Source organism: Anomaloglossus baeobatrachus, chromosome 1 (assembly GCF_048569485.1).
Source record: "Anomaloglossus baeobatrachus isolate aAnoBae1 chromosome 1, aAnoBae1.hap1, whole genome shotgun sequence".
NCBI classification, from domain to species: domain Eukaryota; kingdom Metazoa; phylum Chordata; class Amphibia; order Anura; family Aromobatidae; genus Anomaloglossus; species Anomaloglossus baeobatrachus.
Window position 1 is genome coordinate 594,161,670 of NC_134353.1, and position 133,224 is coordinate 594,294,893.

The window sequence follows — 133,224 nt, forward strand, 5'->3', positions numbered from 1 at the left end:
CTCCCAGCATCAGCCTCTCTCCTCCCAGCATCAGCCTTTTCTGTCCCCAGCATCAGCCTCTCTCCTCCCAGCATCAGCCTCTCTCCTCCCAGCCTACCCCAGCCTCAGCCTCCCCCAGCATCAGCCTCTCTTCTCTCAGCCTCCCCCTCCCAGCCTTCCCCAGGATCAGCCTCTCTCCTCCCAGCCTCCTCCAGCACGCCGTGCTCCTCTGCCGACACAGATCCGATCGCATACACTCACACACACACCTGATCGCATACACACACACACCCGATCGCATACACTCACACACACCCGATCGCATACACTCACACACACCTGATCGCATACACTCAAACACACACACACATTGACGATATTGCACATACGCGCTCACACTCACAACATCCGGAGATACCACATGCTTCTGGCCATGTGATCCTCCGGCAGGTCCTGGAAGTTCACTGCACAGTATCGCCGCCGAGAAGCAAGCGATATCCCAGGATGTTGTGAGTGTGTGGATGCGATGTGATGTGTGTGCGAGGTGTGTGTGAGAGTGAGTGTGATCTGATGTGTGTGTGTGTGCGTGCGTGTGTGTATGTTCCGCCGCTGCAGGACCTTGATGCGCTGGTAACTATGCTACCATGGTTACCAGCGTATCCCGTCCCCGGCTCGCACGGGAGCCCACACCAGCATACAGCGGCAACCCCAGCAATGCGAGGGTATGTGTCGGCTGGGTTGGCGGCGTACGCTGATGTGGGCTCCCGGGGGTACAGTACTCACCTGGGAGTCATGGCTCCGTGTCGGTCGGTTTGGGGAATGCGTGCGGGGGGCGGGGCCTGAGCGAGCGTGCATTGCGTGAGGGGGGCGGGGCGTGGGCGAGTTGCCTGGGCGAGCGGCCAATCCGTGCGGGGGGGCGGGGCCATGTCGAGCCCAGCGGCCAATCAGCTTTGTGTCACCGTAAGGACACAATTTTGGAGCAAGACAGACAGACAGACAGACAGACAGACAGACAGACAGACAGACAGACAGACAGAATAAGGCAATTATATATATAGATTGCTTCCAAACTGTATTTACTTCTAAATTATAACCACCACTATCCTTTACAAACTATGGTCGCCAGACTGCTCATCTACAGTGTCTCCCCATGCTCCAAACACTGTGTACCGCTCCGCCACAGGGGCCACAGCTGCCCGCTCTCCATACAGCTCCCGCGCAAGGTGCCCCCTCTCCATAACGCTCCCGCGCAAGGTGCCCCTCTCAATAATATCTGTATGTCAGATGGCAAAGCAAACTTTCGCTCCTCTGCCCATTCCTCACGTTCAATTACATTTGCGACTAAAGGAATACATTGAGAATTAAGGGAATCGGCGTCTGTTCTCCACAAGCCACTAGAAAGCCTGCTGTGGGCTGCCTGCGGAATACATATAAAATCTCGTAAAAATATTGCTATATGACTAACAAATCACACTTGTTTTTTGATTAAGGTGATCACTATAGTACAGTAAAACGTTCATCACTTTGTTACACTGATCAAAACCAATCCTAAAATGTCAATAGGACAGACGGTTGTGCACATGTACAGTACACCTGGAAATAGCCTGACAGTGGTATAGGTCATCTCCACGTCATTACAATTGCACAGAATTCAAAAAGACAGGGTGGACAGCAGTGTTAGCAGCCTCTTCTTACTACCTACTGCACACGCACACAGACAAATGGCCAATTACATTCTAGGACAGGTTTTGTCAGTGTAAACAAGGCAGCAGACATTTTAACCCCTTCACGACCGCGGGCAGTAAAATTACATCCTATTGTAACGTGACTTAACGACCAGGGACGTAATTTTACGGCCTAAACTTCATTTGATTGCCGTGGCCATAGCAACGGCTTTCAAATGATGTCCCCTGCTGTTTCTTACAGCAGGGGACCTTTGCTTGACCCCAGGGGGGGTGGCATCGCCACCCCCTATCGACGATCGATGTGATTGGCTCTTCAAATCTGAACCGCCAACCACATCGTACGCACTAATTTCGGCAAAAATAATGCCAGAATTACTGCGATACTGTGAGATCCAGCTATGATTTGCTCTAGCAGCTTCAACAAATCATAGCCGGAGCTCTAAAATGTCGCCCCCAGCCCCTGCAGCACTGATTGGAACGATCGTGCTATGACGCGCAATCGCTCCAATCAGTGTGCAGTGGGGCGGTCTGATCTGCAGGTGGCCGCCCTCCCCAGGCCTGTGCTGGTCTGCAGCGTGCAGTGGCTGGTACTTGTGGTACCACGCCACCGCTGCTGCCGCCGTAGCTGAGGTCACCGCTCCTGCTGCACGTGAGTACTGTGCTCACCTTGCAGCCCGTGTGCGCTCCCGTGGTGCCCCGTGTGCGCTCCCGTGATGGCCCCGGCCCGTGCCCCCCTTCGATCTGCCCCCCCACGCCCCGATCTGCCCCCCGACATCCCGATCTGCTCCCCCTGCAATCTGACTGCCTCACCCATTATCTCTATTCTGCTTCTGCAGCTCCCTCTCCAGTCTGCCCCCCCTCCCCCTCTGCTCTCCCCCCCGACGTCCTCTTACCTGTCTTCACCGGCTCGTCCGAGGTCTTAACTGGCCCGATCACCTCTGCCTCCATCGCTGGGTCCTTCCTGGGCATTCTGCTGATCTGCCCAACGTCCTGCCTGCTGCTCCTGTAAAGCTGTTCCTCCTGCAGCTCTTCTGGTCAGTGATCCTCTGGGTACTGTGAGTATAACTTTTTTTTTTTTTCCCTGTATCCTGTCCATTTTTACACCTCATCCGTCCGTGCGTCCCGCCAAGCGATGATCAGGGATGCACATAACATATCTGCATCCCTGCTCAATTTTTGGCGTGACTTTTTTCCGTATCCCTGACGCTTTTTGTATCGCATCCGTCCGTGCGTCCCGCCGAGCGCTGATCAGGGATGCACATAACGGATCGGCATCCCTGCTCAATTTTTGGCATGACTTTTTTCCGTATCTGCGACGCTTTTTGTATCGCATCCGTCCGTGCGTCCCGCCAAGTGCTGATCAGGGATGCACATAACGTATCTGCATCCATGGTCAATTTTTTGCGTGACTTTTTTTCCGTATCCCCGACGCTTTTTGTATCGCATCGTGCGTCCTGCAGCGGCCGATTAGTGCACCGCGTCTGTGCGTTTGAAAAGTCAAATGGCGTTCCTTCTCTTCTGAGCCCTGCCATGCGCCCAAACAATTACTTTCCACCACATATGAGGTATCTACGTACTCAGGAAAAATTGCACAATACGTTCTATGGCGCAGTTTTTCCTGATACCGTTGTAAAAAAAAAACAAACTACCTGATTGATGCAAAAAATTTGTGGTTAAAAAAAAGAGAATTTTGTTTACTTACCGTAAATTCTTTTTCTTATAGTTCCGCCATGGGAGACCCAGACCATGGGTGTATAGCTTCTGCCTCCGGAGGACACACAAAGTAACTACACTCAAATGTGTAGCTCCTCCCTCCTAGCATATACACCCCCTGGTAGCCAGTCCTAGCCAGTTTAGTGCAAAAGCTGAAGGAGGACATCCACCCACAAGTAGAGATAGAGTAAAACCCGGAATAACCGGAACCTCTGTCTACAACAACAGCCGGTGATAACACACGGAACAAGAAACCTGCCAACAGGCAACAGGGAGGGTGCTGGGTCTCCCATGGCGGAACTATAAGAAAAAGAATTTACGGTAAGTAAACAAAATTCTCTTTTTCTTTATCGTTCCTTTATGGGAGACCCAGACCATGGGACGTTCCAAAGCAGTCCATGGGTGGGAATAAACAGAAACACTGAGAAGTAGGCGAAACCTAACTTCACAATGGGCGACAGCCGCCTGAAGGAGGCGTCTGCCGAAGCTCGCATCTGCCGAAGCATGAGCATGCACTTGGTAGTGCTACGAAAAAAGGCATGCAAAACTAGACCAAGTGGCAGTCTGACAGACCTGCTGAGCCGTAGCCTAGGCCTGAAAGCCTAAGAGGCACCAACAGCTCTGGTCAAGTGTGCCTTGATCCCCGACGGGAGAGGCACTTGAGTACACTGGTAGGTATCGGAAATGGCCGACCTAACCAACGAGCCAGGGTCGGCTTAAAAGCCGAGAGGCCCTTACGCTGACCAGCGGTCAGTACAAAAGAGAGGTGCACCGCCTAAGAACAGCGGTGCGAGACACATAGATCCGGAGCACCCGCACCAGATCCAGAGGATGCAACGCCTTTTCAAGCGATGAATAGGAGCCGGACAAAAGGAAGGCCGGGAAAATGCCCCGGTTAAGGTGGAAACAGCAACCACCTTAGGGGGAAAGTCCGGAGTCGGACGGAGAACCACCTTGTCTTGATGAAAAACCAAAAAAGGGGGGACTCCGAAGAGAGTGCAGCCTAAACAGAGACTCTCTTAAGGGAAGTTATGGCCACTAGAAAGACCACTTTCTGTGAAAGACTAAACAAAGAAACCTCCCTAAGAGGCTCAAAGGGGGGTTTCCAAAAACCGCGAGGACCGAATTAAGGTCCCAGGGCTCCAAGGGCCGCCGGTAAGGCGGAATGATGTGAGATGCGCCCTGCATGAAGGAACGCACCTGAGCCAGCCTGGCGACACGCCGCTGGTACAACACTGACAGAGCCGAGAACTGTCCCTTAAGGGAATTGAGGGATAGTCCTAGCTGCAGACCGGACTGTAGAAGGGACAGAAGGGTCGGCAAGGCCAAAAGGCCAAAGGATACTTCCGAGCTCGAGTCATAGTGGAGATGACTTCAGGAGGGATACCAGAAGTTGTCAAGATCCATGACTCAAAAGCCACGCCGTCAATCTGAGAGCCGCAGATTCTGGCGGAAAAGACGGACCTCGTGAGAGGGACAGTCCGGGAGATGCCATGGCACCTCTACGGACAGACGGAGCAGGTCAGGGTACCAAGCTTGCCTGGGTCAGTCTGGGGTAATGAGAATGACCCGACGGCCCTCCTTTCTGATCTTGCGCAGGACTCTGGGCGAGAACCAGAGGGTGAAACACATAAGACAGACGAAGCTGGGACCAAACTTGAACCAGTGCGTCTGCTGCAAAAACCTGAGGATCGTGGAACCATGGTTTTACGGCTGAGACAATCTGCCTCTCAGTTTTCCACATCTGGGATGTGGGCTGCGGATATGGTGGACTAGGAGTCTTCCGTCCACAGAAGAATGCGATGAACCTCCAACATTGCCAGGCGGCTGAGTCTCCCGCCCTGGAGGTTGATGTAGGCAAACGCTGTAGCGTTGTCTGACTGGACTCGAATGTGCCTGGCCGACCGAAGGTGAAAGACTTAGAGAGCTAGAAACACAGCTCTGAATTCCAGCACATTGATCCAGAGGGCTGATTCCGACAGAGTCCAAGTGCCCTGCGCTCCATGGTGGAGATATACTGCTCTCCAGCCGGATAGAGTAGCATCTTGGTGAGGATCACCCGGGACGGAGTCAGGAAGGAGCGACCCTGAGGCAGAGGGGCCGAAGCCACCACTGAAAAGAGCCCCTGGTCTGTGGCGAAGCCACCACTCCGTGGAAGGAGTCCGCTTGCTCCAACAGCGGAAAAATATCCAGCCGCAGAGGACGCAGAAGGAACTGGGCAAGGGAATCGCTCCCATTGACACCACATCTGATCCAGCACCTGTATTAGGTGCCTGATGGGACGACATCGACCGCCAGCGGAGGGACTGCTGTTTGACTCAGGGCAGCTTCACAAGTGCCGACAGAGTCTGGAAATGCGTCCCTGGGTATGGGAACTTCTGGGTCGAAGTCAGAGTGGACTTGGACAGAAGACAAACCACCCGAATTGGCTAGAGTGGTGAGAGTGAGCGAGGCACTCCGCTAACAGTCTGCACTGGATGAAGCCCAGACTAGAAGGCTGTCTAGGATAAAAGGATCACTGCCAACCCCTAGGGGTGCAGGACCGCAATCACAGCTGCCCCGACTTTGAGAATACTCGAGGGGCCGTGGCTAACCTCAAGGGAAGAGCCACGAATTGGACCACTCTGATTGCAAAACGTAGCCAACGCTGGTGTGAAACTGCGATTGGCACATGCAGATAGGCATCTCTGATGTCGATGTATGCTAGGGAATCTTCCTTAGGTCATTAATTGACCGCAGAGATTCCAAGCGAAAATGCCACACCTGAACATGCTTGAGAAGCTTGAGATCCAGGTCGGAGGCACCGTCCTCTTCGGGTACTAGGAATAGATTTAAGCAGAAATCTCAGAACCGTTCCCAGTCGGGAACCGGTATAATTACTCCAGTGGCCTGCAAGAATGCCCCAGCCTGTGAGAAGGCGGCGGCCTTGGAACAGGGGGGAGTTGACAGAAAAAAACTGTTTGGCGGGCTGGATAGAATTCTATCCTGTAGCCGTGGGAGAAGAGTATCTCGCACCCACTGATCGGAGACGTGTTAAAAACCATACGTCGCCAAAATGGGAGAGCTTGCCACCGACCAAGGACATTGCTGGCGTGGCCAGATAGCCAGGAGGAGGCTGACTTAGTGGCAGCATCTCCTGCGGTCTGCTGAGGACGCGGCTTCGTGCGCCATTTGGGTTTACAATCCTTGGCTGAGCTAGTGGACGAGGCCGATGGCTTAGAGAACGATCAGAAGGAGGAACGAAAGGAACGAAACCTCGACTGATTCCTGCCCTGGACAGGTTTCCTGGTTTTATGGCATGGAAGAACTCTTCCCGCCAAGAGCTTCCTTAATAATTTCATCCAGTTGTTCCCGAATAGACTGGTCCCCGCAAAAGGGAGTCCAGCAAGGAACTTCTTTAGAAGCATCCGCCTTCCACTTCCGAAGCCACAGGGCCTGCGGATAGCGAGGAAATTAGCCGAGGCCACCGCAGAGCGGTGAGAGTCTCCAGCATGGCAGATATGGCAGAGGATGAAAAAGACAGAAGTCTGGAAGTTAAGGTAACCATTTCGGGCAAAGAGTCCCTGTGAGGGAATGCATCTCCTCTAGAGAAGCAGAGATGGCTTTGAAAGCCCGCACTGCTGCAAAAACTGGGGAGAACGAGGCCCCTGCCGCCTCCATACAGACTTGGCCAGAAGGACAACCTGTCGGACAGCAAGGCCGTAAGTGAGGAACCATCAGCCACTGGTACAACGGTCCGGGCTGAGGGTCTAAACACCGGAGGGATCACCTTTGGTGAATGAGCCCACTCCTTGACCACCTCTGGTGGAAGGGGAAAACCGTCCTCAGCACCACGCTTTGGGAAGTGTTTGCCAGAACAGACCTGGTCACAGTGGCCTGAAAACCTAGAGTGATTAAGGAACACACTCGTTGCTCTCTTAGGCCAGGTAAACTGGTGCCCTTTTTGCCAGAAAGGGAGCTCCTCTGATACTGGCGGGTTGAGGTCCAGTACCGAAGTAATGTACCGTGGATCCTTAGGGAGGTGCCGTCAGCCACTGATACAACTATCCGGGCTGAAACACTAGACACCGGAGGGACCACCCTTGGTGAATGAGCCCACTCCTGGACCACCTCTGGTGGAAGGGGGAAACAGGCATCAGAACCACGCTTTGGGAGCGTCTGACAGGACAGGCTCTGGGCTTGGTCACAATGGGCTGAAAACTGGAGTGGTTAAGGAACACACTCCTTGTTCTCTTTAAGGTATACTGATGCCTTTATGCCAGAGGGGGATACTCCCCTGATACAGGCGGATTGAGGTCCAGTACAAATATAATGGACGCAATCAAATCATTAGCATCTGCATCACCTTCGGACAGATCAATGGTACATGAAGTAGCGTCCGAGCCCCCAGTAAGGACATCCTCCTTGTCCAGTGAGTCAGCTCGTGAATCAGAGCTGCGGGACGGGGCAGGACAGGGGACCCTGCGTCTCCTTTTAGGAGGACGGGGTCTGAGACTAGAAGAAGAGTCCTCTGAGAGCTTTGCTGAGCGAGCCGTATGCATGCTCAGCACCACCTGCCGGAGCAGCTGGAGGGACCCTCCAGGCTGAAGAATCACTGTGTTTATGTGCTCGGTACATGTACATGCAGTGCATAATAACAGCCTTGCAGTCTTGCTCTGATGTGAGACATGCTGCAGAAGTGGGGGCTCTGTGAGAATGCATCTCCAGAACGACCCCCAGCAGAGTATATATAAGCAGCTGCACAACCGTTTAACATACATTTCTGTGCTTCCAGTCCCCCAGCCCAGGCCCCCATTTGTCACAATGATGGTATCTCTGTGCTTAAGCAGACACAGAGAACGCTGAGAAAATGGCGACCGGAGCGAGGAGAGGGGGCGGGGCCTACTCAGAGCGGGCAAAGGAAGTATACAGGGGAGGGAATCCTTCCTCAGTGAGGAGTGTCCGCTCCCTGTGCTAAACAGCCGCTGGGCGGAGCCACGCCGTCCCTCTGCAGTGAATGACATGCAGGGGTGGAGAAACGAAACTAGGCCTCAGGCGAAGCCGGGGCCTAGATTTAAAAATGCGGCCAGCGTGCAGGCACCTTCGGCGCGGTTCTCCAGTGAAAACTGGGGAACCGGCTGGAAACGTTAACACAGTGATAAAACACACTGTCCCCAATAAATAAAGTACAAGGGACCCCTGGAAGGACCACTTTCTGTGGTAATAACGTCTCAATACTTAGCTTTGAGACGCAGGGCCATGTCCCTGGAGAGGGGTTAACGCTCCTTCCAGCAGGATCCATAGGGGCTGCGGATGGAGACCGGTCTCCTGCAAAGCAGTGAGAACCGTGATGGCTCCCACTTCAACCCAGAGCCTCTCAGAGGATGTGAAGGAGCGCGGCATGTGAAGGCTCCAGCCTTGTAAATTCAACCTTAACAGCACCGCCGACACAGTGGGGTGAGAAGGGACATGCCGGGAGTCCAGACTGGACCCGCTTTTCTTCCAAATCTTTGAAATCCAAAAAAAATCAAAATCAAAAATCAGAGAATGCATGTGTGTGTGAGCCTCCTGAACACAAAGCATTGAAACTGGCTAGGACTGGCTACCAGGGGGTGTATATGCTAGGAGGGAGGAGCTACACGTTTGAGTGTAGTTACTTTGTGTGTCCTCCGGAGGCAGAAGCTATACACCCATGGTCTGGGTCTCCCATAAAGGAACGATAAAGAAGAAGGGAATTTTGTTTACTTACCGTAAATTCCTTTTCTTCTAGCTCCAATTGGGAGACCCAGACAATTGGGGTGTATAGCTATTGCCTCTGGAGGCCACACAAAGTATTACACTTAAAAGTGTAAGGCCCCTCCCCTTCTGGCTATACACCCCCAGTGGGATCACTGGCTCACCAGTTTTAGTGCCAAAGCAAGAAGGAGGAAAGCCAATAACTGGTTTAAAGACCAATTCAATCCGAGGAAACATCGGAGAACTGAACCATACCACATGAACAACATGTGTACCCGAAAAAACAGAAAAACCCCGAGAAAACAGGGCGGGTGCTGGGTCTCCCAATTGGAGCTAGAAGAAAAGGAATTTACGGTAAGTAAACAAAATTCCCTTCTTCTTTGTCGCTCCATTGGGAGACCCAGACAATTGGGATGTCCAAAAGCAATCCCTGGGTGGGTAAAAGAATACCTCATGATAGGGCCGTCAAACGGCCCTCTCCTACAGGTGGCCAACCGCCGCCTGAATGACTTATCTACCTAGGCTGGCGTCTGCCGAAGCGTAGGTATGCATCTGATAATGCTTGGTAAAAGTAAGTAGACTCGACCAGGTGGGTGCCTGACACACCTGCTGAGCCGTAGCCTGGTGCCGTAATGCCCAGGATGCACCCACGGCTCTGGTAGAATGGGCCTTCGGCCTTGAGAGAACCAGAAGCCCAGTAGAACTGTAGGTTTCAAGAATTGGTTCCTCGAGCCCCCGAGCAAGGGTGGATCTGGAAGCTTGCGACTGTTTACGCCGACCAGCGACAAGGACAAAGAGTGCATCCGGGTGGCGCAGGAGCGCCATGCGGGAAGTAGAACCTGAGTGCTCTCACCAGAACCAACAGATGCAAATCTTTCTGAAATTGATGGACTGGACGAGGACACAAAGAAGGTGAGGTGATATCCTGATTGATATGAAAATGGGATACCACCTTAGGGAGAAATTCCGGAACCGGACGCAGAACTACCTGTCCTGGTGAAGGACCAGGAAGGGAGTTTGTATGAGAGCGTTGCTAGCTCGGAAACTCTCCTAAGAGACGAGACCGTTACTAGAAGGCCACTTCCCGTGAAAAACGGGAAGGGAGACATCCTTCAAAGGCTCGAAAGGCGGCATCTGGAGAGCAATTAGAACCTTGTTCAGATCTCAGGGCTCTAACGGCCGCTTGTACGGAGTGCTGAGAAGACAAACTCCCCGTAGGAACGTGCGTACCTGAGGAAGTCGTCGTTTCTGAAAAAATACAGATAGCGCTGAGACTTGTCCCTAAAGGGAACTGAGCGACAACCCATTTTCCTACCTAGATTGCAGGAAGGAAGGAAACATAGACGATGCAACCGGCCAGGGAGAAACACCCTGCGCCGAGCACCGAGATAAGAACATCTTCCACGTCCTGTGGTCAATCTTGGCGGACGTTGGTATGTTAGCCTGTCTCATGGTGGCAACCACGTCCTGAGGTAATCCTGACGACACTAGGTTCCAGGACTCAATGCCACACCATCCGGTTGAGGGCCGTAGAATTCAAATGGAAGAATGGCCCTTGAGACAGCCAGTCTGATTGGTCTGGTAGTGCCCCCGGTTAGCCTACCGTGAGGCACCACAGAACCGAGTACCACAACATCCTCGGCCAATTTGTAGCGACGAGGATGGCGCGGCCGCAGTCGGTCTTGATCTAGCGCAGTACTCTGGGCAACAATGCCAGAGGTGGCACCTAAGGTAGCTGGAACTGCGACCAATGCTGAACTAAGGCGTTTGCCGCCAGAGCTCGATGATTGTGAAACCGTGCCATGAAGCTGGCACATTGTTGTTGTGCCGTGACGCCATTAGATCGACGTCCGGCCTCTGTCAGCGGCGCCAGATCTCCTGAAACCCGTCCGGGTGAGGAGACCATACTCTTTCGGCCACACCTCAGCGACTTAGGAAGTCAGCTTCCTAGTTTCCACACTTGGGATGTGAATTGTGGATATGGTGGATGCCGTGTCTTCCACCCACATCAGAACCTGCCGGACTTCCTGGAAGGCTTGCCGGTTGCGCGTTCTTCCTTGGTGGTTGATGTATGCCACCGCTGTGGAGCTGTCCGACTGAAGTCGGATATGCTTGCTTTCCAGCCGCTGTTGGAAGGATTGTAGGGCAAGATACACTGCTCTGTGTTCAAGAACATTGATCTGAAGAGTGGACTCTTGCTGAGTCCACGTACCCTGAGCGCTGTAGTGGAGAAAAACTGCTCCCCACCCTGATAGACTCGCGTCTGGACCTTCTTTTTGACCAAGAGGTGAGAAGAAGCCACCACCGTAGAGATTCCTTGGCCGCCTGAGAAAGAACGACGACTCTGTTGAGGGACGTCGACTCCTCGTCCCATTGGCGGAGAATGTCCCATTGTAGTGGACGCAGTAAAACTGCGCGAAAGGAACTGCCTCCATTGCTACCATCTTACGTAGGAAGTGCATGAGGCGTCTCAATGTGTGCGACTGGTTCTTAAAGAAGAGCTTGCAGCCCGTAGTGAATGCTGTTTGTCTAGCGGCAGCTTCACTATCGCTGAGAGAGTAAGAAACTCTATGCCTAGATATGTTATCGATAGGGTCGGGGTCGGATCTGACTTTAAAAAGTTGATGATCCACCCAAAACTCTAGAGAGTCTCCAGCGCAACGTTCGGGCAGTGTTGGCATGTTTCCTAAGAGAGTGCCTTGACAAGTAGATCGTCTAAATACGGGACCACAGAGTGACCCTGAGAGTGCAGGACTGTGACTACTGCTGCCCTGACCTTGGCGAAGACCAGTTGGACTGTCGCTAGCCGGAAGGTAGAGCTACGAACAGAGGGTGTTCGTCTCCTATAACGAAGCGTAGAAACGCTAGTGCTCTGGATCAATCGGCACGTGTGGATAAGCATCCTTGATGCCTAATGATGCTAGGAAATATCCTTGGGACCTTGAGGCGATGACATGGCGGAGGGATTCCATCCGGAACCGCCTGGTGTCCACGAGCTTGCTGAGCATTTTTAGATCCAGAACGGGACGGAACGGCCCGTTGTTATAGGTACCGCAAAGAATTTGGGGTAAAAACCGTGACCTTGTTCCTGAAGAGGAACGGGGGTCATCACTCTTTCTGCCTATAGAGTGCACCCTGTTTGCAGAAGAGCAGCGGCCCGGCCGGGAGGTGGAGAAATTCTGAAGAATCGAGTTGGAGGACGAGAAGTGAGCTCTATCCTGTACCCGTGAGACAGAATGTCTCACACTCAATGGTCATTGACCTATGGCAGCTAAATATCGCCAAGGCGGGAGAGCCTGCTACCGACCGAGGCTGCAAGTCATGAGGAAGCCGCCTTGGAAGCGGGTTTTCAGACTGTCGCTTTTTTGGGCGAGACTGAGCCCGCTAAGAATCTTAGCTCCTCTGATCCTTTTGAGTCCACATTGGACGAGGAAAAATGGGACCTGCCCGAGCCTCGAAAAGGCCGAAAACCCCGACTGCCTCTTGCTCTGTTGGGGTTTGTTGTGTCCGGGCTGAGGAAAGGATGAATCCTTACCCCTGGACTGTTTGATGGTTACATCCAACGCTCACCAAACAGTCGGTCAGCAGAAAAAGGCAACTGGTTAGGCAACCTTTTTTTTTTTTTTTTTTTTTTTTTTTTTGGAAGCAGAATCTGCCTTCCATTCACTTAACGAGCAGACCAGGCTCTGCTAAAAAACACGGAGTAGCGGAGGCTACCGCCGCACGGTTCGCAGAGTCCAGGACAACCTGAATCGCGTAAGAAACAAATGCAGACATTTGAGAGGTTAAGGATGCCACCTGCGGCACAGATGTACGTGTAACCGTGTCAATCTGTGTAAGACAAGCTGAAATAGCTTGGAGTGCCCCAAGGGAGAGAATGCCGGAGCCAACGGTGCGCCGACAGCCTCATAGATGGCTTTCGACCAGAGATCCATCTGTCTGTCAGTGGCATCTTTGAGTTTGCAGTTCCATCTCCCACTGCAACTATGGATCTAGCTACAAGCCTGGAGATTGGAGGATGCCGCTCGGGACATTGGGTCCAGTCCTTGACCAAGTCAGGGGACAGGGATAACGTGTATCCTAAGCCGTTTGGAGAAGCGCATATCTGGATAAGCGTGGTGTTCCTGGACTGCCTCTCTGAAGGCAGAGTGGTCCAGAAAAATACGTGAAGCTGACTCCTCCACTGGAGGAGCTGTGAGAAATAACCCACATTCTATAGATGGACGCTATAAGATTATTTACTATGGCGTCACAATCAGGTGTATCCAGATTGAGAGCGGTCTCAGGATCAGAATCCTGAGCCGCTACTTCCGCCTCATTACACAGCGAGTCCTTCTGTTAGGACCCTGATGAAACCGAGGCCGCTCATAGCGAGCCCACTTAGGCTGTCTGGGACTGACGTCCGTGCAGAGCCGTGACTCTGGGATGCGTGTGACATTCCCGGAGCTGTTAGTTATTCACACTGAGGGGGGCCATGGATCAATGATTCAACAGTGCCCATATTGTGAGAGACATGTCCGGACTGCTAGGCTTCTAGTATCATAGCCATAGTCTCAGAAAAACTGTCAGTAAATACTGCAGACACCGTCCTCATCCCCTGGCCATTAGTGCATAGAATGGGAGTCTATGTACCTGCCGGCCGTATAGCCGTACATGCTGTACCAGCTGTATAGAAAAACATGTGGTTCTGCACCTTTGTTTTACACAGAGAATATGCTGATAACTCCTCCGCATAATCCAGGAGGGTATATACAACGTGCGACCAAACAGTGCAATGTATATAGTACAAGCATATCTATAAGTGCACTTCTGCACTAGTGGGGTTAGCACCACAGGTGCTGCTTAACGCCTGTTACAGCGATTGTGTGACTATCAGAATGCCAGGGTCTTCCACACTTGTCTCTGTATTGTACAGAAACTGACACTAATGGCTGCCAGTGTCCTTGTAGAGAAGGAAGCCGTGGGCGTGCCTGAGAAAGTGCGGGAATCCGGTTTCACAGTGCACACAGTGAGAGGGGTGGAGTATGCAAAACATACTCCAGCTCTCAGCTCTGCTCTATGCAGCGTCACGCCCCTACCCTGACTGTCAGGGCTGTGGGCGGTAACGAAGGGAGACTAGGCCCAGAAGCCGGGGACTCGAGTTAACAGCGCGGCCGCCGTAAAAGCGCGGGTCGCGCTGAAGTCCCCGGCGCACCACAAGTGCCAGCCGCGCCGCAGTTCCAGCGGCCGGCGCAACCGATTCATAGAAGTGGCCAGCGTCCCGCCCCTCTCCTGACTGGCAGGTCTGGGGGCGGGAACGAACGGAAGCAGGCCGCAAAAGCCGGGGACTCTAGTTATCAGCGCGGCCGCCGTAAAAGCGCGGGCCGCGCTGAAGTCCCCGGCGCACCACAAGTGCCAGCCGCGCCGCTGCCAGCGGCCGGCGCGACCGATTCCTGGAAGTGGCCAGCGTCCCGCCCCTCTCCTGACTGGCAGGTCTGGGGGCGGGAACGAACGGAAGCAGGCCGCAAAAGCCGGGGACTCTAGTTATCAGCGCGGCCGCCGTAAAAGCGCAGGCCGCGCTGAAGTCCCCGGCGCACTACAAGTGCCAGCCGCGCCGCAGTCCCAGCGGCCGGCGCGACCAATTCCCATAAGTGAGCCTGCTTCAGCAAAGCTGAATGAGGCCATGGCACAGGCGCCGCAGCGCTGATGTCCCCCGGCGCACTACAACACCCAGCATGCTGCGGTGTGAGCGCCAAATGCACGGGGACACAGAGTACCTTGAGGAAGCAGGGCCATGTCCCTGATGTACTCCGCTCCATCCAGCATCTTCTCCAGGGGCTGTAGATGGAGCACGGTCTCAGTGCCTGGAGACCGGTAAATCCCACTTCACCCAGAGCCCTGTAAAAAGGGATGGGGAAGGAATCAGCATGTGGGCTCCTGCCGCCGTACCCGCAATGGGTACCTCAACCTTACAAACACCTCCGACATACAGTGGGGTGAGAAGGGAGCATGCTGGGGACACTATATGTGTCCTCTTTTCTTCCATCCGACATAGTCAGCAGCTGCTGCTGACTAAAAAGTGGAGCTATGCGTGGATGTGTTGCCTCCTTCGCACAAAGCACAAAACTGGTGAGCCAGTGATCCCACTGGGGGTGTATAGCCAGAAGGGGAGGGGCCTTACACTTTTAAGTGTAATACTTTGTGTGGCCTCCAGAGGCAATAGCTATACACCCCAATTGTCTGGGTCTCCCAATGGAGCGACAAAGAAAAAAATAATTTTCACGGTTCAACGTTACCAACTTCTGTGGAGCCCCCTGGGGGTACAAGGGGCTCACCAAATATCTAGATAAATTCCTTGAGGGGGTCTAGTTCCAAAATTGGGGTAATTTGTGGGGGAGCTCCACTGTTTAGGCACCATAGGGGGTCTCGAAACGTGACATGGCGTCCACTAATGATTCCAACCAATTTTGCTGTCAAATGGCGTTCCTTCTCTTCTGAGCCCCGCCATGCGCCCAAACAATTACTTTCCACCACATATGAGGTTTTTTCTTTTCACGGCTCAACGTTATAAACTTCTGTGAAGCCCCCAGGGGTTCAAAGTGCACATCAAACATCTAGAAAAATTATTTGAGGGCTCTAGTTTCCAAAATGGGGTCACTTATGGGGGAGGCTCCCTTGTTTAGGCACCTCAGGGAGTCTTGAAACCCGACATGGCGTCCGCTAATGAGTGCAGCTAATTTTGCACTCAAAAATTCAAATTGCGCTCCTTGCCTTCCGAGCCATGCCGTGTGTCCAAACATTTGATTTCCACCACATATGAGGTATCTGCGTACTCAGGAGAAAATGTACAATACATTTTATGGTGCATTTTTTCCTGATACCCTTGTGAAAAAAAAGCTACCTAGTTGAAGCAACCGTTTTGTGTTAAAAAAAAATGTTCTTTTCACGGCTCAACGATATAAAGTTCTGTGAAGCCCCCAGGGGTTCAAAGTGCTCACCAAACATCTAGAAAAATTATTTGAGGGCTCTAGTTTCCAAAATGGGGTCACTTGTGGGGGAGCTCCATTGTTTAGGCAACTCAGGGGGTCTTCAAACCCGACATGGCGTCCACTAATTAGTGCAGCTAATTTTGCGTTCAAAAATTCAAATGGAGCTCCTTCCCTTTCGACCTCTGCCATGCACACAAACAATTGATTTTTACCACATATGGGGTATCAGCGGACTCAGGAGAAAATGCACAGTAAATTGTAGGGTGCACTTTCGCTTTTCTCCCTTGTAAAAAGTAAAATTTTATGGCTAAAGTAACATTTTTGTGTTAAAAAGTAAAATTTTCATTTTTTCCTTCCACATTGCTTTGGTTCCTGTGAAGCACCTAAAGGGTTAATAAACTTCTTGGATGTGGTTTTGAGCAGTGTGAGGGGTGCAGTTTTTAGAATGGGGTCACTTTTGGGTATTTTCTGTCACCTCGGCCTCTCAAAGTCACCTCAAATGTGATGTGGTCCCTAAAAAAAATTCTTTTGTAAATTTTGTTGGAAAAATGAGAAATTGCTGATGACCTTTGACCCCTTCTAACTTCCTAACGAAAAAAAAAAATTTGTTTCGAAAATTGCGCTGATGGAAAGTAGACAAGTGGGAAAGTTTATTTAGTAACTATTTTGTGTGACATATCTCTCAGATTAAAGGGCATAAATTTTCAAAGTTTGAAAATTGCGAAATTTTCATAATTTTCACAAAATTTCCTAAATTTTCACAAAAAAACGCAAAAAATATCGGCCTAAATTTACCACTGACATGAAGTACAATATGTCACGAAAAAACAAACTCAGAATCGCCAGGATCCGTTGAAGCATTCCAGAGTTATAACCTGTCAAAGTGACACTGAGCAGAATTGCAAAAAATGGCCCGATCATTAGGGTGTTTTAGTGGCCAGGGGTCAAGGGGTTAATAATCACCTTATAGACAAAATAGCTGATGTGTTACTAAAAGCAATCAGGATTTTTTTTTTTAAACTATTTTTCATATTGTCAAGACTCCTTTAATGCAGTATTTGTTTTTTATGTACTTCAAATATCGAAGTACTGAAAAAAAAATTTCTATAACAAACAAAAATATTTATTTATAGAAAAATAAATACAAGAGTAACAAAGTACAATACAGTTCAGCATGTACAAATGGCAGTGCTTCAACCCGACATGCCCCCTTATCAATCTTACATCATCTCCAAGGAGCGTCATCTGAAAAGATCAAAACTCTGTTCACATTGGCGACATGACTTCTGTTCTTACAGGAGTCATACAGGTTATCATGGGTTAGTTAGGTTTCCCTTTCTCTGAGCAGAATAGTTCAGCAGATTTCAAAATGCGACGAGTCAGTTTACATGTGCGGGTATTTAGTCTCCAGTACAGGAAAAACTTTGGTGGCCTGTGAACTAAAAAGTGTTAGGGTACCGTCTTACTAAACGACATACCAGCGATTCAGACCACGATATGACCTGGTCAGGATCGCTGGTGCGTTGCTACATGGTCGCTGGTGAGCTGTCAATGAGGCAGATCTTCCCAACGATCAGCCACCAGTGACTCTGCGCTTGGTAACCAGGGTAAATAACAGGTAACTAAGCAAAGCGCTTTGCTTGGTTACCCGATATTTACATTGGTTACCAGAATACACCGCTTAGCGCTGGCTCCCTGCACATGTAGCCAGGGTAAATATTGGGTAACTAAGCAAAGCACTTTGCTTGGTTTCCCCAATATTTACCCTGGCTACGTGTGCAAGGAGCAAGCGCTAAGTGGTGTACACTGGTAACCAGGGTAAATATCGGGTAACCAAGCAAAGCGCTTTGCTTAGTTACCAGATATTTACCATAGTTACCTGCGTACGCTGCTTACACGGTTGGTCCTCGTTGGTCTCCCGCCGTCAAACACACCGATGTGTGCTGCACAGTGGGAGACCAACGAGCAAAATATGAACCAGAGCAGTGTGTAAGGATCAGCGATCTCACAGCAAGGGCCAGGTCGCTGCTTAGTGTCACACACAGCGAGATCGCTGATGAGGTCACTGGTACGTCACAAAATCTGTGACTCAGCAGCGATCTTGCTAGGGATCTCACTATGTGAGAAGTACCCCTTACTCTTAATTCTACATTCTTTTATTTATAAGTTTGTGTACCATGTAATAGGTTTCCCCAACAGTAACTATTGCAGGAGAACTGTGCTGCTGCCTGTGGCCTTCACAGGGTATCATCAGCTGGACATGTCCCCAGTGCTTCAGAGAAAGGGTTGTCTAGTAGATAAATGTCTATCTACAGCATTCACTGCACACCAATGTATACAGCTCCAATAAACCTATACATCCTACTGGCCATAGGCACCCGGAAGAATAGCTTTAAATTTAATGGCTGATCAAGGAAAGCAGAGTGCTGGGATTTTTAAGTTTCTGAACTCTTAAAAAAATATTATAAATTAACCAGCTTTTACTTTACATTACTGGGCCATAATCAGTATTAAGTCAAAAATTAAATGGCAAATAACCATAATGATAATGACTCCTATAAGCTATAAGCTATAAGAAAGGAAACTATTCCAAAGTGTGAATCACTTTACTTATTTCATAATACAACCAGCAATTCTATAAAAACGAAACTCCAAAGGTAGTGCATAGTACAGGAAGGCAAAAAGGTCCTATTGCATGTGGTTGATAGATATACAAACAATCTTATTATGTATTCCTAAACCGAAATATCCCAAAAGGTACAAAACACCAGATTTACCAGCAAAATTAAAATAAAAAAAAAAAAAATCATATCTTACATACCGTATTTTTCGCTTTATAAGACGGACCTGATTATAAGACGCACCCCCAAATTTGGTGAAGGAATAGAGAATTTTTTAATAAATGGGGTACGTCTTATAATGCCAGTGTCCGTCTAACAAATCATATAGGGCATATGTCCCTCATCCTAAAATTAGCCCGCTTAATCTGGATATGGCCACCTTATATTGAATATAGCCCCCTTGTTCTGGCACACATCCCCCAGTGATGCCACATGTCCCCTATGGCTGGCACACGGCCCCCTGTGGCTGGCACACGGCCCCCTGTGGCTGGCACACGGCCCCCTGTGGCTGGCACACGGCCCCCTGTGTTAGATATCGGCCCCATGCTGCTGCTTTTAGTAAAATAAACTCTTTCCTTACCTTCTCCAGCACAGTCATCCCTGTGTATCCCTCCGTGGGGTTGACCTCCTCCTGTCTCCTGCACTTCCTACTTCCTGGTTCTCGTGCGGTCATGTGATCGGCACAGCAGAGAGATATCTCTGCGTGCCTTTTCACAGCAGCAGGAGGGAGACCGGGGAGACACGCTGGAGGAGGTAAGGAAAGAGTTTTTTATTTTACTATGGGCAGCAGCATGGGGGCCATATCTAACACAAGGATGCATGTGCCATCAAAGGGAGCACAGGCAGATATAATATGCGCCTCTCCCCCAGCCCGTCACCGCGGTGCGGTTTCAGCACCACGGTGATGGACAGCGGCTGTGCATATTATATGAGCGGGAGCAGGAGATCTCCCGCTGTAGCCTTCCCCAGCTCACCAGCCTCCCTCAGCCTCCAGCAGGGCTCCAGAGCGGCCCCCACCTCTCCTGGACCCTGCAGTATATAATCCGTATATTTGGAATTATAAGACGCACCCCCTACTTTCCCCCAAATTTTGGGGGATCAAAAGTGCGTCTTATAAAGCGAAAAATACGGTAATTGCTGAAAGAACAATTCCTAAAAGTGCAAATGGTTAAGCAGTAACTCTCCAGAGTCAGAGCTGAATAGATCGAGTGATCAAAATAGCCTCAAAGTGACCCCTAGATCACATGCGAATAAGTCAAGTGGTCAAAAAGTGACCCCTAGGTTAAGCTAGTGCTAATTTTGATCACTTGATCTATTCAGATCCGACTTTGGGGCGTCAAGCATTTGCACTTCTTAGGAATTGTTCTTTTAACAATTATGTAAGATACAATTATTTTTTAGGATTTCATTTGCTTAAAAATCTGGTGTTTTGTACCCATGGGATATTTGAGTGTAGGCACGCATATTAAGATGGTTCATACATCAACCATATGTAATAAGATCCTTTTGCCTTCCTGTACTATGCACTTGTATATTTTATGGGTTTATTGTGCAATAAATAAAAATCTGAGATATTTGCTTATACTTTGGAAAGTCTTCTTTCCCATACATTTCTATAATCTGCATTAAGTAGGAATGCTGTTAAATACATGGCACTAACGTGTGTGCCCAGAATAAAGCAGAACATTAGGAGTATTTCTCATAAATCTAAAGGACAGCAATGATCACCATCTGTGTGCTGTCTAGTAGCTGTGGAAAGTAGGAAAATCATGAAGAAGCTGTCCACATATATAGCTCTTTCATTAGCCTCTGAGCAAGGATATCCGCCCTGCAGCTGTAGATGTAAGGCTCCTTCCGCCCGCTTATTAAGCCCTTCTATGGATATGTGTAAATCACTTGCCGTATGTAATTTACACGTACCCAGCGGTTATCTGCATGCATTTACTACAGAACAATGGAATAAACAACCCACTCCAGGAGGGCTGCAATTTCAGAAAATTCTGCATGAACGTCATCAAATCCATAAATTACTTGGCAGGAAGTAGTATCCTTTACAGGCCGGAGAGTTCGAGATGAAAATTCAGGCACACATTAAGCATTTTTTCTGGATATCCTAAAGCACAGTTAGACATAACATCAGTTGTCCATTTCCTCCAGTACATCTGTCCCAGCAGACGTGGTCTGTTTGTCTCCATCACAAACCCCATCCACTAATTCAGAAAAGTCAATATCAGGTAAAGGAGTCCTCCAAAAGTGGAATGAATTGTATTCACTGAAGGCTTCATCTTTCTGCAAAAAAACACAAGCCATAAGTTACTGAAAAAAAGATAAATAAATAGGTTGACAGGTAAAAATTGCATCCTGCGCCTAGCAATAGCCACTCTTGTCTATAAAAAATTGTTTAAAAGAACTGAAGTCCTCAGTGGTTGATACCTTTTTAATGGCTAACTGATAAGATGGTAATAATAGCAAGCTTTCCAGACTACTCAGGTCTCATCATCAGGCAGCTACCATGCCTAATGAAGAGACCTGAGCAGTCTGGAAAGCTTGCTATTATTACCATCTTTTCAGTTAGCCATTAAAAGGTATCAACCACTGAGGACTTCAGTTCTTTTAAACAATTTTTTATCTCTACTGGCTAACACGGTACAAAGATATATTTTACTCTTGTCTATAGGCAGTAACCCAATGCATGCCAATGTGGTTGTGCTACAATACCAGAAGCAAGCTATGAACAAGTATGGCACGGAAAAACAATAGCCATGACTTTCTCATCTCATACATTCTTTTTTTTACCTTTTCTTTGTTGCGGACCGAGGGCTTCTCAATATGGGTTCTCTGCCACTACCATATTGTACTACCGTTTTTTCCAAAAATAAGCCCTAGCAGGGATTTTCAGCATTTCCGGAGCAAGGCTTAAATATAAGCCCTCCCTGAAAATAAGCCCTAGTCGCGGATCAATAACAAAGTGTCCGTGCAGCTAAAAAAAAATACAGATACTGCAGGACACTTCATTATAGACAGCGGCACCCGGCAATTACACTCACCCGATGCTGAGCGGCAGGACCTGCAGTGATCACACACCCGCACACATCAGATCACACGCACACACAATCAGATTGCACACACAATCAGATCACAAGCAAACATCGGATCGCACACGCAAACATCGGATCGCATACACTCACCTCATCCAGCGACACCGATCTCTTCTCACCGGCAGAATCCTGAAAAGCGGTGCGGTGGAGCACAACGACCTGCAGAACAGGACCTGCGGCGGGACACGACTTGCTCTCAATTCCCTGCAGCCGTAAGCGCTGGATGTGATGTGTGCCTGCGATCGGCTGTGCGTGTGCCTGCGATCGGCTGTGCGTGTGCCTGCGATCGGCTGTGCGTGTGCCTGCGATCGGCTGTGCGTGTGCCTGCGATCGGCTGTGCGTGTGCCTGCGATCGGCTGTGCGTGTGCCTGCGATCGGCTGTGCGTGATCTGCTGTCTGTGTCAGTATGTCAGCTAGCAGCAGGGGAGAATGGCGTGCAGCACCGACTGGAGATCGCAGGGAGGACCTAGGAGCCACACAGATGTCCGAATCTGGTGAGTATGAGTCTCCTGGGAAGTGGGGGGGTTGGCTTTTTTTGGGGGGGTAAACTTACCCCCAACCGTGTTTCTGCAAGAATAAGACCTCCTCCGAAAATAAGCCCTAGTGTTTTTTTTGGGGGGGGGGCGGCAAAAAAAATATAAGAGTGTCTTATTTTTGGAAAAACACGGTATGTTACAGAATGAAAGCAAATCTTGCAATTTAAAGCTATGGTTTCATACGGTACACACAGTATATTACCAAGGAAAAATTCAAGAGACTAAATTCATAGCAATTAATAAAACTCTGGTCCAATACCTATAATGTCCTATATACAGTGGGTACGGAAAGTATTCACACCCCTATACATTTTTCTCTGCAGCCATTTAGTAAATTCAAAAAAGGTATTTTTTTCTCATTAATGTACACTCTGCGCCTCATCTTGACAGAAAAAAAACAAATGTAAAAATGTTTGCAAATTTATTAAAGAAAAACTGAAATATCACATGGTCATAAGTATTCAGACCCTTTGCTCAGACCCTCATATTTAACCCCTTCAGCCCCTGGGCATTTTGCGATTTTCTGTTTTTTTGCTTTTTTGCTCCCCTTCTTCCGAGAGCCGTAACTTTTTTATTGTTCTGTCAATCTTGCCATATGAGGGATTGTTTTTTGCGGGACAAGTTCTACTTTTAAATGAAACCATAAGTTTTACTATATAGTGTACTGGAAAACTGCAAAAAAAAAAAAAAAAAAAAAAAAAAAAAGTGCACGCACAAGAGTTTTTGGGATACTTTATTCACCGTGTTCAATATATGGTAAAACTGATGTGTGGGTATGATGCCTGAGGTCGGTGCGAGTTTGTAGACCTCAAACATGTGTAGGTTTACTTGTATCTAAGGGGTTAACATTCACAAGTTTGTCCAATAAAAGTGGCATACGTTTTGCGTCATTTTTCGAAACTCGTAGCGTTCTCATTTTTCGGGATCTATGGCTCAGTGACTGCTTATTTTTTGTCTCAGGCTGCCGGCTTTAACTGTACCATTTTTACGGAGATGCTACTTTTGATCGCCTGTTATTGCATTTTGCGCAATTTCGGAGTTTGTAATTTTTTTGCCGCTACGCCGTTTACCAATTGATTTTACATTTTGACAGATAGGGCATTTCTGAACGCGGCAATACCAAATATGTGTATATGTTTTATTTTTTTTAACCATTTAATTTTCAATGGTGCCAAAAGGGGGGTGATTTGAACGTTTGTTTTTTTTTATTTTTTTAAAACTTTATTTACTTTTTTTTATTTTACTAGTACCCATAGGGGACTATATTGATCAGCAATCTGATCGTTCTGCCATATCTCCAGATCACAGCTACAGAGCTGAGAACTGCAGATATGATGCTTTACTCTCAATGCCGGAAGTATGCCGGCACTGAGAGAAAGTGACTCGTGTTAGCTACAGGTGTCATCACATGACCCTGTGCTACCATGGCAACCACCGGAAGTCACGTGATCACGCACGTGACTTCCGGTGGGGGCGGCAGTAAGTAAAAGTAATGGCCGCGAGCATATACATCTCGCCGCCAGATTTTGGCAGCGAGATTTAAGGGGTATAAAGTTGCGGGTGGAAGAGATTCCACTCATAACTTGCAGGCACACATCAGCTGGTGAAAACAGCTGATATGTGTACGGATCTCCGCGGCCTGCCCACGACAGGGGGCGCGGATTAACCTCACACGATCCATGAGGAATATATCCGTCATGGGTCGTGAAGGGGTTAAGGCTAGTTACACATCCGGCTTTTCGCCGGTTTGACGAATTCGGCACACGCCAGTACAGTGTATACAGTACAATGGCAGCGCGGCAACTTCCGGGTCACATGACAGCATGTGACCGGCGCTTGTCGCACTGCCATTGTACTGTATACACTGTACTGGAGTGCGCCGAATTCTTCAAACCGGCGAAAAGCGGGATGTGTGAAATGGCCCTAAGTCACATGCCGTCCATTTCCTTGTGATACTTCTTGAGATGGTTCTACTCCTTCATTGGAGTCCAGCTGTGTTTAATTAAACTGATAGGACTTGATTTGGAAAGGCACATACCTGTCTATATAAGACCTCACAGCTCACAGTGCATGTCAGACCAAATGAGAATCATGAGGTCAAAAAAACTGCCCAAGAAGCTCAGAGACAGAATTGTGGCAAGGCACAGATCTAGCCAAGGTTACAAAAGACGTTCTGCAGTACTCAAGGTTCCCAACAGCACAGTGGCCTCCATAATCCTTAAATGGAAAAAGTTTGGGATCACAAGAACTCTTCCTAGACTTGGCCGTCCAGCTAAACTGAGCAATCGTGGGAGAAGAGCCTTAGTGAGAGATGTAAAGAAGAACCCAAAGATCACTGTGGCTGAGCTCCAGAGATGCAGTATGGAGATGGGAGAAAGTTCCACAAAGTCAACTATCACTGCAGCCCTCCATCAGGCCTTTATAGCAGAGTGGCCCAACGGAAACCTCTCCTCAGTGCAAGACATATGAAAGCCCGCATAGAGTTTGCAATAAAACACATGAACTCCCAGATTATGAAAAATAAGATTCTCTGGTCTGATGAGATGAAGATAGAACTTTTTGGTGATAATTTCTAAGTGGCATGTGTGGAGAAAACAAAGCACTGCTCATCACCTGCCCAATACAATTCCAACAGTGAAACATGGTGGTGGCAGCATCATGCTATGGGGGTGTTTTTCAGATGCAGGGACAAAACGAATGGTTTCAATTGAAGGAAAGATGAATGTGGCCAAGTACAGAGATATCCTGGAAGAAAACCTCTTCCAAAGTGCTCTGGACCTCAGACTTGGCCGAAGGTTCACTTTCGAACAAGACAATGATGATAAGCACACAGTTAAAATCAGGGCTGTGGAGTCGGTAAACCAAACCTTCGACTCCGACTCCTACATATATTGCTTATAGTTAGGTGAAAAATTTATTGTAGTACATGAACATGTGTATGTGAACATCAGACATTTAATAATTTTTATGATACAATAATCAAGATATTTGGATAGAACATAAAATATATTTATTGGATACAACTTTAGAACACAAAAAACTGTAACAAATTGTAAATATGTAATACACTATGTAATATACAGTAGATTACATATATATCTAGTGTGTATGTGTGAGATTATATATATATATATATATATATATATATATATATATATATATATATATATATATATATATATTTTACATATATATATTTTACATAGTGTATTACATATTTACAATTTATTAGTTTTTTGTGTTCTAAAGTTGTATTCCAATAAATATATTTTATGTTTATCTAAATATCTTGATTATTGTATCATAAAAGTAATTAAATGTCTGATGTTCACATTGTACTACAATACAATTTTTCACTTAAATATAAGCATTATACTAAATATTATTTAGTAAAATATTCAGCACATTCTGCATTGCACTACTGTCCCCAATTTATTATATATTTTAGGGGTCGGAGTATTTTATACCGACTCCACAGCACACTCCACAAAGGATTGGCTTCAGAACAACTCTGACCATTCTTGACTGGCTCAGCCATAGCCCTGACCTAAACCCAATTGAGCATCTCTGGAGAGACCTGAAAATGGCTGTCCACCAGCGCTCACCATCCAACCTGACGGAAATGGAGAGCATCTGCAAGGAAGAATGCCAGAAGATCCCCAAATCCAGGTGTGAAAAACTTGTTGCATCATTCTCAAGAAGACTCATGGCTGTACTAGCTCAAAAGGGTGCTTCTACTCAATACTGAGCAAAGGGGCTGAATACTTATGACCATGTGATATTTCAGGTTTTCTTGTTTAATAAATTTGTAAAAATTCTACATTTGTTTTTTTTCTGTGAAGATGGGGTGCAGAGTGTACATTAATGAGAAAAAAAATGAACTTTTTTGAATTTACCAAATGGCTGCAATGAAACAAAGAGTGAAAAATGTAAAGGGGTCTGAATACTTTCCGTACCCACTGTACATAGCTATTTTTTACCCCTAGCTACTTTTGTAATTTGCTTATTACAATATTCCTGCCATTAAGTTTTCTTTACTTCCTGTGATGTTTCGTTTGAGAGGATTCTCCAGGAGGACATCACCAGAGGATGTCCCTTCAGTCACTTCTCTGTAGCTGAAACAGGTTGCCACTAGGGGGCAGCACAGCGGTCACTCACTCCAGTTTTTGTCACTGCCATTCCGTGATGACGTCCTGTTTCAGGGGAGTGATGAAGAGGCGATTGCAGCTTTAGGAGATGCCACCAGCCTCTTTGGTCGCCAATGCCAGTCATCAGGGATCAAAAGTGGTTAGGGCTTAATGTTAAACATTTATAAAAAAGCATTCTGGGTAACGGACCACCCTTTTTAACACTTTATTAACAAGGCTTGGGATAAAACACACAGATGCAATTAGGAAGCCATCAGTATGTCACCTATCTATTTAACTGACCCATTAACTTGAATGTATGAGTTCAGACATGAGTAACCCCATAATATACATGTAAGGCCCTGTGCGCACACTGCAGATTTACCTGTGAAATTGCCACAGATTTCGCTGAAGGAATGCTGCAGAAAATGTTTAAAACGTTTCTGCAGTCCTTCTCCAGCAAAATCTATGGGGATTAAAAAAATGCTGTGCGCACACTGCGTCTTTTTGGTCCTTGCGGATTTTGCCGCGGAATTTCCACTGCGGAATTAATGAGCATGTCACTTCTTTTCCGCAGGTACCTGCCATAGATAATGCTAAAAACCTGCAGGGACCAACCTGCGGCAAATGCCACCGAACCACGGCACACCCGCATGCGGATTTTGGTGGGGTTTTTTACCGCAGGTGCGGAAATCTTTCAGAGGGTCCGGAATTTTCTCAAGAAAATTCTATTTTCTAGTGTCCACATGGCCTAAATGAGAAAACCACTTGTGTGAATAAGTCCTTACTGTGTGTGTGCGGGCGGCGCCTCGTCCCTCACCCCTGCGTGCGGGCGGCGCCTTGTCCCTCTCCCCTGCGTGCGGGCAGCACCTCGTCCCTCTCCCCTGTGTGTGTGTAGCGCCTCGTCCCGTGTGTGTGTAGCGCCTCGTCCCGTGTGTGTGTAGCGCCTCGTCCCGTGTGTGTGTAGCGCCTCGTCCCGTGTGTGTGTAGCGCCTCGTCCCGTGTGTGTGTAGCGCCTCGTCCCGTGTGTGTGTAGCGCCTCGTCCCGTGTGTGTGTAGCGCCTCGTCCCGTGTGTGTGTAGCGCCTCGTCGTGTGTGTGTGTGTGGCGCCTCGTCCCGTGTGTGTGTGTGTGTGTGTGTGTGTAGCGACCTCGTCCCGTGTGTGTGTAGCGCCTCGTCCCGTGTGTGTGTGTGTGTGTGTGGCGCCTCGTCCCGTGTGTGTGTGTGTGTGTGTGTGTGTGGCGCCTCGTCCCGTGTGTGTGTGTGTGGCGCCTCGTCGTGTGTGTGTGTGGCGCCTCGTCCCTCTCCTGTGTGTGTGTAGCGCCTCGTCCCTCTCCTGTGTGTGTGTGTAGCACCTCGTCCCTCTCCCCTGTGTGTGTGTAGCGACCTCGTCCCGTGTGTGTGTAGCGACCTCGTCCCGTGTGTGTGTAGCGCCTCGTCCCGTGTGGGTGTAGCGCCTCGTCCCGTGTGGGTGTAGCGCCTCGTCCCGTGTGGGTGTAGCGCCTCGTCCCGTGTGGGTGTAGCGCCTCGTCCCGTGTGGGTGTAGAGCCTCGTCCCGTGTGGGTGTGTAGCGCCTCGTCCCGTGTGTGTGTAGCGCCTCGTCCCGTGTGTGTGTAGCGCCTCGTGTGTGTGCGTGTGTGTGGCGCCTCGTCCCGTGTGTGTGTGTGTGTGAGTGTGTGGCGCCTCGTCCCGTGTGTGTGTGTAGCGCCTCTTCCCTCTCGTGTGTGTGTAGCGCCTCGTCCCTCTCGTGTGTGTGTGTAGCGCCTCGTCCCTCTCGTGTGTGTGTGTAGCGCCTCGTCCCTCTCGTGTGTGTGTGTAGCGCCTCGTCCCTCTCGTGTGTGTGTGTAGCGCCTCGTCCCTCTCGTGTGTGTGTGTAGCGCCTCGTCCCTCTCATGTGTGTGTGTGTGTGGCGCCTCGTCCCGTGTGTGTGTGTGTGTGGCGCCTCGTGTGTGTGTGTGGCGCCTCGTGTGTGTGTGGCGCCTCGTCCCGTGTGTGTGTGTGGCGCCTCGTCCCGTGTGTGTGTGTGGCGCCTCGTGTGTGTGTGTGTGGCGCCTCGTGTGTGTGTGTGGCGCCTCGTCCCGTGTGTGTGTGTATATGGGCACCTTGTCTCTCTCCTGAAGCCTCCTATTCTACATTACACCTCCCCAGTGTCCCCTGCAGATGATGTGAGTGGAGTCACAGGGCAGCGCTCACTGATGGCAGTTACCTGGCACTGGTAGGCAGTGTCGGCTATGGCGCCATGGCTCTCCGCTGGCCTCGGTTTCTTGCAGGAGGGCTGTGCAGCGGCGGGGGCCCCGTCTTGCGGTGGCGTCCTGTCACACTCCGGTGAGGGAATGGTCTCTGGCTCCAGCTTTCTCTTCCCCTTAGGAGACACCTGCATGGTGTGTGACGTGCAATGGCGGGAGTAGACGGGCCTCTTACATGGGGGCAGCAGAGCGACTAAAGGCTGCTCGCATTTCCTCTTCGCCATGACCGGCTCTCCCACCCGTGTGTATAGCCCGGACACTCACGTGGGTCTCATGGACTGTGTTTACCTCCTACTGGACTTTTCCTCTTGCACGATAGAGGCTGAGGTACTGAGCTGTGTGGCCATGTTCCCGCCACAGCGCGCTCTAGCGGCTCCTCCTCGCGTTACATGTAACCTATACCTGCAAGAAGCTACTGCCTGGTATCGGAGGAAACTTTATATCCGCAAGCACTATGCCGTACTTTGTGCTGCAGCTAAAGGCTAGGTTCGCACACTGCATTTTTTTGACGCTGCGTTTTTGGCCTCTAAAAACGCACAAAAACGCACCTGCGTCGAAAAACGCTTTTTGGTGCGTTTTTGGCTGCGTTTTGCTGCGTTTTTGATCTCTGCGTTTTGCTGCGTTTTTCCAATGCATTGCATGGGGGGAAAACGCAGAAAAACGCAGGAAAGAACTGACATGTCCATTTTTTTTTTCAAGCTCAAAAACGCAGCTTAAAAAAACAGTTGTGTGCGGATAGCAAAAATGAAAACTCATAGACTTTGCTGGGGAAGCAAAGTCATGCAGTTTTGAGACCAAAAACGCACCCGAAAAACGCACTGTGCACACATAGCCTAACAGCTCAGGGGCATAACGCATCCCATAGGCCTCCATATACTATTACACATACCCCATAGTCAGTGGCGTAACTAGAGTTTGATGGGCCCCGGTGCAAAGTTCGGACCTGGGCCCCCCTGTCTCCACGTACACCGACACTTAGGGTACGGGATAATGACACCGATACTTGGGGTACGGGATAATGACCCTGACACTCGGGGTACGGGATAATGATGCTGACACTTGGCTCATAGCCTCAGCACCCAGGTTTCCCATGATCTGAAATCCCTCTATCAGCACCCAGCTTTCCTATGCTCTGATATCTATCTTGTCCTCGGCACCCAGCTTCCCCATGCTCTGCTGTACATATTTCCCTCAGCACCCAGCTTTCCCATATCAGAGCATGGGAAAGCTGGGTGCTGAGAGAAGATGTATAGCAGAGCATGGGAAAGCTGGGTGCTGAGGGAAAGATGTATAGCAGAGCATGGGAAAGCTAGGTGCTGAGAGATGTATAGCAGAGCATGGGGAAGCTGGGTGCTGAGGGAAAGATGTATAGCAGAGCATGGGAAAGCTGGGTGCTGAGAGAAGATGTATAGCAGAGCATGGGGAAGCTGGGTGCTGAGGGAAAGATGTATAGCAGAGCATGGGGAAGCTGGGTGCTGAGGGAAAGATGTATAGCAGAGCATGGGGAAGCTGGGTGCTGAGGGAAAGATGTATAGCAGACCATGGGAAAGCTGGGTGCTGAGGGAAAGATGTATAGCAGAGCATGGGAAAGCTGGGTACTGAGAGAAGATGTATAGCAGAGCATGGGGAAGCTGGGTGCTGAGGGAAAGATGTATAGCAGAGCATGGGGAAGCTGGGTGCTGAGGGAAAAATGTATAGCAGAACATGGGGAAGCTGGGTGCTGAGGGAAAGATGGATAGCAGAGCATGGGGAAGCTGGGTGTTAAGGGAAAGATGTATAGCAGAGCATGGGAAAGCTGGGTGCTGAGAGAAGATGTATAGCAGACCATGGGGAAGCTGGGTGCTGAGGGAAAGATGGATAGCAGAGCATGGGGAAGCTGGGTGCTGAGGGAAAGATGTATAGCAGAGCATGGGGAAGCTGGGTGCTGAGGGAAAGATGTATAGCAGAGCATGGGGAAGCTGGGTGCTGAGGGAAAGATGTATAGCAGAGCATGGGGAAGCTGGGTGCTGAGAGAAAGATGTATAGCAGAGCATGGGGAAGCTGGGTGCTGAGGGAAAGATGTATAGCAGAGCATGGGGAAGCTGGGTGCTGAGGGAAAGATGTATAGCAGAGCATGGGGAAGCTGGGTGCTGAGGGAAAGATGTATAGCAGAGCATGGGGAAGCTGGGTGCTGAGGGAAAGATGTATAGCAGAGCATGGGGAAGCTGGGTGCTGAGGGAAAGATGTATAGCAGAGCATGGGAAAGCTGGGTGCTGAGAGAAGATGTATAGCAGAGCATGGGGAAGCTGGGTGCTGAGGGAAAGATGTATAGCAGAGCATGGGGAAGCTGGGTGCTGAGGGAAAGATGTATAGCAGAGCATGGGGAAGCTGGGTGCTGAGGGAAAGATGTATAGCAGACCATGGGAAAGCTGGGTGCTGAGGGAAAGATGTATAGCAGAGCATGGGAAAGCTGGGTACTGAGAGAAGATGTATAGCAGAGCATGGGGAAGCTGGGTGCTGAGGGAAAGATGTATAGCAGAGCATGGGGAAGCTGGGTGCTGAGGGAAAAATGTATAGCAGAACATGGGGAAGCTGGGTGCTGAGGGAAAGATGGATAGCAGAGCATGGGGAAGCTGGGTGTTGAGGGAAAGATGTATAGCAGAGCATGGGAAAGCTGGGTGCTGAGAGAAGATGTATAGCAGACCATGGGGAAGCTGGGTGCTGAGGGAAAGATGGATAGCAGAGCATGGGGAAGCTGGGTGCTGAAGGAAAGATGTATAGCAGAGCATGGGGAAGCTGGGTGCTGAGGGAAAGATGTATAGCAGAGCATGGGGAAGCTGGGTGCTGAGGGAAAGATGTATAGCAGAGCATGGGGAAGCTGGGTGCTGAGAGAAAGATGTATAGCAGAGCATGGGGAAGCTGGGTGCTGAGGGAAAGATGTATAGCAGAGCATGGGGAAGCTGGGTGCTGAGGGAAAGATGTATAGCAGAGCATGGGGAAGCTGGGTGCTGAGGGAAAGATGTATAGCAGAGCATGGGGAAGCTGGGTGCTGAGGGAAAGATGTATAGCAGAGCATGGGGAAGCTGGGTGCTGAGGGAAAGATGTATAGCAGAGCATGGGGAAGCTGGGTGCTGAGGGAAAGATGTATAGCAGAGCATGGGGAAGCTGGGTGCTGAGGGAAAGATGTATAGCAGAGCATGGGGAAGCTGGGTGCTGAGGGAAAGATGTATAGCAGAGCATGGGGAAGCTGGGTGCTGAGGGAAAGATGTATAGCAGAGCATGGGGAAGCTGGGTGCTGAGGGAAAGATGTATAGCAGAGCATGGGGAAGCTGGGTGCTGAGGGAAAGATATATAGCAGAGCATGGGGAAGCTGGGTGCTGAGGGAAAGATGTATAGCAGAGCATGGGGAAGCTGGGTGCTGAGGGAAAGATGTATAGCAGAGCATGGGGAAGCTGGGTGCTGAGGGAAAGATATATAGCAGAGCATGGGGAAGCTGGATGCTGAGGGAAAGATGTATAGCAGAGCATGGGGAAGCTGGGTGCTGAGGGAAAGATTTATAGCAGAGCATGGGGAAGCTGGGTGCTGAGGGAAAGATGTATAGCAGAGCATGGGGAAGCTGGGTGCTGAGGGAAAGATATATAGCAGAGCATGGGGAAGCTGGGTGCTGAGGGAAAGATGTATAGCAGAGCATGGGGAAGCTGGGTGCTGAGGGAAAGATGTATAGCAGAGCATGGGGAAGCTGGGTGCTGAGGGAAAGATGTATAGCAGAGCATGGGGAAGCTGTGTGCTGAGGGAAAGATTTATAGCAGAGCATGGGGAAGCTGGGTGCTGAGGGAAAGATATATAGCAGAGCATGGGGTAGCTGGGTGCTGAGGGAAAGATGTATAGCAGAGCATGGGGAAGCTGGGTGCTGAGGGAAAGATATATAGCAGAGCATGGGGAAGCTGGGTGCTGAGGGAAAGATGTATAGCAGAGCATGGGGAAGCTGGGTGCTGAGGGAAAGATGTATAGCAGAGCATGGGGAAGCTGGGTGCTGAGGGAAAGATGTATAGCAGAGCATGGGGAAGCTGGGTGCTGAGGGAAAGATTTATAGCAGAGCATGGGGAAGCTGGGTGCTGAGGGAAAGATGTATAGCAGAGCATGGGGAAGCTGGGTGCTGAGGGAAAGATATATAGCAGAGCATGGGGAAGCTGGGTGCTGAGGGAAAGATGTATAGCAGAGCATGGGGAAGCTGGGTGCTGAGGGAAAGATGTATAGCAGAGCATGGGGAAGCTGGGTGCTGAGGGAAAGATGTATAGCAGAGCATGGGGAAGCTGGGTGCTGAGGGAAAGAGCCTTTTTCCCTCAGCACAAACTGTTCCATCCCCTGATTGTATCTGTGTTCCCACTTGTATATAATTCTCCAAATACTATAATGCCCCCACATTGCCTTCCAAATAGTATAAAGGGTCCCTCATAACCCTTCATATGTTAGAATGCACCTTCATAGTTCTCCATGTATTATAATGCATTTCCCCAAAGTTCTCCATGCATTATAATTCACCCCATAGTACTCCATATATAATACTGCACCATATAGTCCTCCATATATTATACTGCACCACATAGTCCTCCATATATTATACTGCACCACATAGTCCTCCATATATTATACTGCACCACATAGTCCTCCATATATTATAATTCATTTCCCATAGTTCTCCATGTATTATAATTCACCCCATAGTTCTCCATGTATTATAATTCACCTCATAGTCCTCGATATATTTTACTGCACCACATAGTCCTCCATATATTATACTGCACCCCCATAGTCCCTCCAATTATTATAATTAATATCTCATAGTTCTCCATGTATTATAATTCACCCCATAGTACTCCATATATTATACTGCACCACAGTCTCCATAGTGTTTTATAATGCACCCCCATAGTCCATGTATAAGGTAGCCTCCATAGTCCTCCATATATTATAATGAAGCCCCCATAGTCCTATATATATTATAACGCAACCCCATAAAACTTCATATTGTATTATGCAGCCCCATACTCCTCCATGTATACTGTACCCCTATATTCCATGTATAAGGTGTCCATATTGTATAATGCAGGCCCATAGACCTCCATGTATAATGCAGCCCCCTAGACCTCCTTGTATAATAGACCCCTATAGTCCATGTATAATGCAGCCCCCGAGGCCTCCATGTATAATTCAGCCCCCTAGACCTCCATGTATAATGCAGCACCCCCAGGCCTCCATGTATAATAATGCAGCCAGCCTCCCAAGGCCTCCATGTATAATAGTACAGCCAGCCTCCCCAGGCCTCCATGTAGAATAATGCAGCCAGCCTCCCCAGGTCTCCATGTAGAATAATGCAGCAGGCCTCCATGTAGAATAATGCAGCCAGCCCCCCCCCCCCCCCAGGCCTTCATGTATATTGCAGCCACGGGGGAAGAATGATGATGCTTAGAGCAGCACCGGCCGCTCTAGGCTGTATCATTGCTGTGCGCGATGACGGGGGAGTGGGGCCCGGTGTCAGCAGCGGCGGCATCGGGTCATATAGCGGCCGCGTGGTCTGTGACGGATCAGAAAGGAGCTGGCTGCTGATCTGCCAGGTGGCCGCGGGCCCCTAACCTCCCGGGCCCGGTCGTAATTGCGACCTCTGCGACCGCAGTACTTACGCCCCTGCCCATAGTCTTCCATATACTATTAGACACACCCCATAGTCCTCCATATAGTAAAATGCACCCCATAGTCATTTAAATAGTATAATGCATCCCCCATAGTCCTCTATATAGTATAATGCAACCCCCATAGTCCTCAATATAGTACAATGCACCTCCCATAGTCCTCTAGATAGTATTATACATCTCCCATAGTATAATGTACACCCCATAATCCTCTACATATGTGGTCAAAATTGTTGGTACCCCTCGTTTAATGAAAGAAAAACCCACAATGGTCACAGAAATAACTTCTATCTGGCAAAAATAATAATAAAAAATCTATTAAAATGAACAAATAAAAGTCAGACATTGCTTTTCTGCTTCCACAGAATTTTTATAAAAAATAAAACTGATAAAATAGGCCTGGACAGAAATGATGGCGCCCTCCTTCTTAACTTAATATTTTGTTGCACAACCTTTTGAGGCAATCGCTGCAAACGATTCCTGTAACTGTCAATGAGACTTCTGCACCTATCGACAGGTATTTTGGCCACTCCTCAAGAGCAAACTGCTCCAGTTGTCTCATGTTTGAAGGTTGCCTTTTCCAGACGGCATGTTTCAGCTCTTTCCAAAGATGCTCAATAGGATTTAGGTCAGGGCTCATAGAAGGCCACTTCAGAATAGTCCAATATTTCCCTCTTAGCCATTCTTGGGTGTTTTTAGCTGTGTGTTTTGGGTCATTATCCTGTTGCAAGACCCATGACCTGTGACTGAAACCAAGCTTTCTGACACTGGGCAGCACATTTCTCTCTAGAATTCCTTGATAGTCTTGAGATTTCATTGTACCCTGGACATATTCAAGACACCCTGTGCCAGATGCAGCAAAGCAGCCCCAGAATATTATTGAGCCTCCTCCATGTTTCACAGTAGGGATACTGTTCTTTTCTTGATATGCTTCATTTTTCCATATTTAAATATAGAGCTGATGTACCTTGCCAAAAAGTTCAATTTTTGTCTCATCTGTCCATAGGATATTCTCCCAGAAGCTTTGTGGCTTGTCAACATGTAGTTTGGCAAATTCCAGTCTGGCTTTTTTATGATTTGTTTTCAACAATGATGTCCTCCTTGGTCATCTCCCATGAAGTCCACTTAGGCTCAAACAACGAAGGATGGTACGATCTGACATGTTTCTTGAGCTTGAAGTTCACCTTTAATCTCTTTAGATGTTTTCCTGGGCTCTTTTGTTACCATTCATTTTATGTGTCTCTTTGATTTGTAATTAATTTTCCTCCTGCGGCCCCATCCAGAGAGGTTGGCTATGGTCCCATGGATCTTAAATTTCTGAATATGTGCAACTGTAGTCACAGGAATATCAAGCTGCTTGGAGATGGTCTTATAACTTTTAACATGCTTGTCTATAATTTTCTTTCTAATCTCTTGAGACAACTCTTTCCTTCGCTTCCTCTGGTCTATGTTGAGTGTTGTACACACCATGTCACCAAACAACACAGTGAGTATCTGTAGCCCTATATACAGGCCAACTGACTGATTACAATATTGTAGACACCTGTGATGCTAATAAGTGGACACACCTTGATTTAACATGTTCCTTTTGTCACATTATTTTCAGGGGTACCATCATTTCTCTCCAGGCCTAGTTCATGAGTTTTATTTTATTTTTAAATTCTTTGGAAGCATGGTTGAAAAGCAATGTCTGACTTTCATTTGTTACTTTCATAGATGTTTTATTATTACTTTTGTCAGATTCAAGTTATTTCTGTGACCATTGTGGGTCTTTCTTTCATTAAACGAGGGTTACCAACAATTTTGACCACTTGTGTATATAGTAAACTGCACCTCATATTCCTCTAGATCAGGGGTCAGGAACCTTTTTGGCTAAGAGAGCCGTAAACGCCACATATTTTGAAATATAATTCCGCGAGAGCCGTACAATATGTTTAAAGGGCCATTGACAGATCAATCGCTCCAATGTTCACTTAGTACAGCAAGGAATGCTCCTCCCTGCTGTATAAAGCCACAACTGGACTGAAACAATGGTAATTAGCAGTAAAAAAATCAAATAAATAACTTACATTGTGAACTTGCGATGCATGACATCAGTCCAGCAGTCTGGCTTCTTCTTTTTCCTGCGCATGACTGGAAGCTGGCATTCTTCCCACCTGATGTTGAGAGAATGCCAGCTTTGAGGCATTCGCAGAAGAAAGAAGCTGGAATATTGGACATGTCACACAACGCATTGTCAGTTATGTCAATTATCTATTTTATTATTTTACAGCGAATTATTGTTTAGGTCCAGCGGTGGCTTAGTGCAGCAGAGAGGAACACTCCTTTGTGTACTAAGTGACCGCTGGAGCAATTGTATCTGTCAGTGGCCCTTTTAAAAGTGTTGGTCTTACAGAAAATGAACAAAAAAGAGAGGCTCAGACCCAGGAGATACACACACAAGCCATACACAGCACTCAACATGCCGTATACACAGTACATAAGGAGAAGAAAAAAAGCTCTGCAGGTAAACATATGCACACCAGGAATTAGATATACCAATAAACCTCACAATATGAAACTTTATTAAGTGCCAAACACAACAAACACAGCACACATACACACCATATACACAGCACACACTCACACACGCCGAATACACAGCACATGCCGTATACACAGCACACACATACACGCCGTATACACAGCACACACACACGCGCCATATACACAGCACACGCACGCACCGTATACACAGCACACGCACGCGCCGTATACACAGCACACGCACGCGCCGTCTGCACAGCACACACAGATATAAGTACCTGCTGCTTAGTTGCCCTGTAAGATCTGGTGCAGCACAAGTGATGGATGCAGCAGTTCAAGGGCTGGCTTCATTCTCCTCTTTTCTCTCCAAGAAAAGACCTTATAGACCTGAGCAGCAGAGCACAGAACTGGAGGGTGAGAGGCAGAACGCACGGCACTATACAGGCCCCTGCCCCATCACTCTGCTTCTATCTGCAATTTCACAGGGGAGCATGTAGGAGCCGGAGGGAGGAAGTCCCACCCCCAGTGCTGTCTGCCGGCAATAGACAAGATCAGCGGCTGCCCGAGCACTCGCCCCTCCCGCCTGTCAGTCCGGGCCTGATCAGCGTGCACCGCGGCCTGATGGAGCGCGGTGCATGCATCCTTCCCATAGACAGGTAGGAGCCCTGTCTGCGAGCCAGATACGGCCATCAAAAGAGCCATATCTGGCTCGCGAGCCATAGGTTCCCGACCCCTGCTCTAGATAGTATAATGCACCCCCATAGTCCACTATATAGTATGCATCCCCAAAGTCCTCTATATAGTACAATGCACACCCCATAGTCCTCTATATATTATTATGCACCCCATATTTCTCCATATAGTATTATGCACATCTCATAGTCCTTCATGAAGTATAATGCACACTCCATAGTCTCCCTCTTTCATCATTGCTTTCAACTGTATCGGCATCCTGGATGCAGATACATTTGAATTGCAGCGTGATTTGCGGTACCCTTACCTATTGCAGAGTTGGTACAAATCGATTCACATATCCTTCTCCATCGACCAGGATATTGGTTTGTGGACGCTGCAAGGAGCAGCACAACCTCTTAGGCTATGTCCACAGTGTTTGGCCCTACGTTCAGTGGCTACATCAAGCCTTAACATCCAGGCTAACGCAAAAGTGGAATCCAGGTGTACATCCAATGTGCCTGTATACGCTGACAGGCCAATTAACAATAAGGATGTACAATCACCCTCTGCTCGGTAGAGAAACATTTTCATCCATTTACGCCTATTGGAGGCAGGCAGTAAGATGCAGTCTCCACCGCCAATATCCATTTTTCAATTTGTATTTTTATTCCTCCCTTCCTCCAAGAGCCATGACTTTTTTTTAGTTGGTTATATAGGCCTTTTTTTTCCTGGGCGGACAGATTTATTGTTACCAACTTGGGGTACATACATTTTGATCGTTTTTCATTGCATTTTTTTTTATTATTAAAAAAAGGTGTGGTTACCATTAAAAGGAATATATATATATATATATATATATATATATACATACACATACATACATACATACATACATACATATACACACAGACACACTTTCTTTTTTATCTGTACAACATTTACCATAGGGGATAACTTTATATAATAGACTCGACTTTTACAAATGCAGCAGTACCAAATATGTATTTTTACACCAGCAGCAGTCCACTTCTTGTGACTCTCCCCTAAATTTTTGAATGACCTTTTCTTACTAATCCTATCAAGGCTGCGGTTATCTCGGTTGCTTGTGCACCATTTTCTACCACACTTTTTCCTTCCACTCAACTCTACATTAATATGCTTGGATACAGCACTCTGTGAACAGCCAGCTTCTTTAGCGCTTTTGTGGCTTACCCTCCCTGTGGAGTGTGTCAATGACTGCCTTCTGGACATTTGTCAAGGCAGCAGTCTTCCACATGACTGTGTAGCCTACTGAACCAGACTAAGGGACCATTTTATACGCTTAGGAAGCCTTTGCAGGTGTTTTGTGGTAATTATTCTAATTTTCTGAGATAATGACTTTTGGGTTTGCATTGGCTGTAAGCCATAATCATCAACATTAACAGAAATAAACACGTGAAATAGATCACTCTGTTTGTAATGACTATATAATATGTGTTTCCTTTTTTCTATTGAATTACTGAAATAAATTAACTTTGATATTCTGATTTATTGAGATGCACTTGTATATACTACAATTCCACAGTAGTACAGTAAACAGAAAAGTCCCAGTCTCCTAAGAAGCTCAGTCTTTGGCTTAGCTTCTCATGTGTATCAAGATGGAAGTGACATGGGCCGTGATAACCTAATCCACTGCGCACAAGCATGGAAACCGCATTCCACTTAAAGATCGCAGTAAGGCTATGTTCGCACGTTGCGTCGGTGTACCTGCAGTTTATTCTGCACGTTTTCCTTCCCTTGGTTTTTGACCAAATGGCTTTTGACCATTTTTTAGCGCTAAAAACGCATGCGTTTTTACCGCGTTTTTAGTGCGTTTTTAGCGCTTTTTACCTGCGTTTTCACCTGCGTTTCTGCAGATGCGTTTTTGAGATCAAGACACTGAGAAATAAAGTTGAATTAGTCAAAAAGAATGAAAAAAGAGAAAAAAAGTATAAAATTAACTTTTAATAAAATTATATGGGAAATTATCAATTTTAATGTAATAATAGTGGTTATGCACATTTTAACAGAAAAATAGCTAAAGTTTATTATTTTTTTACATTTATATTTTCGGTTATTGTGTGTGTGTAAAGGAACATTAGAACCCATTTATTTTTGCCCAGAAAAGCATGCGTTTTTGGAGCCAAAAACGCAGTTGAAAAGCAGGTAAAAAGCATGTTAAACGCAGGAATTGTGATTTTGGTTGCTTTTTGCCATTTCTCATTGACTCCAATGTTAAGGAAACGCTGCAGAAATGGCAAAAACAACTGACATGCTGCTTCTTTTTCAGCATGGTTTTTGACCACAAATATGCAAATTAAACGCTGCTGAACAAAAAGCAAAGTGCAGACAGGATTTCTGCTTTTCCCATAGACTTTGCTGGAAATCAAAAACGCATGCGTTTTTGCGCAAAAACGCTGCAGCCAAAAACGCTGCAGAAACGCGGTAAAAAACGCAACGTGCGAACATAGCCTTAGAGATTGACAGCAGCATTTAAATGGTTAACCGCAATAAGTGGCTTTAGAGCATCAATTCCCCAATTACATACCTACCTATACATCAGTTTCCATTGATGGGTTAAAGTGGTTTTCTGAATTGTCCAAGGTGTCCAGAAAAACCACAAAGAACTATATCAAAAAAACACCAAAAAGGAGCCAAGACAAATGATATGTGCACACACAGAATGTGGTGAGCCTTCCTCATAAAGATGGCTGCAGCCAAGGTGCAAGATGCTGATGTCACAGCCACTCAACCTCCACACTAGAGGGGAGGGGCGGCTGTTTAGCATAAGACATGCACACTAATAAGGCTTGCACTGGGAGCCCATCATATGAGTGAAATGCACAGTCTCTGAACTGTAACCTATAAATGACGCCAGAAACCCAGGTCAGGCGGGCAAAACAGCACTATATAGGTGCATCTCGCACGGATACACGAGACGCACAGTGTCTGAATTAAGGCCTATAAATGACGCACAACACCAGGTCCAGGCGGGTCAGTTAGCACTATATGAGTACATAACACATGACAGGCTTACCATTTTCCACCTGAATTCAAAAGGTCCACACACATCCTGCAAAAATGGATAACATTAACCCCAACAAAGCCCTCCATGCCCGGCGTAATCCACGGACCTCCAGCGTCGCATCCAGCTCTGCTGCATGAAGGTGACAGGAGCAGCAGAATACACCGCCGCTCCTGTCAGCTCCATGCAGCAAATGAGGTGAGTAGCGCGATCAGCTGCTGTCAGTCACGTAACTCACGGCCACCGCTGAATCCAGCGGTGGCCGCGGGTAACCTCACTAACAGCTCAACTGATCGCGCTACTCACCTCATTTGCTGCGTGGAGCTGACAGGAGCGGCGGTGTATTCTGCTGCTCCTGTCACCTTCATGCAGCAGAGCTGGATGCGACGCTGGAGGTCCGTGGATTACGCCGGGCATGGAGGGCTTTGTTGGGGTTAATAAATTGGTAATGAGGGAATTTGTTAGTGTTTTTTATTTCTAATAAAGGATTTTTCGGGTGTGTCTGTTTTTTAACTGTAACTTACAGATTAATCATGGAAGGTATCTCGGGGAGACGCCTGACATGATTAATCTACGATTTAGTGGCAGCTATGGGCTGCCATTAACTCCTTATTACCCCAATTGCCAACGCACCAGGGCAAATCGGGAAGAGCCGGGTACAGTCCCAGAACTGTCGCATATAATGTATGCGGCAATTCTGGGCGTCTGCTGGCTGATATTGTTAGGCTGGGGGGCTCCCCATAACGTGGGGCTCCCCATCCTGAGAATACCAGCCTGCAGCCGTATGGCTTTATCTGGCTGGTATTAAAATAGGGGGGGAACGCACGCCGTTTTTTTAAATTATTTATTTATTTTATTGCACAGTATAGACACGCCCACCGGCTGCTGTGATTGGGTGCAGTGACACAGCTGTCACTCAGCGTGGTGGCCGTGTGTGACTGCAACCAATCACAGGCGCCTGTGGGCGGGTAAAGCAGGGAATATGAGATAGATTAATCAAAATAGTAAAAGCCCCCGGAGTTTTTACAACAGCCGTGCAGCGCCGCGATGGTGATCGGGGAGCGGTAAGTATGAGAGGGCTGCTCACTTCAGTCACTCAGGGGATTAGTGGTCACTGGTGAGTCCTTCACAGGTGACCGCTAATCAGTACGCGGCACACAGACAGAGCCGCGGCATGACAATGAATTCGGGTGAAGTTCACCCGAGTTCATTCTCATCGCGCAACTCTGTCTGCTGTCAGCCGACATGTATCAACGACATTGTGCATCACAAACACACACGGAACATTTCACACGGGCAACACACACACGTTAGTTATTTCACTCACGCACACACGGACATTCCACACGCACATACGGCTAGCATACAGGATACACACGCAGGCCACACATACCATGAAAACGGACCTAAAAAACGGAAAACGGACCCGAAAAATGACCCGTTTTACACGGACGTGGTTTTAACGGATGTGTGTTTCAGGCCTTAATAAAAGCCGATTTCATGCGCTCTGGCTGCTGCCTCCACCATAGACAGAGTGGGAGCTGCATCCAGAACGCACTAATAATTGACATGCTGCTTTACTGAACGCACGGATTTGGGTCAAAATTTTAGCATCCAAATCGCTGTGTACAAAAAAGCAACGTGCGCCCGAATCATGCACAATGTTCATAGATTGTCCTGGGAACGCAGGACACATGCATTTACACTGCAGTGCTATACACAGCGTAAATGCATGTGAGTACGCAACGTGCGCATGAGCCCTTAGGGCTTAGAGTGCGACATTTATAAGAAACCTAAACCGCACATCTCACAGAGCTACCCAATTATATTGTATAGTTTGCTACAACATCTCTATCAATCTGGGGTGCAGGTGGTGTAGCTCCAAGCATTTTAGGCTGCTTTCACACTACTTTTTTTAACATGCGTCCTGAACGTTTTTTAATGCAAAAATGGATCCAGTGGAAATGCGTTTTCATTTCAATGCATTTGCAATGGACTCGTGTCAACATGCGTTCACCTGCATTTGCGTGCGGTACAGTCAGGATCCAGCGACTTGCAGTTTTTAAACTTTTTTCAAAAACGCTACTTGTAGCGTTTTTGAGCTGCGTCCAAATACTGCAAATTGCTGGATCCTGACTATACTGCACGCAAACGAATGTGAATGGTGGTATACTGATAAACAGGATCCTGTTTGGCCAGAAACCAGCCTGGCGTGATCACAGTCTCTCTCTCTCTCCTCTCTTTTATCTCTCCTCTCTTCTCGCCTCTCTCTTCCTCTCCTCTCGCCTCTCTCTCTCCTTTCTTCTCTCCTCTCTCTCTTTTCTCTCCTCTCCCTTACCCCCCAGCTGTGTCTGAATTTCCAGTCTCACGTTCAGTTCCCCTCACTCCCGATCACATGACTCCAATCCCCGCCCATAAACTTCAAGTGACAGGATCCTGTAAAATAACACGTGTTTCTCTTTGCAAAAACAGGATCCGCTTTTGCAGCAAAAAAACGTTCATGAGGCATGTTAAAAAAACCTAGTGTGAAAGCAGCCTTAAGCTGCCCAGCTCAGCAGACGCTGGACAATCAATATGGTGGAGCAGGGGTTACTGAAGAGAGCCGGGGCTGTCGTGGCCAGGACAGCCCACAGAGTTTATGCACTCTTATTTGCATATTGGATAAAAACTCATCAGAATATTTTCCCATTTACTTTGGAATGAATGCAAAGTGTTAGATAGAAAACCGCTTTTTATTATCACAATGTCTAAATACTATAGGCCATGTAACCTTTCCAAACCCACAACAGCTATACATCAGTAAACCTCACCCGTAGACCTGCAAAATTACAAAAGTAATAATAGTAGGCAGAGTTTCTCATGGCCATATGGAAAAACGGGCCTGTGGACGGTAAACTGTGGATGTGACTGGCTCCGTCAGTGTACATAGTATGTTGATGCACTGGTCCTGAAGAAGAGGTATATCCTTGAAACGCGTAGACCGATGGAATAAAAGAATACGTTTATAACATCAACGTGCTACATCTTCATTTTGGCTGATGCGCGGCATTAACCCCCTCTTCACTCTGATTTGTATGCACATCCACGTGGGGCTGCAGCAGACGCCATCATCCTATGCTTTATCAGTGGTTGTGACTATCACAACCTTTTCAGGTGAGTGTATTTTTCCTGATCTACCTCACTGATCTGTTGGTATTACACTATCAGCGCTCCTTATTTTTCAGTTTAACCCCTATTGAGGCTAAGTTCACATTAGGGTCGGGAATTCCATTATTCTGTTCTTTTATAGGAAGAGAAAAGCGGAATACACACAGGAGACAGATCTGGAACCTGACGGACACAAACTAGAGAGTGTCCAGGCTCACAATGAAAAAGAAAAAATTAGCGACAAAGCCTCTTAAGAAAAGCTTTAAGGAGGACATATAGGATTTAAACAAAAACTTCTCATTTGTGAGGTACGGAGTCTACGGACTTTCCATAGACATGTGCATTATACACTCTCTATGGAGAGACATTGTGCGCTCTCTATGTGTAACGCCTGCCTGGATCAACAAACTCAGATGGGATGTAATGGACAGGCAGGCTAGAGGGAAGCCACTCACCAAGCAGGACCCCCAGAACCCTGAAACCCTTTAATCCCTATACAGGTATTTGGAATTACACAGGGCCCTGGAGATCACTACCTGTGGAAGGCAGCAGTCCGATGAGAGTAGTCGTCAGGCAGGGTCAAACCAGGAATAGCAGAACAGGGACAGAATCGGCAGGCAAGGACGTAAACAGAAAATGTAGCAAAGGTCAAATCCGGATCGGGCAGCGAGGTACAAAAACAGCAGGCAGAAGGGTAGTCAGAAAACACGCAGAAGTCAGCACACAGGAATCACAAAACAGAATAGGGTGGATCAGGAGCCAGGAAATCAGAACTATCTCTGGCAGAGGTCAGCAGACAGGAGGGGAACTAAGAAGGGTGTGTTGTCTTCCCATTGGCTGTAGCTGAACGCTGGCAACTTCAGCTGGAAGACACATGCCACCCACAGTCAGCCAGCGGTACTGCAGATCCCAAGATAACCCAGCCCAGTGGATGATCGGAGCCTGTGCCCACCGGTGCCGCTGCCATCAACTCCTCTCCTATCACCAGCACCATCCGCAGCATGAACACGGCGTCGCCTGGTGATCGGAGCAGAAGTCGCTGGAGCGGACTCCGGTGGTGACGTAACACTATGTCATCTCAGAGCCCCGCTGATCAAAATGTCCATCATCTTTTTTTGATAACAGGCACACTTTATGTTATGGAACATCATCAGAAAAAGAAGCGCTAAATTCCTGGTAAGCAGCAAACTAAAAGTAATAAAACATATTGCATTTTTTATGAATTTCCTTAATCTGTATAACAGCTAAACACAAATAAAAATAAATTAATTATGACAGGCACTGACATATTGCATTATCCCTCTCATGGGTAAGCAGACCACACTAAATCACTAGAGGTCACCAGATTATGTAGAAGACGTGAGTTAGGTGAAGATAATGCATATTCACAATATTGTAACAATGGAGATTTTGGAGTCGTGTTCACATAATAACATGTTACATCAACTAGTTTATTAAAAAAAAAAAAAACAAACCTGTTATATACAAGAGAAAATGTATTTCCATTAAGGCCGAGGTTACAGGGCGACTTTGGCCGCAGTATAGTGATCTTTGACCGCATGACTTACGTGCCAAGACAACCACAAAACATCAGATTATGTCCGACTTTTTGCAACTCACTTGTGGCAGTACTATATGGGTCGCAATGCATCGCCATTCACCCGCATTACCCTGCGAGGTAGCAGCAGCACACAGCAATCCTTGGCCGTGCAACCTACGTCACCGCCAAAGTCGCTGTTTAGCCCCTGCCCGATAGTGTTAGTGTGACTGGGTCTCAAAAAAATAAATAGGATCTGTTCATCTTCGCATCAGCTCCGGTTGGAAAAAGGCACCTTTGTGTCAAGAAATTAGTGACCATGAGCAAAGCCCATTTCAAGTCATCTGAAAGTGTAGGCCAAAAACTTTGGAGGTCGAGGTATTATTCTGGTTTGCGAGCTACAAAAAATATGCAGTCATAGAAGTACTTCATCATTGATAAGTGATTCACAGTATATGTTGTCCTCACAGATTCTCGCTCCACCTACAGATACAAAATACAAGGGATTAGTTGACTTGTAACTGCAGTTTGACATCTTTTTTTTCCCAGAAATAAACAAAAGACTGAATTAAAAATCCCTCCTATTCTTTAAAATAATAGGGCTAAAAATTAAAATATCTCAGGAGAGCCCCTTTAGCATATCAACCTGTCCTAAATACTTCAACTGGTACGCATTGCGGGACTTTAAAAAGAAAATAAAAAAAAAGGGCCTAAGCACCAACAGGCAAGAAATTACCTACCTGCTTGTTGTGCCTGGCGCCATTCTTCACAGTCACAGACCGCTCGTGCCGGTGATACAGTGGCTGCATCAACAGAGTGGCGGCTTCTCATCTGCTCTGCTCTGTAGATGGGGTGGGACAGCCGATGTCACGCTGATTGGCAGCTGGCTCTCCACTGCCTAACTGGGGGACAGATGTCAATCAGCATGACTTGGCTATCCAACCCCGTCTATAGAGCAGAGCAAATGAGAAGCCGCCGGTCTGTTGATGCGCAGTCAGCGGAAGCAGCTGAATCATCAGCAATAGCGGTCTGTGACTGATCTGTGCCAGTGAAAAACGGCACCGGGCTCAACAGGTAGGTAGGTACCGTATTTTTTGGACCATAAGACGCACTTTTTTTTCCCCAAATGTTGGGGGAAAGTTGGGGGTGCGTCTTATGGTCTGACTATAGGGCTGCGGCCGGGAACGAGGGTGCTGCGGTGGAGCAGGTCATCGGGGGCACGAGCAGGCAGCAGCAGCGCCTGCCGTGACCACGTGGGCCCGCTCATTACATATGCACGCCCATCCTCCCGCCCATCTCTCAGCGCTGAAGCCGGCACTGACAAGTGGGCGGGAGGATGAGCGGGGACGCGCGCATGGTAAAGAGCCGGTCCGCATGATCACCCCTGGCAATTACAGCCTGGAGTGATCATGTGCGGCTGTATTCACTGCTCCCCGCGCGTCATCATCAGCGTGGGGTGCAGTGAATCAGTACACTCACCCGTCCCCGTGTGTGGAGCCGTCTTCCTGTCTGTGCCGGTCAGCTGATCTGTGCTGATCAGCTGATCGGCACATACAGGAAGACATCGCGTGCTGCAGGGGAACCGCTCCACACACACAGGTCATTGCCGTTGAGAGGAAGATGATCGGTGCTGGAGGGAGTGAGGAAAAGGTGAGTATAAACGTTTATTTTTTTTCTCTGTGCTATAGGATACAGGCCATATACCAGGATGGTATATGAGCACGATGGGCGCATATAGCAGGATGGGAGTATAAGAGCAGGATGGATGGGGGGTATATGAACAGGATGGGGGTATGTGAACAGGATGGGAGTATATGAACAGGATGGGGGTATATGAACAGGATGGGAGTATATGAACACGATGGGGGCATATAGCAGGATGGGAGTATATGAGCAGGATGGATGGGGGTATATGAACAGGATGGGGGTATATGAACAGGATGGGGGTATATGAATAGGATGGGGGTATATAAACAGGATGGGGGTATATGAACAGGATGGGGGTATATGATCAGGATGGGGGTATATGACCAGGATGGGAGTATATGAGCAGGATGGGAGTATATGAGCAGGATGGATGGGGGAAATATCAATAGGATGGATGGGGGGTATATCAATAGGATGGGGGTATATGAACAGGATGAGGGAATATGATCAGGATGCTGGTATATGAGCAGGATGGGGGTTTATAGCAGGATCATATACAAGGCAGGAGGATCATTACCAGGATGGGGTACCTTAGTAGAGAATTTGGGGACATTACCTCCATAACAGTGTCAGCAGCAGATCCTCGCCCCATAACAGTGTGTCATGACCACATTTTTTTGCTTAAAGTTTTATTTTCCTATTTTCCTCCTCTAAAACCAGGGTGCGTCTTATAGTCCGGTGCGTCTTATAGTCCGAAAAATACGGTAATAACTACATACCTGTCAGTGTTGAGGCTTTTTTTTACATTTTTAGAGTCCCATATATAACTCTGCATACCGTATTTTTCGGACCATAAGACATACTTTTTTTTCCCCCCAAATGTTGGGGGAAAGTGGGGGGTGCGTCTTATGGTCTGAATATAGGGCCGGGAATGAGGGTGCTGTGGTGGCGCGGGTCATCGGGGGGCACGAGCAGGCAGTAGCAGCGCCTGCCGTGACCATGTAGACCCGCTCAATTAATATGCACGCCCATCCTCCCGCCCATCTCTCAGCGCTGAAGCAGGCGCTGACAGGTGGGCGGCATGATGGGCGAGGGATAAACAGCCGGCCCGCATGATCACCCCTGGCAACTGCAGCCTGGAGTGATCATGTGCAGCTGTATTCACTGCCCCCCGCACATCATCATCAGCGCGAGGTGCAGTGAATCAGTATATTCACCTGTCACCGTTCCCCTGCAGCACTGCGATCTCTTGGCTGCCGGCGGCCGCTGAGTGGAGCCATCCCCGTTCTCCTGCAGCATCGCTCCTCCTCCCATCTGTGTCAGCGGCAGCGCCACTGAGTGGAGCCGTCCCCGTTCTCCTGCAGCATTGTGATGTCCTCCTGTGCCAGCGGCGGCCGCTGAGTGGAGATTAGCGGCGCGCACAGCGATGACGTCATCGCTGTGCACATGTGTCCACACGCAGCCGCCGCTGGCACAGGAGGACATCGCAATGCTGCAGGAGAGTGGGGACGGCTCCACTCAGCGGCGCTGCCGCTGACACAGATGGGAGGAGCAGCGTTGCTGCAGGGAGTGAGGTAAGGAGAGTATGAACATTTATTTTTTTTATGTGCCAAAGGATGCGGCCATATAGCAGGATGGGGGTGTATAGCACGATGGGGGAGTATAGCACGATGGGGGTATATTATGAGCAGGATGGGGGTATATAAGCAGGATGGGGGTATATGAGCAAGATGGGGGTATATGAGCAGAATGGGGGTATATGAGCAGGGTGGGGGTATATAGCAGGATGGTGGTATATGAGCAGGATGGGGGTATACAGCAGGATGGGGGTATACAGCAGGATGGGGGTATATAGCAGGATGGGGGTATATAGCAGGATGGGTTACCATATATAGCAGGATGGGGACATATGCCAGGATGGGGTATATAGCAGGATGAGGGACATATACTGTATATACAAGGCAGGAGGCTCATTACCAGGCTGGGGTACCTTAGTAGAGAATTTGGAGACATTACCCCCATAACAGTGTCAACAGCAGATCCTCGCTCCATAACAGTGTGTCATGACTCCTATGTTTTGCGTAAAATTTTATTTTCCCATTTTCCTGCTCTAAAACCAGGGTGCGTCTTATAGTCCGAAAAATACGGTATATTAAATGATATCTCCAAAATAGTAACTCATTCCCTACTCATTTATTATCCATAGTAGTGCCAGCTGTGCTCGGCTTTCTGCAGCAGTCCCATAGACAATGAACGGAGCAGAGGTCGAGCATGTGCACTTCTGCTCCACTGAAGGCGAGGCTTTACAGAGCTTCCTTCTCAGTATCACTGTGGATCCCAGCGGTTATACACCAGGAAATCACTAAGAAAGCTCCTGTGCTATCAAGTAAACCATCGATAAATTGTGAAATAAAAACATAACTTTACAATGAACTAGAAACTTTGAACACCCCTTTCTAAATACCTCAAACCGAAATCCATACTGTATGATAACATTTTTGAGATCTTCATAGCTCACTTCTATAGAAAGTTCATTTGCCAAGTTTTCAAAGTGATACAAAAGTGGTCCTAAAAAGAAAAAAAAAAATTCAACAATCTGCCACAATTGGAAATGAAACAATAGGCATTGTGTAGTGAGTGGCAGGGCGGCTGGAGAGAGGAGTGAATAAAATTAGTTGTTTTTTTACATGTTAGTTATTATGAGTTCTAGGTAAGTGAAATGTTCATTAGCCGGGGTCTGCCTATATAGATGTGTATTTATATATAAATAATGGGCATACGTATGTTTCTATATAAATAATGGACACATATTAGTTTGAGACAGAATTGTTCTGGTAAATTATATATACAGTAGTTTTTTACATTATTTATCTTGCCGGCTTTCCTGTGAATTCAGGGTACAGGGGAACCCTCCTTTGCTAAAGTTTGCAAATGGCCGTCCAATGGTGAATTTTCAAGCTTGTTTTCAGTTGCAGTAATTTTTAGAATAAAATTATCTGCTGATTGCACACAATATGGTTTCTATGCATTTTTTTGCCCAGAAAAACCCTATAGTACCGTATATACTGGCGTATAAGACGACTTTTTACCCCCTTAAAATAATGGCTACAGTGGGGGGTCGTCTTATACGCCGGATATACGGGGGGGGGGGGGGGGGTGGGGTGTGTATGTACACTGCAGCGTCCATGGGAGGTGGGGGCAGCAGCTCTGGAGCACAGGGGAACGCTGCGGCCTGCATCCTTTGATCTCCTGCACCCGCTCATATAATATGCACAGCCGCTGTCCATCTCCGGTGGTGCTGAAATCGCACGCAGTGAGGGGCTGGAGCAGCAGTGCATATTCTATGAGCCTGCGTCCCAGTGTGATCGCACATGTCCCCCATGTGTTAGATTTGGCCCCCAGGCTGCTGCTCATTCTAAAATAAAAAAGCTTTACTTACCCCTGCAGCGTTTCTCCCAGTGTCCCTGTGATCCACTGATCAGGCACACAGAGATCTCAGTCTGCTGTGCCGATCACATGACCGCACTGACAACCAGGAAGTGGAAGAACAGAAGCACGGAGCCAGACAGGAGATAAGGAAAGAGGGTTTTATTTTACTTTGGGCAGCAGCCTAGGGGCCATATCTGACACAGGGGGACTTGTGCGATCTATAGGGGCCATGGGCAGCACTATGGGGGCGATATCTGACACAGGGGGACTTGTGCGATCTATATAGGGGCCATGGGCAGCACTATGGGGGAGATATCTAACACAGGGGGACTTGTGCCCATTATGGGCCCCAGTGAGCTGCTTCTAACCCCCCAGATGTATGCCCTGCCAATCCCCCCCCCCACCGATGCCGCGGGTGCTGTACCCGCCGAGCCGCGGGTGCAGGCCCCACAGAGCAGCAGAGTTGTGTGTATTTGTCTGTATGTAGCAGAGTTGTATGTGTTTGTCTGTATGTAGCAGAGTTGTACGTGTTTGTCTGTATGTAGCAGAGTTGTATGTGTTTGTCTGTATGTAGCAGAGTTGTGTGTATTTGTCTGTATGTAGCAGAGTTGTACGTGTTTGTATGTAGCAGAGTTGTATGTGTTTGTCTGTATGTAGCAGAGTTGTGTGTATTTGTCTGTATGTAGCAGAGTTGTATGTGTTTGTCTGTATGTAGCAGAGTTGTATGTGTTTGTCTGTATGTAGCAGAGTTGTATGTGTTTGTCTGTATGTAGCAGAGTTGTATGTGTTTGTCTGTATGTAGCAGAGTTGTATGTGTTTGTCTGTATGTAGCAGAGTTGTGTGTGTTTGTCTGCATGTAGCAGAGTTGTGTGTGTTTGTCTGTATGTAGCAGAGTTGTATGTGTTTGTCTGTATGTAGCAGAGTTGTGTGTGTTTGTCTGCATGTAGCAGAGTTGTGTGTGTTTGTCTGTTTGTAGCAGAGTTGTGTGTGTTTGTCTGTTTGTAGCAGAGTTGTGTGTGTTTGTCTGTTTGTAGCAGAGTTGTGTGTGTCTGTTTGTAGCAGAGTGTAGTACCATTGTTTCAGTCCAGTTGTGGCTTTATACAGCAGGGAGGAGCATTCCTTGCTGTACTAAGTGAACATTGGAGCGATTGATCTGTCAATGGCCCTTTAAAAACATATTGTACGGCTCTCGCGGAATTAAAATGAACATGTTGCAATCAAAGCAGACTTTTTTTCATTTGGGAGCGGGGTAGTCTTATACAGTGAGTATATCCCAAATTCTATATTTTTAGGGCAGAAGTTGGGGGTCGTCTTATACGCCCAGTCGTCTTATACGCCGGCATATACGGTAGTTGTAAATGTACTTGTGATGCAGATTTTGAAACCTGCAGCATGTCGATTGTTTCTGTATTGAAGATGCCCTTTTCCCCATTGATGTCACTGAGGCAGGGGCGTACTGTCCATCGTGGCAGCCCACGCAGCCGCTATGGGACCTGTGGGCGCGGTGCCACTCAACACTGTCATCACAATTTCAGCACTATCCACATCCTAAGGATGTGGCCCCCATAGGAAGGTGCCAGTTGTAAGGCAGCCGGCATCTGCCTGGTGCAATGCAGGTTCAGCTCCTGAGCCTGCTCAAACACTGAATGTACCAGTATGTCCAATGGCAGGGAGACTGACACTGGACTTATATGTAGCTGATTGGTGGCCATTTATTGCCACAGTTGACCTGTCTAAAATCGACCCTAAAAGGCACTTTTTCACGCTGCAATATCGATATCGCAAGCGAGCGTACCCGCCCCCATCGATTGTGCATCAAGGGCAAATCGCTGCCCGTGGCGCACAACATCGCTTACACCCGTCACACGGACTTACCTTCCCTGGGACAATGCTCTGGCCGGCGATCCGCCTCCTTTCTAAGGGGGCGGTTTGTGCGGCGTCACACGGCAGCCGTCCAATAGAAACGGAGGGGCGGAGATGAGCGGGACATAAAATGCCGCCCACCTCCTTCCTTCCTCATTGCCGGTGGAGGCAGGTAAGGAGATGTTCGTCGTTCCTGAGGTGTCACACACAGCGATGTGTGATGCCGCAGGAATGACGAACAACCAGCGGCATGCACAACCAACAATATTATGAAAAGGAGCGACATGTCAACAATTTTTGAAGTTTTTGCGATCGTTGCTCCTAGCCGTCACACGCTGCGATAACGCTAACGACGCCGGATGTGCATCACAAACACCATGACCCCGACGATATATCGTTAGCGATGTCGCAGCGTGTAAAGCACCCTTTAGGCCTCATTCAGATGCCTGTATTTTGCATACAAGCGCTAACCATTTTTTTCAGTTAGCAAGTGTACCTATAGTAATGGAGTCATTCAAATATCTGTGATTTTTCAAGGACCAAGTGGTCCATGCAAAATCATGGAGACATGTTTGTTTGCAATCTGAGTGTCAGATCAAAATCGGCAATACAATGTGTTCGTAAAAAAAAGTGGACAGCACTCGGATGACATCACGGAGAGTTGGGAGAAACTTGGACTAAATTCTGGTAAAACTCTTAAAATGTGACCGAAATCACTGATAAAATTTGGTCAGTTTTTCTCATAAATGAAAAAAAAAAAAAAAATCTAAGTGTGAAGGAGGCCTAACTTGTGGACCATGAGCATTCTCTGACACCTTTCAACCAGTCCATTTATTTTTGCAGAAATATGACAAAAAAAAAGTTCTATACATACATTTTTTTTCTTCATAAACTGTTACTCTATCCCTAGAGCCCCACCACCTATACACTATAGATAGCCGTCAGATCACACGGCTGACAAGGAATGTAGGGGAGATGTGAAGGTGGTAAGACAGTGGCTTCTGTGCCTTCTGATTGCAGTTGAGATTTGTCATCTGGCTGCTGTGTTATGCAGTCACACTGACAGATGACAGAGCAGTGTAATGAAGTACGTCTGCCATCTTGCTCACTGCCTCGGCATAGCACAGTGGTCAGATGACAAACTCATCACAACTGCTGCGCACTGCACTGCTGAAAGCGATTGGTACAAGGAAGCGGCTGCCTGCTTTACAGATTCACCTCGCCGTGTAAAGAACATGAGGGCAAGAGGTGGTACCACTGTTTGTCATATCGGCGGTGACAGGTGATAAGCTCCTGCCCTGGTGATGTGCGGGAGCGTCAGTATACAGGCACCCAAGACGCTCCAGCACCAGCTCTCACTATGGCTAGTTTCACACTTGCGTTCAGCGCAGTCCGTCACTATGGAGAATAGCGCAGTCTGTTAACGCACTGCGCTATTCTCCATAGACTTGTATGGACGACGCACTGTAACGGAAGTGTCTGCGTTGCATCCGCTGGACGACGCAGCGTCGTTATTTTGACGCTGCGTCGAGCGGATGGAACGCAGCATGTAACGTTTTTCTGCGCTTGGCGGAGTGTGAAAAAAACGCAATCTGCAGGAATCCGTTAGGCGTCCGTTGTTTTTATAATGGACGCCTATGGTGGCGGATTCCGTTAGATTGCGTCATTTGACGGATTCCGTTAACGCACCTGACTTTACACAACTGCGCATGCTCAGATGTGTAAAGTCAAGGAAAAAAAACTACAACGGACTGCGTTATTTTGTACGATCTGTAGCATGCGTTGTGCCACTATATGCAACGCATCCGTTGCATGCGTCACACAATGCAATGCTACGGATCCTGTTCAACGCAGGTATGAAACTAGCCTATGAGATTCAACTGGCTGACACGCACAAAGGGATATCCATACATAGATGAGGAGACCATTGCAAAGAGAGAGGGAATGGGGGGGGCATGCTCTGCCGGTATAGGGCTAGACAGACAGGCACAGTGGCCAGTAATACTAACACCAGGGGGCGCCATATTAGACAACAAACGGACTTAGGGTACCTTCACACTTTAGCGATGCAGCAGCGATCCGACCAGCGATCTGACCTGGTCAGGATCGCTGCTGCATCGCTACATGGTCGCTGGTGAGCTGTCAAACAGGCAGATCTCACCAGCGACCAGTGAACAGCCCCCAGCCAGCAGCGACGTGCAAGCGACGCTGCGCTTGCACGGAGCCGGCGTCTGGAAGCTGCGGACACTGGTAACTAAGGTAAACATCGGGTATGGTTACCCGATGTTTACATTAGTTACCAGCGCACACCGCTTAGCTGTGTGTGCAGGGAGCCGCGCACACTGAGCGCTGGCTCCTTGCTCTCCTAGCTACAGTACACATCGGGTTAATTAACCCGATGTGTAATGCAGCTACATATGCAGAGAGCCGGAGCCGGCAGCACAGGCAGCGTGAGAGCTGCAGAGGCTGGTAACTAAGGTAAATATCGGGTAACCACCTTGGTTACCCGATGTTTATCTTAGTTACCAGCCTCCACAGCTGCCAGACGCCGGCTCCTGTTCCCTGCTCACTTCATTTGTCGCTCTCTCGCTGTCACACACAGCGATCTGTGTGTCACAGCGGGAGAGCGCCTTTGAAGAAAACGAACCAGGGCTGTGTGTAACGAGCAGCGATCTCGCAGCAGGGGCCAGATCGCTGCTCAGTGTCACACACAGCGAGATCGCTAATGAGGTCACTGCTGCGTCACAAAAAGCGTGACTCAGCAGCGATCTCGCTGTGTGTGTAGCACCCCTTATCTTTTAAAAGGTCATTCATTTTAGTGCTTAAGTTACAAAAATATTTACAAGATTTCTTCTGCATTAACAATACATTGTATCGTGGAACCACCCTTTTAAAAAGGTTTTATAGTATTGGAAAATCCCTGTTCCCCAATTGCAGTTTTTTTTTTTTTTTTTTAATAACAAACACATAGTACTTTTCTCACCCCACCTCGAACCAGTGGCGAATCTCCACTACTGCTCCCAGTGTCTGTTATTGTCTGCAGCATGAGGTCACGTCTACAGCACTGCACACAATAATGAAGCTCAGCTCCCTGAATAGACGAGCTGATGACCTCAGCTACTGGCTGCAGCGCTGTCAACGTGATCTCATGACCGCAGACAATAATGAAGCTCAGCTCCCTGAATAGACGAGCTGATGACCTCAGCTACTGGCTGCAGCGCTGTCAACGTGATCTCATGACCGCAGACAATAATGAAGCTCAGCTCCCTGAATAGACGAGCTGATGACCTCAGCTACTGGCTGCAGCGCTGTCAACGTGATCTCATGACTGCAGACAATAATGAAGCTCAGCTCCCTGAATAGACGAGCTGATGACCTCAGCTACTGGCTGCAGCTCTGTCAACGTGATCTCATGACTGCAGACAATAATGAAGCTCAGCTCCCTGAATAGACGAGCTGATGACCTCAGCTACTGGCTGCAGCTCTGTCAACGTGATCTCATGACTGCAGACAATAATGAAGCTCAGCTCCCTGAATAGACGAGCTGATGACCTCAGCTACTGGCTGCAGCTCTGTCAACGTGATCTCATGACTGCAGACAATAATGAAGCTCAGCTCCCTGAATAGACGAGCTGATGACCTCAGCTACTGGCTGCAGCGCTGTCAACGTGATCTCATGACTGCAGACAATAATGAAGCTCATCTCCATGAATAGACGAGCTGATGACCTCAGCTACTGGCTGCAGCGCTGTCAACGTGATCTCATGACTGCAGACAATAACAGACACTGGGAACAATGGCAAAGATTCAGTGCTGAACCTGGGGAAGAAGAGTTGTTTTTCGTTTTTTAGTAAAAACTGCTGCTGGGGAAAGGGATTTTCCAAAATTGTATATAAAACCATATAAGAAAACCCCTTAAAAAAAGTAAACTGTGAATACAATACATGGTAAAAGCATGCAATTCCATGTATTTATGAAGTGGCAGATCTCTTACCTAAATTAATCCAAATGCCTCCTGGTTTAAGGATTTTCCAGATTGTCTCAACATAGTCAAGAATATTATGTGCAGTGTCTATAAAGAAGCATGTGGCTACACAGTCCCAAGAGTCTGTTCAAATGGAAAGGGAAAAAACAGAAAAACTCATTACAGAAACCTACCATGCAACCATTATTTCAAGGGGTTGGTCAACACCCTGAGCATAGAAAGTGAGATCCCCCTGTAAGTGGCAGAGCTAAACGCCACGCTATAAGAGCTCAGAAGTAACTGGTGTGTATGCACATTACATGAAAGGATATTCATTTTAACGTCAGGCATGTAAGGCTAGTGTAGTCACCTATGGCTTCTTCATGGCTGTAAGAGCTCATTGCTTGGGCAGAACGGTGGCTCAGTGGTTAGCACTGTTGCTTTGCAGCACTGGGGTCCTGGGTTCAAATCCCACCAAGGACAATATCTGCAAAGAGATGGTATGTTCTCCCCGTGTCTGTGAGGGTATGCCATGGTTCTCCAGTTTCCCCTCGTACTCCAAAGACATACTGATAGGGAATTATGATTGTGACCCCAATGGGGACAGTGGTTATCATGTCTGTAAAGCACTGCAAAATATGATTGCTCAATATAAGAAAAAGCATATTAATACACTAAATAAAAATATAAACACAATACTTGTTTTTGCTCTCATTTTTCATGAGCTGAACTCAAAGCTCTAAAGGGTGCTTTACACGCTGCGACATCGCTAGCGATCTCATTAGCGATGTGACACGCCAGATCCCAGATGCGATCTGTAGAGATCACACATAGGTTGTTTTTATAGCGCTGGTCACAGGTGTGATCTCGGCAGATCGCATCTGCAATCTGGTGTGTCACATTGCTAACGAGATCGCTAGCGATGTCGCAGTGTGTAAAGCACCCTTAAGACTTTTTCTATGTACACAAAAGGCCTTTTTCTCTCAAATATGATTCACAATTTTCTATATCTGTGATTGTGAGCACTTCTCCTTTACTAAGATAATCCATCCACCTCACAGGCGTGGTATATCAAGATTATTACATAGGTGTGCCTAACGCTGCTTTCACATCAGCGGTATTCTGCCGCACTGCCAGATCCGGCACAAGAGCAGTACAGTACAATACACTTCACTGATAAGCTCCGGGCACATGCGGTCATGTGACCGGAGCATGTGACAGCATGTGACCGGGGCTTGCCGCACTGTCTATGAACTGTAATGTACCTTGTGCCGGATCCGGCAGTGCAGCAGAATACCGCTGATGTGCACGCAGCCTTAGGCTGGCCAAAAAAAAAGAAGGAGGGCCACTCTAATATGTGCAATTTTACAGTATCTGGTGTGGCCACCATTTGCCTCATGTAGTGCTACACATTTCTTTCGCATAGTTGATCAGGTTGATTGTGGGCTATGTTGCTCCACTCCTCTTCAATGGCTGTGTGATGTTGCTGGATATTGGCGGGAACGTGAACACACTGTTGTATGTACTGATCCAGAGCATCCCAACCATGCTGAATGGGCGACATGTCCAGCAAGTATGACGGCCATGCAAGAACTGGGATGTCTTCCAGGAATTCTGTACAGACCCTTACAATATCGGGCCGAGTATTATCATTCTGCAACATGAGGGTGATTGCCGTGGATGATTGGCACAACCATGGGCCTCTGGATCTCATCATGGCATCTCTGTGTATTCAAAATGGCATCAATAAAAGGCACCTGTGTTCATGGTCCATAACATACGCCTTCCCATACCATAATCCTTCTGCCACTTAATCAATTCACAATGTTCATAATACTAAATAGGATAACTGAAGTGAGCAGTAATATATATTATGAGTGCAAGCCAAAAAAATACATAGTACATAAGGATAAGGCTGCACATCAAAGTTAGATAATAGTATAATGCTATAGGGAAACCGAAAAACATTGAAGCATGCAATGAAAAATGCTACTTGCTAACTTGAAAATGTGAATAATGAAATGCATGCCTGCCATGAATATTAGGAAAAAGGAGATATTTAGCAATCACATTGATCAATGTAACTGAGCCCCAAAACCTCGTCAAGGTATATCTCTATATTGGGGTCCCTAGCTCTATGACCCTGTGTGTCATCTCATTTCAGTTACACACTGCTGTGTGTGGAGAGGGGTAACCAAGGACTTTCTTATAGAGATGGAAAAAACATGGCCGAAAGGGGCGGAGCTGTGTTCACATTCAGAAAAAAACTACATATAACTAAATAGGATAACTGAAGTGAGCACTCATATATATTATGAGTGCAAGCCAAAAAAATACATAGTACATAAGGATAAGCCTGCACATCAAAGTTAGATAATAGTATAATGCTATAAGCATACCGAAAAACATTGAAGCATACAATGTATACAAAGCATACAAGCTTGCACTCATAATATATATTAGTGCTCACTTCAGTTATCCTATTTAGTATTATGAAGTTTTTTTCTGAATGTGAAAACAGCTCCGCCCCTTTCGGCCATGTTTTTTCCATCTCCTATATAAGAAAGTCCTTGGTTACCCCTCTCCACACACAGCAGTGTTTAACTGCAATGAGATGACACACAGGGTCATAGAGCTAGGGACCCCAATATAGAGATATACCTTGACGAGGTCTTGGGGCTCAGTTACATTGATCAATGCGATTGCTAAATATCTCCTTTTTCCTAATATTCATGGCAGGTGTGCATTTCATTATTCACACTTTCAAGTTAGCAAGTGGCATTTTTCATTGTATGCTTCAATGTTTTTTGGTATGCTTATAGCATTATACTATTATCTAACTTTGATGTGCAGCCTTATCCTTATGTACAATTCACAATGTTAACATCAGCAAACTGCTCACCCACACAACGCCATACACATTGTCTCATCTGCCCTGTACAGTGAAAACTGGGATTCAGCCGTAAAGAGAACATCTCTCCAACGTGCCAGATGCCATCGCATGTGAGCATTTGCCAACTCAAGTTGGTTATAACAAACTGTAGTCAGGTGAAGACCCCGATGATTATGGCGAGCCTGCATATGTGCTTCCCTGAGACGGTTTCTGACAGTTTGTGCAGAAATTCTTTGATTATCCAAACCGATTGTTGCAGCAGCTGTCCGGGTGGCTGGTCTCCGACAATCTTGGAGGTGAAGATGCTGGATGTGGAGGTCCTGGCTGGTATGGTCACACGTGGTCTGTGGTTGTGAGGACGGTTGGATGTACTGCCAAATTCTCTGACACACCTTTTGAGGCAGCTTTCGGTAGAGAAAGGAACATTCAATTTATGGGTAACAGCTCTGGTGGACATTCCTGCAATCAGCATGACAATTGAACGCTTCCCCAAAACTTGTGACGTCTGTGGCAATGTGCTGTGTGATAAAACTGCACATTTTAGAGTAGCCTTTTATTGTGGCCAGCCTAAGGCACACCTGTGTAATAATCATGCTCTCTAATCCGCATCTTGATATGCCACACATGTAAGATGTATGGATTATCTCGGCAAAGGAGTAGTGCTCACTAACACAGATATAGACAAATTTGTGAACAATACGTGAAATAAAATGGCCTTGTGTACATGGAAAAGTCTTAGATCTTTGAGTTCAGCTCATGAAAAATGGGAAAAACACAAAAATGTTGTGTTTATATTTTTGTTCAGTGTAATAATTGTCAAAAGGAAGGGTAATAGCTTCTTTTTAATAGACAGACACCTTTATTGGCTTGTAGCACATAAAATTGACATTTTTACATGATACACACATTTCATTTATTTTGTGTCTAGGTCTGGTAGAGCTCCATGTACTGACTTATTGAGGGTGGTCCCGAGTGGAGGATCCCCAATTTTAAAATCCATATGCACTGATAAAAGGTATACAGCTCTTCTTCTGCGTGTCTGTCCTCTTCCGTGTCTGTGCACCTGGTGAACAGTATACGTCAGAGGTTTTTCCAGACATATACTGTAATGTTGCCGCAGGACACCATTCACCAGACAAAAGGTTGAACGTGTGTTGTTTCGGCCTCCGTCTGGTTGGTAGGAGACTGCATACCTTTGTGGAACTATAGGAAAGCACAGCTGGTTACACTTTCACATACAGAGCCACTACAAGGAAATGTAAGCTCTTAGGCTACTTTCACACATCCGGTTTTTGCTCTGCGGCACAATACGGCACTCTGCAGAAAAACCGCAACCGTTTTTTTTGCTGCCGGTTGCGGGTTTTTTTTTGCATAGACTTACATTAGTGCCGTATTGTGCCGCATGGGCTTGCGTTCGGTCCGGTTTTTGTCTCATGCGGCAGATTTAGCCGATGCCGCGGCCGGATGGAACGTTGCCTGCAACGTTTTTTTGCTCAGGCAGAAAAAAACGCATCGCGCCGCATCCGGCCGCTGCGGCGCATTTTCAATGCATGCCTATGGACGCGGGATGCGGCAAAAAACGCATCCGGCCGCCGCATGCGTTTTTTTTCACTGCGCATGCTCAGTAGCGTGCCGCAACCGGAAAAAAACGGACCGGCCGCATGTAAAAACGTATGCAAAGGATGCGGTGTTTTCACCGCATCTGTTGCATAGGTTTCACAGCCGGATTGAGCCGCACTGCTCAAACCGGATGTGTGAAAGTAGCCTTATGGGCAGGGTTGTGTTTATTTCTGCCCTAATTATTATACCATCTTCAATTGTTACTTGCTTGGATATGAACCTCTGAATTGTAAAGTGCTGCGGAATATGTTTACGTTATAGAAATAATTATTATTATTATTACCAAGCAGTAGAAGACGATACCATGAAATACAAGTTTCCTTACAGTGGACCCTTATGGTAGACAAATGCCTAGACATTCATCCAGACTGCACACTATAAGAGTATACCTCCTGAGAATATGGACACAATTATGGGCACACATGTAGTGTGGATTAAGTCTTGATAAGCCACACTGGACAGATTATCTGAATATAAATCACTAGAGGATAGGTTAATTCATTACCATCAGGCAGATATTAAAATATGGTGCAGAAATGACACCTACAGTGTATTAGGCAGTTGTATGACTTTACATTGTACACTGATTAAAGGGGATTTGAATCTTCCATTCATTTCTGCTTACTTTCATACCCTCTGCAGGTCCAGCGATGCCTCCTCATTGCTATGCTTGGCCTTGACAGGCTGCAGAGGTGATGTCATTGCTACAGCACATGTGACTTCTTCAGCCAATCAATGGGTACGCTAGTGATACCAATATAGACTATAAGAACCATTGAGCCCTGTGATTGGCTGCAGCAGTCACCTGCACTATGGTTATGACATCAAAGCGCAGCCTGCCAACAAAAATTGGCAGCAGCATCATAGCTGGATCTATACATGATATAAATATATTATGGAACCTTATGTGCACCTGCATGGTGTTTGAAAAATTAAAAATTTCTCTACAAAATGCAAAACTAGCGAGATTTCTTGACACTACTATGCGAGGAAAAGTGCAGCCACGTCCACGTGACTATTTCTGTAATCTATAACTGGCTGAGACAGGAGAACTATATTCAACACCGCCAGTTTTTTGGGGGGGGTTTGTGGGATGTGTATTTTTCTAATGACATAATTCACTTTATATAAAATGTACTGGAAAAAAAAAGTGAAAAAAGAATCGTCATTTTTAGGGATGATGGAATACCTCAAATATTCGGCTTCGCGAATATTTTCCGAATAGGTCGCCGCTATTCGACTATTTGCAAATATTCGATGCGCAATGTAAGTCTATGGGGAACTCGAATAACAACTATTCGAAACTATTCGGGCTTCCCATAGACTTACATTGCGCATCGAATATTCGCATATCAGCGACCTATTCGTCGGATATTCGCGAAGCCAAATATTTGAGGTATTCGATCATCCCTAGTCATTTTCAAAAGACTGTCTAGAAGAGCTGAGCTCTGACATAAAAGCACTGACAGAGTACGGACACTTTAGTCTCTCTACTACAAGGCTATGTGCCCGGTCAGTGCTTGCTGAAGAGAGCTTCTGAACAGTTTTCTAGGTGATCAGTAGGGTTCTGAGGATCCAGCCCTCACTGATATGCAGGATGCAGGAGTATTGAGGACCTAAAGTGTTTTGAAAAAGTATTCCTACCCTGTGAACATTTCAGCATTTTTTTTATATTACAACCAACACAAAAGTAGAAAGTATTTGTAAAGTGTAAAAGGAAATGAACATTGTTTTCTAAATATTTAAAAAACATAAATTTATAAATTTTGACATGAATTTGTATTCAGCCTCCTTGTAGTCGGATAGCCCTAAATAAAATCCCGAGTGACCAATTGCCTCCAGAAATCACATAATTAGTAAATGGAGTCCACCTATGTGTAATGTATTCTCGGTATAACAACATACCTGTTCTGTGAGGGCTTCAGAGATTTGAGAACATTCGGGATCACACAGCATCATGAAAACTAAGGAAGACACCAGACAGGTAAGGGATAAAGTTGTGGAGAAGAGTAATGCAGGGATCTGGTTTAAAAAAAATAGCCCACAGAACACAGTTTAATCCATCATTCAAGAATAGAAGGAGTATAGCACAACTGCAAATCTACCAAGACATGGCTGTCCACCTAAACTGACATCACAAGCATGAACAGCACTAACTATACGTAGAAGCAGCCAAGAGACCCATGGTCACTCTGAAGGAGCTGCAGAGATCCAAAGCTCAGGGGGAGAATCTGTCCACAGGACAACTATTAGTCTCTCCAGTATACTCCAGGAATCTGCAATTTCTGGAATAATGCAAAGCAAGACATTTTGAAAGCAAGCCATAAGAAATTCACTTAGCAGTCTGCAAAATGTCATGTAGAGGACACAGCCAGTATGTGAAAGAAGGTGCTCTGGTCAGATGAGACCAAAGTAGAACTAAGGTTCACCTAAACTGACATTTCAAGTAAGTGGAGTACTAAGAAGAGAAGCAGCCAAGAGGACCATGGTCACTTTGAAGGAGCTGCAGAAATGCACAGCTCATGTGAGAGAATGATGGCCACAGGGCAACTATTAGTCATATACTCCATAAATCTGGTCTTTATGGAAGAGGGCAAGAAACAAGCCATAAGAAGTTCCATGTGCAAAAAAGCCAAGTAAGCAACATAGCTAGCATGCTGAAGAAAGTGTTCTTTTTGGGCAAAATGCTCTATGTACCGGGAAACTAACAATGTACATCACCGTGAAAACACCATCCTCACCATCAAACATGGTGATGGCAGCATCACGCTGAGGAGAAGCTTTTCTTCTGCAGGGACAGGGAAGCTGGTCAGAGTTGATGGTAAAATGGATGGAGCTAAGTACAGGGCAATCCTAGAGGAACAGCTGATAGAGGCTGAAAAAGACTTGAGACTGGGGCAAAAGGTTCATCTTCCAGCAGGACAACGACACTAAAGATCCTGCCAGAGCTACATTAGAATGGCTGCATTCAAAGCATATTCAAGTGTGTGAATAGTCCAGTAACAGTCCAGGCCTAAATCCCACTGAGAATTTGAGGCGACTTGAAAATTGCTGATCACAGGCATCTCCATTGAACCTCACCAAGAAAGAGCTAGTGTGCAAAGAATGGGCAAATTTTCAGCCTCCAGATGTGCAAAGCTGGTAGAGACGTACATCAAAAGATTTTCAGTACAAATTGCAGCCAAAGGTGGTGCTACAAAGTATTGACTCAGGGGGACTGAATACAAATGCACATCACAATTTTTCATAATTATATTTTTAAAATGTTTAGAAAGCCATGTATCATCTCCTTTACACTTCACAAATACTAGCTAGTTAATGTTGCCATATCACATAACATCCTAATAACACACATTTACGTTTGCGAGTGTAACTTGAAAAAAAATGTGAAAAAGTTCACAAGGTATGAATATTTTTTCAAGGCACTGTATAATAAATAAAAAAATATCCCAGTAATTCCTCTATTACATGTGACATTCAGTTGGGACGGAAAGTATTCAGACCCCTTTAAATTTTTCACTCTGTTTCATTGCAGCCATTTGGTAAATTCAAAAAGTTCATTTTTTTTCTCATTAATGTACACTCTGCACCCCATCTTGAGAGAAAAAAAAAAGTGTAGAAATTTTTGCAAATTTATTAAACAAGAAAAACTGAAATATTTTCATAAGTATTCAGACCCTTTGCTCAGTCTTCTTCAGAAGGATGCAACAAGTTTTTCGCACCTGGATTTGGGAATCCTCTGCCATTCTTCCTTGTAGATCCTCTCCAATTCCATTAGGTTGGATGATGAACCTTGGTGGACACCCATTTTCAGGTCTCTCCAGAAATGCTCAATTGGGTTTAGGTCAGGACTCTGGCTGGGCCAGTCAGGAATGGTCACAGAGTTGTTGTGAAGCTGGGTCATTGTCTTGTTGGAAGGTGAACCTTCGGCCAAGTCTGAGGTTCAGAGCACTCTGGAAGAGGTTTTCTTCCAGGGTATCTCTGTACTTGGCCGCATTCATCTTTCCTACAATTGCAACCAGTCGTCGTGTCCCTGCAGCTAAAAAACACCCCCATAGCATGATGCTGCCACCACCATGTTTCACTGTTGGGATTGTATTGGGCAAGTGATGAGCAGTGTCGGTTTTCTCCCCACATACCGCTTAGAGTCACCAAAAAGTTCTATCTTTGTCTCATCAGACCAGAGAATCTTATTTTTCATAGTCTGGGAGTCCTTCATGTGTTCTTTTGCAAACTTTATGCAGGCTTTCATATGTCATGTACTGAGTAGAGGCTTCTATTGGGCCACTCTGCCATAAAGGCCCGAATGGTTCAGGGCTGCAGTGATAGTTGACTTTGTGGAACTTTCTCCCATCTCCCTACTGCATCTCTGCAGCTCAGCCACAGTGATCTTGGGGTTCTTCTTTACATCTCTCACCAAGGCTCTTCTCCCACGATTGCTCAGTTTGGCTGGACGGCCAGGTCTAGGAAGAGTTCTAGTGGTACCAAGCTTCTTCCATTTAAGGATTATGGAGGACATTGTGCTCTTAGGAACCATGAGTACTGCAGAAATTATTTTGTAACCTTGGCCAGATTTGTGCCTTGCTACAATTCTGTCTCGGAGCTCCTTGGGCAGTTCCTTTGACCTCATGATTCTCATATGGTGTGACATGCACTGTGAGCTGTGGAGGTCTTATATAGGTGTGTGCCTTTACAAATCAAGTCGTATCAGTTTAATTATACACAGCTGGACTCCAAGGAAGGAGTAGAACCATCTCAAGGAGGATCACAAGGAGATGGACAGCACGTGACTTAAATATGAGTGTCTGAGCAAAGGGTCTGAATACTTATGACCATGTGATATTTCAGTTTTTCTTCTTTAATAAATTTGCAAAAATTTCTACATTTGTTTTTTTCTGTCAAGATGGGGTGCAGAGTGTACATTAATGAGAAAAAAAATAAACCTTTTTGAATTTTCCAAATGGCTTAAATGAAAACAGAGTGAAAAATTTAAAGGAGTCTGACTACTTTCCATACTCACTTTATATAAAAGTAAATGTGGGTGCACGTGTACAGGGCTGGACCAGGAGCGGAGCCTGCATCATACAGGGGGCACACACAACAAACCGCAGCGATCAGAATGTGAACGTGTAGGAATACTTTAACCAGGATGAAATCCTCATGCACACTTGGCACACAGCTCTTTTGATATCAGCTGTCCAGTATGCCAAAGGCAAAGAAGATATGCAATATTAGCAATACCTAATATCATGTGAATGCAGCTCTAGAATAAACCACATTGACCATCATTTATGTTTATAGCCAATGTTCAGAAAGCAAGTGAAGCTCATATCCACTGGTGCAGGCGATCCTATATACAGCATTACATTATATAACCATTCCCAACTGCTTCTCATAATTGTACTAGTTTAATATTCAATACACCGTTTATTTTTGTAAAGGCAAGGGATGGTTTGTGCGCATATTGCTCATGTTATATTATGGATGGTTTGTATACGTTTATTATTTCCGCTATTTTTTTTCATGGTATTTGGCATGGTACACTTTTCTGTGGCCATCACATGGCAGGACAGATTTGTATCCAGTGGAAGAAGACGACAAGGATCCTATTGAGTCTTCAAAGCCAACAGAACCGATACAAACATCCGTTACACTTTCATCTACAGTTCCTGAAATCAGCGCAATTTTAGTTACGCAGATTTGGGGTTGGTGACATTCTGGGGACTAAATTATTTACGGGAAAACGTATATATACTCACTGTTGTCTGAATAAATTTCCTGGAAGTCTCCTGCAGTCATGGAAAAATTTGGATTGCTTGGAAGTTCGTGAGGATTGACATCGGGAAAGTACACGGGCCTTACTTGATCTATTGCTTTCACGTTGTTGCTAAACTGATGGATCCAAGGATAAAGTTTAAAAGCATTAATCTGGGAACATCTGTAACATATCAAAAGGAAAACAACTCATAGAAAACCATTTACAAAAATAGATCTAGGATAAAAACGGGTCAAGGGACTTCTCACATTATGGAGTAGGGCTTGCATGTTAATGGGGTTGTCCACTACTTAACAACCCCTTCAATATGCCAGAGTGAAACTTAAAAAACCTTATGTTAACCACCCACATCGACACCATTACAGCTGATATGACAGGACCAGTGATCGCATAACAATGTAATGTCATGTGAGGGCTGCAGGCAATCAGTAGCCACTGACTGGCTGCAGCCTTTAGTATTTCATCAGAGAGGACAAATGGAGTACTGAGGAGCAGAAGCTGGTCATTAATTGGCTGTAAGGCCCCTTTCAGACATCAGTCACAAGCCGTCGAAATGTGAAACAAACGGATCCAGTTCTGGATCCGTTTTTTTCCTATTGACTTGTTTTAGCGACGGATGGCCTCACATTACATCCGTCGTATGACAGATCCGTCGACAAATGTGACGGAGACAAAGTCCATAGTAATGTTTGTGTGCGTCAAAAAAAAACGGACCGCGACGGATCCGTCGTTTGTTGTAATGGAAGCCTATGGGTGCATGATCCGTCATCATCTGTCAAATGACGGATCAGTCAACGGATTCCATTTTTTATAACCGAGCATGCCCAGAAGTCTTCTAAAATCACTGCGGGTCAGGAAAAAAATGGTACGACGGATCCTTTTTTTCATAGGATCCGTCACATCAGTTTTACCACAATCTGCGACATATGCGTCACATCAGTCACATAATGGATTGTGACCGATGCAAAAAACTGATGTGTGAAAGAGGCCTAAGCCAGACACTGGGCACTACACGTACCTGTGTTCTATACAAGCCTCATCTGTGTGTATTTAGTCATGGCCAAAAGTGTGAGCACCCTTGAAATTGTTCCAGAAGATGAAGTATTTTTCCCAGAAAATTATTGCAATTGCATGTTTTGTTTTATACATGTTTATTTCCTTTGTGTGCATTGGAACAACACAAAAAAAACCCCAAAAAAACTGAAAAAAGGCAAATTGGACAAGATTTCACTCAAAACTCCAAAAATAGGCAAGAAAAAATTGTTGCCACCTTTCCAATATTTTGAGTAAACATTATTTTAAGCATGTGACGTTCATTCAAACTTATCTATGGCAAGTAACAGGTGTGGGCAATATGAAAATCATACCTGATACCAGATAAAGGGAGAAGTTTAATCAATCTTTGTATTGTGTGTCTGTGAAAGTGTCCAAATGCTTGATATGTTTGAAGATTAAAGGCCACATCACACTAAGCAACATCGCTAGCAACATCGCTGCTAAGGAACAACTTTTGTGACGTAGCAGCGTTCTTGCTAGTGATGTTCTTGTGTGTGACATCCAGCAACAACCTGGTCCCTGCTGTGAGGTCGCTGGTTGTTGCTGAATGTCCTGGGCCATTTTTTAGTTGTTGCTCTCCCGCTGTGAAGCACAGATCGCTATGTGTGACAGCGAGACAGCAACAACTAAATGTGCAGTGAGCAGGGAGCCGACTTCTGCGGACGCTGGTAACCACGGTAAATATCGGGTAACCAAGAAGCCCTTACCTTGGTTACCTGATATTTACCTTCGTTACCAGCGTCTGCCGCCCTCAGCTGTCAGTGCCGGCTCCTGCTCTCTGCACACATAGCTGGAGTACACATAGGGTAATTAACCCGATGTGTACTGTGGCTAGGAGTGCAGAGAACAGGAGCCGGCACTGACAGCCGAGAGCGGTGGACGCTGGTAACGAAGGTAAATATCAGGTAACCAAGGTAAGGGCTTCTTGGTTACCCGATGTTTACTATGGTTACCAGCATCCGCAGAAGCCGGCTCCCTGCACACGTAGCAGAGTACACATCGGGTAATTAACCCGATGTGTACTGTGGCTAGGTGTGCAGGGAGTCAGCGCTAAGCGGTGTGCGCTGGTAACCAAGGTAAATATCGGGTTGGTTACCCGATATTTAACTTAGTTACCAAGCGCAGCATCGCTTCCACGCGTCGCTGCTGGCTGTTGGCTGGTCACTGGTTGTTTGTGGGATCTGCCTGTGTGACAGCTCACCAGCAACCCGTGTAGCGACGCCCCAGCGATCCCTGCCAGGTCAGGTTGCTGGTGGGATCGCTGGAGCGTCGCTTAGTGTGACATCTCACCAGCGACCTCCTAGCAACTTACCAGCGATCCCTATCAGGTTATATCGTTGTTGGGATCGCTGGTAAGTTGTTTAGTGTGACTGGGCCTTAAGTCCTCATTACTTACAACCTGCTGCTTCAGTCTTTGTTGACATAGCCGCAGGGTTGACATAAAATCTACAGTACATGACGGCCAATCACTGGCCATAGTAGTCGTATATTGGCTTTCTCAGTGATTTTAAAACTATACAGGCTGTGGCAATGTTATTTTGAACCCTGGAAAATCCCTTTAAACACTGGCTCATGACTAATGTTATGCGTTGATCTTTGGGAGAAGTGTTCACTAAGCGTCTTCCAAATTGCCACCCCATCAGGTCACTTTAATTGACAGGTCTTTCCATGTGTCCTAAAATTAGGCGAAAAAAGCCTCATCAAGAACACAAATAATTTTCTCAAAAGACTCAGAAGGTTTTTCAGTAGATGCAAGATCAAGCCTTGCCCAATATTTGCAGAGTTTTGATTAAGAACTTTAGAGCCAGACTATACTAAATCCAAGCACAGCAGCCTAAAAATACTAACAGCGAACATACCTGTTAAGAACAAAATTCGAAGAGAAAAGCATAAAAAAGCTCCATTCATTTCCTTGGCAAGAATACCCATGCATTGCGATTTCCCAAGCCAATCTTCCAAGTCCAGCTCCGGGTATTAATACATTAATTTGGGAAGGATCACTGCAAAACAGGAAACATAAGAAAAAAATAGAAAAAACAAACAAAACAAAAAAAACCACAATGGAGGAAGGGCTAACATTTCATCAATGTAATACAATATACAGCCAAGGAGTATTATTAAGCGTGGAAGAGAATTGTGCTACGTAAAATATATTGATTTTCATGTTTAGCCAACAATAAGTTAAAACACATATGTTGCAAACCCTTTAGAGTTATAAGTGCAACTCATTGATGAGCTCTCATCAGCCATTATCTGTTTCGGCTGAATGGAAATGAAAAGAAGTGCTCCGGTCCATATTTAGGGACTGCTGTGAGCACTGCGCATCAGCTCCTGGTCCCTAAAAATTGCTCATCAGTATCAGATGCCTGAGCATCCCCTTTAAAAAGTGGCAACGTTAGGACTGTCTGATTATTTCTCATGTTATAGGGTGTTCCATTTCTTCTGACATGTCACGGGTAACCAGGGAACCTGGCCTTAGGGCCAGTATAGGTTCCCCTGTATTCCCTGGTTCTTGTCCCTTCCCCCAGAATGGTGGGTTGTAGAGGGGGGGGTCTTACCATCAGGGACAAGGACAGGAGATAGGGCCTTGGTTGGGGGCCCAGGCCTCCCTACCTTCAAGGATACTGCGCTCACCCTAACACCCGGAGGTACCCTTGAAGGTAGGGAGGCCTGGGCCCCCAACCAAGTCCCACAAGATAGAGTGAGACTCTGACCCAAAACCCATCACAAAACTCTGCAATAGAGGAAAGACTGTGACACATCAGCTATCAATAGAAAGAAGAGTTGGGATGTTGGATTTCAATATGCCCCATCCTTCCTTTGTTTTTCTGGGAAATAAGATGCTACCAGATGAGTCTGGCAGCAACTCACTGCTCTAACCCTTTTAAGAACGTGCATGCTCAGCAGAGCCTAGAGGGTGGAAGGGGTCAACGGGAACAGATTTTGGTTGGGTAACTTAAACACACAAACAGATTAAAAGGGGTTATCAGGTGCCATCCAGAGCCCTCACCCCTACTCAAATATGTGCACGATCAGCAGGTATAGTGCACATATCTTGGCCAACCCGTTCCATAGTCCTATTAGGAGACACTGCTTGTATAAAACTCATGACTTGCAGTCAGATTTTAATTTTTTGTTGCATTTCATATGCAAATGAGGGCTTCTCAGTGCCCCCTTTATGTGGCATGGAGCTCAGCGCCCCATTCCGCCCCCTCAACCAGCCAGCTACACTCTTCCCCTTAACTCTCTTTTCCACCTGTGATTTTCATGTGAGAGTGCGATCTGATCAAACATCGGATTGTACTCGCACCAGTGTTAATCAATGAGGCAGTGTCCTCTTGCTTACTTTTCTTCTTCACGATTCGTGCTCTCAGTGCAATCGCAGCATGCTGCGTTTTGCAGCGAGTCTCGGCTCATGCACCTCCATACAATCCTATGGGAGCGTGTGAAACATCGCACTGCACTTGTATGTTATGTGACTGCAGTACGATATACGCAGAGACAGACAGCGGCGGAGATGGGAGAAAGTGCTCCCTCCCTCTTCTTCGAGGCTGTGATATGATCACAAGATCACAACACAGTCGCATAACCCTTGGCTGATGCACGCAGCAGAAGGTCATTAGCATATCGCTTCCGATGCTCTCGCATCAGGAGTAGTACGCAAGTGAAAAAAAGCCCTTAAGCTGATTCACATTGCTCACTTCTCCAGAGTAAACACTGCCTGAACTGAATCCCTGTCCGTGCACACACACACAGACACTGCAGGAACCCAGCGATCACACATGCACACACAGTGTCTGTACAGGCACGTTCTAATCCTCTCTCCAATCTGCAGCGGTTGCTTGCTACTGTTGTGATACTGTGTGCAGTGAGCAGTCGCTGTAAACAGGAGAGAGGGATGACAGTGCAGTCGCACTAACACTGTGTGCTAGGAGTTTGAAAAAAATGAATTCAGCCATGCAGGGCTGGGGATTCAATTCATCAACACTCGCTCGCCCAGCTAATAACAATAAAAAAATATTTCTGTAATAAATGTTTGGAGCGGTTTGACTGATACAGGGGGATTCTTTCCTATTTTGCTTACAATGATTACTTTTTTATTTTCCTATTCTCTTACTATGGGGCCGAGGTTAGTAGGAATACCTATACACTCCTTTGGTGTTCCCATATACTGATCTCTAATAAGGCCATGTGCCCATGGGAGCTTGCTTCTGCGGATTTTGCCGCGGAAAAGCTGCGGCTTTATCTGGATTTTCCAGATAAATCCGCAGGTTTTAGCATGTACAGACACTCCCCATGTTATCCTATGGGACATGTGGAGTGTGTGTCCACGTTGCGGAATGTGCGACTGCGGAATATGTTGCGGATAAACCGCAGCTGCACATAACTGCATGTCAATTATTCCTGCGGATTTACCTGCGGATGGTCCCATACTTACCTGCCTTGAATGCAGACACCCGGTCACTTTCCCTCGGTGCACAGGAGGCTGGAGCGTGGTGGATCCATGAGCAGGAAGGAGGAGGTGGGCGGGGCCTGCACGAGCTCCGGTCATGTGACAGCCGGAGCTAGTTCAGGCCCACCCACCTTCTCCTGCACAGTGTAGAGACGCTGACAGACGCCGGAGTGAAGTGCAGTGTGATGGAGGTAAGTATGAACTCCCCGATCACTGCAGCACTTGTTCTGCATTGAGAATGCAGTGCTTTAGCCATGATACTGTATCCTCAATGCAGAATGGCCGCAGCATATCCGCAGGACATTCCGCAAATAAACCGCAGCACAAAACAGACAAAGTTGTGCTGCGGATTTCTGGGAGCTCCTGCGGAATGTCCTGCGGATATAACCGCAGCACACTGTCCCCGTGGGCACATTTCCTTTTAGATTACTTTAAGGCTAGGTCAGGACCTCCCATTGCACAGTGACTCTATGATATTAGAGACGTCAGTGAGTTCACCATGACCTAAATGAATGCTGAATCTGTGCTCCTACATTTGGGAGCACGGTGGTGTGTACAGGATTGGGCTGACAATGACATCAGAAGAAGCAAGGTCACACTGCTGCCAGCTGAGAAGTGTAATAGAGAGGCCAACACGAAAAAGCCTCCAGATCTAGTCCAAGTACACTCCTAGGCTGCATGATCAGGAGAAGACACTTACCATTTATCTTTCGGGAAAAACTTCAGGATCTCATTGATGATGGGCTGATAACAGGCTTCTCGCTCCGATTTTCCTTCTTCGCTCCAGTCGCGTACAAACTGTTTTATTGTGGACTTCAACTTGTCCATGTCAAATGTGGAAGCAGGGGTGGTCTTCTTGTGACCCTAAGGCGAATATTTAGAGTTTAACATTAATTGCAGTTTGAGATTTACACAAAGCACCAAATTCAATTACAAAAAAACATTCTTGAAAATGGAATAAGTTGGCGTTCTGTCAATTCAAGACTTCCCTGGATAGAAATCAATGACATGTTGTTAAGATGAGCTAAAACTGTATAAGTGGGAGGCCAAATCTAGAGCTGCGCAATACAGCGAATGAAGCGGAGACTGCTGTGCACCCCACTGTTTTCAGCAGTCCAATAGACAATGAATAGAGCCAGAGACAAGCCTGCACATCCACCCTACTCAAGACAGGGCTCAGCACAGCTATATTCTATGGATCACTAGGAGTCCAAGTTATCCCCTATCCCACGAATAAGAGCCATCTTACCATTGTGGGCGTGTAAGAGGGTTTTCGAGCCCCTTCCTTCGGAGATGTTGACCATATTGTTGTTATGTAATGTTGTATGAAAATATGCCTACATAGCGATAAGGTATAAGATGGCAGGCTGATGTAGCAGTGTTAGTCATGCTAGTAAGTGAAATAGTTGGTAAGGTATTGCTATGTAGGGTTCTTGTATAGGTAGCCCTGACTGTAAAAGTAGTCCAGGGGCATTAATACCTGAGAATAGTATTAGCTGCTATAGTAGGGGCTAGTGAGAGGATGGGGTAAGCTTTCTGATAGGGAAGGCTAGGTAGAGCTGCTGGGGAACTTATGTCGCCATGCAGAACGAGCTATTGCCCTGGTAATTGCTGGGGCAGTCGGAGGCTCATGAAGAGTGGCAGTTGCACATATATACGTTTGCTACAGACGGACACCCGAACGTAGTCGACTACGTTCGGGTGCTGCCTGCAGAAAACGTATATGCACGAAAATGGTACAAAACAGAGCACACGCTAATGTAGTGTGCTCCATTACAGTCAATGGCCCTGTAGGCGCATGCGTCCGAAACACGCATTGCAGGGTGGGGGAGGGGCGGCTTGGAAGGATGCGCCGACGGGACCACTGAACGTAAGGCAAAAGGCAATGTGAAAGTAGCTTCCGGTCCTGGATGGTACACATCAGACCTTGGAACAAAGACGCCCTCTAGTGAACAATGGTCACCTCTCATGGGTATGACAAAGGATAAGGTCCTGCCTGCCACAATAATCTGAAGGAGAATGGGTGGTGGTGATGAAGAAAAGGGCAGAGGAGACCCCACCCTGGGAGTGGAGTGAAGAAGCTGATCCCACAGAAGAGCAGGCCGCCGCCATTTTCGGTGCAGGAAGATAGTGAGATGGAGTGACACAAGGTAAAGTTTGAGAAAGAGGGGCTTGGGTCCCCGATCCACAGAGGTCCTGGCCTGGTGTCCTGGAAAAGATGACCACCAGGAGGAGAACCATGTAGTGGCAGAAAGGATTTACACTGCAGCACTCCCTGTTGTGCTAGTTGCACCCAGTAAGAAAACCAAGGACTGTTCCACATTCCTGAGGAAGCGGGTCAAGAGACCATGCTCAGTGGACAATCCCTGAAGTTGGTCAAATGCGGCCAAAGTTAGTGTTTGCTTTGATTTCCCCCAATCCAAGTTTTGTTTATACACACTGCGCATCCCTCTGCTGGACTGCAAGGCAAGACCCTGTTGTGTGGACTCTGCTGTTCAGGTGCTAGTGCTCACAAGGAGGGAGGAGGAACAATGGGCAACCCAAAGTAACAGCGGAGGTGGAATGGACATTTGCAACATTGGAAGAATTATACCCAGGGAAAGAAGTAGTAGTAGTAGTAGTAGTAGTAGTAGTAGTAGTAGTAGTAGTAGTAGTAGTAGTAGTAGTAGCAGTAGCAGCAGCAGCAGCAGCAGCAGCAGCAGTAGCAGTAGTAGTAGTAGTAGTAGTAGTAGCAGCAGTGAAAGTCATATTAGTGAAATAGTTGGTAAAGTATTGCTATCTAGGGTTCTTGTATACGTAGCCCTGACTGTTAAAGTAGTTCAGGGCATTCAAACCTGACAATAGAATTAGCTTCTATAGTAAGGGCTAGTGAGAGGATAGACAAAGCTTTCTGATAGGAAAGACTAGGTAGTACTGCTGCAGAATGAGCTGTTGCCCTGGTAACAGCTAGGGCAGATGGAGGCTCATGGAGAGAGGCAGTTGGGAGACCGGTCTCTGCAGAGAGATGATGAACGTGTAGCTGCCGCAGGGGTAGAAACAATATCCCAGAGGGTTTCACGATTCTAAAACTGAAGGATTGGGCTACTGTAGAGTTCAGTGAGTGCAGCCGTCTAGGAGGATGTGAAGGAATACCCTGAAGTGTAACATACCATGTAAATGCTTGTTAACAAGTTGATGCCAAGTAAAGAAGTGCTGTTATCTAGTACAATGGTGTGCAGCCTGATTGGTATGCGACAGACCGCAACCCTAATGTATGTAAAAGTGCCAGATCGCGCTACTGAGGACTACACCTGACAACGACTACCGCGTCCTCAGGCACCCCTTCCAGGAATAATGTTCTATCATACAGACAAATAGGGATGCAGTGGCCTCTTTAACATTAAACTCCAATGATGAGGGGTGTACTCACCACCTCCTTAGTATTACACCACATCTTCTTAGTATGACACCACAAGGATAAGAAGGGTGTAGATGTTTCTAAAATTGAACCACAATGACAAGAGGGGGTGCAGTGTTCTCCTTGGTATTAAACCACAATGATGAGGGGTGCAGTGTTCTCCTTAGTATTACACCACAATGATGAGGGGTGTAGTCACCACTTCCTTAGTATTACACCACAATGATGAGGGGTGTAGTCACCACCTCCTTAGTATTACATCACAATGATGAGGGGTGTAGTCACCACCTCCTTAGTATTACACCACAATGATGAGGGGTGTAGTCACCACTTCCTTAGTATTACACCACAATGATGAGGGGTGTAGTCACCACCTCCTTAGTATTACATCACAATGATGAGGGGTGTAGTCACCACCTCCTTAGTATTACACCACAATGATGAGGAGTACAGTGTTCTCCTTAGTATTACACCACAATGATGAGGGGTGTAGTCACCACTTCCTTAGTATTACACCACAATGATGAGGGGTGTAGTCACCACCTCCTTAGTATTACACCACAATGATGAGGAGTACAGTGTTCTCCTTAGTATTACACCACAATGACGAGGGGTGTAGTCACCACCTCCTTAGTATTACACCACAATGATGAGGGGTGTAGTCACCACCTCCTTAGTATTACACCACAATGATGAGGAGTACAGTGTTCTCCTTAGTATTACACCACAATGATGAGGGGTGTAGTCACCACTTCCTTAGTATTACACCACAATGATGAGGGGTGTAGTCACCACTTCCTTAGTATTACACCACAATGATGAGGGGTGTAGTCACCACTTCCTTAGTATTACACCACAATGATGAGGGGTGTAGTCACCACTTCCTTAGTATTACACCACAATGATGAGGAGTACAGTGTTCTCCTTAGTATTACACCACAATGATGAGGGGTGTAGTCACCACTTCCTTAGTATTACACCACAATGATGAGGGGTGTAGTCACCACCTCCTTAGTATTACACCACGATGATGAGAGGTACAGTGTTCTTAGTATTACACCACAATGACGAGGGGCGTAGTCAACAGCTCCTTAGTATTACACCACGATGATGAGGGGTGTAGTCACCACTTCCTTAGTATTACACCACAATGATGAGGGGTGTAGTCACTTCCTTAGTATTACACCACAATGATAAGGGGTACAGTGTTCTCCTTAGTATTACACCACAATGATGATGGGTACAGTGTTCTCCTTAGTATTACACCACAATGATGAGGGGTGTAGTCACCACCTCCATAGTATTACACCACAATGATGAGGAGTACAGTGTTCTCCTTAGTATTACAACACAATGATGAGGGGTGTAGTCACCACTTCCTTAGTATTACACCACAATGATGAGGGGTGTAGTCACCACCTCCTTAATATTACACCAAAATGATGATGGGTATAGTGTTCTCCTTAGTATTACACCACAATGATGAGGGGTGTAGTCACCACTTCCTTAGTATTACACCACAATGATGAGGGGTGTAGTCACCACTTCCTTAGTATTACACCACAATGATGAGGGGTGTAGTCACCACGTCCTTAGTATTACACCAAAATGATGATGGGTATAGTGTTCTCCTTAGTATTACACCACAATGATGAGGGGTGTAGTCACCTCCTTAGTATTACACCACAATGATGAGGGGTACAGTGTTCTCCTTAGTATTACACCACAATGATGAGGGGTGTAGTCACCACCTCCTTAGTATTACACCACGATGATGAGAGGTACAGTGTTCTTAGTATTACACCACAATGACGAGGGGCATAGTCACCAGCTCCTTAGTATTACACCACAATGATGAGGGGCGTAGTCACCACTTCCTTAGTATTACACCACAATGATGAGGGGTGTAGTCACCTCCTTAGTATTACACCACAATGATGAGGGGTGTAGTCACTTCCTTAGTATTACACCACAATGATAAGGGTTACAGTGTTCTCCTTAGTATTACACCACAATGATGATGGGTACAGTGTTCTCCTTAGTATTACACCACAATGATGAGGGGTGTAGTCACCACTTCCTTAGGATTACACCACAATGATAAGGGGTACAGTGTTCTCCTTAGTATTACAACACAATGATGAGGGGTGTAGTCACCACTTCCTTAGTATTACACCACAATGATAAGGGGTACAGTGTTCTCCTTAGTATTACACCACAATGATGAGGGGTGTAGTCACCACCTCCATAGTATTACACCACAATGATGAGGAGTACAGTGTTCTCCTTAGTATTACAACACAATGATGAGGGGTGTAGTCACCACCTCCTTAGTATTACACCACAATGATGAGGGGTGTAGTCACCACTTCCTTAGTATTACACCACAATGATGAGGGGTGTAGTCACCACTTCCTTAGTATTACACCACAATGATGAGGGGTGTAGTCACCACTTCCTTAGTATTACACCACAATGATGAGGAGTACAGTGTTCTCCTTAGTATTACACCACAATGATGAGGGGTGTAGTCACCACTTCCTTAGTATTACACCACAATGATGAGGGGTGTAGTCACCTCCTTAGTATTACACCACAATGATGAGGGGTACAGTGTTCTCCTTAGTATTACACCACAATGATGAGGGGTGTAGTCACCACCTCCTTAGTATTACACCACGATGATGAGAGGTACAGTGTTCTTAGTATTACACCACAATGACGAGGGGCGTAGTCAACAGCTCCTTAGTATTACACCACGATGATGAGGGGTGTAGTCACCACTTCCTTAGTATTACACCACAATGATGAGGGGTGTAGTCACTTCCTTAGTATTACACCACAATGATAAGGGGTACAGTGTTCTCCTTACTATTACACCACAATGATGATGGGTACAGTGTTCTCCTTAGTATTACACCACAATGATGAGGGGTGTAGTCACCACCTCCATAGTATTACACCACAATGATGAGGAGTACAGTGTTCTCCTTAGTATTACAACACAATGATGAGGGGTGTAGTCACCACTTCCTTAGTATTACACCACAATGATGAGGGGTGTAGTCACCACTTCCTTAGTATTACACCACAATGATGAGGGGTGTAGTCACCACCTCCTTAATATTACACCAAAATGATGATGGGTATAGTGTTCTCCTTAGTATTACACCACAATGATGAGGGGTGTAGTCACCACTTCCTTAGTATTACACCACAATGATGAGGGGTGTAGTCACCACTTCCTTAGTATTACACCACAATGATGAGGGGTGTAGTCACCACGTCCTTAGTATTACACCAAAATGATGATGGGTATAGTGTTCTCCTTAGTATTACACCACAATGATGAGGGGTGTAGTCACCACCTCCTTAGTATTACACCACAATGATGAGGGGTGTAGTCACCACTTCCTTAGTATTACACCACAATGATGAGGGGTGTAGTCACCACGTCCTTAGTATTACACTAAAATGATGATGGGTATAGTGTTCTCCTTAGTATTACACCACAATGATGAGGGGTGTAGTCACCTCCTTAGTATTACACCACAATGATGAGGGGTACAGTGTTCTCCTTAGTATTACACCACAATGATGAGGGGTGTAGTCACCACCTCCTTAGTATTACACCACGATGATGAGAGGTACAGTGTTCTTAGTATTACACCACAATGACGAGGGGCATAGTCACCAGCTCCTTAGTATTACACCACAATGATGAGGGGCGTAGTCACCACTTCCTTAGTATTACACCACAATGATGAGGGGTGTAGTCACCTCCTTAGTATTACACCACAATGATGAGGGGTGTAGTCACTTCCTTAGTATTACACCACAATGATAAGGGTTACAGTGTTCTCCTTAGTATTACACCACAATGATGATGGGTACAGTGTTCTCCTTAGTATTACACCACAATGATGAGGGGTGTAGTCACCACTTCCTTAGTATTACACCACAATGATAAGGGGTACAGTGTTCTCCTTAGTATTACAACACAATGATGAGGGGTGTAGTCACCACTTCCTTAGTATTACACCACAATGATAAGGGGTACAGTGTTCTCCTTAGTATTACACCACAATGATGAGGGGTGTAGTCACCACCTCCATAGTATTACACCACAATGATGAGGAGTACAGTGTTCTCCTTAGTATTACAACACAATGATGAGGGGTGTAGTCACCACCTCCTTAGTATTACACCACAATGATGAGGGGTGTAGTCACCACTTCCTTAGTATTACACCACAATGATGAGGGGTGTAGTCACCACTTCCTTAGTATTACACCACAATGATGAGGGGTGTAGTCACCACGTCCTTAGTATTACACCACAATGATGAGGGGTGTAGTCACCACCTCCTTAGTATTACACCACAATGATGAGGGGTGTAGTCACCACCTCCTTAGTATTACAACACAATGATGAGGGGTGTAGTCACCACTTCCTTAGTATTACACCACAATGATGAGGGGTGTAGTCACCACTTCCTTAGTATTACACCACAATGATGAGGGGTGTAGTCACCACCTCCTTAGTATTACACCACAATGATGAGGGGTGTAGTCACCACCTCCTTAGTATTACAACACAATGATGAGGGGTGTAGTCACCACTTCCTTAGTATTACACCACAATGATGAGGGGTGTAGTCACCACTTCCTTAGTATTACACCACAATGATGAGGGGTGTAGTCACCACTTCCTTAGTATTACACCACAATGATGAGGGGTGTAGTCACCACGTCCTTAGTATTACACCAAAATGATGATGGGTATAGTGTTCTCCTTAGTATTACACCACAATGATGAGGGGTGTAGTCACCACTTCCTTAGTATTACACCACAATGATGAGGGGTGTAGTCACCTCCTTAGTATTACACCACAATGATGAGGGGTACAGTGTTCTCCTTAGTATTACACCACAATGATGAGGGGTGTAGTCACCACCTCCTTAGTATTACACCACGATGATGAGGGGTGTAGTCACTTCCTTAGTATTACACCACAATGATAAGGGGCGTAGTCACTTCCTTAGTATTACACCACAATGATAAGGGGCGTAGTCACCAGCTCCTTAGTATTACACCACAATGACGAGGGGCGTAGTCACCACCTCCTTAGTATTACACCACAATAATGTGGGGTGTAGTCACCACCTCCTTAGTATTACACCACAATGATGAGGGGTGTAGTCACCTCCTTAGTATTACACCACAATGATAAGGGGCGGCACGGTGGCTCAGTGGTTAGCACTGCAGTCTTGCAGCGCTGGGGTCCTGGGTTCAAATCCCACCAAGGACACCATCTGCAAAGAGTTTGTATGTTCTCCCCGTGTTTGCGTGGGTTTCCTCCGGGTTCTCCGGTTTCCTCCCACACTCCAAAAACATACAGATAGGGACTCTAGATTGTGAGCCCCAATGGGGACAGTATTGCCAATGTATGTAAAGCGCTGTGGAATTAATAGCGCTATATAAATGAATAAAATTATTATTATTATTATTATTATTGTAGTCACCAGCTCCTTAGTATTACACCACAATGACGAGGGGCGTAGTCACCACCTCCTTAGTATTACACCACAATAATGTGGGGTGTAGTCACCACCTCCTTAGTATTACACCACAATGATGAGGGGTGTAGTCACCTCCTTAGTATTACACCACAATGATGAGGGGTGTAGTCACTTCCTTAGTATTACACCACAATGATAAGGGGTACAGTGTTCTCCTTAGTATTACACCACAATGATGATGGGTACAGTGTTCTCCTTAGTATTACACCACAATGATGAGGGGTGTAGTCACCACCTCCATAGTATTACACCACAATGATGAGGAGTACAGTGTTCTCCTTAGTATTACAACACAATGATGAGGGGTGTAGTCACCACTTCCTTAGTATTACACCACAATGATGAGGGGTGTAGTCACCACTTCCTTAGTATTACACCACAATGATGAGGGGTGTAGTCACCACCTCCTTACTATTACACCAAAATGATGATGGGTATAGTGTTCTCCTTAGTATTACACCACAATGATGAGGGGTGTAGTCACCACTTCCTTAGTATTACACCACAATGATGAGGGATGTAGTCACCACCTCCTTAGTATTACACCACAATGATGAGGGGTGTAGTCACCTCCTTAATATTACACCACAATGATGAGGGGTGTAGTCACTTCCTTAGTATTACACCACAATGATAAGGGGTACAGTGTTCTCCTTAGTATTACACCACAATGATGATGGGTACAGTGTTCTCCTTAGTATTACACCACAATGATGAGGGGTGTAGTCACCACCTCCATAGTATTACACCACAATGATGAGGAGTACAGTGTTCTCCTTAGTATTACAACACAATGATGAGGGGTGTAGTCACCACTTCCTTAGTATTACACCACAATGATGAGGGGTGTAGTCACCACTTCCTTAGTATTACACCACAATGATGAGGGGTGTAGTCACCACCTCCTTACTATTACACCAAAATGATGATGGGTATAGTGTTCTCCTTAGTATTACACCACAATGATGAGGGGTGTAGTCACCACTTCCTTAGTATTACACCACAATGATGAGGGGTGTAGTCACCACCTCCTTAGTATTACACCACAATGATGAGGGGTGTAGTCACCTCCTTAGTATTACACCACAATGATGAGGGGTGTAGTCACTTCCTTAGTATTACACCACAATGATAAGGGGTACAGTGTTCTCCTTAGTATTACACCACAATGATGATGGGTACAGTGTTCTCCTTAGTATTACACCACAATGATGAGGGGTGTAGTCACCACCTCCATAGTATTACACCACAATGATGAGGAGTACAGTGTTCTCCTTAGTATTACAACACAATGATGAGGGGTGTAGTCACCACTTCCTTAGTATTACACCACAATGATGAGGGGTGTAGTCACCACCTCCTTACTATTACACCAAAATGATGATGGGTATAGTGTTCTCCTTAGTATTACACCACAATGATGAGGGGTGTAGTCACCACTTCCTTAGTATTACACCACAATGATGAGGGGTGTAGTCACCACCTCCTTAGTATTACACCACAATGATGAGGGGTGTAGTCACCTCCTTAGTATTACACCACAATGATGAGGGGTACAGTGTTCTCCTTAGTATTACACCACAATGATGAGGGGTGTAGTCACCACCTCCTTAAGCCCACTTTACACGTTGCAATTAGTTGTACAATCGCATTTGCGATGTGACACGCCCAGGTTGCATACGGGATCTTATGAGATTGCACGTAGGTCGTTCATTTGCTGTCACACGAGCGTTAGTAGTCTATGTTAAATTGATCAATGTTATGTGCGATCCTTTAGATCATGTGTTCTGTGACGTATGCATTGGGCACCTTTTTTTTTTTTTTATTTATTGACTTGACAAGCGTGTGTAATGTGTAGGGATGCGTTTTTACTATGTCATCTGCCATTCAGCTCTGCTACATGGCCGCTAACAGCAGACACAGACAGCCATGTAGCAGAGCTGAATGGCAGATGGCAGCAGACACAGACAGAGCCGCACTGTCAGAATGAACTCGGGTGAACTTCACCCGACTTCATGGTCATGCTGCGGCTCTGTCTGTGTCGCGCCCTGATTAGCGGTCACCAGTGAAGACTCACCGGTGACCGCTAATCTCCTGAGTAACTGAAGTTAGCAGCCCTCTCTCATACTCACCAATCCCCGATCCCCGGCGCTGCACGGCTTTCTCACTGCTCCGGCGGCTTTTACTGTTTTGAAAAAGCCGGCCGCCCATTAAACAATTTCGTATTCCCTGCTTTCCCCGCCCACCAGCGCCTATGATTGGTTACAGAGAGACACGCCCCCACTCTGAGTGACAGGTGTCACACTGCACCCAATCACAGCAGCCGGTGGGCGTGTCTATACTGTGTAGTGAAATAATTAAATAATTAAAAAAAACGGCGTGCGGTTCCCCCCATTTTTAAAACCAGCCAGATAAAGCCATACGGCTGAAGGCTGGTATTCTCAGGATGGGGAGCTCCACGTCATGGGGAGCCCCCCACCCTAACAATATCAGCCAACAGCCGCCCAGAATTGCCGCATACATTATATGCGACAGTTCTGGGACTGTACCCGGCTCTTCCCGATTTGCCCTGGTGCGTTGGCAAATCGGGGTAATAAGGAGTTATTGGCAGCCCATAGCTGCCAATAAGTCCTAGATTAATCATGTCAGGCGTCTATGAGACACCCTCCATGATTAATCTGTAAGTTACAGTAAATAAACACACACACCAGAAAAAATCCTTTATTAGAAATAAAAACACACACATATACCCTGGTTCACCACTTTAATCAGCCCCAAAAAGCCCTCCTTGTCCGGCGTACTCCAGGATGATGCAGCGTCGCTTCCACCGCAGCTGCATGGAGGTGACCGGAGCCGCAGCAGACACAGCCGCTCCGGTCACCTCCACACAGCAAATGAACACAGCCGTGCGATCAGCTGCTGTCACTGAGGTTACCCGCGGCCACCGCTGCATCCAGCGGTGGCCGCGGGTAACCTCAGTGACAGCAGCTGATCGCGCGGCTGTGTTCATTTGCTGTGTGGAGGTGACCGGAGCGGCTGTGTCTGCTGCGGCTCCGGTCACCTCCATGCAGCTGCGGTGGAAGCGACGCTGCATCATCCTGGAGTACGCCGGACAAGGAGGGCTTTTTGGGGCTGATTAAAGTGGTGAACCAGGGTATATGTGTGTGTTTTTATTTCTAATAAAGGATTTTTTCTGGTGTGTGTGTTTATTTACTGTAACTTACAGATTAATCATGGAGGGTGTCTCATAGACGCCTGACATGATTAATCTAGGACTTATTGGCAGCTATGGGCTGCCAATAACTCCTTATTACCCCGATTTGCCAACGCACCAGGGCAAATCGGGAAGAGCCGGGTACAGTCCCAGAACTGTCGCATATAATGTATGTGGCAATTCTGGGCGGCTGTTGGCTGATATTGTTAGGGTGGGGGGCTCCCCATGACGTGGAGCTCCCCATCCTGAGAATACCAGCCTTCAGCCGTATGGCTTTATCTGGCTGGTTTTAAAAATGGGGGGAACCGCACGCCGTTTTTTTTAATTATTTAATTATTTATTTCACTACACAGTATAGACACGCCCACCGGCTGCTGTGATTGGGTGCAGTGTGACACCTGTCACTCAGAGTGGGGGCGTGTCTCTCTGTAACCAATCATAGGCGCTGGTGGGCGGGGAAAGCAGGGAATACGAAATTGTTTAATGGGCGGCCGGCTTTTTCAAAACAGTAAAAGCCGCCGGAGCAGTGTGAATGCTGTGCAGCGCCGGGGATCGGGGATTGGTGAGTATATGAGAGAGGGGGATAGACTGACATGGACAGAGAGTGAGGGACAGAGATAGTGACGGACTGACAGAGATTAGTGCATGACAGACATTGTGAGGCGCTTCAGAACGCAGCTTTTCAGCTGCGCTCTGAAGCAGACCTTTTTTAAGCTGCGGTGCAGAGCGCACACCTGCGCACATAGCATCAGACATCAAAATCGTATGAGGGATGTCACACGTTACAATTGACTAGGTTCGTGCAACAAAACGCTCAATTCTAGAGAATGATACGATGTGTTTGCGATCAACGGTTTTGCGTACAATCCTGATCGCATGTAGCTGTCACACGCAGATACCTCACAAACGATGCCGGATGTGCGTCACTTACAACTTGACCCCAACGACGGATTGTGAGATATATTGAAGCGTGTAAAGCGGGCTTTAGTATTACACCACGATGATGAGAGGTACAGTGTTCTTAGTATTACACCACAATGACGAGGGGCGTAGTCACCACCTCCTTAGTATTACACCACAATAATGTGGGGTGTAGTCACCACCTCCTTAGTATTACAACGCAATGATCAGGGGAGCAGTGGTCTTCTTATTATTACACCACAATGACGAGAACCATCTTTCTACTCAGTCCATGTGTTTCTTGTTCCAGGGTCTTTCTTCTAGACCAGTAGTTCCCAAACTCCAGTCCTCACGACCCCCTACAGGTCATGTTTTCAGGATTTCCTTTATATAGCACAGGTGATGCCTTGATAATGATTCCATCACCTGTTCAATAGTAAGGAAATCGACTTGTTGGGGGCCATGAGGACTGGAGTTTGGGGAACACTGTTCTAGATGAATCATCACTCATTTCAGTAGCACAGATATGAAGGCACTTACGTTGTTGCCATACTCCTTGTTCTCAAACATGAAGGTGCAGTCGTTGACAATGAGTTGCAGGATCTCCTGATTGTGATCGGCACATTTCCGGATCCTGTCCAGGTTGGAATGGAAATTTGGCAGCATGTTTTGTTGACTTTTTGGTAAGGACACAAATTGCCTCTCGGAACGGTTGACCCGTTCATGAATATGAGACCTGGTGGAAGAGGAAGAAGACATTTCATTACCATTAATAGGTGACACACCGTGTAAGGGGCATGTAATATGGCAGTGTTCCTTCACCAGGAACCTGCTGCATGCTGCCCAAACCATGGCTCTCATTACAGAAATCTAGGGTTTACTTTGGAAAGTTGTGGGATTTAAGAAAAAAAACAATGCCCCCAATTCAGCACAGATTTTACACTACTATTCTAGAGTAAAAAGCTTTGGAAAGTCATCATTTCGGCACAAATGGAAGATGATGTGCTAAAGTTAGGCGAATTTTGCCATTCTCGCGCCATTTTCTGCCAGTGTGCGGGGCTGGGGCGAGAAGTGGCTGGGGCGACCATTGCTCATCTAATTCATGATGAACTGTGGCGCTTCTAAAGAAGGGACTAGAGCTTCAGAAATCAGGAGCGATTTTGTCCACCACATAGTATTGATGAATTTTAACCCATAGCTTTTAAATGAGACGGATAGAAGAAAATGTGTATGCTGAGTGACTCCTTCCAGTTTTCCTCTATGCACATTTAAAAGGATTGTGCCACAAATAAAGCACAGTTTAATCAGTAGATGTTGGAATAAAAATAAATTGCACAATTAGATGTGTTTCAAATGTTCCTGCGCAGAGATAATCTTATACACAGTGGGTACGGAAAGTATTCACACCCCTTTACATTTTTCACTCTTTGTTTCACTGCAGCCATTTGGTAAATTCAATAAAGTTCATTTTTTTTCTCATTAAAGGGAACCTGTCAGCAGAAATTTTGCACTAAACCTAAAAGTTTCTCCCTCTGCAGCTCCTGGGCTGCATTCTAGAAAGGTTCCTATTGTTATTGTGCCCTCTTTTAGACCAAAATAAACACTTTATAAAGTGGTACCTTTTTGTATGCAAATCTTGTTAATCGTACACGGGGGCGGGCTGTCTGGTGTCCGTTATTCTGCCTCCTGCTGCTTTACGCCGTCCCCCATCGCTCAATTCCATACCTCAGGACACCGCCCAGTGCTCCCGAGGTCCCGCGCATGCGCCGTGTCACTCTAGCGGGAGTGAGCACTGTACACAGTGTGACCGCTGGTGACGTGATTGAGATTACGGGCGGCGCTGTGATTGTCATCAGCAAGTACCCGCCCATAATCTCGTGCCCGCGCTTTCCCCTCTGCCTCCACCGTGCTGCGCAAGCGCTGGCCAGATGACCCCACGTCACCACTTACCCATGTTTCCTTGGAGCAGGAAATAGATGGGAGGAGCGGAGCAGCATAACGGTGGAGGCAGAGTGAAAAGCGCGGGCACGACATTATGGGCGGGTACTTGCTGATGAAAATCACAGCGCCGCTCAATCTCACGCCTGCGCAACATGTCACCAGTGGTCACACTGTGCACAGTCCCGCTAGAGTGGCACGGCGCATGCGCGAGACCTCGGGAGCACTGGGCGGCGTCCTGATGTATGAAATTGAGCGATGGGGGACGGCGTAAAGCAGCAGGTGGCAGAATAACGGACAACAGAAAGCCCGCCCCCCGTGTACGATTAACAAGATTTGCATACAAAAAGGTACCACTTTATAAAGTATTTATTTTGATCTAAAAGGGGGCACAATAATAACAGGAACCTTTCTAGAATGCAGCCCAGGAGCTGCAGAAGGGGAATCTTTTAGGTTTAGTGCAAAATTTCTGCTGACAGGTTCCCTTTAATATACACCCTGCACCCAATCTTGTCAGAAAAAAAACAAATGTAGAAATTTTTGCAAATTTATTAAACAAGAAAAACTGAAATATCACATGGTCATAAGTATTCAGACCCTTTGCTCAGTATTTAGTTGAAGCCCCTTTTGAGCTAGTACAGCCATGAGTCTTCTTGGGAATGATGCAACAAGTTTTTCACACCTGGATTTGGGGATGCTCTGCCATTCTTCCTTGCAGATCCTCTCCAGTTCTGTCAGGTTGGATGGTGAATGTTGGTGGACAGCCATTTTCAGGTCTCCTAGCATATCCGGCAGCATGGTTGCTGCTCCTTGGTTTATCTAGCCACATTGGATAATTATCGGCCTCAAGATGAACCAGATTTGTTGGGGGAAACGCGTCGAGGCATGAGGCGATGATAAGTTATCATATAGGCTGTCCCTGCTTATGTTGTGGTTCTCATAGAGAACGCTGGTGACCTCCTAGGAATTCTGGGGGGGTTTGTGAACCCGGTTATTGCACTTATATCACTTTACAGGGTTACAGGGTAATAGTAGGGACAGCAGTCGGTGAGTGGGGGCGCCATATCGTACATTTAGGGTGCCAACCTCCACGGCTAGGTAGGGCACAGGAGGGAGTGTATATTGTAGGGATTTATTTCCTCCGCTCGGCTGTGCACCGGTTTGTTATATGATTTTGTATTGTGGTTACGGACCATTTTAATAATATCATTAAATGTTATATTTTAGTTAGGGATCTATGCTTTTGTGTCATATACCAGATTACTAGATTTTATGAAAATCTAGTAATTCATCTGGCCGCATTCATCTTTCCTTCAACTACAACCAGTCGACCTGTCCCTGCAGCTGACAAACACCCCCATGGCATGATGCAGCCACCACCATGTTTCACTGTTGGGATGGTATTGGGCAGGTGATGAGCAGTGTCTGGTTTTCTCCACATATACCGCTTAGAATTATCACCAAAAAGTTGTATATTCGTCTCATCAGACCAGAGAATCTTATTTCTCATAATCTGGGAGTCATTCATGTGTTGTTTTGCAAACTCTATGCAGGCTTTCATATGTCTTCCACTGAGGAGAGGCTTCTGTCGGGCTACTCTGCCACAAAGGCCCGACAGCCACAGTGATCTTTGGGTTCTTCTTTACCTCTCTCAGTAAGGCTCTTGTTCCATAATTGCTCAGTTTGACTGGACAACCAGGTCTAGGAAAAGTTCTTTTGGTCCCAAACTTCTTCCATTTAAGGATTATGGAGGCCACTGTGCTTTTAAGAACCTTGAGTACTACAGAAATTCTTTTGTAACCTTGGCCAGATCTGTGCCTTGCTACAATTCTGTCTCTGTGCTCCTTGGGCAGTTCCTTTAACCTCATGATTCTCATATGGTCTGACATGCACTGTGTGGTCTTATATACACAGGTGTGTGCTTTTCCAAATCAAGTCCTATCAGTTTAATTAAACATAGCTGGACTCCAATGAAGGAATAGAACCATCTCACGGAGGAGGACAAGGAAATGGACAGCATGTGACTTAAATATGAGTGACTGAGCAAAGGGTCTGAATACTTATGACCCTGTAATACTTTCCGCACCCACTGTATGTGTTCTTGTTATGTACTGTGTAATGGCCGTGTCTGACTGCACAGGGACATGGTCTGATCATACCACAGCTCCTGGGCATGGGAGGATGCAAAAGAGAGTATACAGGTAGGTCTGCAAGGTCTTTCAGATGCTGCTTCTGTAAGGTAAAACATTTTCCTGTTTAAAAACAATGTTTTACCTCACTGAAAAAATGTTTTTCCTCACAGAATGATTCAGATCTGATACCATGCTGTAGTGTCCGTATACTTTATTACTTCCTCCCCTGCCCAGGAGATGTGACATGATCAGACCATGTCCTGTACGGTCAGACACTGCAAATACACAGAAAATGGCAGGGAGACATAAAATTATCTCAGCAGAGGAGCTGTGGTATGATCAGACCATTTTCCTGTACGGTCAGACACAGCCATTACACAGTACATAGCAAGGACACATATATAAGATCTCAGCACATTGGCATTTTTTTAACATATCCGATTGTGGAACTTACTTTTATTCTAAGATCTATTGATTAAAATATACTTTGTTCTTGAGATAACCCCTTTAAGCAGACCTGTAAATGAGGCTGAGCCGAGCAGGGAGGCACACTTTTCTCCCCCATGCCTTACTTGTTTCATAAGCCCATGTTTTGTCTGAAATGACATTTCAGAAGAAGGTGGTGGACAATGTACGGTATTTTCAGTCAGATTGTGCAATTACCAATTGTAACCTATGTGTTAGTGAATGTAAGTAATTTTGTGGAAACCTGTCCAAAATCCATTATTAGCAGTCTGAATGGGGCCTACACAGTGACACTAGGTTCCATTGTACCATTATGAAAGTGAAAGTGATCGTGTTGTGACCCCCAAGTTACTGTGACGCACAAGTCATCAAGGTCGGAAGGGTATTTTCACAGGACTTTAACGGTTAATATGGAGCAGCTCTAGTCTGAATATGGGCACAAAAGTAACTTCCTATTAAGGACTTGCTATTCACACGTTCAGGCATTTGAGTGTCTTTTAGGGCAACGTGCACACAGCTATTTAAGACCCTGAAGCACCCGTCGGGATTAAAGGGAATCTGCACAAAGTTTTGCCACCTAATCTAAGACCAGCATAATGTAGAGGCAGAGACCCGGATTCCAGTGATGTGTCACTTACTGGGCTGCTTAGTGTAGTTTTGATAAAATCGCTGATTAAGCAGCAGTAGATTATTATAAGAGGACTATATGGCGTGCTGCCAGGTAGTCCAGCATATTCATGAGCTCTGTCTGTATAACTGCTAGATCTGCAGAAGAGAAAACATTGATTTTATCAAAATGACAGCAAGCAGCACAGTAAGGCTAGTTTCACACTTGCGTTGAACGGCATCTGTTGCATTGCGTTGTGTGACGGATGCAACGGATGTGTTGCATATAGTGGCACAACGGATGCTGCAAAACAACGAAATCAGTTTTGATTTTTTTTTTTTTAAAGTTTACCGCCGGCAGACTATTGTGAACGATCAGCTGATCGCTCCCGGCAGCCGGCTGCCGGGTGATCAGCTGATCGCTCCCAGTAGCCAGCCACCGGGTTATCAGTTGATCGCTCCCAGTAGCCGGCCGATCAGCTGATCGCTCCCAGCAGCCGGCCGCCGGGTGATCAGCTGATCGCTCCCAGCAGCCGGCCGCCGGGTGATCAGCTGATCGCTCCCAGCAGCCGGGTGATCAGCTGATCGCTCCCAGTAGCCGGCCGCCGGGTGATCAGCTGATCGCTCCCAGTAGCCGGCCGCCGGGTGATCAGCTGATCGCTCCCAGTAGCCGGCCGCCGGGTGATCAGCTGATCGCTCCCAGTAGCCGGCCGCCGGCTGATCAGCTGATCGCTCCCAGTAGCCGGCCGCCGGGTAATCAGCTGATCGCTCCCAGTAGCTGGCCGCTGGGTGATTAGCTGATTGCTCGGCCGCCGAGAATGTGTGCGGGGGCAGAGTGCAGGGTGGGTGGAGCCGAGCGAAGCCATGGCGCTGAGAACAGGTGAGTGTGTGTGTGTGTGTGTGTATACATGCGGAGTGGAGTGCGGGAGGGGCGGAGCCAAGCGGAGAAGTGTCGGGCTCCCTGCACACGTACACAGGGTAAATATCGGGTATAACTAGGCAAAGCACTTTGCTTGGTTACCCGATATTTGCCTTGGTTACGGGCGCAGGGAGCCAGAGAGAGCATGCACAGTGAAATCCTGAGGATTCCGCTGCTTAAAAAAAGTTACATGCTGCGTTCCTCCCGCTGGGCGGAAGCAACGGAGCGTCGCCCAGCGGAAGCAACGCAGGTCCTTTTGGCACAATCCGTCAACCATACAAGTCTATGGGAAACAATGGAATCCGTTAACGGATTCTGCTGTTTTCCAAAAGGGCGGATTGTGACGGAAGGAAAAAAACGCAAGTGTGAAAAGTACCCTGACACCTCACTGGAATCAGGGTCTCTGTCTCTACATTATGCTGTTCTCAGATGGGGAAGCAAAACCTGTGGCGATTCCTTTTATCTGCTTGCTTCCAAACACTGCCATGTAAATATAAGAAGTGACCTGACCTATTTTCCGTTTACAAAGTGCTTAATGAACTTAAAACAACAACAAAAAACGCAAAGATACCACCAGAAAATTCTGACAAAAATTGTTTACTAATTTCTTCAGGAAAAGGCAGGAAAAAAAAAAGGCAAAAAAAATCTCGCCAGGGTTTCCGCTTTGTTGACGTCGCCCACCTAAAAGAAACTGTGTGCTCTTCCCTCCAATCGTGCGAGCTTTATGGTCGGTCACCACGTAGGCCAGGCCTGAAGCACGGCCACCTGTAACGAGGGGGTGCAGGTTATAACAGCACACCGACACTACTTCTCTGCCGAGAGGAGACTGAGCACCAAGGGTCCAGACATAAGGGGCCATCGCCAGGTCAAAAGTGGCCATTATTTCCTCTTATTTTATTCTCGCTGCTCCCCTGAATTGTCTTTTATTTCTTCTTTATATTAAAGGGAACCTGTCAGGTGCAATATGTACCCAGAAAAACGAGCAGTTCTGGGTGTATATTGCTAATCCCTGCCTACCCGTCCCTGTATACACTAGCATAGATGAAGAGATCTATAGAAAAAGGATTTCTAAAGATCTTTTATCATATGCTAATGAGCGCGGGGACTAGTCCTAAGGGTGTTATATCCTTCATAGTAACAGTTTCTAAGGCTGAAGGAAGACCTTATGTCCATCTAGTTCAGCCTATTTTAGTGCCGCTGTTCTCCAGTGTTGAACTGGACTAGCCGCCCTCTTAGAATATTAGTACGCCCTTGTGGGTATCACCAGAAGTGACCTGTGTCCGCTGATCGGAATGGCGGGCACTTCCAGTAGAGCTCTAGTGTGCATGACCAGAAGTGCTGGGGACTTAGGATCAGCGGTGACATCAGACACAGGTACGCATGGCACCGCTCGTCATGCTGAATTAAGTAGCATGTTAGTACGCCCTTTTGGGTGTGCTACCATGCTAAGAGGGAGGGCTAGTCAGGGGAAGAAACACCCTTGGGACTAGTCCCGCTGCTCATTAGCATAAGATAAAGATATCTTTAGAAAATGTATTTCTAAAGATCTCTTTTTCTATGCTAGTGTATACAGGGACAATTAGGCACGGAATAGATATATGCACCCCAGAACTGCTCATGGTTCTGGGTGCATATTGCACCTGACAGGTTCCCTTTAAGTCATTTTAATTTACTGGGGGTTTTTTGCCAAAGGGGCGTGGCTTACTGAGTAATGATGTGGAGCAGCCCCTTTGTAAAGACTATAAAACAGCACCGATTCCCACATCTCTGGCAGCTTGCTGGATATTCAGAGCAGCTGGCCCCGCAGACAGCACAGGCGGCACTGGTTGCCTGTGACTGCGCTCCCTGTGTTATAGCGGTGACTACTGACACGGGAGACCAGAAACCTGTGAACGTCCCCGTGATCACATGACCTCACACTCGTGCTGCCGGTCCCAACACTGAAAAGCCCGCGTGCATTTAGGGTTAATAAACATGGCGTTTGCCTGCGATCACAGCGGAGTGTGCTCATCACCCGTAACAAGTGAAGGTGTTGATGATCTTCCAGAAGTGCTCCCGCTCCAGCCTCTCCTCCTCCTCCGGGCTCTTCCGCTGCCTCCTCGCAGTGTACGAGCCCAGGTCCACTTCCTCCTGCGGCTCGCCATTCCCGGGCTCCTCCGAGTCTCTCCTCCGCCGTCGCCCTCGGGTGTGAGCGAACATGACCCTGGATGGTCACAGGAGACGAGGACCAGAGCTACGAGGCTGGAGTCTGTGCAAACCACGTGATCCCGCCTGCACACCGAGACTCTGGACCATAACTACACAGCCGACCGTGAACCTGCGCTCAGAGATGACGTCACTACAGAGCGCCGCTGCCCTAGGGAGCCAAGAGACTCCATGTTTAGTGCTGGCAGCGCGGGCTGCAGATAGCCGGCTGTGCATTATAGAGGCTCCTGCTCATGGGCACATTAGGGCTGGGCACAAGAATAGACCAGAGCAATCCATCCCCGCACCTTCTGATGATAGTGTTGTCAGACTCCCATCCCCGCACCTTCTGATGACAGCGTTGTCAGACTCCCATCCCCGCACCTTCTGATGACAGCGTTGTCAGACTCCCATCCCCGCACCTTCTGATGACAGCGTTGTCAGACTCCCATCCCCGCACCTTCTGATGACAGCGTTGTCAGACTCCCATCCCCGCACCTTCTGATGACAGCGTTGTCAGACTCCCATCCCCGCACCTTCTGATGACAGTGTTGTCAGACTCCCATCCCCGCACCTTCTGATGACAGCGTTGTCAGACTCCCATCCCCGCACCTTCTGATGACAGTGTTGTCAGACTCCCATCCCCGCACCTTCTGATGACAGTGTTGTCAGACTCCCATCCCCGCACCTTCTGATGACAGCGTTGTCAGACTCCCATCCCCGCACCTTCTGATGACAGTGTTGTCAGACTCCCATCCCCGCACCTTCTGATGACAGCGTTGTCAGACTCCCATCCCCGCACCTTCTGATGACAGTATTGTCAGACTCCCATCCCCGCACCTTCTGATGACAGCGTTGTCAGACTCCCATCCCCGCACCTTCTGATGACAGTGTTGTCAGACTCCCATCCCCGCACCTTCTGATCGCAGCGTTGTCAGACTCCCATCCCCGCACCTTCTGATCGCAGCGTTGTCAGACTCCCATCCCCGCACCTTCTGATGACAGCATTGTCAGATTCCCATCCCCGCACCTTCTGATGACAGCGTTGTCAGACTCCCATCCCCGCACCTTCTGATGACAGCGTTGTCAGACTCCCATCCCCGCACCTTCTGATGACAGCGTTGTCAGACTCCCATCCCCGCACCTTCTGATGACAGCGTTGTCAGACTCCCATCCCCGCACCTTCTGATGACAGCGTTGTCAGACTCCCATCCCCGCACCTTCCGATGACAGCGTTGTCAGACTCCCATCCCCGCACCTTCTGATGACAGTGTTGTCAGACTCCCATCCCCGCACCTTCTGATGACAGCGTTGTCAGACTCCCATCCCCGCACCTTCTGATGACAGCGTTGTCAGACTCCCATCCCCGCACCTTCTGATGACAGTGTTGTCAGACTCCCATCCCCGCACCTTCTGATGACAGTGTTGTCAGACTCCCATCCCCGCACCTTCTGATGACAGTGTTGTCAGACTCCCATCCCCGCACCTTCTGATGACAGTGTTGTCAGACTCCCATCCCCGCACCTTCTGATGACAGCGTTGTCAGACTCCCATCCCCGCACCTTCTGATGACAGCGTTGTCAGACTCCCATCCCCGCACCTTCTGATGACAGTGTTGTCAGACTCCCATCCCCGCACCTTCTGATGACAGCGTTGTCAGACTCCCATCCCCGCACCTTCTGATGACAGCGTTGTCAGACTCCCATCCCCGCACCTTCTGATCGCAGCGTTGTCAGACTCCCATCCCCGCACCTTCTGATGACAGCATTGTCAGATTCCCATCCCCGCACCTTCTGATGACAGCGTTGTCAGACTCCCATCCCCGCACCTTCTGATGACAGTGTTGTCAGATTCCCATCCCCGCACCTTCTGATGACAGCGTTGTCAGACTCCCATCCCCGCACCTTCTGATCGCAGCGTTGTCAGACTCCCATCCCCGCACCTTCTGATGACAGCATTGTCAGATTCCCATCCCCGCACCTTCTGATGACAGCGTTGTCAGACTCCCATCCCCGCACCTTCTGATGACAGCGTTGTCAGACTCCCCATCCCCGCACCTTCTGATGACAGCGTTGTCAGACTCCCATCCCCGCACCTTCTGATGACAGTGTTGTCAGACTCCCATCCCCGCACCTTCCAATGACAGCGTTGTCAGACTCCCATCCCCGCACCTTCTGATGACAGCGTTGTCAGACTCCCATCCCCGCACCTTCTGATGACAGCGTTGTCAGACTCCCATCCCCGCACCTTCTGATGACAGCGTTGTCAGACTCCCATCCCCGCACCTTCTGATGACAGCGTTGTCAGACTCCCATCCCCGCACCTTCTGATGACAGCGTTGTCAGACTCCCATCCCCGCACCTTCTGATGACAGTGTTGTCAGACTCCCATCCCCGCACCTTCTGATGACAGTGTTGTCAGACTCCCATCCCCGCACCTTCTGATGACAGTGTTGTCAGACTCCCATCCCCGCACCTTCTGATGACAGCGTTGTCAGACTCCCATCCCCGCACCTTCTGATGACAGCGTTGTCAGACTCCCATCCCCGCACCTTCTGATGACAGTGTTGTCAGACTCCCATCCCCGCACCTTCTGATGACAGCGTTGTCAGACTCCCATCCCCGCACCTTCCGATCACAGCGTTGTCAGATTCCCATCCCCGTACCTTCTGATGGCAGAGTTGTCAGACTCCCATCCCCGCACCTTCTGATGACAGTGTTGTCAGACTCCCATCCCCGCACCTTCCGATCACAGCGTTGTCAGATTCCCATCCCCGCACCTTCTGATCACAGTGTTGTCAGACTCCCATCCCCGCACCTTCCGATCACAGTGTTGTCAGACTCCCATCCCCGCACCTTCTGATGGCAGAGTTGTCAGACTCCCATCCCCGCACCTTCTGATGACAGTGTTGTCAGACTCCCATCCCCGCACCTTCCGATCACAGCGTTGTCAGATTCCCATCCCCGCACCTTCTGATGATAGTGTTGTCAGACTCCCATCCCCGCACCTTCCGATGACAGCGTTGTCAGACTCCCATCCCCGCACCTTCTGATGACAGCGTTGTCAGACTCCCATCCCCGCACCTTCTGATGACAGCGTTGTCAGACTCCCATCCCCGCACCTTCTGATGACAGTGTTGTCAGACTCCCATCCCCGCACCTTCTGATGACAGTGTTGTCAGACTCCCATCCCCGCACCTTCTGATGACAGTGTTGTCAGACTCCCATCCCCGCACCTTCTGATGACAGCGTTGTCAGACTCCCATCCCCGCACCTTCTGATGGCAGAGTTGTCAGACTCCCATCCCCGCACCTTCTGATGACAGCGTTGTCAGACTCCCATCCCCGCACCCTCTGATGACAGTGTTGTCAGACTCCCATCCCCGCACCTTCTGATGACAGCGTTGTCAGACTCCCATCCCCGCACCTTCTGATGACAGTGTTGTCAGACTCCCATCCCCGCACCTTCTGATGACAGCGTTGTCAGACTCCCATCCCCGCACCTTCCGATCACAGCGTTGTCAGATTCCCATCCCCGTACCTTCTGATGGCAGAGTTGTCAGACTCCCATCCCCGCACCTTCTGATGACAGTGTTGTCAGACTCCCATCCCCGCACCTTCCGATCACAGCGTTGTCAGATTCCCATCCCCGCACCTTCTGATCACAGTGTTGTCAGACTCCCATCCCCGCACCTTCTGATGACAGTGTTGTCAGACTCCCATCCCCGCACCTTCTGATGACAGCGTTGTCAGACTCCCATCCCCGCACCTTCTGATGACAGCGTTGTCAGACTCCCATCCCCGCACCTTCTGATGACAGTGTTGTCAGACTCCCATCCCCGCACCTTCTGATGACAGCGTTGTCAGACTCCCATCCCCGCACCTTCTGATGACAGTGTTGTCAGACTCCCATCCCCGCACCTTCTGATGACAGCGTTGTCAGACTCCCATCCCCGCACCTTCCGATCACAGCGTTGTCAGATTCCCATCCCCGTACCTTCTGATGGCAGAGTTGTCAGACTCCCATCCCCGCACCTTCTGATGACAGTGTTGTCAGACTCCCATCCCCGCACCTTCCGATCACAGCGTTGTCAGATTCCCATCCCCGCACCTTCCGATCACAGTGTTGTCAGACTCCCATCCCCGCACCTTCCGATCACAGTGTTGTCAGACTCCCATCCCCGCACCTTCTGATGGCAGAGTTGTCAGACTCCCATCCCCGCACCTTCTGATGACAGGGTTGTCAGACTCCCATCCCCGCACCTTCCGATCACAGCGTTGTCAGATTCCCATCCCCGCACCTTCCGATGATAGTGTTGTCAGACTCCCATCCCCGCACCTTCCGATGACAGCGTTGTCAGACTCCCATCCCCGCACCTTCCGATGACAGCGTTGTCAGACTCCCATCCCCGCACCTTCCGATGACAGCGTTGTCAGACTCCCATCCCCGCACCTTCTGATGACAGTGTTGTCAGACTCCCATCCCCGCACCTTCTGATGACAGTGTTGTCAGACTCCCATCCCCGCACCTTCTGATGACAGTGTTGTCAGACTCCCATCCCCGCACCTTCTGATGACAGTGTTGTCAGACTCCCATCCCCGCACCTTCTGATGACAGCGTTGTCAGACTCCCATCCCCGCACCTTCTGATGACAGCGTTGTCAGACTCCCATCCCCGCACCTTCTGATGACAGTGTTGTCAGACTCCCATCCCCGCACCTTCTGATGACAGCGTTGTCAGACTCCCATCCCCGCACCTTCTGATGACAGTGTTGTCAGACTCCCATCCCCGCACCTTCTGATGACAGCGTTGTCAGACTCCCATCCCCGCACCTTCCGATCACAGCGTTGTCAGATTCCCATCCCCGTACCTTCTGATGGCAGAGTTGTCAGACTCCCATCCCCGCACCTTCTGATGACAGTGTTGTCAGACTCCCATCCCCGCACCTTCCGATCACAGCGTTGTCAGATTCCCATCCCCGCACCTTCTGATCACAGTGTTGTCAGACTCCCATCCCCGCACCTTCCGATCACAGTGTTGTCAGACTCCCATCCCCGCACCTTCTGATGGCAGAGTTGTCAGACTCCCATCCCCGCACCTTCTGATGACAGTGTTGTCAGACTCCCATCCCCGCACCTTCCGATCACAGCGTTGTCAGATTCCCATCCCCGCACCTTCTGATCACAGTGTTGTCAGACTCCCATCCCCGCACCTTCTGATGACAGTGTTGTCAGACTCCCATCCCCGCACCTTCTGATCACAGTGTTGTCAGATTCCCATCCCCGTACCTTCTGATGACAGTGTTGTCAGACTCCCATCCCCGCACCTTCTGATCACAGTGTTGTCAGACTCCCATCCCCGCACCTTCTGATGACAGTGTTGTCAGACTCCCATCCCCGCACCTTCTGATCACAGTGTTGTCAGATTCCCATCCCCGTACCTTCTGATGACAGTGTTGTCAGATTCCCATCCCCGTACCTTCTGATGACAGTGTTGTCAGACTCCCATCCCTGCACCTTCTGATGACAGCGTTGTCAGACTCCCATCCCCGCACCTTCTGATGACAGCGTTGTCAGACTCCCATCCCCGCACCTTCTGATGACAGCGTTGTCAGACTCCCATCCCCGCACCTTCTGATGACAGCGTTGTCAGACTCCCATCCCCGCACCTTCTGATCACAGTGTTGTCAGATTCCCATCCCCGCACCTTCTGATCACAGTGTTGTCAGACTCCCATCCCCGCACCTTCTGATCACAGTGTTGTCAGATTCCCATCCCCGCACCTTCTGACGACAGTGTTGTCAGACTCCCATCCCCGCACCTTCTGATCACAGTGTTGTCAGATTCCCATCCCCGCACCTTCTGATCACAGTGTTGTCAGACTCCCATCCCCGCACCTTCTGATCACAGTGTTGTCAGACTCCCATCCCCGCACCTTCTGATCACAGTGTTGTCAGATTCCCATCCCCGCACCTTCTGATGACAGTGTTGTCAGACTCCCATCCCCGCACCTTCTGATCACAGTGTTGTCAGATTCCCATCCCCGCACCTTCTGATCCCAGTGTTGTCAGGCTCCCATCCCCGCACCTTCTGATCACAGTGTTGTCAGATTCCCATCCCCGCACCTTCTGATGACAGTGTTGTCAGACTCCCATCCCCGCACCTTCTGATGACAGCGTTGTCAGACTCCCATCCCTGCACCTTCTGATGACAGTGTTGTCAGACTCCCATCCCCGCACCTTCTGATCAGTGTTGTCAGATTCCCATCCCCGCACCTTCTGATGACAGTGTTGTCAGACTCCCATCCCCGTACCTTCTGATGACACTGTTGTCAGACTCCCATCCCCGCACCTTCTGATGACAGTATTGTCAGACTCCCATCCCCGCCCCTTCTGATGACAGTGTTGTCAGACTCCCATCCCCGCACCTTCTGATGACAGTATTGTCAGACTCCCATCCCCGCCCCTTCTGATGACAGTGTTGTCAGACTCCCATCCCTGCACCTTCTGATGACAGCGTTGTCAGACTCCCATCCCCGCACCTTCTGATGACAGCGTTGTCAGACTCCCATCCCCGCACCTTGTGATGACAGTGTTGTCAGACTCCCATCCCTGCACCTTCTGATGACAGTGTTGTCAGTCTCCCATCCCCGCACCTTCTGATGGCAGCGTTGTCAGACTCCCATCCCCGCACCTTCTGATGACAGCGTTGTCAGACTCCCATCCCCGCACCTTCTGATGACAGCGTTGTCAGACTCCCATCCCCGCACCTTCTGATGACAGTCTTGTCAGACTCCCATCCCCGCACCTTCTGATGACAGCGTTGTCAGACTCCCATCCCCGCACCTTCTGATGACAGCGTTGTCAGACTCCCATCCCCGCACCTTCTGATGACAGTGTTGTCAGACTTCCATCCCCGCACCTTCTGATGACAGCGTTGTCAGACTCCCATCCCCGCACCTTCTGATGACAGTGTTGTCAGACTCCCATCCCCGCACCTTCTGATGACAGTGTTGTCAGACTCCCATCCCCGCACCTTCTGATGACAGTGTTGTCAGACTCCCATCCCCGCACCTTCCGATGACAGTGTTGTCAGACTCCCATCCCCGCACCTTCCGATGACAGTGTTGTCAGACTCCCATACCCGCACCTTCCGATGACAGTGTTGTCAGACTCCCATCCCCGCACCTTCTGATGACAGTGTTGTCAGATTCCCATCCCCGCACCTTCTGATCACAGCATTGTCAGACTCCCATCCCCGCACCTTCTGATGACAGCGTTGTCAGACTCCCATCCCCGCACCTTCTGATGACAGCGTTGTCAGACTCCCATCCCCGCACCTTCTGATGACAGTGTTGTCAGACTCCCATCCCCGCACCTTCTGATGACAGTGTTGTCAGACTCCCATCCCTGCACCTTCTGATGACAGTGTTGTCAGACTCCCATCCCCGCACCTTCTGATGACAGCGTTGTCAGACTCCCATCCCTGCACCTTCCGATAACATTGTTGTCAGACTCCCATCCCCGCACCTTCCGATGACAGCGTTGTCAGACTCCCATCCCCGCACCTTCTGATGACAGCGTTGTCAGACTCCCATCCCTGCACCTTCTGATGACAGTGTTGTCAGACTCCCATCCCCGTACCTTCTGATGGCAGTGTTGTCAGACTCCCATCCCCGCACCTTCTGATGACAGTGTTGTCAGACTCCCATCCCCGCACCTTCTGATGACAGTGTTGTCAGACTCCCATCCCCGCACCTTCTGATGACAGCGTTGTCAGACTCCCATCCCCACACCTTCTGATGACAGTGTTGTCAGATTCCCATCCCCGCACCTTCTGATGACAGTGTTGTCAGACTCCCATCCCTGCACCTTTTGATGACAGTGTTGTCAGACTCCCATCCCTGCACCTTCTGATGACAGCGTTGTCAGACTCCCATCCCCGCACCTTCTGATGACAGTGTTCTCAGACTCCCATCCCTGCACCTTCTGATGACAGTATTGTCAGACTCCCATCCCCGCACCTTCTGATGACAGTGTTGTCAGACTCCCATCCCCGCACCTTCTAATGACACTGTTGTCAGACTCCCATCCCTGCACCTTCTGATGACAGTGTTGTCAGACTCCCATCCCCGCCCCTTCTGATGACAGTGTTGTCAGACTCCCATCCCCGCACCTTCTGATGACAGCATTGTCAGACTCCCATCCCCGCACCTTCTGATGACAGCGTTGTCAGACTCCCATCCCCGCACCTTCTGATGACAGTGTTGTCAGACTCCCATCCCCGCACCTTCCAATGACAGTGTTGTCAGACTCCCATCCCCGCACCTTCCAATGACAGTGTTGTCAGACTCCCATCCCCGCACCTTCCGATGACAGTGTTGTCAGACTCCCATCCCCGCACCTTCTGATGACAGTGTTGTCAGACTCCCATCCCCGCACCTTCCGATGACAGCGTTGTCAGACTCCCATCCCCGCACCTTCCGATGACAGTGTTGTCAGACTCCCATCCCCGCACCTTCCGATCACAGCGTTGTCAGACTCCCATCCCCGCACCTTCCGATCACAGCGTTGTCAGACTCCCATCCCCGCACCTTCCGATCACAGCGTTGTCAGACTCCCATCCCCGCACCTTCTGATGACAGCGTTGTCAGACTCCCATCCCCGCACCTTCTGATGACAGCGTTGTCAGACTCCCATCCCCGCACCTTCTGATGACAGCGTTGTCAGACTCCCATCCCCGCACCTTCTGATGACAGTGTTGTCAGACTCCCATCCCTGCACCTTCTGATGACAGTGTTGTCAGACTCCCATTCCCGCACCTTCTGATGACAGTGTTGTCAGACTCCCATCCCTGCACCTTCCGATAACATTGTTGTCAGACTCCCATCCCCGCACCTTCCGATGACAGTGTTGTCAGACTCCCATCCCCGCACCTTCTGATGACAGTGTTGTCAGACTCCCATCCCCGCACCTCCTAATGACACTGTTGTCAGACTCCCATCCCCGCACCTTCTGATGACAGTGTTGTCAGACTCCCATCCCCGCACCTCCTAATGACACTGTTGTCAGACTCCCATCCCCGCCCCTTCTGATGACAGTGTTGTCAGACTCCCATCCCCGCACCTTCTGATGACAGCATTGTCAGACTCCCATCCCCACACCTTCTGATGACAGCGTTGTCAGACTCCCATCCCCGCACCTTCTGATGACAGTGTTGTCAGACTCCCATCCCCGCACCTTCCAATGACAGTGTTGTCAGACTCCCATCCCCGCACCTTCCGATGACAGTGTTGTCAGACTCCCATCCCCGCACCTTCCGATGACAGCGTTGTCAGACTCCCATCCCCGCACCTTCTGATGACAGTGTTGTCAGATTCCCATCCCCGTACCTTCTGATGACAGTGTTGTCAGATTCCCATCCCCGTACCTTCTGATGACAGTGTTGTCAGACTCCCATCCCTGCACCTTCTGATGACAGCGTTGTCAGACTCCCATCCCCGCACCTTCTGATGACAGCGTTGTCAGACTCCCATCCCCGCACCTTCTGATGACAGCGTTGTCAGACTCCCATCCCCGCACCTTCTGATGACAGTGTTGTCAGACTCCCATCCCTGCACCTTCTGATGACAGTGTTGTCAGACTCCCATTCCCGCACCTTCTGATGACAGTGTTGTCAGACTCCCATCCCTGCACCTTCCGATAACATTGTTGTCAGACTCCCATCCCCGCACCTTCCGATGACAGTGTTGTCAGACTCCCATCCCCGCACCTTCCGATGACAGCGTTGTCAGACTCCCATCCCCGCACCTTCTGATGACAGCGTTGTCAGACTCCCATCCCCGCACCTTCTGATGACAGTGTTGTCAGACTCCCATCCCCGCACCTTCTGATGACAGTGTTGTCAGACTCCCATCCCCGCACCTTCTGATGACAGTGTTGTCAGACTCCCATCCCTGCACCTTCTGATGACAGCGTTGTCAGACTCCCATCCCCGCACCTTCTGATGACAGCGTTGTCAGACTCCCATCCCTGCACCTTCTGATGACAGCATTGTCAGACTCCCATCTCTGCACCTTCTGATGACAGCGTTGTCAGACTCCCATCCCCGCACCTTCTGATGACAGTGTTGTCAGACTCCCATCCCCGCACCTTCTGATGACAGTATTGTCAGACTCCCATCCCCGCACCTTCTGATGACAGCGTTGTCAGACTCCCATCCCCGCACCTTCTGATGACAGTGTTGTCAGACTCCCATCCCTGCACCTTCTGATGACAGCGTTGTCAGACTCCCATCCCTGCACCTTCTGATGACAGTATTGTCAGACTCCCATCCCCGCACCTTCTGATGACAGTGTTGTCGGACTCCCATCCCCGCACCTTCTGATGACAGCGTTGTCAGACTCCCATCCCCGCACCTTCTGATGACAGTGTTGTCAGACTCCCATCCCTGCACCTTCTGATGACACTGTTGTCAGACTCCCATCCCCGCACCTTCTGATGACAGTGTTGTCAGACTCCCATCCCTGCACCTTCTGATGACAGCGTTGTCAGACTCCCATCCCCGCACCTTCTGATGACAGTGTTGTCAGACTCCCATCCCCGCACCTTCTGATGACAGTGTTGTCAGATTCCCATCCCCGCACCTTCTGATGACAGCGTTGTCAGACTCCCATCCCCGCACCTTCTGATGACAGTGTTGTCAGACTCCCATCCCTGCACCTTCTAATGACACTGTTGTCAGACTCCCATCCCCGCACCTTCTGATGACAGTGTTGTCAGACTCCCATCCCTGCACCTTCTGATGACAGCGTTGTCAGACTCCCATCCCTGCACCTTCTGATGACAGCGTTGTCAGACTCCCATCCCTGCACCTTCTGATGACAGCGTTGTCAGATTCCCATCCCCGCACCTTCTGATGACAGTGTTGTCAGACTCCCATCCCCGCACCTTCTGATGACAGTGTTGTCAGACTCCCATCCCTGCACCTTCTGATGACAGCGTTGTCAGACTCCCATCCTTGCACCTTCTGATGACAGTATTGTCAGACTGCAGAGCAATATCCGAGCAGTGCCAAAGGCCCTTTATTCTAGTATTAGCTTTATTCTGCAAGTCAGTATATATATTTCTATTAATTGTATATTTTACTGCTTTAAAAAACAATTAAAACAAATATTTGTTTTTTTTGTCATCTTTTTCTGAGACTAATAATGTTTTTAGTTTTCAGTTGAAGCGACCATGTTAAGGCTTTTGTTTGCTGGAAGAGCTGTAGTTTTTATTGCTACTTTTTGATTTTTTTTCATTATTTTGTAATCCTCTCAACTCAAAAAGGTAAACATTTTAGGTTTTTTTATATTTTACAATGCAATGTTTACCTAGTTTGGCCTTTTACAAGCTGTGATACCATGTATGATTTCAATTTAGGCATCATGGTTATACATTGATAGCAGACATGGGGCACCAAGACTTCTCATGAGCTGCGCCAATTCTCTGGAGTGCACTACCCAAGACACATTGCTTAATTCACAATATACACAATTTTAGGTGTGCCCTAAAAACGCATTTGGCCTATCACCTCACCTCACTGATCTAACTATTCCTGTTTTGCCCTTACAATATTTTCTTCCAAATCTGGTCCTTTTGTCATCTGTTTACACCCTCCATGCACTTGCTGGTGAGTGGTTCATGCAGTGTTATGTGAGTACCCTATTTATTATGGCTGGACTACACAATACAAGCACTTCTTACCATTTCTGCCTCCCCTATTTCCTCATAGATGTATAAGCTTACGAGCAGGGCTCTCACTCCTCTTGGTATCTGTTGAATTGTGTTACTCTGTATTGTCTCATATTGTCTGTACATGTCCCCTCTGAATTGTAAAGTGCTGGAATATGTTGGCGGTATATAAATAAAAATGAATATTATACTCTGCTGTAATCATACAGCCAGTGGCCCATGGTTTGGGCGGCATGTATCCGCTGACAGTTCTCTGTTTACTATGGATTTCAGGGTATGCAATGCAAAGGGTGAAGTTTGCAGTATATCCAAGGCAATTGACCAGTGGAAACCGTGGCAATATTCACACAATTTAGTGCAGATATTAATGCTGCAGATTTGCTGTAAACTTTGCATCCAAACATACCTAAGTGCATGTCCTTTGTCTCTCACAATTGCAGCAATTCTTCATTGCACAGATTCCACAAGGCGTTGAAGTCAATTTACAGGAATTGCTCATGCAGACAGGACTATCTTGTCCCATAGATGCTATATAGCAGGGGTAGGCAAAGTGTGGTCTGCGGGCCACATCCGGCCCTCTGGCTGCTCTAGTACGGCCTGAAAGGCTGAAACCAGTGGCCCACATGCCGCACCATGCCATCCGCTGTACACGTCCCCATATCATCAATAGCTCCACCTGAAGATACAGGTAGCGCCGAATACATTGGTGGAGAATGGAGCTGTCGGCTCTATCTTCCACCAATCACCGTGTGCGTCTGTGACAGCAGACATGGCATCATGGCATCATGTCTGCTGTATTAGTGCCCTGGAGACCGGGGCAGAGCCCACAGCTGGGGGAATGAGAGGGAAGTGAGAATATATGGGTTTTTTGTTTCCTTTCTATGGGAGATGTGTAGCTGTACATAGAAGGGCTATTTGCGGACTCATCTAATATATACAGCTGTGTGTATGTATGTATGTATGTGTGTATGTATGTATGTATGTATGTGTGTGTGTATATCCGCTAAAGGAATTCGCACCGTTGCATATACAATCATGAAATTTTGCACAGACGCCCAATGTGACCCAGGGAACGTCATAGACTATGTTTTGAGAGGAAATTTTCACCCCGCGGTTTACAGTTATTTGCCAAAAAACCTGCTTACTTACTGTTTGGATGTGTGAGGTAATATATTGGCTGTTTTAACAGTTAGCCTGGATATTTATCAGGTGGCCTATAACAACCAATCACAGCTCTGCTTCTGTTTTGCTACAGATCATTAATATAAGCTCTGATTGGTTGCTATAGGCAACAAATGACATTTTTAGTATGACAGCTGATGTCAGTTAATATGATTTTGGTGGTGAGAGGGGGAGTGGGAGAGAGATAGAGAGAGATAGTGGAAGAGAGACAGACTAAAGGCCGCTTTACACACTGCGATATCGGTCCCGATATCGCTAGTGTGGGTACCCGCCCCCATCGGTTGTGCAACACGGGCATATCTCTGCCCGTGTCGCACAACATCGCCCGGACCCGTCACACATACTTACCTTCCCTGCGGTGTCGCTGTGACCGGCGAACCACCTCCTTTCTAAGGGGGCGGTTCGTTCAGCGTCACAGCTGCGTCACTGAACCGCCGCCCAATAGAAGCGGAGGGGCGGAGATGAGCGGGACGTAACATCCCGCCCACCTCCTTCCTTCCGCATAGCGGCCGGGAGGCAGGTAAGGAGAGGTTCCTTGTTCCTGCGGTGTCACACGAAGCGATGTGTGTTGCCGCAGGAACGAGGAACAACTTTGTAACTGCTGCAGTAACGATTTTTGAGAATGGACCCCCATGTCACCGATGAGCGATTTTGCACGTTTTTGCGATGATGCAAAATCGCTCATAGGTGTCACACGCAATGGCATCGCTAAAGCGACCGGATGTGCGTTACAAATTCCGTGACCCCAATGAGATCACTTGAGCAATGTCGTAGCGTGTAAAGCCCGCTTTAGTTACTATTCCGGGCAATGCTGGGTACTACAACTATTACTATTTATAGGGGCTATGTTTGGGTTCATACTGTATATAGGAGGCTATGTGGGCGCTCACAATGTATATAGGGGCTATGTTGGGGCTCACACTGTCTATAGGAAGCTATGTGGGGGCTCACACTGTCAATAGGAGGCTATATGGGGGCTCACACTGTCTGTAGAAGGCTATATGGGAGCTCATAATGTATATAGGAGACTATGTGGGGGTTCATAATGTATATAGGGGCCATTTTTGGGCTCATAATGTACATGCAAAGTTGTGTGGGGGCTCTTAATGTATATAGGGGCTATTTTTGGGTTCATAATGTACATGGGAGGCTATATGGAGACTCATACTGTATATAGGTGGCTATTTGAGAGCTCATACTGTATATAAGGCTAGTTTCACACTTGCGTTCAGCGGAGTCCGTCACTATGGAGAATAGCGCAGTCCGTTAACGCACTGCGCTATTCTCCATAGACTTGTATGGCTGATGCACTGTAATGCAAGTGTCAGCGTTGCATCCGCCGGACGACGCAGCGTAGTTATTTTGACGCTGCGTCGGGCGGAAGGAACGCAGCATGTAACTTTTTTTGAGCAGCGGAATCCTTTGGATTTCACTGCGCATGCTCTCTCTGGCTCCCTCCACCCGTAACCAGGGTACACATCGGGTAACCAAGGAACCCTGGTTACGTGTGCCGGGAGCCCGACACTTCCCTACTCGGCTCCGCCCCCTCCCCGCACTCCGTGTGTATACACACACACAATCGCACACACACACACACACACACACACACACACTCTCACACTCACTCACCTGTCCCCCAGCGATGCAGTCCCCGCGGCACTGACGTCCTCAGCCATGGCCCTGCTCGGCTCCACCCACCGCACTCCGCCCCCCGCTCCCCGCACACATTGTCGGCGACCAAACGATCAGCTGATCACCCGGCGGCCGGCTACTGTGACTGATCGGCTGATCACCCGGCGGCCGGCTACTGTGAGTGAGCGGCTAATTACCCGGTGGCCGGCTACTGTTAGTGATCAGCTGATCACCCGGCGGCGGACTACTGTTAGCGATCAGCTGATCGTTCAAAATAGTCTGCCGACGGTAAAACTGCAAAAAAAAAAACAAAAACGGATTGCGTTGTTTTGCAGCATCCGTTGCATCCGTTGTGCCACTATATGCAACACATCCGTTGCATCCGTCACACAACGCAATGCAACGAATGCCATTCAACGCAAGTGTGAAACTAGCCTAAGATGGCTATGTGAGGGCACATACTGTATTATATAAGGACACTATTTGGGGGCTCATACTGTTTATAGGGGGCTATGTTGGGGTTCATACTGTGTATAAGGAGATGATTTTTGTGTTAATACTGTATATAGGGGCTCATACTGTTTATAAGGAAGCTATGTGGGGGCTGATACTATATATATGAGGAATCTGTGGGGGCTCATGCGGTATATAGGGTGCTATGGAGGGCTCCTATATATAGGAGACTATGTGGGGGGCTCATACTATATATAGGGACTAATATACTCTATATGGGGGCTACTTGAGGTCTGATACTGCATTTAGGGGGTTATGTGGGGGTCCATACATAAAGAGGTTATGTGAGGGTTCATATTGTATATAGGGGCACTGTGTGGGGGCTCATACTTTATATACGGGGGGCTGTGTGTGGCCTCGTATGGTATATTGGGGGATGTCAGCATACCTAATTCTGCTCAATAGTAAGTAATACAATTAATATAAACAAAATATTAATATGTTAATATTACTATTGAGCTAAATTAATTTGAGTTTATTAGATTGGCCCTCTACAAGAGTCACAGTTTCTCATTAATTGCCCATCCCTGCTCTCTAGGATTAAAATTTGGGAATTGTGAAGGTAAGTAGTAAAGGAATACTCACTGTCACGTTTCTGGAACCATTTCATGACTACATGACTTGTGGTATGGTGCATTGTCCTGCTGAAAGTTTCCTTCTTTCATAACAAAAATATATTATAAACCCCAACTTTTTAAAAAATTCCTTTATTATACCAAAAGCTAAATAGACTCATAGACATAAAAACATACAATGTCTCTGCTGGATTCAACCAATAAGGGGGTAGATACATTGCAATATACAATTCATCCTTCTTTCACGATTCGATACCTATTTCCCCTCATCAAAAAATTCCTCAGAGGGAAAAATTGCAATTTTTCAAAGATTTATATACTTCATACCATTATTCACATTAATATTTTAATAAATATCTATTAAACTCACGTCACACAGTGGTTTAGGAGCTGAATACAGAGACAAAAAGATATTTCGTCACTATATCCAGTTCCAACCCCTATCCAGTTTTTGAGACCATAAAAACACACTTATGATAATGTCATCCCTGGTCACTCTTTTTGATGTTTTTTTGACAACTACTCGACATCCAAATCACATCCTCAACTGGTCAATTGAACAGAGAAAAAAAACAGGGATAACTTTTTTGAAAAATATCCAAAATAACAGTTCGGTAGATGAGTTTGCACCATATATTGGGTGTTGGTTCTGTTAGGAATAACCTAGGGTATTCCAGGATGTGCCTTTTTTTCAAAAAAGTTATCCCTGTTTTTTTCCTCTGTTCAATTGACCAGTTGAGGATGTGATTTTGATGTATCTACCCCCTTATTGGTTGAATCCAGCAGAGACATTGTATGTTTTTATGTCTATGAGTCTATTTAGCTTTTGGTATAATAAAGGAATTTTTTAAAAAGTTGGGGTTTATAATATATTTTTGAGATAAAATTAACCCCTGGAATATATCAAATTGGATTTGAAAAGAAATTTCCTTCTTTCATAAGGTTAAAAGCAGCCATAAGGACATGAGCTCAATCGACCATAATGCTTGGGCAGGAAATGCTTTTCCATTGCTCAGATATCAAGTGTTTGTGCTCCTGTGATCACCTTGCTGCTTTCCTAGCTGTTGTAGCAAAACCATTCCAAGAATCCTTGAGTTTTGTGTTTGCAAATGTTCGTTGAAGCATTTGTATTGTATCTGGCAGCAGTTTCTTTGGCTTTGCAGCCAGACCTGCTTCTGCCATAAGGCAAGATGAGCATCTTTCTTTAATTGGTGGTCTAAGATGTACCCCAGTGGATGACATATTGCCACCCCCTAGGAGTGGAGCTCAGCTGGTTCTCTAATGGTGTGTGCCCAAGATCAGTGTTTGCAGCGTTTTGGATGCAGCATGCTTCAGCTGCGTCCAAAATGCAGCATTGTACAATACATGAATAGTGGAAGGGATTTCTAGAAATCCTATGACAACTGTGCTTGTTTTTTCCACAGCAAACACTGACCTGCGGTACGTCTTTCCAAGCCGCAGCATGTCAATTGTTTGCTGTGGAATTGCATGCATCCTCCATAGGAACAACACAAGCGAGAGACCGCAGCACACTAAACCCTGGGTACAAGCAGCTGCGTTCTCCTGCGTTCTCCTACGGAGGAGACACGCGGCTCCGCAGGTTAGGACCTGCTGCGTCCAGGACGCAGCAAGTTCTGATCGTGGGCACATACCCTTAAACACCACTCCCACATTTTTTGTGGCAGTTATAGTTAATAAGGAGGGTTGGTGTGGCAGTTTTAGTTCAGAAAGGTGGAAAAAATCAAGGCAATATTTTATAGGAGAGGACAGGATGGAGGCAATGTATAATGCGATAGACAGTGTGGGCACATATTTTGTGTAGGGCATACAGTACAGGGAAATTATTTATTCTGGGGTATAGCATGGAAAGATTTTTTATATTGGGTATTATTATAACACTATTTTAAGGATACAGTGTCGAGATGTGTTGCAGAAGGCCGGAGAAGACAGAAGTCTGCAGAGTTGAGCTGTGGATGTGAAAAGTCATCATGAAGCCTGGACCAGATGTAGACGAAAGAATGGAGAAGGATTTCAGTCAGAGAAAATATTACCTATAAAGGTATCTGGATGTAAATATTTAATTGTGATACTGATTGTTTCATCAGTACTGTAGTTCTTATATGGTCTGCAGTCTAATGATGGCTGTGACGACATGGACTCTCAAAGCCTAGCATGGGTTAACGTTCTTAAAATTCAGCCAGACATGAAGATAGTTTGTGTATAGATGGGGGATAAGCCCTCATTGTTCTACAAGACTTTTGGGAGTTTAGTATTGAAGTGTTTGTTGACTCATGTAATTGTTTGGCCACTGAAGGCCAGGCACTCATTGTATTAAGATGTGTTTGCTGGATGGGATGTAACTTAGCTGTCTCTTCCTCGTCTCTGCCATTGACCATTATTACTGGAATATTCTGTATACGGCTTGAAATCTAGCCAATAAGAGCCCAGTCTTATCCACCAGTCATGAAGACCCCAAATGGTCTGAATGAAGAGCTCAGGGGTATAAGAAGGAGGACTGTCCATTGCCCAGAGAGACTCTTGCTACATGCTTACCAATCTAGGACCTGCGGATCCGATTGGCAAGCAATAACCTGGATTATAACACTATATGCAAGGATTCGGCTGTGATACCAAGGACTACCTAAGGAAGGAATTCAGCTTGGGACAATCCAGACATCTGACTACAGACTTTGCAGACCTCAGCCAGCTTCCTAAATCTGGCGTTATTCCATTCTCGGTGGGTGCCCGCCGAAAGCGGGGTGCTGCTGGTTTGGAGTAAATAGCCCTGGAAGCTCTGAGGCACGGACATTCTAATCCCTGGTGAGTCAGCGGAAGGGTGAGACTCTGTTGCCTGTTACATTTGTGTGCTTTGCTGGTCATGTGTTATGTGCCGTTAATTGTTTGGGGATCCAATAAAGTCTTAATATTGTGATTCCCTCACCCTGTGTTGTCTGAATAGTGTTCCGCCCACGGTTAAGGAGGTCGTGCGTTCAGTTGGGATGAGCCCTGAGCCACGCTGTCTTTCTAAAGGCGGCTGGGCCAGCGGACAAGAGCACCCACTGAGCCCCGTGTCTCCACAATTGGTGGCAGCAGTGGGATACTACTCAGCCTGGTTTATCCAGGGGAGCTGCAGAGGACTGGTGTTTTCGGACACCGTCCAGGGCTCAACAACAAGGGAGGCACATAAGCATACCTAGCAGGCCATAGTGGAGGCATTCAGGTTTCGGACGCTGCCATGTCCAACCCCACCAGATCAGCCATGGGAGAAGGACCAGAGAGGAGTTACGACCGCAGCAGTAAATGGATGCTACAGGATCTGTGCCAGAGGCGAAAGATTGACTACAGGAACGCTGACACTCGGTCGGACTTGATCCGGAAATTAGTCCATTGGGATGCCCAGAATGATGCAGATGATGATGAGGATCCCGCCGATATTGACCCAGAGGATTTAAACTATGTACAACATCATGGATCTAGTGACAATCGGGAATCAACTTGGTCCAAAATGGCCCAAGCCACAGCGTTGTTGGTTGCATTGGGGCCTAAATCCTCAAGAGAAGAGAGGGCTTGTGTTCTGGAATATGTTTATGGGGTTCCAGCTGCCGTACTGCTAACACCAGCTGCTCGAGAAGGATGGTCCTGCTACCCAGCAGAAGCTGCACCGAAACAAAGGTCTATAAACAGGGCCCGTGACTTGCCCAATCTACGGCGCTGTTATACATGTGGGCGCCATGGACATATCGATAAAGATTGTCTCCAAAACAAAGGCCAAATGCTTGGAGCCCATCTGCCAGTCCAACCAGTCAACATATGCCGAGATGAACCATTGAGACCTGAGGAATGCTACTCCCGAGAAACATCAATAGCTGAGGAAGTGGTTTACCCAGTCCACACCCTACGGCAGGCCGGACACCGTACACCAGCCAACCTCCATCCCCACATCCAGACGGTCAAGGTCGGTGATATACAGGCTCAGGGACTTTGAGACACTGGATCTTCCATCACCCTGGTAAGACCATTTACCAGATTCCCAATTATCCATCTCCCTGCCTGAGGGCCAGCGCTCGGACATCCCTCTGGCATGTGTGCAGTTGGACCTAAAGACCGACCAGGGAGAGGTCGAGGTGGAGATTATGAACAGCCTCCCCACACCTGGTATATTGTGGACTAACCAGGAAGCGAACGATGTGGGACTTGTGAACAGCCTCCCCATACCTGTCATTGTGGAGACTGACCAGAGCAAAGCTGATGTGGAGCTTATGGACACCATCCCCACACCAGTTATTTTGGGACATGACCAGGAAGAGGTTGATGTGAGACTTGTGGACAGCCTCCCCACACCTGATATTTTGGGAACCAACCAGGTTGCAATCGATGTAGGACTTGTGAACAGCCTCCCCATACCTGTCATTGTGGAGACTGACCAGAGCAAGGCTGATGTGCAGCTTATGAACAGCATCCCCACCCCTGTTATTTTGGGGTCTGACCAGGAAGAGGTCCATATGGAGCTTATGGACAGCCTCCCCACACCTGTTATTTTGGGGTCTGACCAGGAAGAGGTCCATATGGAGCTTATGGACAGCCTCCCCACACCTGGTGTTTCGGAGACTAGCCAGGAGGAAGTTGAAGTGGGGTTCATAGATGGCCCCACCAAGCCTGTTGTTTCCGATACCACCCAGAGGGAAGCGAAAGTGGGGCTTGTGGATTACCTGCTCACACCAGTCATTTTGGAGAATGACCTAGGACAAGGACTATCCAGCCAGTTTGTTACCGCCATCACCCGCAGCCAAGCCAAACACCATCCTTGTGCAGATGTTTCTACCAACCCATCTGAGGGGAACCCTCCTCCTCAATCTTCAGCCTCCTCCTCAGATGCAATGAATGTGAGTACCTCAGACCCAACTTTGGCCATTGACTGGGGGGAGATAGATCAGAAGGAATTCAGGGAAGCCCAACTCACGGGCCCCACCTTAGTGCTTGTCCGCAATATGGCTGCTCAACCTGGGGGAGGTAATCAGGGGGAGGTGTATAGATGCGAGCCTCTGTTGGTGACCTCACCATTAAAAAGGACAATGCCGTCAAGAGGAGAAGGATGATCGGAAGCCTATCCTGTCTGGCTAATATTAAGAGGGGGGAGGAATGTGACGACATGGACACCCAATGCCTAGCATGGGTTAAAGTTTCTTAAAATTCAGCCAGACATATTGTTCTTCTGTGTGTTAACTCATGTTTGCTAAACTATTGTTTGGGACCAGACCCTTCGGAGCAATCATTGTAATGTAGTTGTGTATTGCTAATCTAATGTAAATTACCTTAGTAGCCATTGTCTAGTCTGTGCATTCCAGACCACATGTAGATATCCTCAGTCTTTCTATCCACATCATTTAAATGAACATTATCCATGCAGCTTGAAATTCATCCAATAAGAGAAGCAATCTTGTACAATCAATTCGATAAGGGCACAGTATATACTAAGGGAAGGCTATGGCTATAAAAGGTGACTTCTTGCAGTCACCAGGTGGTTGTTGGATGTCGCATGATCCAGTCTAAAGCTGGGTTCACACATAGTGACAACGACGTCACTGCTACGTAACCATTTTCTGTGACGTAGCAGCGACGTCCCGTCGCTGTCGCTGTGTGTAACATCCAGCAACGATCCGGCCCTTGCTGTGAGGTCGCCGCTCGTTGCTAAATGTCCTGCTTCATTTTTTGCTCGTTGCTCTCTCGCTGTGAAGCACACAACGCTGTGTGTGACAGCGAGAGAGCGACGAATTGAAGCGAGCAGGATGCAGGGAGCCAGCTTTTGGCAGTCTGCGGTAAGCTGTAACTAAGGTAAACATCGGGTAACCAAGGGAAGCCCTTTCCTTGGTTACCCGATATTTACCTTCGTTACCAGCGTCCGCCGCTCTCACGCTGCCTGTGCTGCCGACTCCCTGCACGCAGCCAGACTACACATCGGGAAATAAGCAAAGGTTTGCTTATTAACCCGATGTGTACTGTGGCTATGAGTGCAGGGAGCCAGCGCTAAGCGGTGTGCGCTGGTAACCAAGGTAAATATCGGGTAACCAAAGAAGCACTTTGGTTGGTTACCCGATATTTACCTTAGTTACCAAGCGTTTAATCGCTTCCACAGCGACGCTTGTCATTATGATCGCTGATGCGTCTGCTGTTTGACAGCTAAGCAGCGATCATAACAGCAACTTACAAGGTCGCTGTTGCGTCACAGAAAATAGTGACGTAGCAGCGACGTCGTTGTCGCTATGTGTAAACCCAGCTTAAGCTCTTAGGAGCTGGCTAGGGGATCACGACTAAAAAGTAAGGTAAAAAATATGTTTTTAATGAAAAAAAAAGAGAATTTTTTTTACTTACCGTAAATTCTTTTTCTTATAGTTCCGTATTGGGAGACCCAGACATTGGGTGTATAGCTTCTGCCTCCGGAGGACACACAAAGTACTACACTAAAAAGTGTAGCTCCTCCCTCTGAGCATATACACCCCCTGGATAACCAGATCTAGCCAGTTTAGTGCAAAAGCTGAAGGAGAATAGCCACCCACAAGTAAAGACAGAGCAAGAACCGGAATAACCGGAGCCTCTGTCTACAACAACAGCCGGTGATAACACGCGGAACAAGAAACTGCCAACAGGCAACAGGGAGGGTGCTGGGTCTCCCAATACGGAACTATAAGAAAAAGAATTTACGGTAAGTAAACAAAATTCTCTTTTTCTTTATCGTTCCTATGGGAGACCCAGACATTGGGACGTCTCAAAGCAGTCCATGGGTGGGAATAAACAGAAAACTGAGAAGTAGGCGGAGCCTAACTTCACAAAATGGGCGACAGCCGCCTGAAGGATGCATCTGCCCAAGCTCGCATCTGCCGAAGCATGAGCATGCACTTGGTAGTGCTTTGAAAAGGTATGCAGGCTAGTCCAAGTGGCAGCCTGACAGACCTGCTGAGCCGTAGCCTGGTGCCTGAAAGCCCAAGAGGCACCGACAGCTCTGGTCGAGTGTGCCTTGATCCCCGGCGGGGGAGGCACCTGAGTACACTGGTAGGCATCGGATATGGCCGACCTAATCCAACGAGCTAAGGTCGGCTTAGAAGCCGAGAGGCCCTTACGCCGACCTGTGGTTAGCACAAAAAGAGAGGTGCACCGCCTAAGAACAGCGGTGCGAGACACATAGATCCGGAGCGCCCGCACCAGATCTAGAGTATGCAACGCTTTTTCAAAGCGATGAACAGGAGCCGGACAAAAGGAAGGCAGGCAAATGTCCTGGTTAAGGTGGAAAGGAGAAACCACCTTAGGGAGAAAATCCGGAGTCGGACGGAGAACCACCTTGTCTTGATGAAAAACCAAAAAAGGTGACTCCGAAGAGAGCGCAGCCAAATCAGAGACTCTCCTGAGGGAAGTTATGGCCACTTTCTGTGAAAGACGAGACAAAGAAACCTCCCTAAGAGGCTCAAAGGGGGGTTTCTGCAAGGCCGTGAGGACCAGATTGAGGTCCCAGGGATCCAAGGGCCGCCGGTAAGGCGGAATGATGTGAGACGCGCCCTGCATGAAGGTGCGCACCTGAGCCAGCCGGGCGATACGCCGCTGGAACAGCACTGACAGAGCTGAGACTTGTCCCTTGAGGGAATTGAGGGATAGTCCTAGCTGCAGACCGGACTGTAGAAAGGACAGAAGGGTCGGCAAGGAAAAAGGCCAAGGAGCATGGCCGGAAGAGCGACACCAGGACAGGAAAATTCTCCAGGTCCTGTGATAGATTTTGGCAGAGGAAGACTTCCGAGCCCGAGTCATAGTGGAGATGACATCAGGAGGAATACCAGAAGCCGTCAAGATCCAGGACTCAAGAGCCACGCCGTCAATCTGAGAGCCGCAAAATTCTGGCGGAAAAACGGACCTTGTGAGAGAAGGTCTGGACGGTCCGGAAGATGCCACGGCACCTCTACGGACAGATGGAGCAGGTCTGGGTACCAAGCTCGCCTGGGCCAGTCCGGTGCAATGAGGATGACCCGACGGCCCTCCATTCTGATCTTGCGCAGAACTCTGGGCAAGAGAGCTAGAGGGGGAAACACGTAGGACAGACGAAACTGGGACCAATCTTGAACCAGAGCGTCCGCTGCAAGGGCCTGAGGATCGTGGGAGCGAGCCACGTAAACTGGAACCTTGTTGTTGTGCCGGGATGCCATTAGATCCACTTCCGGAGTGCCCCACTTGCGGCAGATTGACTGAAACACTGCCGGATGCAGGGACCACTTGCCACTGTCCACGGTTTGATGGCTGAGATAATCTGCTTCCCAGTTTTCCACGCCTGGGATGTGGACTGCGGACATGGTGGACTTGGAGTCCTCCGTCCATTGAAGGATGCGTTGAACCTTCAACATTGCCAGGCGGCTGCGTGTCCCGCCTTGGTGATTGATGTAGGCAACCGCTGTCGCGTTGTCTGACTGGACTCGGATGTGCTTGCCCGCCAAAAGGTGGTGAAAGGCTAGGAGAGCCAGAAGCACAGCTCTGGTTTCCAGCACATTGATCGAGAGGGCTGACTCGGATGGAGTCCAAGTGCCCTGTGCTCGGTGGTGGAGACATACCGCTCCCCAGCCGGATAGACTGGCATCCGTGGTGAGGATCACCCAGGACGGGGCCAGGAAGGAGCGTCCCTGAGACAGAGAGAGGGGCCGAAGCCACCACTGAAAGGAGCCCCTGGTCTGTGGCGACAGAGCCACTAGCCTGTGCAAGGAGGAAGTCCGCTTGTCCCAACAGCGGAGAATGTCCAGCTGCAGAGGACGCAGATGGAACTGGGCAAAGGGAACAGCCTCCATTGACGCCACCATCTGACCCAGCACCTGCATCAGGTGCCTGATGGAATGACGGCGGGGCCTCAGCAGAGAGCGCACCGCCAGATGGAGGGACTGCTGTTTGACTAAGGGCAGCTTCACAAGTGCCGGCAGAGTCTCGAACTGCATCCCTAGGTACGTGAGCCTCTGGGTCGGAGTCAGAGTGGATTTGGGCAGATTGACAAGCCACTCGAATTGGGTTAGAGTGGCGAGAGTGAGCGAGACACTCTGCTGACAGTCTGCGCTGGATGAAGCCTTGACTAGAAGGTCGTCCAGGTAAGGAATCACTGCCAACCCCTGGAGGTGCAGAACCGCAACCACTGCTGCCATGACCTTGGTGAATACTCGATGGGCTGTGGCTAACCCGAAGGGGAGAGCCACGAATTGGAAATGTTCCTCTCCGATTGCAAAACGTAGCCAACGCTGGTGTGAAACTGCAATTGGCACATGCAGATAGGCATCTCTGATGTCGATGGATGCCAGGAAATCTCCTTGGGTCATTGAGGCAATGACTGATCGCAGAGACTCCATGCGAAAATGCCGCACCTGAACATGCTTGTTGAGAAGCTTGAGATCCAGGATGGGCCGGAAGGAACCGTCCTTTTTGGGGACTAGGAAGAGATTTGAGTAGAAACCTCTGAACCGTTCCCGGGCGGGAACCGGTACAATTACTCCGTTGGCCTGCAAGGATGCCGCGGCCTGAGAGAAGGCGGCGGCCTTGGAGCAGGGGGGAGTTGACAGAAAAAATCTGTTTGGCGGGCTGGAAGAGAATTCTATCCTGTAGCCGTGGGAGATGATATCCCGCACCCACTGATCGGAGACGTGTTGAAACCACACGTCGCCAAAGTGGGAGAGCCTGCCACCGACTAAGGACGTTGCTGGCACAGCCAGATAGTCAAGAGGAGGCTGCCTTAGTGGCAGCAGCTCCTGCGGTCTTTTGTGGACGCGCCTTTGTGCGCCAGTTGGGTTTTTGGTCCTTGGCTGAGTTAGTGGACGAGGCCGAGGGCTTAGAGGATGACCAGTTAGAGGAACGAAAGGAACGAAACCTCGACTGGTTCCTACCCTGGACAGGTTTCCTGGTTTTAATTTGTGGCATGGAAGTACTCTTCCCGCCAGTAGCTTCCTTAATAATTTCATCCAGTTGTTCACCGAATAGCCTGGATCCAGCAAAAGGGAGCCCAGCAAGGTACTTCTTTGAAGAAGCATCTGCCTTCCACTCTCGAAGCCACAAGATCCTGCGGATAGCGAGGGAATTAGCCGAAGCCACCGCAGTGCGGTGAGAAGCCTCCAGCATGGCAGACATGGCATAGGATGAAAAAGCTGAAGCTTGGGAAGTTAAGGCAACCTGTCAGGTTTCCGGGTTTTCCAGTCCTCTTTTGAAAGAGCTTGCCCTCGGTTAACATGGAGTTTTATGTTCTGTTGCCCTACTTCCTGTCCAGCTGCTTAAAAGGCCGCCTCTAAGCCTAGTCCAGTGCCTGAGTATACTGCTTGCTGTGTGCTCCTGCTTTGCTGCTGCTGCTACTTGATTACCTTTGGATCCTCCTGAAAATCTACCGACCGACTCTGGACCACACCCGGTTTCTTCAAACTGTGCCCGGACTCCGTCTGCCGTCTTTGGTCAGCACGTCTGCCCGGTTTCTTCCGGTTCATAACCATTCTGGACTTTCATCCCGTACGGACACTTCTGGACTTTACCGCTTGCCCCTTGTGTCCCGGCTGTGGCGCATTTAGGCCTTCCGGGGTTGATTGCCGGACAGTCCCTGTATAAGGGTTCGCTCTGGTGGTCTCCCTGGGGGAGTCCGGTGCGTGGCCCCGGGAATCCCCTTCGCTCCGTTTCGGAAAGGTATTTTCATGTGTTTGTTATACTGTGTATTTCCGTTGTGTATCTACCGTGGTTACATATCATAAACATCTTGTACCACAAACTCGTCTCTGGCTGTCATTGCCCTAACGCTATCGAAATCCTCAAAACATACAATAGTATTACATTATACTCAGGCCATAAGAGGATTTCGCTGGGGCAATGACTGAGACACGAGGAGTAGATCAGCTCTTTTCTATGATTAACTCCTTGCAGCAGGAGATGGAGGTGGTGCAGACTAAACTTAGAGATGTGGAGGCACAGCTGGGCCATGATCACCAGGTACTGGGTACGGCTATACAGGACTTGCAAGTCAGAGTGGAGGCTCAGGAAGCCGGCCCCACTACGTCCGTATCAGCTGCCGGTATGCCTAGGTTACCCCCATTCCATTTCAATGGTGACCGTAGTCAGTTTCGTGGATTTGTGAACCAATGTATACTGTTTTTTGATGTACATGCCGATTATTACCGTTCTGACCGGTCCAAAGTGTTATGTATAATTATGTTATTAACCTCACGAGCACTGGCTTGGGCTAATCCTATGATAGAGAACCGGGACATCCGTTTAAATCACCTAGATGATTTTTCTGACCGCAATGGCGCAGATGTTTGATGATCCGAATCGCCGTGCTACCGCTGAATCGGCTCTCCTTTCCTTACGTCAGGGAAAGCGTTCTGTCGTTGAATACGCCACTGAATTTAAGAGGTTAGTGGTAGACACCGACTGGGGAAACAATGCATTATTGTCTGTTTTCAGAAAGGGGTTGTCCGGTACCATCAAGGACGAGTTAGCTCGTTCTGAATCTCCAGGGGATTTTGAACTGTTTCTCCAGCACTGTGTGCGTATTGATACCCGCTTGACGGAACGTAGACAGGAAAAATGGGCAGCTGTAAACCGTGTAAACAACTTTGCATTTCCTTCCAGAGAACCCGCTCTCAGGACGCCACGGGAGGCCGAGGACGTTCCTATGCAAGTGGACTCTCTGCAAAAGCGAGAGACCAATGAACGTCGCGAACACCGGCTCCGTGAGCGTTTGTGTTTCTATTGCGGTCAATCGGACCATTTCTTGATCGACTGCCCGAAACGTCCGAATCGCCCAAATAAGGTATTGGCAGCCATGGCAGAGTGTGACAACACGGACGCAGAGTCCGATATCTCTGAGGCAAGTGGACACTTGGATGCGGTATTTCCCTTGACTGTAATGTCAACCTCACCGAAGGACTCGGAAGGGAAATATACCCATTGCTCGCTCCCCATTCAGATCCGGTGGGAGGGACAGCTAATACCTACCTCTGCAATGATAGATTCTGGGGCAGGGGGAAATTTCATGGACTCCTCTTTTGCCAGGAAACACGGTATCCGGACTCAGCAAAGAGCCTCACCGGTTACCATGGAGACGGTAGACGGATCTCCGTTAATCTCTGGACCAGTTGATCGGGAAACCGTACCGCTAGAATGCGTCATGAAGCCAGGTCAGCAGGAGACCCTTGTTTTCATGCTAATTTCTTCTCCTCATTTTCCGATTATTCTAGGTATTCCGTGGCTACGGTCTACAAATCTGGTCATCGATTGGGAAACTAAGGAAATATCCTTCCCACCGCAGAGTATTCCGACCATTAGTCCAACTGTTCCGGTTCCAGTAACACCGAATGCGGAGGGCACTGTACAGGTACCTGTTCTACCCCCGGTGTATAATGACTTTGCGGACATATGCGACAAAAGAAAAGCCGATCGGCTTCCCCCGCATAGACCGTATGATTGCCCCATAGACTTACTCCCAGGGGCGGAGATCCCGTTTGGTCATGTGTACCCGTTGGCGGCACCTGAGCTAGAAGCACTAAAAAACTACATTGATGAAAGTCTAGCTAAGGGATTTATTCGTCCGTCTACCTCACCAGCAGGGGCACCCATCTTTTTTGTGAAAAAGAAAGAGGGGACTCTGAGACCCTGTATTGACTACCGGGAACTGAATAAAATAACCATCCGGAACCGGTATCCGTTACCATTGATTCCTGAGCTATTGGAGAGGGTCCAACAGGCAAAAATATTCACCAAATTGGACCTCCGTGGGGCATACAATCTACTCCGCATACGTCCCGGAGACGAGTGGAAGACCGCGTTCCGATGTCGGTATGGACATTTTGAGTACCTAGTGATGCCTTTTGGACTTTGTAACGCTCCCGCGGCTTTCCAACATCTAGTTAACGATATTTTTAGGGATATCATGGACCAATTCATGGTGATTTATCTGGACGATATCCTAATCTTTTCTGATTCCCTACAGGAACACCAGGAGCACGTCAAGACCGTACTTACCCGGCTGAGGGAAAACCACCTGTACATCAAACTGGAGAAATGCGAATTCCATTGCTCACAGATACAATTCTTAGGTTATGTCATCTCTCCTCAGGGACTGAACATGGAGTCTGGCAAAATACAAGCAATTCTAGACTGGCCGGAACCGGGAAACATCAAAGAGGTACAACGCTTTGTCGGTTTTGCCAACTTTTACCGACGTTTTATCCGTAATTTTTCAGAGATCGTTCGTCCCATCACTCTGTTAACCAAGAAAGGACAGAAGTTTGTGTGGTCCGCCCAGGCCCAGGAAGCCTTCCATCGTCTCAAGGTTTGTTTTACCTCAGCGCCTATATTGGTACATCCGAATCCCGCACTTCCCTTTATCGTGGAAGTCGACGCTTCCGACTACGCATTAGGGGCCATCCTTTCTCAAAGGACTGGGGACAAGAGTCTCTTACATCCGTGTGCTTTCTTTTCCCGCCGGTTGTCCCCTGCAGAAAGGAACTATGACATTGCGGACAAAGAATTGTTAGCGATTATTTCCGCTTTCAAGGAATGGAGACACCACTTACAGGGAGCCGCGCAGCAAGTGATAGTACTCACAGATCATCGTAATCTGGAATTTCTTAAGTCTGCCAGGTGCCTGTCTCCACGGCAAGCCCGTTGGAGCCTATTCCTTAACCAGTTCAATTTTGTCGTTACATACCGTCCAGGTTCACGTAATGGGAAAGCCGATGCCTTGTCCCGAATCCACGCCGTGGACTCCGTGCCTGGAACCCCGTCTCAAACCGTGTTATCGGATGCCAATTTCGTTGGAGTAATCCAGGACCAGGACTTGTGGAAGGACATCAAGCTGGCCTATGATGGTGACGTATTTCTTGCTGCCCCCCCGAATGATGTAACTCTTGTTCTTCGGAATGGTGTGTGGTTGAGAGAGCGACGCATTTATGTCCCGGAGGCCGTAAGACTTCGGGTTCTCAAGTTGGTCCATGACTCCGTGTTGGCTGGTCATAGGGGGGTACAGAAGACGCAGGAATTTCTGAACCGTTTTTTCTGGTGGCCTACCTGTTTAAAGGACTATGTCCACTCATGTGTGGTTTGTGCCCGGTGCAAGGTCCCTCGTGTGGCTCCTACAGGACTTCTCCAACCGTTACCCGTGCCATCTCGCCCTTGGGGGTCTATCTCAATGGATTTTATTGTGGAGTTGCCCGTCTCAGACGGTCACAATACCATTTTAGTGGTGGTGGATCGGTTGACTAAAGCTGCTCACTTTATTCCGTGTGCCGGTCTTCCCTCAGCCGCAGAGACAGTGGATCTGGTTATCCAGAACGTATTCCGATTGCATGGGGTACCAGACGAGATCATCTCTGACCGGGGCGTGCAGTTCACGTCTAGGTTCTGGAAGGGGTTTTGTACGGCACTCCAGATTGATGTCTGTTTGTCTTCTGCATACCATCCTCAGACAAATGGGCAAACCGAACGGACCAATCAAACCCTGGAACAATACCTTCGCTGTTATGTCAGCCATCTGCAGGACGATTGGTTGAAGATGCTTCCGTTGGCGGAGTTCTCGTATAACAACACTCAGAGCAGCTCCACTAAGGTAACGCCCTTCTTTGCTAACTTGGGTTACCATCCGACTATTTTGCCTAGGTCACCGGTTGCGGTCTCAGCGCCTGCGGTGGAGGACAGATTGACAGAGCTACGACAAAATCTGGAGGTTCTGAAGGACACTGTGGCTACAGCTCAGGAGCGTTACAAGAGGTCGGCAGACGCTCACCGGAAACCGGCACCCATGTATAAGGTAGGGGACTCTGTATGGTTATCCACCAAGAACCTGAGATTGGGTGTCCCTTCGCAGAAGCTGGAACAAAAATTCATCGGTCCGTTCAAGATCACCGGGATCGTGAGCCCTGTGGCCTGTCGGCTGCGGTTACCGCACCATCTAAAGGTACACCCGGTCTTTCATGTTTCTCTCCTCAAATCCGTCTCTCCCAATACGTTTCATGGTCGTGTCGTGCCTCCTCCTCCGCCTGTGATGGTCGACGGCGAGGAGCAGTTCGTGGTTGAGGACATTATTGACTCCCGGCTCCATCGTCGTCGGCTTCAGTATCTGGTACGTTGGCAGGGGTACGGCCCCGAGGACGATTCCTGGGAACCGGTGGGTAACATTCGAGCACCCCGGAAGATCGCTCAGTTTCATCGACGGTACCCGGACAAGCCGGGCCCTGACCCGTCCTGAGGCCGTTTCTGGGGGGGTGGAGTAATGTCAGGTTTCCGGGTTTTCCAGTCCTCTTTTGAAAGAGCTTGCCCTCGGTTAACATGGAGTTTTATGTTCTGTTGCCCTACTTCCTGTCCAGCTGCTTAAAAGGCCGCCTCTAAGCCTAGTCCAGTGCCTGAGTATACTGCTTGCTGTGTGCTCCTGCTTTGCTGCTGCTGCTACTTGATTACCTTTGGATCCTCCTGAAAATCTACCGACCGACTCTGGACCACACCCGGTTTCTTCAAACTGTGCCCGGACTCCGTCTGCCGTCTTTGGTCAGCACGTCTGCCCGGTTTCTTCCGGTTCATAACCATTCTGGACTTTCATCCCGTACGGACACTTCTGGACTTTACCGCTTGCCCCTTGTGTCCCGGCTGCGGCGCATTTAGGCCTTCCGGGGTTGATTGCCGGACAGTCCCTGTATAGGGGTTCGCTCTGGTGGTCTCCCTGGGGGAGTCCGGTGCGTGGCCCCGGGAATCCCCTTCGCTCCGTTTCGGAAAGGTATTTTCATGTGTTTGTTATACTGTGTATTTCCGTTGTGTATCTACCGTGGTTACATATCATAAACATCTTGTACCACAAACTCGTCTCTGGCTGTCATTGCCCTAACGCTATCGAAATCCTCAAAACATACAATAGTATTACACAACCATTTCGGGCATAGATTCCCTGGTGAGGGAATGCATCTCCTCTAGAGAAGCAGAGATGGCCTTGAGAGCCCACACTGCTGCAAAAGATGGGGAGAACGAGGCCCCAGCCGCCTCATATACAGATTTGGCCAGAAGGTCAACCTGGCGGTCAGTGGAATCCTTAAGAGAGGTGCCATCAGCCACTGATACAACGGTCCGGGCTGAGAGTCTAGACACCGGAGGGTCTACCTTTGGTGAATGAGCCCACTCCTTGACCACCTCAGGTGGAAAGGGAAAACGGTCATCAGAACCACGCTTTGGGAAGCGTTTGTCAGGACAGGCCCTAGGCTTGGTCACAGTGGCCTGAAAACTGGAGTGGTTAAAGAACACACTCCTTGTCCTCTTAGGCAAGGTAAACTGGTGCTTTTCTGCCAGAGAGGGTTGCTCCTCTGATACTGGCGGATTGAGGTCCAGTACAGAATTAATGGACGCAATCAAATCACAAACATCTGCGTCACTTTCGGACAGATCAATGGGGCACATGGAGGTAGCGTCCGAGCCCCCAGTAAAGGCATCCTCCTCGTCCTGCGAGTCAGCTCGTGAATCAGAGCCGTGGGACGAGGAAGGAGAGGGGACCCTGCGTCTCCTTTTAGGAGGACGGGGTCTGGGACCAGATGAAGAATCCTCTGTGAGCTCTGCTGAGAGAGCCCTAGCAGCAGAGGCGCCCTGAGAAGGGGGCTGATGCATGTTCAGCAAAGTCCGGGACAGCTGTCCCATGGAGTCGGCAAAAGACTGGGAGATTGACCTAGAGAAGGATTCTACCCAAGCCGGGGGTTCAGCCACAGGAGCCGGAGCAGCCTGAGAGACCACTGGGGGTGACACTCCAGGCTGAGGCATCGTCAGGTTAGAGCAGGCATCACAATGTGGATATGTGCTCGGTTCAGGCAGCACGAGCTTACATGCAGTGCATATTGAGTACAGCCTTGCAGCCTTGCTCCTCGTGTGAGACATGCTGCTGAAGTGGGGGCTCTGAGCCAGAATGACCCCCAGAGAGTATATAAGAAGGTCCACAACCAGAGGTTGTGGCTTACCAGACCGTTTGTGTGCCCTCCAGATCCCACAGCCCGGACCCCCAAGCAGCTTAGCAGGGATGCTGCAGCCAGCGCTGATCCATAGAAAAACGCTGAGAAAATGGCGCCGGAGCGAGGAGAGGGGGCGGGACCTGCTCTGAGAGCGGGATCTGGAGGGCCAAGGAGATTTACAGGGGAGGGGACATGTACTCAGAGAGGAGTGTCCCTCCCCTGTGCCGAACGGCCGCTGCATGATTGACATGCGAGGGCAGTGAAATCGAAAGTAGGCCTCCGGCGAAGCCGGGGCCTAAATTTAAGCGATGCGGCCGGCGCGCAGGCACCATCGGCGCGGTTCTCAGGTGACAGCCAGAGAACCGGCCAGAAATGTCACAAAAGTTACACAGCACACTCTCCCACCATAATAAAGTACCGGGACCCCCCCGAATATAAACGTCTCAGGTACTTAGCTTGCTGAGACGCAGGGTTCCAAGTCCCTGGGGATGAGTGCTCCGTCCAGCAGGATCCTGAAGGGCTGCGGATGGAGACCGGTCTCCTGCAAAGCAAGGAGAACCGTGCTGGCTGCCACTTCAAGCCAGAGCCCGAGGGATGGTGAAGGAGCGCTGCATGTAAGACTCCAGCCTTGTAAATCAACCTTAACAGCACCGCCGACACAGTGGGGTGAGAAGGGACATGCCAGGAGTCCAGGCTTGGACCCGCTTTTCTTCAAAAACTTTCCAAAAATGAAAAATCAGATGAGAATGCATGTGTGGATGTATGCCTCCTGAACACAAAGCAATGAACTGACCAGATCTGGTTATCCAGGGGGTGTATATGCTCAGAGGGAGGAGCTACACTTTTTAGTGTAGTACTTTGTGTGTCCTCCGGAGGCAGAAGCTATACACCCAATGTCTGGGTCTCCCATAGGAACGATAAAGAAAAAGTAGAATGACACCCCGGCCACCTTTTCCCTCATTTCAAATGAAGAAAATAAAAAAATAAACATACTCTACATCTCCACATTTGTAAAAATCTGGTCTATAAAAAAATAAAAACTAACTACGGTAACCCTTACGGCTAACGAGAAGAAAATTTTGAAAAGCCAGATATGCATGGTTGTTTAGCACTTCAAGTCCCTAAAAAATAAAATTAAAACAACTATCAAAATGTTGTCTGTAAACTAAGTTGGTATCAGAGCATGGACCACGATGTAGATGCATGGACTAGCACGGGTCACCTGACCTGAATGTGACAGTCATGTTTAGGTCAGAAGATCCACAACCAACCTGTGCATCTGTGTCATGGTCCATACTGAGACCGTGATAGACGTCTGAATTGTGCCTAAGGCCCGTTTCACACGTCAGTGAAAAACACTGACGTTCTTCACTGACGTGTAAACCACGCACATGTCCCTCCGTGTTACGTGATTCACGGCACACGTGGGTTGTCCATGTGCAATCCGTGATCTGTGATTGCATATGGACATTACTCAACTGCCTTCACTCCTGCTGTCCATGGTGCTGAAGTCTCCAGCTCTGCAGCGTCCGCCTACCGCTCTCTGCAGCTACTTTCTGGTCGGCTGTTCCTGCTCTTATGAATATTCATGAGCCAGGCAGGAGCTGCCGAGAACAGAAGCTGCAGAGCGAATCGCAGGCAAGATAAGTTGAAAATATTTAATATTTAATATGTCCGTGATTTTCTGGTGTTTCACTGATCACAAACGGATCACACCATAGTGTGGTCCGTGGGTCATCAGTGATGCCACAAAAAAACTGACTTGTCTCCGTGCAGAATCACGGACACGCGTGTACGCTGCACGGAGACAAGTTCAGTGAAAAATCACTGATGTGTGAGCAGACCCATTGATTATAATGGGTCTGCGTATGTCAGTGATTCTGGTACATTTAAAAAAAAAAAAAAAGCACAAACGTACCAGAATCACTGACGTGTGAAAGGGGCCTTAGGTTAAGATACTGTGACATCATACTGGACATATGTAATCCACTGATATCACTGCAGCTTATAAAATGAAAGAAATAGTGTTGTGATATCACAGTAGATCATCTGGTTAAAACCCAAATGTGATGCCACAGCAGATTGACATTAAGACATTTGTGATGCCTTCTAAATTGAGACACTCTTGTGATAGAACAGTAGCTTACCCAAGGGTATATTGATAGAAAGATAGTAGATGAGCAACTTGACTTACTATATCTAATCTGATGACTACGTGATGTTAACCATAAACCACCTCATATGTGGCTCTCCCGAATGTCTCTCATGACCCCGCCAATCCACCAGTATTTGAGCCTTGCTCCCTAACTCTCCTTGTTTCCTAAGCAGATGTGTAGTAATCTGGATTTTGGGTAGAGACTTAGGGGTACTTTGCACGTTGCGACATCGCTACTGCGATATCATCGGGGTCAAATCGAAAGTGACGCACATCCGGCGCCGGTAATGACGTCGCAACGTGTAAAGCCTAGATGCGCCGATAAACGATCGCAAAAGCGTCGTAAATCGGTGATCTGTGTAGTGTCGGACATTTTTATAATGTCGCACCAATAGGAGATACGATGTTGTTCCTCGTTCCTGTGGCAGCACACATTGCTCTGTGTGAAGCCGCAGGAGCGAGGACCATCTCCTTACCTGCCTCCACCGGCTATGCAGAAGGAAGGAGGTGGGCGGGATGTTTATGTCCCGCTCATCTCCGCCCCTCCTCTTCTATTGGACGGCTGCCGTGTGACGTCCTGTGACGCCGCAAAACACGTCCCCTTAGAAAGGAGGCGGATCGCCGGCCAGAGCGACGTCGCAGTTCATGTAAGTGCGTGTGAAGCTGCCGTAGCGATAATGTTCTTTATGGCAGCTATCACAAGATATTGCATGTGCGACGGGGGCGGGTACTATCACGCTCAGCATCGCTACCATCGGCTAGCGATGTCGCAGCGTGCAAAGTACCCCTTACTTTAAACATGCTTGGAATAAAATCCTAGTTTGTATTGTAAACATGATACATACTACCGCACAGTATTATGTAGTGTCATGATCACAAAAGGGGTTGTCATACGATATAAGTACATTTTAATCAAGAGATATTGGAATACTAATAATTTCCACAATTGGATGTGTTAAAAAAAAAATTAAAAATTCCTGTGCGGATATAATCTTATACATCTGTCCTTGCTAAGTACTGTGTAATGGCCATGTCGGACAGGGGAGGTATATGGTCTGCACATACCACGTCTCCTAGGCAGTGGGGAAACAAAAAAAGTATAAAAAAGTATACAGACAGGACAGCATCAGATCACAGCTACTGCATTTTGGGATGTAAAAGATTTTCCCTGCCTGTTTAAATACAATGTTTTACCTCACAGAAAGAATCCACTTTATAATCTCTTTTGTTTCCTCCTCTGCCCAGGAGCTATGGTATGTGCCATCCATGTTCCTAGACACAGCCATAGAAGGGGCACCTTTATACAATGAGCTCAGCTCAGGAACATTTTTGGACACCCCCTTTGACTAGTCACCAAACTTTGGTCACTCAGCTGAGTCATTGAGATTTAAATTATTTTCTACACTTAAAAAATAAGCCCAAAACCCTGTTATCTGATATGAAATAACATAGTGGGGAAAAAGTCTATAACCTTGAAATGTTTGGCTCCTTGCCTCAATAAATTTCAAAGTCCATGGTTCCTGCCTGGTCTGTGGTTATTTTGCTAAGGCCAGAAAAGGCTTGGGGGAGGGGCCGGCACCACTAGATAAAACAAATGAGCGGGACCTGTGCCATATACTGGAAGACAAAATGGAAACTAGAGAAACAGTAGTATATATACAGTGCCTACAAGTAGTATTCAACCCCCTGCAGATTTAGCAGGTTTACACATTCGGAATTAACTTGGCATTGTGACGTCTGGACTGTAGATCAGCCTGGAAGTGTGAAATGCACTGCAGCAAAAAAAAATGTTATTTCTTTTTATTTTTTTAAATTGAGAAAAGTTTATTCAGAGGGTCATTTATTATTCAACCCCTCAAACCACCAGAATTCTGTTTGGTTCCCCTAAAGTATTAAGAAGTATTTCAGGCACAAAGAACAATGAGCTTCACATGTTTGGATTAATTATCACTTTTTCCAGCCTTTTCTGACTAATTAAGACCCTCCCCAAACTTGTGAACAGCACTCATACTTGGTCAACATGGGAAAGACAAAGGAGCATTCCAAGGCCATCAGAGACAAGATCGTGGAGGGTCCCAAGGCCGGCAAGGGGTACAAAACCCTTTCCAAGGAGTTGGGCCTACCTGTCTCCACTGTTGGGAGCATTATCCGGAAGTGGAAGGCTTATGGAACTACTGTTATCCTTCCACGGCCTGGACAGCCTTTGAAATTTTCCACCCGTGCCGAGGCCAGGCTTGTCCAAAGAGTCAAGGCTAACCCAAGGACAACAAGGAAGGAGCTCCGGGAAGATCTCATGGCAGTGGGGACATTGGTTTCAGTCAATACCATAAGTAACGTACTCCACCGCAATGGTCTCCGTTCCAGATGAGCCCGTAAGGTACCTTTACTTTCAAAGCGTCATGTCAAGGCTCGTCTACAGTTTGCTCATGATCACTTGGAGGACTCTGAGACAGACTGGTTCAAGGTTCTCTGGTCTGATGAGACCAAGATCGAGATCTTTGGTGCCAACCACACACGTGACGTTTGGAGACTGGATGGCACTGCAAACAACCCCAAGAATACCATCCCTACAGTCAAGCATGGTGGTGGCAGCATCATGCTGTGGGGCTGTTTCTCAGCCAAGGGGCCTGGCCATCTGGTCCGCATCCATGGGAAGATGGATAGCACGGCCTACCTGGAGATTTTGGCCAAGAACCTCCGCTCCTGCATCAAGGATCTTAAGATGGGTCGTCATTTCATCTTCCAACAAAACAACGATCCAAAGCACACAGCCAAGAAAACCAAGGCCTGGTTCAAGAGGGAAAAAAATCAAGGTGTTGCAGTAGCCTAGTCAGTCTCCTGACCTTAACCCAATTGAAAACTTGTGGAAGGAGCTCAAGATTAAAGTCCACATGAGACACCCAAAGAACCTAGATAACTTGGAGAAGATCTGCATGGAGGAGTGGGCCAAGATAACTCCAGAGACCTGTGCCGGCCTGATCAGGTCTTATAAAAGACGATTATTAGCTGTAATTGCAAACAAGGGTTATTCCACAAAATATTAAACCTAGGGGGTTGAATAATAATTGACCCACACTTTTATGTTGAAAATTTATTAACATTTAACTGAGCAACATAACTTGTTGGTTTGTAAGATTTATGCATCTGTTGATAAATTCTGCTCTTGTTTGAAGTTTGCAGGCTCTAACTTATTTGCATCTTATCAAACCTGCTAAATCTGCAGGGGGTTGAAGACTACTTGTAGGCACTGTATATATAGACAGAAACCTTATAGAATACCAGAAAAACTAAAATGCATAGCAGAAAATGAAGTCAAGGAAATGCTGAGACTAGGTGTCATTGAACCGTCAAAAAGTCCTTGGTCTTCACCTGTAGTGATGGTTGGGAAAAAAGATGGGACAATAAAATTTTGTATAGATTTTCGTAAAATTAATGCTATATCCCGGTTTGACAGCTACCCTATGCCTCGCATTGACAATCTAATTGATAGATTGGGAGGAGCTGTTTATATCTCTACCCTAGATTTATGTAAGGGTTATTGGCAAATTCCCCTTGAAGAAAAGTCAAAAGAAAAAACTGCTTTTGCGATGCCTAGTGGTTTGTATCAGTTTAAGACTATGCCATTTGGTCTTCATGGTGCTCCAGCTACTTTTCAGAGAGCCATGGACCTACTCTTAAAAGATCATACAGGGTATAGTGCTGCCTATTTAGATGATGTGGTTATCTTTAGTAGATCATGGAGAGACCATTTGTACCACTTAGGAAAGGTGGTAGAGGAAATTGGGAAGGCTGGGTTCACCATTAATCCACGTAAATGTGCTTTGGGATTTCAGGAAACAAAATACCTCGGATTTATTGTGGGTAATGGTATAGTAAGACCAGAAATTACCAAAGTACAAGCCATCCAACTGCAGGGATCCCAACCACGAAGAAAGAAGTCAGATCCTTCTTAGGTCTTGTTGGGTACTACAGGCGTTTTATCCCTGAATTCGCTGAGGTAGTTGCTTCCCTAACTGACCTAACTAAAAAGAACATGAAAGAGGAAGTGGTATGGACAAAGGAATGTGATCTCACTTTTAGGCAAGTAAAAGAAATCTTGTGTAAAGAGCCGGTTTTGCAAAGTCCAAACTTTGAAAACCCATTCATTGTACAAACGGACGCATTAGAGGTTGGACTTGGTGCAGTCCTTAGCCAAGAGATTAATGGTGAAAAACACCCTATCCTTTATTTAAGTAGAAAATTGTTTCCTCGTGAACAAAAATATGCCACTATAGAGAAGGAAGGGTTAGCCATTAAGTGGACTTTAGAAGCGTTGCGGTATTATTTATTGGGACGGGAGTTCACCTTAATAACAGATCATCATCCTCTTACTTGGATTCACACTATGAAAGATAAAAATGCCAGAATTACAAGATGGTATTTAGCATTACAGCCATTTAAGTTTCAAATAAAATATTGATCAGGGAAGGAGCACCAGAATGCCGACCATTTATCCAGGTATGGTGCTGAAGTGAAAGCAGCCTGAGGAAGGGCAAGCTTCCTCTTAAGGTGGGAGGAATGTGAATGTAGAAAGTGTTTCTTTTTATGTTTGTAACCCTGGTACTTGTATATGACTCTTCCTTATCTGACAGCTTCTGTGTGAATGTGTGTACATGCTTTTACTTCTTACTTTTCTTATTGGGCTGGCCACCTGATGTATTTTTCTCTTCTTGCTGTGTGCTGCTAGTTAGGAATAATGTACAAATACCAAGGCAATTCTGCATATTATTTCTGTTTCCATGTTGTAAATTCACTTACCTGCAGCAAGGTGTGTCTGTCCTGACCTTATGGCTACATGCGCATGCTGATTTTTTTCCTGCTTTTTTGCTGCTTTTTTGGCTGCAGTTTTGTCAGCAGAACTTTCTGACACTTGACTTCCCAGCAAAGTCTATGAGAAGTCAGATTTGTCATGCGCACATTGCAGTTTATTTGTCAGCGGTTTTTTTGTCAAAAGTTTGTGACAAAAAAAACGCAGCATGTTCATTCTTCCTGCATTTTTGTCAACAATTGTCACCCATTGAAATCAATGAGGGCATCAAAAACGCAGGAAAAATGCATGCTAATCACAAGTGGTGCATTTTACCTGCCTTTTACCTGCGTTTTTGGTA

At 47.8% G+C, this 133,224-nt stretch overlaps 2 protein-coding genes across 3 annotated transcripts; both read right to left on the reverse strand.

The window, feature by feature from the left end:
* Positions 1–17,818: 17,818 nt before the first annotated feature.
* On the reverse strand, positions 17,819–29,019 carry C1H9orf40 (chromosome 1 C9orf40 homolog). The gene is made up of 2 exons (XM_075340181.1): positions 28,649–29,019; positions 17,819–20,970 (listed from the first exon to the last, which is right to left on the reverse strand). Exons 1-2 carry the CDS (start codon positions 28,910–28,912, stop codon positions 20,818–20,820), a joined length of 417 nt encoding a protein of 138 aa, XP_075196296.1. The 5' UTR covers positions 28,913–29,019; the 3' UTR covers positions 17,819–20,817.
* Positions 29,020–43,178: 14,159 nt separating this feature from the next.
* Positions 43,179–106,288, reverse strand: CARNMT1 (carnosine N-methyltransferase 1). 2 transcript variants are annotated; one of them, XM_075340203.1, is made up of 8 exons: positions 106,206–106,288; positions 85,620–85,815; positions 72,687–72,850; positions 69,393–69,533; positions 66,461–66,639; positions 56,219–56,332; positions 49,397–49,500; positions 43,179–45,768 (listed from the first exon to the last, which is right to left on the reverse strand). In XM_075340203.1, the coding sequence occupies exons 2-8, from the start codon at positions 85,743–85,745 to the stop codon at positions 45,667–45,669; spliced, it is 930 nt and encodes a 309-aa protein (XP_075196318.1). In that variant the 5' UTR covers positions 85,746–85,815; positions 106,206–106,288; the 3' UTR covers positions 43,179–45,666. The 2 variants fall into 2 exon arrangements, with proteins under 2 accessions (XP_075196318.1, XP_075196309.1); XM_075340194.1 differs by lacking the exon at positions 106,206–106,288 and adding an exon at positions 93,154–93,451.
* Positions 106,289–133,224: the final 26,936 nt, after the last annotated feature.

Bases quoted from the DNA above. Each gene is read 5' to 3' on its own strand.
- C1H9orf40 (XM_075340181.1), bottom strand. From the start codon at position 28,912: ATGGCGAAGAGGAAATGCGAGCAGCCTTTAGTCGCTCTGCTGCCCCCA. The intron at 20,971-28,648 runs GTAACTGCCATC...GTTTTTTTGCAG, and splicing joins ACACTGCCTACCAGTGCCAG to AAAGATGAAGCCTTCAGTGA.
- CARNMT1 (XM_075340194.1), bottom strand. From the start codon at position 93,338: ATGTTCGCTCACACCCGAGGGCGACGGCGGAGGAGAGACTCGGAGGAG. The intron at 85,816-93,153 runs GTGATGAGCACA...CTCTTCCACCAG, and splicing joins AACACCTTCACTTGTTACGG to GTCTCATATTCATGAACGGG. The intron at 66,640-69,392 runs GTATGTTCGCTG...GATATGTTACAG, and splicing joins TCGAATTTTGTTCTTAACAG to ATGTTCCCAGATTAATGCTT.